General features: G+C 47.7%; 2 protein-coding genes, 1 non-coding gene and 1 pseudogene across 6 annotated transcripts; all 4 read left to right on the top strand.

Annotated features, from left to right (window-relative positions):
- Positions 1 to 2902: 2902 nt before the first annotated feature.
- Positions 2903 to 55261, top strand: UBA1 (ubiquitin like modifier activating enzyme 1). 3 transcript variants are annotated; one of them, XM_063936075.1, is made up of 26 exons: positions 2903 to 3010; positions 10632 to 10742; positions 10821 to 10879; positions 11121 to 11289; positions 11376 to 11510; positions 24647 to 24753; positions 24997 to 25087; positions 26614 to 26746; positions 26903 to 27000; positions 27108 to 27254; positions 27367 to 27543; positions 27621 to 27731; positions 27836 to 27916; positions 28020 to 28175; positions 28770 to 28935; positions 45668 to 45864; positions 46043 to 46107; positions 46261 to 46456; positions 46553 to 46627; positions 46722 to 46911; positions 47017 to 47105; positions 47181 to 47273; positions 48122 to 48313; positions 48401 to 48502; positions 48743 to 48843; positions 54394 to 55261. In XM_063936075.1, the coding sequence occupies exons 1-26, from the start codon at positions 2912 to 2914 to the stop codon at positions 54527 to 54529; spliced, it is 3276 nt and encodes a 1091-aa protein (XP_063792145.1). In that variant the 5' UTR covers positions 2903 to 2911; the 3' UTR covers positions 54530 to 55261. The 3 variants fall into 3 exon arrangements, with proteins under 3 accessions (XP_063792145.1, XP_063792146.1, XP_063792147.1); XM_063936076.1 differs by lacking the exon at positions 2903 to 3010 and adding an exon at positions 6631 to 6724; XM_063936077.1 differs by lacking the exon at positions 2903 to 3010 and adding an exon at positions 7788 to 7961.
- A 4604-nt stretch (positions 55262 to 59865) lies between these two features.
- On the top strand, positions 59866 to 59955 carry LOC134953808 (U5 spliceosomal RNA; annotated as a pseudogene).
- Positions 59956 to 61656: 1701 nt separating this feature from the next.
- Positions 61657 to 61770, top strand: LOC134953734 (U5 spliceosomal RNA). The gene has a single exon (XR_010185741.1). It is a non-coding gene; the product is annotated as a U5 spliceosomal RNA (small nuclear RNA).
- Positions 61771 to 107920: 46150 nt separating this feature from the next.
- On the top strand, positions 107921 to 113685 carry LOC134948222 (transforming protein RhoA-like). 2 transcript variants are annotated; one of them, XM_063936073.1, is made up of 5 exons: positions 107921 to 108038; positions 110029 to 110186; positions 110274 to 110394; positions 111458 to 111588; positions 112522 to 113685. In XM_063936073.1, the coding sequence occupies exons 2-5, from the start codon at positions 110031 to 110033 to the stop codon at positions 112693 to 112695; spliced, it is 582 nt and encodes a 193-aa protein (XP_063792143.1). In that variant the 5' UTR covers positions 107921 to 108038; positions 110029 to 110030; the 3' UTR covers positions 112696 to 113685. The 2 variants fall into 2 exon arrangements, with proteins under 2 accessions (XP_063792143.1, XP_063792144.1); XM_063936074.1 differs by lacking the exon at positions 107921 to 108038 and adding an exon at positions 108113 to 108190.
- Positions 113686 to 121896: the final 8211 nt, after the last annotated feature.

Below are 121896 nucleotides of genomic sequence, written 5' to 3'. Positions count from 1 at the left end.
GTGTATGTAGACCCCTGTGTAGAGTAGGTCAGGCTGGATGTCAGGGGGACATGCTGCCTGTATATGAGTGTCTGTAGACCCCTGTGTAGAGCAGGTCAGGCTGGAGAGAGGTCAGGGGGACATGCTGCCTGTATATGAGTGTAGACCCCTGTGTACAGTAGGTCAGGCTGGAGAGATGTCAGGGGGACATGCTGCCTGTATATGAGTGCATGTAGACCCCTGTGTACAGTAGGTCAGGCTGGAGAGATGTCAGGGGGACATGCTGCCTGTATATGAGTGTATGTAGACCCCTGTGTACAGTAGGTCAGGCTGGAGAGATGTCGGGGGGACATGATGCCTGTATATGAGTGGCTGTAGACCACTGTGTAGAGTAGGTCAGGGGGACATGCTGCCTGTATATGAGTGTATGTGGACCCCTGTGTACAGGTCAGGCTGGAGAGATGTCAGGGGGACATGCTGCCTGTATGTGAGTGTCTGTAGACCCCTGTGTACAGCAGGTCAGGGGGACATGCTGCCTGTATATGAGTGTATGTGGACCCCTGTGTACAGGTCAGGCTGGAGAGATGTCAGGGGGACATGCTGCCTGTATGTGAGTGTCTGTAGACCCCTGTGTACAGCAGGTCAGGCTGGAGATGTCAGGGGGACATGCTGCTTGTATATGAGTGTATGTAGACACCCTGTGTAGAGTAGGTCAGGCTTGATGTCAGGGGGACATGCCTGTATATGAGTATCTGTAGACCCCTGTGTAGAGCAGGTCAGGCTGGAGAGAGGTCAGGGGGACATGCTGCCTGTATATAAGTGCATGTAGACCCCTGTGTACAGTAGGTCAGGCTGGAGAGATGTCAGGGGGACATGCTGCCTATATATGAGTGCATGTAGACCCCTGTGTACAGTAGGTCAGGCTGGAAAGATGTCAGGGGGACAAGCTGCCTGTATATGAGTGTCTGTAGACCCCTGTGTACAGTAGGTCAGGCTGGAGAGATGTCAGGGGGACATGCTGCCTGTATATGAGTGTCTGTAGACCACTGTGTACAGTAGGTCAGGCTGGAGAGATGTCAGTGGGACATGCTGCCTGTATATGAGTGCATGTAGACCCGTGTACAGTAGGTCAAGCTGGAAAGATGTCAGGGGGACATGCTGCCTGTATATGAGTGTCTGTAGACCACTGTGTACAGTAGGTCAGGCTGGAGAGATGTCAGTGGGACATGCTGCCTGTATATGAGTGCATGTAGACCCCTGTGTACAGTAGGTCAGGCTGGAAAGATGTCAGGGGGACATGCTGCCTGTATATGAGTGTCTGTAGACCCCTGTGTACAGTAGGTCAGGCTGGAGAGAGGTCAGGGGGACATGCTGCCTGTATATGAGTGCATGTAGACCTCTGTGTACAGTAGGTCAGGCTGGGAAGATGTCAGGGGGACATGCTGCCTGTATATGAGTGCATGTAGACCCCTGTGTACAGTAGGTCAGGCTGGAAAGATGTCAGGGGGACATGCATTGTACCACAAAGAATTCCTAGTGTACGTGAGTACACCTGGCCAATAAAGCTGATTCTGATGCTGCCTGTATATGAGTGTCTGCAGACCTCAGTGTACAGTAGGTTAGGCTGGAGAGATGTCAGGGGGACATGCTGCCTGTAAATGAGTGTCTGCAGACCCCTGTGTACAGTAGGTCAGGCTGGAGAGAGGTCATGAAGACATGCTGCCTGTATATGAGTGCATGTAGACCCCTGTGTACAGTAGGTCAGGCTGGAGAGAGGTCAGGGGGGACATGCTGCCTGTATATGAGTGCATGTAGACCCCTGTGTACAGTAGGTCAGGCTGGAAAGATGTCAGGTGGACATGCTGACTGTACATGAGTGTGTGCAGACCCCTGTGTACAGTAGGTCAGGCTGGAGAGAGGTCAGGGGGACATGCTGCCTGTATATGAGTGCATGTAGACCCCTGTGTACAGTAGGTCAGGCTGGAAAGATGTCAGGTGGACATGCTGCCTGTATATGAGTGCATATAGACCCCTGTGTACAGTAGGTCAGGCTGGAAAGATGTCAGGAGGACATGCTGCCTGTATATGAGTGTCTGCAGACCCCTGTGTACAGTAGGTCAGGCTGGAGAGAGGTCAGGGGGACATGCTGTCTGTATACGAGTGTCTGCAGACCCCTGTGTACAGTAGGTCAGGCTGGAGAGAGGTCAGGGGGACATGCTGCCTGTATACGAGTGTCTGCAGACCCCAGTGAACAGTAGGTCAGGCTGGAGAGAGGTCAGGGGGACATGCTGCCTGTATATGAGTGCATGTAGACACCTGTGTAGAGTAGGTCAGGCTGGAGAGAGGTCAGGGGGACATGCTGCCTGTATATGAGTGTCTGCAGACCCCTGTGCACAGTAGGTCAGGCTGGAGAGAGGTCAGGGGGATATGCTGCCTGTATATGAGTGCATGTAGACCCCTGTGTACAGTAGGTCAGGCTGGAGAGAGGTGAGGGGGATATGCTGCCTGTATATGAGTGCATGTAGACACCTGTGTACAGTAGGTCAGGCTGGAAAGATGTCAGGGGGACATGCTGCCTGTATATGAGTGTCAGTGCAGACCCCTGTGAACAGTAGGTTGGGCTGGAGAGAGGTCAGGGGGACATGCTGCCTGTATATGAGTGCATGTAGACACCTGTGTAGAGTAGGTCAGGCTGGAGAGGTCAGGGGGACATGCTGCCTGTATATGAGTGTTGAGTCTCCCCCTCATTATGTTACCCTGACCCCTAGTCCTCACTCTGGCTGTGGTGGATATCGGGCCCCTCAGTTATACCCCATCCCAGCCTTCTCCTCCTGTCCCCTTCCCCCGGATTCTGGCGCTGCTGAGCACAGCGGGGGAGGGGGCGGTCGCGCCGCAGTGACGTGTGGCTCCACACCTTCCTGACGTCACAGGGATGAGCCGGCGGTCTGACGTCAAATTGCGCGACGCGGGAGACATGGAGGACCGGCCGGCGAGGGACAGTGACATCCCATTGTGTGACACCCGCTCGCAGGTACAGGCGGCGGCTGCAGGGCGGCCCGGGCTCAGGGGGCTGTGTGGGGTGCAGCGGTCTGGGGGCGCGTTGAGAGCGGTATATGCCTGCACAATAGGCTGGGGGGGGGGGCGTTATCCTGTACATGGGGTGTAGTGCTGGCTGGGGGGGACGTGTGGGCCCTGTACCAGCTACACTGGGCGGAGGGAGAGACGTGTGGGCGCTGTACCAGCTACACTGGGGGGAGGGAGAGACGTGTGGGCGCTGTACCAGCTACACTGGGGGGAGGGAGAGACTTGTGGGTGCTGTACCAGCTACACTGGGGGGGACGTGTGGGTGCTGTACCAGCTACACTGGGGGGGACGTGTGGGTGCTGTACCAGCTACACTGGGGGGGACGTGTGGGTGCTGTACCAGCTACACTGGGGGGGACGTGTGGGTCCTGTACCAGCTACACTTGGGGGGGCGTGTGGGTCCTTTACCTTCTGCACTGGGGGAGGACGTGCGGGCCCTGTACCGTCTGCGCTGGGGGTGACGTGCGGGCCCCGTTCCCTCTGCGCTGGGGGCGATAAACATCACATGTCCTATGCCACTCAACAGTGAATGTAATAAGACTGCTGGGTAGGTTTATATGCAGCGCAATAGCGGAGAGATGGTATATAGCTATTGGGGATTGAAACCCCGCCGATTCCATGACTACAGAACCGGCGGGGTTTCACTGAGTTTGTCGCTAAACTTAAAGCACCAATCGGTTATAAGGCAAAATCCAGCCATATCGTCTATTACCCACTGGTCACGTAATCTCTGATCCCACTGCATAACCCACATTGGCTCTACTATACATAAAATATAAAAAATGCTCTGTGAAAAACATAAAACTCAGTACAGGGGGTCGATTCTATTCGGCAACTTAAGAATAGCGCCGGGAATTAGCTCCCGACGCTATTCAATTCAGCTCCAGTTAAGTCGGCGATGTCCCGTTCTCGCCGACTTAACAGGTAGTTTTGTCGGGAGAACGGGCATTCTCCGACTTAACTACCCGCGGCGATGCTGATTCCCGACAGAATCAGCCTCACACCGGCCGCGAGGCAGCACTTTTGTCGGGTTTCTTCTCTCATCCCCCGGGGATGAGAGAAGAATTCCCGACAATTGCGGGTCACTAGCAGCTGAATTGAATAGCGTCGGGAGCTAATTCCCGGCGCTATTCTTAAGTTGCCGAATAGAATCGACCCCCATGACTGTAGAGTATGTAAAGCACTGGAGAATGTATGCTGTATTACTGGTGTGAGATTGGAGGAGGCACATTATACTGTATCTATAATATACCTGGTATGTAATGACCTATATATGCTGTTCAGAATACATCACTGGCTGGGTATGTGATATAGGCATCGGCTGGGCTATAAGTACTATATTCACAATAGCAGTCTGGAGACAGGTGATATGATGGGTAGTTCTTATATGGCTGAATATTTATATTTTTATGGCTGAGCTTTTATAGCAGATCATCTGGGACCTCATCCGTCTGGCTCTGTATACCCATCTCTTTCAGCACCCGATGCTCTTATCCGGCATACAGTATGGGTTTATGTTTCGATATGATGTATATGTATAATACGCACTTTGGTGCTCCCTGTTTATACCGCAGCCCAGCACCTCTCTGCACCATCCCATATGACTACTGCTATATTTTTTTAAAATTAAAACATTACATGAAATATTGCCCTGAAAATATTAATAGAAGGTAGTTTGAGTCGCTGAACGTTATTGTTACTGATACTGAACCAGACTGGGCTGACTGGTAAGCAGTGGTGCTGGTGGGAGATAATGTAGGGGAAAAAGACATTTGGATAGATCGGTGTCTTCCAGCTTCAGTCCTCCGGGACCCCTTACAGCGCATGTTTTCCATGCGATTTGATGGCAGTCGAGATGCCAGCGGTCACATGACCAACCGCAGCATCCCGACACTGAAAATGCTGACTTCGGAAGGGGTTAAGTGTTTATACCCCCTCATCCCCCGTCCTCTAAACTAACCGTCAAGAGGTGGTGTCTAAGGCTAACCCTTGGGGGACCCCCCCAGTCCCTTAATTATTACCTCAGTCCAATCCAGTGTGGATATCCTTTAATCCTGGACTGCAATGGTGGAGTTGGGGAGACAATGATTTACAATCTAAAATCCTCCTGACGACCGTTACAAGTAGCGTGGGGGGGGAATCTTTGTGCCAGAATATTTTACGTATAAGGTTAGCACATCAGTCCGACATACTGCAAGCTCCGTTCAGGTGCAGCTAAAGCTGGGTACACACTGGACGACTTTTTGAACAATATGGCCGATTCCGACATTTCTGAACGACATGTTGTTCAAATCGTCCACTGTGTACGCACTGTGTCGTCAACGATGCGCCCTCCCATGGATCGTTAGCAAGGTCGCCTGTACATGCAGGTCAGTTTCGCCAATGTTGCTGACGACTAGGTGCATATTGTCCAGTGTGCATGCTACGACCGATCGGTTAACTTAGGTTGGATACTTAATTTGGTAGTGGCTGACGACTCCTGTATACTGTTTTGTGAAGTCGCTCAGTGTGTACGCACTATGGGCCTAATTCAGACCTGATCGCAGCAGCAAATTTGATAGCAAATGGGCAAAACCGTGTGCACTGCAGGTGGGGCAGATGTAACGTGTAGAGAGAGTTAGATTTTGGTGGGGTGTGTTCTAACTGAAATCTAAATTGCAGTGTAAAAATAAAGCAGCCAGTATTTACCCTGCACAAACAAAATAACCCACCCAAATCTAACTCTCTGCAAATGTTACATCTGCCCCACTTGATTGCACGCTAGGTTTTTTCGCTGCGGTGCGATCAGGTCAAAACTGCTGTGCACCGCAATGTGCAGGTGCGTCTTACGGGTACAAAGTGGATCATTGCTGAGCGATGGATGTAACGAAGAATCCATTTGCACTCCCGATCGCAAGGAGATTGACAGGAAGAAGGTGTTTGTGGGTGGCAACTGACCGTTTTCTGGGAGTGTTTAGAAAAACGCAGGCGTGTCCAGGCGTTTGCAGGGGGGGTGTCTGACGTCAATTCCGGGCTGAAGTGATCGCAGCGGCTGAGTAAGTTCAGACCTACTCAGAAACTGCACAAAACTTATTTTGTACTGTTCGACTGCACAGGCGATCGCACACTTGCACAGCTAAAATACACTCCCCTGTGGGTGCCGACTATCTGATCGCAGCGCTGCAAAAAGTAGCTAGCGAGCGATCAACTCGGAATGGCCCCCATGCTTTTGCTCATTTGCTAACAAATTTGCTGCTGCGATCAGATCTGAATTAGGCCCGATATAATTTGTCAGGGACTCTGGGAAGTTCAAAGGAAATTGTCTGCCGGTATCGTTCATGTTGTCCAGTGTGTACCCAGCTTCAAAATAGGGATTAATGATCCCTATATAGAGCAATACCAAACCATTTGTGTATCTGTGCCTATGTGTGTGATAGATATATAGTTATAAAGGGAGAGACACTCTAACCCCAGCAGGTAAGGCAGGACCAGCGATCGCTTGAAGCACGCGAGGAAGCTTTATTGCCGTAGGTACAGCATGTCTGTGTGGTATACAGCGGGTGCCCAACGGGCCGTTTCAGCCGTTGCCAGTTTCCCTCAGCTGTTGGGCAGCCGATGTACGCCACCTCTGTATGCAGATACATGCTGTAGCTATGGGAACAAGGCGTCCTCGCGTGTTTCAAGTGAGTGCTGGGCCTATTGTTGTTATTTGGGTGTTTCTATTAGTGTTCCCTCTAGAAAATGTAGAGGGCAGGGCGCCGGACAGCGGGGGCACATGTGTGCGAACACAGCGTAGCAGAAAAACGGGGCATGGCCATGAAACGTTATTTAAGTGGGCGGTGCGGCCCAGAGATGGTATTACAGGGGGCGTGGGCGGCCAGCGGCGTCACTGTTGGGGGGGCTTGCGGTGCTGGGCTTCCCCCAAGGTCTCTCCCACAGCGTGATGCGCACGGCATCTTTACATGATGGGAGGGCAAGAAGTGGGCGGCTGTTTTAGCAGGGCGCCCCAGAAAGGGCAGGACAGATTTTGCCCTTAAAAAATCGGCGCCGTGTTAAAACAGACTAGCGTGAACACTATGATTCTCTCTGAATCTTATAATGAGCTGTTATCCCCGGTATTGAGCGCTGCCTCATAACCCGTTGATATATAGATGCATAGGAGAGACATAGCGGTCAATTTAATTAAATGATAATTTTCCCGGCCAAATCAGCGCTCGGCTTTTTACAGCAGTGGACATCCAGGGTGAAGGCTGCGATATGGTCTGCCGTCAACGACCTTAAAATGTTGCGGCGACGGCAATTCGGATCCTTCACCAGCAACTGAACCCCAACCTAACCCCCCCACCCCCCAATCCATAAAGGGATAGATATAGATACAGAGAGAGAGAGATCTATCTATATGAGAAAGAGATATAGATGGGTATTTATATAGTTATGTATGAGTAGTTATGCATGCAAGTGTGCTTACATCTATATACATTTAAAAAAAAAAAAAAAAAAGACTAGGGTTTGTATATGGCACGTGGCGGGAGGAGGCCCGTGCGTTCCAGCCTGGAGCGCGGCGCCATTTTGAGCTGCGGCTCGCGCTGCCCGGCGTCCCACGTCACGGAGGAGGAGGTGGTGGTGGGAGGGGTTAAAAGCTGCAGCCGCGCCCCACCGGCCTCTGACGAGCGAGGCACGTGGTGTGTCGGCGCTGACGCAGGAGACGGCGGCCAAAGTGGGCGCGTCCTGCTGGCACCCTCACCGTCCCCTCATTGGACGCGGCCGGGCTCCGCCTCCGGCGTATATTAATGAGGCCGGGCGCGCTGCGCTCTTTTCTGCCGTGTTCCGGGCGGCCGCCATCTTGTTTTTGTGTTAGGCCGGAGCCGGTGTGTGTGCGGAGTCAGTGAGCAGAGAGCGGGGCGCGCCCCGGGGGGATTGGTGAGTGTTGAGGGTCGCGGGCTGGGGGGAGGGTCTGTGGTTGCCCGGCCGGGTCACTGACAGTGATTCATCCAGACCGGCTGACAGGGTGTAGTAATATGTATATAGATGTAGATGAGTGTGTCATGTACAGCCTGTGTGGGGCTCAGTGTCAACGGCGCTGTGTATCGCCTGCTGGAGTAATGTGTGATATATGTGTATGTATGTGTGTGTGTATATATATCTATCTATATCTATCTATATATCTATCTATATATATATATATATATATATATCTATATATCTATATATCTATATATCTATATATCTATCTATCTATATATATATATATATATATATATATATATATATATATATATCTCTTCTCCATACAATTAGTACCGTGAAGTGTTATATATATATATATATATATATATATATATATATATATATATATATAATATTTTCACACTGCAGTTTATACGCAACTTCAATGATGTACACTTTAACGTTATGTATAGGCTTTAATGCATAGTGTTCATGTACTATAAATGATGTGTATGTATATGTGTGTATGTATGTATGTATGTATATATATATATATATATATATATATATATATATATAATTAGAGGTGACACTGATTATGGGCGACATCATGACTTAGATATAAAATCACATACAGATTCCTGCCCTGGGCGTGTGTTGTGAGAACCTGACGCCGGTCGCCGCCCTGAGCTCCGTTCTCTCTTCCTGGCACTGGTTAACCCCTTCCTGCCAGTGCCACTGCTCTGATGCAGTGAGGGGAGGCTTATCCCTGCCGGTACATGTGGTCTGGCTGCGCAGTGGATTCTATTACAGAGCTCTGGCCCTCCCTCCTCCTCCGGCCTGATGTAGGATAGAATTCCATAGTTCTGTTTTAGAGCAGGTTAGTGAGTTGCAGCATCCGGCGTTCCCGGCTCTCTCCATCCTTCCTGGTCCCCTCGCCTGCTCTCGGTTTCCCAGTAGGTGGCCATATGTCGGCTGTCACTCCTCCTGCTGGCAGTAGCCTGAGGTTCTCTGTTCTCGTGTCGTTGACAGTGCTGAGTAATGCTTGTGAAGCAAAAGGAAAGCCATGTATTATTAATGTTCGCATGAAGTGAAAGCGGCAGTGTTCACACGGCAACACCTTAATGGGCTGCAGCCGTATGCATTGCAGATGGACGTGTTCTCGGATATGAAACCTTTATATTGGTACACCTGTTACTCTTGTCTTTACAGAGAATATTTGGCCTCTCCCTTCTCCAGCGGAGCTTACACTTTATAGGGGGAATTCATTTCTCCGTATCGATGCCGTGTCCAGTATGGAACAGCGTATTGCGTCCTGCCAGCATCGCAAGTTTTCCCTTGCACTCTAGGGGCTACATAAAGCTTCTAAAACGGAGAATTGGTGCTGTTACCCACAGCAACCAATCCAATGCTGTCTATCATTTCTCTATTGCCTTTTAGAAAATGATAGCATCGGATTGGTTGCTTTGGCCCACATCAGATTCTGTTTTAGAAGCTTTAGTAAATGTACCCCTAGTCGTATGATGTGGGCACAGTGCCTGATTTGTCCGCAGCTGCGGCACATTGTATGGACTTGGATTCTACCCTGTTTTCCATACCACTTGTACACCCATGCAAATACTAAGGTAGCGTAACTTAGGTTAGTATTATTGTCACCATAAAATTACCAGTATGCTTCTGGCTCATGGGATGAAACGGACGCACCCAAAGGAAGCTCTTGCAAACACAGGGAGAACACACAAACTCCCCGCAGATAGTGGACGAAATGGATGTCAGGACCTCATGGCTGTGATGTTGTAATGCTAGCCATTGTGGGGTGTAGTATGGTATGCCAGCGGCCGGGCTCCCGGCGACCAGCATACCGGCGCCGGGAGCCCGACCGCTGGCATACCGACAGCGTGGCGAGTACAAATGAGCCGCTTGCGGGCACGGTGGTGTGCTGCGCGCGCCACGCTATTTTATTCTCTCTCCAGGGGGGTCGTGGACCCCCACGAGGGAGAGAAAGTGTCGGTATGCCGGCTGTCGGGATTCCGGCGCCGGTATACTGTGCGCCGGGATCCCGACAGTCGGCATACTGAACTTCACCCCCATTGTGCCACCCACATTGTGTGCATGTGTGGGGTAGGTGTTTGGAACATTTTGGGGCCATCGATTTGTGGTGCTGCTTGAGTCACTTTAAATATTATTATTTATTTTTTCTGCTTGTGTTTTTTTTCCACTGGGTTGGGCAGTTGGATGATAAATGGTAGCAAGTAACACACGTGGATTTGGGGTATGATAGCTGTATAAGGCTTCCTATACACTGGTGGATTTTTTTTAAAGGTATTTTTAGACACTAATACCACCTACACCCCAGCGTAGTCCCTGTGGACCCTGAAGAAGAAATATTTAATAAACGCTTTTAGAACTATTCTAGTAATGTGGAGTAAAGGTACTAATCCCCATGGCAGATCTGTTTGTAGGGGGCACATTTGTTTATTTTGGTAAGTCTTTAATAGTGCTATGTTATCTCGTTTAGTGTTTTATGGTGTCTTTACCTGCTGTAAAGCACTTTCCAGCTGAGCACAGATCTTTATAGCTGACTGTTGCTTCTGTACCTTTAGAAGGGTCTTTAACTCATTTTATTCCTTTCCTCATGGCCAGATGTCCAGCTCGCCGCTGTCCAAGAAGCGTCGCGTGGCCGTATCTGATACAAAGACGGGTTCAAACTGCTCATCCTCCAATTCTGTGAGCACAGGACAGACGCCAGCCAACGTAAGTGTCTGCCCCCCCATTCTTGTCCTCTAACCAGCCCGTCTCTCCGCAGCCATTAATGATACCGGTATGTTGCAGGGCATGGCTCGAAACGGGAATGAAGCCGAGATCGATGAGGGTCTTTACTCGCGTCAGCTGTAAGTATGAGCTCTGCTGCGAGGTGTGAGGAAGCTTAAGATGAAACGCGTGTCTGGGCTAAGAATGGTCCTTTGTGTAATACCGATGTTGTAGTTTGGTACAGAGCTGCCGCGATTGCTGTGTACATTGTATGAGTCCTGACTGCAACTGTCAGGCTAGCAACTTTTAAAACTTCCGTCATGTGTACGACGCGGTGTTGGCTTCCTGGTGCCATTCATTGTGGTTGGTTGCTTCTTCCAGCTACGTGTTGGGTCATGAGGCAATGAAGCGGATGCAGAACTCCAACGTCCTCGTCTCTGGGATGGGCGGCCTCGGCGTGGAGATTGCCAAGAACATTATCCTGGGGGGAGTAAAGTCGGTCACCATCCATGACCAGGCCAACACGGAGTGGGGAGACTTATCCTCTCAGGTAAGCAGATCGCTAGACCACGCTGATGGCAGCCCGGATCACCACTTGTCTGGGACTGATCCGTAATTATGTCTCCCCTCCGACAGTTTTACCTCCGTGAAGGAGACATTGGCAAAAATCGAGCTGAGGTTTCTCACCCGAGACTGGCTGAGCTGAACACCTATGTACCCGTGTCTGCCTCCAGCGGCTCCCTGACCGACGACTTCCTCTCCAACTTTCAGGTGCGTCACCAGAAGTCTGCATGTGGCCCGGTCCTGCTCTGTGGCTTCCGTCTCTATCCCCATATGATATGTCAATGTCACATTTTATTCTGTGTTCTGGTGCACTGACTCTACCCACTCCACTACAAAGAGGGGGGGATTCAGTTAGCCGCCAAACTGACAGCGGCATTTTAGCTCCCGGTTTAAGAGCCCAGAACTGTTCAGTTATTGCCTGCGGTAATCCCAGAGGGTGCCCCTGACGCAGATTATTGCTCCCACCTCAGGAAGGGTGGAAACAGAAATCCACATTAGGTGTATTCTAGGGGCTTACTGTGTAGTCATTGCAGATGTTTAACCTGGAACCTGTGCCTTGCTGTGGGAATTGCATAGCTCCAGGGATATAATTGAATAGAACAACAGAAGACAGGGAAAGATTGTCTCTTTGTTGGCGCACTCAAGGGAAGAAGAATAAATTTATTTGTATTTATGACATTGTTAAAAAATAACTTTTATTAATATCATTTTAAAATAATGCAATTGAGAAAAATAAATGTGGACAAATATGTGCAAGATTCTGTGACTTCCGTGAGACAATTCACAAGTGTAAAGAAAATAAAAAAGAGAAGAAGAAATTAATATATTAACTGTAATAACTATACACAATACTTGATTTTTGTTTTTATAATAAAAAACTGTTACACAATGCTTAATTTTTGTTTAATTGGTTGAATATACGTTACTGGATCGTGAGTGAGTAGGTGGTAACTATATGTGGGTTGAGGTTATTTATATCGTTCTCACAAATTGATTATGGATACAAATAATTAATTATGCGTAATTCTTTATATTGTATAATTCCGTAACATCTGGGTTCCCCACTGATTTCATATAATTGATAATAACCACTTTGTAATCCCCTTTATCATATAAATGAGGTATTCACATTCACTCACGTGTGGATGAAGGAGAGTTGGAGTTATAGGTAGTAAACCTATCTGATCAAATATTGATTGCACGTAAGGTTTATTGGAGAGTATGCATATCTCTATCCATAATTTAGTGCAATCGATAAGCAGTAGTCTGTAATACAGACTCTATATTTGGCAATGTACACCATCTGGGTCTTGACATGTATTCATCAAACTCAGGGTGTGTATTCTAACAGTGAGCTCTGTGGTTGATAATATTCAACAAATCTGAAAATTAGTATCAGGGCTGCAGTAAATATAGAGCTTTCACAAGGGTCCCATCAGGATTATATCTAGGGAACGTTCCAACCCATGCCATATATCTATTGATGAAAGGTCCCTGTGCATATATAACTGTGAGTCATATCCCACTGTTGTTAATGGGAGTGCATTCTAGATTTATTAGGAGTCATTTATGTCTCTATCTGTGGTTTGATACAATCACAGATAGTAGTCTGTGATGCAGACTTAATGTTTGACAATGTGTACCCTCTGTGTCTGAATTATATTCATTAAACACGGCGTGTGTATTCAGGCTGCAAGTTCCGTGATTGGCAGTATCAATACAGTCATAGACAGCAGTCTGTAATGCAAAATTTTATGTTTAGCAATGTGCACCCTCTGTGTCTGAATTATATTCATTAGACATGGCGTATATATTCAGGCTACAAGCTCCGTGATTCACAGTGTTGGTCCTATCGGAGCTACGATGGATATAAAGCTTACACAGGAATCCCATTTAGATTGTATCGAGGAAACATACCATATAATTATTGTTTCCTATAGTAAGCATATGCTTTGTCAGGATACTATTTATCGGCCAATTTATATAGTATTACTGCCGGTCAACGTGTTCCTGATTGTGCGGGAATCACTATGTCCCGTGTTATGTATCAATTAATGAGTGGTTCCTATGTTTAATTCACTGTGGGCCGTACCCCGTTGTAATCAGTAAGTGAAAAATTCTGAAAAGGGGCTTGATGTCTGATATGAGGATCATAAATTGTGGTAAAATGATCAGATAAGCATAAAGTTTTAACCCACGCCGGTAAAGGTAGATGGCATAAACCCTGTGATATATTCAGATAGGGTTAATTCATGCCTAGCATATGTATTCAGATAGAGACATCTTTAGTATCAGTTAATGTTTCATCCAAGTAAATTTGGATCGGCTGGTCACCGTGTCAGGCACTTATTGCTCCCAAATTACTCCCTGAATTCTGTGGCTCTAACTGCACTGTTCTATTAGTGGCATGATTCCTACTTAACATTGCCCTATATTCTCTGACTTGGACTGCACTGATAGGTATATTACATTATATCATCCCTACTTAACAATGCTTATCTAGTATTCCTGTCTCCATCACTCGCCTATCTCCACTATCCTATATTGAGATTAAACCATTGTCATTGTGTGAACAGTATAGATGAGCTTATTAGCAAAGCTCAGAAACGCTTTTTTTATAATTGAATAGCTCTAGGCACTGGGAAGCTTAAAGCTGAGGCAAATTGAATACCCTCCCCACAGAGCTGAAGTTGTATCTTTTAGCACAAAAGGCTGAGATTCCCGCTAGCCATGGATGTGACGTACACCGTATGCTCAGGCTATAAAATGGCAGTTTGTACGGGCACATTGAATGATGCAGTTTTGCACAGGGTCTAGTGATGCATTTCAGTCGCACTGGTTGCCGCAGAGTGATTGACACCCACCGTTTCTGGGTGGCAACTGACCGTTTTCAGGGAGTGTTCGTAAAAACACAGGCGTGCCAGGAAAAAATGCAGGCGTGGCTGGGCGAACGCTGGGTGAGTGTGTGACGTCAAATCCGGAATGGAATAGTCTGAAGTGATCACAAGCACTGAGTAGCTTATGAGCTACACTGAAACTGCACAAAATGTTTTTGTAGCCGCTCTGCGATCCTTTCGTACGCACTTCTGCGAAGCTAAAATACACTCCCAGTGGGCAGCGGCATAGCGTTTGCACGGCTGCTAAAAACTGCTAGCGAGCGATCCACTCGGAATGACCCCCCCATTGTCACACACATTGTGCTGGCTGGGTCACTAAGTTAAGCATCTTCCACCTAACATGGCCACAAGGGCTGACTATAGGATGCTAGATATTTGTTGGTGGCTTTTTGAGGACCCATCTAGAGCTGCTGTCTTGTGATTGGTTCTCCTGCTCAATCTTCCCCCAGCCCACGAGGTCTTCAAATGAGTGGTCATGTATGTTTGAAGAGGTTTCCGATCTTTAGGTTGACCCTGTCTAGGTCGACGGTGACTGAAGGTCGACACATGACTAGGTTGACAAGTATGGAAGGTGGTCATGGGCAAGGCCGACACACAAAAGGTCAACACACAAACTGTCGACCTAATGACCATGTCGACCTTCCGTACCGGTCGACCCAATGATCCCACAGCCTGGAATTCATTACATTGTTCAATTTACCATGTGTTTAGATAGCGCCAGCAGTTCTGAAGCGCCGTACAGAAAATATTTGACATTCATGTCCGTCCCTGCCCTATTGTAGCTTAGTCCCAAACTTGCAGTATATTTCATATAGGAGCCTATTTTCCTTGTTATGTCGGAGGAAACACCCAGTCATATTTGTCAATGTATTTTCTCTGACGTCCTAGTGGATGCTGGGAACTCCGTAAGGACCATGGGGAATAGCGGGCTCCGAAGGAGGCTGGGCACTCTAGAAAGATTTATGACTACCTGGTGTGCACTGGCTCCTCCCACTATGACCCTCCTCCAAGCCCCAGTTAGATCTTGTGCCCGGCCGAGGTTGGATGCACACTAGGGGCTCTCCTGAGCCCTTAGAAAGAAAGTATAGATTTAGGTTTTTTATTTTCAGTGAGACCTGCTGGCAACAGGCTCACTGCAGCGAGGGACTAAGGGGAGAAGAAGCGAACTCGCCTGCTTGCAGCCGGATTGGGCTTCTTAGGCTACTGGACACCATTAGCTCCAGAGGGATCGACCGCAGGCCCAGTCCTTGGTGTTCGGTCCCGGAGCCGCGCCGCCGTCCCCCTTACAGAGCCAGAAGCAAGAAGATGTCCGGAAAAACGGCGGCAGAAGACATCAGTCTTCACCAAGGTAGCGCACAGCACTGCAGCTGTGCGCCATTGCTCCTCATACACACTTCACACTCCGGTCACTGAGGGTGCAGGGCGCTTGTGGGGGGGGGGGGGGGGGGGGGGCGGGCGCCCTGAGCAGCAATAAAAACACCTTGGCTGGCAAAAATACCACAATATATAGCCCCAGAGGCTATATATGTGGTAAATACCCCTGCCAGAATCCAGAAAAAAGCGGGAGAATAGGCCGCTGAAAAGGGGCGGAGCTATCTCCCTCAGACACACTGGCGCCATTTTCTCTTCACAGTGCAACTGGAAGAAAGCTCCCCAGGCTCTCCCCTGTAGTTTTCAGGCTCAAAGGGTAAAAAAGAGAGGGGGGGCACTAAATTTAGGCGCAATATTGTATATACAAGCAGCTATGGGGGAAAATTCACTCAGTTATAGTGTTAATCCCCTCATTATATAGCGCTCTGGTGTGTGCTGGCATACTCTCTCTCTGTCTCCCCAAAGGGCTTTGTGGGTCCTGTCCTCAGTCAGAGCATTCCCTGTGTGTGTGCGGTGTGTCGGTACAGCTGTGTCGACATGTTTGAGGAGGAGGCTTATATAGTGACGGAGCAGATGCCGATAAATGTGATGTCGCCCCCTGTGGGGCCGACACCAGAGTGGATGGTTAGGTAAAAGGTATTAACCGACAGTGTCAACTCCTTACATAAAAGGGTGGATGACGTAACAGCTGTGGGACAGCCGGCTTCTCAGCCCGTGGCCTGCCCAGGCGTCTCAAAGGCCATCAGGGGCTCAAAAACGCCCGCTCATTCAGATGGCAGACACAGATGTCGACACGGAGTCTGACTCCAGTGTCGACAAGGTTAAGACATATACACAATCCACTAGGAACATCCGTGACTTGATCCCGGCAATAATAAAAAAAATAAAAAAATAAAAAATGTTACACATTTCTGACATTAACCTCTAAAAATTGGGTTTTTATGTTTGGGGAGAAAAAGCAGGCAGTGTTTTGTTCCCCCATCAGATGAATGAATGAAGTGTGTGAAAAGCGTGGGTTCCCCCTGATAAGAAACTGGTAATTTCTAAAAAGTTACTGATGGCGTACCTTTTCCCGCCAGAGGATAAGTTACGCTGGGAGATATCCCCTAGGGTGGATAAGGCGCTCACACGGTTGTCAAAATAGGTGGCACTGCCGTTTTAGGAACGGCCACTTTGAAGGTACCTGTTGATAAAAAGCAGGAGGCTATCCTGAAGTCTGTATTTACACACTCAGGTACTAGACTGAAACCTGCAGAGCGTGCTGCTGCAGCGTGGTCGGTGACCCTGTCAAACATACTAGTTTGCTAACATGAGAACATATTAAAGACGTCGTCTTATATATGAGGGATGCACAGAGGGATATTTTGCCGGCTGGCATCCAAAATGAATGTAATGTCCATTCTGTCAGGAGGGTATTAGAGACCTGTCACTGGACAGGTGATGCTGACCTTAAAAGGCGCATAGAGATTCTGCCTTATAAGGGTGAGGAATTATTTGGGGATGGTCTCTGGGACCTCGTATCCGCAGCTGGGAAGAAATATTTTTACCTCAGGTTTCCTCACAGACTAAGAAAGCACTGTATTATCAGGTACAGTCCTTTCGGCTTCAGAAAAGCAAGCGGGTCAAAGGCGCTTCCTTTCTGTACAAAGACAAGGGAAGAGGGAAAAAGCTGCACCAGTCAGCCTGTTCCCAGAATCATAATTCTTCTCTCGCTTCCTCTGAGTCCACAGCATGACGCTGGGGCTCCACAGGTGTAGCCAGGTACGGTGGGGGGCCGTCTCAAAAATTTCAGCGATCAGTGGGCTCGCTCACAGGTGGATCCCTGTTTCATTCAAGTAGTATTTCAGGGGTACAAGCTGGAATTCGAGATGTCTTCCCCCCGCCGTTTCCTCAAATATGCCTTGCCGACAACTCCCTCAGGCAGGGAGGCTGTGCTAGAGGCAATTAATAAGCTGTATTCCCAGCAGGTAATACTTAAGGTGCCCCTACTTCAACAAGGACGGGGTTACTATTCCACACGGTTTGGGGTACCGAAACCGCATGGTTCGGTGTGACCCTTCTTTATATTTAAAATCCTTGAACACATGCAATTCAAGTTCAAGATGGAATCGCTCAGGGCGGTTATTGCAAGCCTGGACGAGGGGGATTACATGGTATCCCGGGACATCAAGGATGCTTACCTGCATGTCCCTATTTACTATCCTCGTCAGGAGTACCTCAGATTTGTGGTACAGGATTACCATTACCAAGTCCAGACTCTGCAGTTTGGACTGTACATGGCACCGAGGGTGTTACCAAGGTAATGGCCGGAATGATGATACTCCTTCGAAAAAGGGGAGTTTTAATTATCCCATACTTGGACAATCTCCTTATAAGGGCGAGGTCCAAGGAGCAGTTGCTAGTCGGGGTAGCACTATTTTGGAAAGTGCTACAACAGCACGGTTGGATTCTAAACAGTCCAGAGTCACAGCTGGTTCCTACGACACGTCTACTGTTCCTGGGGATGGTTCTGGACACAGACCAGAAATAAGTGTTTCTCCCGGAGGAGAAAGCCAAGGAGCTGTCATCTCTAGTCAGAGACCTCCTGAAGCCAAAACAGTTATCGGTGCATCATTGCACGCGAGTCCTGGGAAAAATGTTAGCTTCCTACGAAGCAATCCCATTCGGCAGGTTCCATGCAAGAACTTTTCAGGGGGACCTGTTAGACAAGTGGTCCGGGTCGCATCTTCAGATGCATTAGGCTGATAACCCTGTCTCCAAGGACCAGGGTATCTCTACTGTAGTGGCTGCAGAGTGCCCATCTTCAAGAGGGCCGCAGGTTCGACATACAGGACTAGGTCCTAGTGACCATGGATGCCAGCCTTTGAGGCTGGGGGGCAGTCACACAGGGAAGAAACTTCCAGGGACTTTGGTCAAGTCAGGTGACTTCCCTACATAAATATTCTGGAACAGAGGGCCATTTACAATGCCCTGAGTCAGGCAAGGCCTCTGCTTCAAAACCAGCCGGTCCTGATCCAATCAGGCAACATCACGGCAGTCGCCCATGTAAACCAACAGGGCGGCACAAGAAGCAGGATGGCGATGGCAGAAGCCACAAGGATTCTCCGATGGGCGGAAAATCATGTGTTAGCACTGTCAGCAGTGTTCATTCCCGGAGTGGACAACTGGGAAGCAGACCTTCTCAGCAGACACGACTTCCACCCGAGAGTGTGGGGACTTCATCCAGAAGTCTTCCAAAGGATTGTACACCATTGGGAAAGGCCACAGGTGGACATGAAGGCGTCCCGCCTCAACAAAAAGCTATAAAAGATATTGCGCCAGGTCAAGGGACCTTCAGGCGATAGCTGTGGACGCTCTGGTAACACCGTGGGTGTACCAGTCGTTTTATGTGTTCCCCCCCCTCTGCCTCATACCAAAGGTACTGAGAATAATAAGAAGGCGAGGAGTAAGAACGATACTTGTGGTTCCGGATTGGCCAAGAAGAGCCTGGTACCCAGAACTTCAAGAAAATATATCAGAGGACCCATGGCCTCTGCCGCTCAGACAGGACCTGCTGCAGCAGGGGCCCTGTCTGTTCCAAGACTTACCGCGGCTACGTTTTGATGGCATGGCGGTTGAACGCCGGATCCTAAAGGAAAAGGGCATTCCGGAGGAAGTCATTCCTACGCTGATTCAAGCCAGGAAAGATGTAACTGCAAAACATTATCACCGCATATGGCGGAAATATGTTGCTTGGTGTGAGGCCAAAAAAGGCCCCAACAGAGGAATTTCAACTAGGTCGATTTCTGCATTTCCTACAAGCAGGAGTGTCTATGGGCCTAAAATTAGGCTCCATTAAGATACAGATCTCGGCTCTGTCGATTTTCTTCCAGAAAGCATTAGCTTCAGTACCTGAAGTTCAGACATTGTAAAAGGAGTGCTGCATATTCAGCCCCCGGTTGTGCCTCCAGTGGCACCTTGGGATCTCAACGTGGTGTTGAGTTTCTTAAAATCACATTGGTTTGAACCACTAAACACCGTGGATCTAAAATATCTCACGTTGCAAGTGGTCATGTTATTGGCCTTGGTTTCGGCCAGGCGTGTATCAGAATTGGCGGCTTTGTCATATAAAAGTCCTTATCTGATTTTCCATATGGATAGGGCAGAATTGAGGACTCGTCCCCAGTTTCTCCCTAAGGTGGTATCAGCTTTTCACTTGAACCAACCTATTGTGGTGCCTGCGGCTACTAGGGACTTGGAGGATTCCAAGTTACTGGACGTAGTCAGGGCCTTGAAAAATTATGTTTCCAGGACTGCTAGAGTCAGGAAAATTGACTCGCTATTTATCCTGTATGCACCCAACAGGCTGGGTGCTCCTGCTTCTAAGCAGACTATCGCTCGCTGGATCTGTGACACGATTCAGCAGGCGCATTCTGCGGCTGGACTGCCGCATCTTAAATCAGTGAAAGCCCATTCCACAGGGAAGGTGGGCTCATCTTGGGCGGCTGCCCGAGGGGTCTCGGCTTTACAACTTTGCCGAGCTGCTACTTGGTCAGGGGCAAACACGTTTGCAAAATTCTACAAAATTGATACCCTGGCTGAGGAGGACCTTGAGTTCTCTCATTCGGTGCTGCAGAGTCATCCGCACTCTCCCGCCCGTTTGGGAGCTTTGGTATAATCCCCATGGTCCTTACGGAGTTCCCAGCATCCACTAGGACGTCAGAGAAAATAAGATTTTACTCACCGGTAAATCTATTTCTCGTAGTCCGTAGTGGATGCTGGGCGCCCATCCCAAGTGCGGATTGTCTGCAATACTTGTATATAGTTATTGCCTAACTAAAGGGTTATTGTTGAGCCATCTGTTGAGAGGCTCAGTTATATTCATACTGTTAACTGGGTATAGTATCACGAGTTATACGGTGTGATTGGTGTGGCTGGTATGAGTCTTACCCGGGATTCAAAATCCTTCCTTATTATGTCAGCTCGTCCGGGCACAGTGTCCTAACTGAGGCTTGGAGGAGGGTCATAGTGGGAGGAGCCAGTGCACACCAGGTAGTCATAAATCTTTCTAGAGTGCCCAGCCTCCTTCGGAGCCCGCTATTCCCCATGGTCCTTACGGAGTTCCCAGCATTCACTACGGACTACGAGAAATAGATTTACCGGTGAGTAAAATCTTATTTTTATTGCTCTAGAGCAGGGGTGTCAAAGACAAGGCCCGCGGGCCAAATCCGGCCCGCCAGACCTCGTCTGATGGCCCGCGGTGCCGCCGCCATGAAACCCCCTTCTCCCGAGTGCCCAGCTCGGGGGGGGCGGGGTTTCGCGGAATGACGCGATTGCGTCGTGACGTCACGGCGCAAACGCGTCATTCAACGAAACCCCGTCGGAGGAGGGAGAAGGGAGCCGCGCAGACGAGGAGGGAGAGGCGGCTGAAGAGCGGCGAGAACCGCTTCAAATGTAAGTCAGCCCCTCTCCCTTCCTCTCTTTCTCTCTCTCTCCCTCCTTCCACCACCTGCCACAATGTGTAAAATGGGGACCTGTACCTGCCGCTATGTGTAAAATGGGGACCTGTACCTGCCGCTATGTGTAAAATGGGGACCTGTGCCTGCCACAATGTGTAAAATGGGGACCTGTGCCTGCCACAATGTGTAAAATGGGGACCTGTACCTGCCGCTATGTGTAAAATGGGGACCTGTGCCTGCCACAATGTGTAAAATGGGGACCTGTGCCTGCCGCAATGTGTAAAATGGGGACCTGTGCCTGCCACAATGTGTAAAATGGGGACCTGTGCCTGCCACAATGTGTAAAATGGGGACCTGTACCTGCCGCTATGTGTAAAATGGGGACCTGTGCCTGCCACAATGTGTAAAATGGGGACCTGTGCCTGCCACAATGTGTAAAATGGGGACCTGTACCTGCCGCTATGTGTAAAATGGGGACCTGTGCCTGCCACAATGTGTAAAATGGGGACCTGTGCCTGCCACAATGTGTAAAATGGGGACCTGTACCTGCCGCTATGTGTAAAATGGGGACCTGTGCCTGCCGCAATGTGTAAAATGGGGACCTGTGCCTGCCGCAATGTGTAAAATGGGGACCTGTGCACTATAAAAGGGGGCACATGGCTGGGCACTATAAAAGGGGGCACATGGCTGGGCACTTTAAAAGGGGGCAGATGGCTGGGCACATATAAGGCAGGTGGAGCGGTAAATTTTGGATAGACCTACAGATACAACCGGCCCTTTGATGGGGACCAAACTGCTGATGCGGCCCCCGATGAATTTGAGTTTGACACCCCTGCTCTAGAGCATCTTAAATCCAGTCTTTAGGACTTGCAGACACATTCTAGAAGATTCACAAGTGGTTCTAATCATTTCACTTGTGATCGTCAGGAGACCTGGAAAACATGTACTGTTACTGGTCAAGTCCTACCCTGTTCCGGGGAAAGGGGGGGGGGTCTGTGGAGCTGTTGCTGGAATGGGGTAGAAATGCTGACAGCGGTTCGGCACCCTCCCATCCCTCTGCCCGATTTTTGCCTTGGATTTACATATTTTAGTACCCAGCACCATAGGTACAAAGATCAGCGAGTCCGGAGACGCTGTAAGTGCAGCGTATTACTGCACTTACTGACGCTGCAAGGGGACTTGCGGCTAATAGGAATGACCCACTAGTGTGTTCTGAGGGCTGGATTTGAGAAGCGGTGCTCTAGGGCTAGGGATGATGTCACCAGTGATTTCATGTAAGTAGTGTCCAGATATTGATCTGGTTCTGTTTATATTATGGCTTATATATGTGGTGGAACAATGCCGACTGGACGCCCAGTGCTACCAATTCATAATAAGCGACCTTTCCCGCTATGCTTGCCCCATTGCGGAGTCGCATCAGGTAATTTCTCTGCTTTTCTAATTGCATTTTAACTTTTTTTTTTTTTCAATTTGTGGGACAAACTTATAGGCGCACCAACCGCAACTAGGTGACCTCATGTAAGCTGAGGTTGCGGTTGGTGGGCCCGTAGTTTTGAATAAAACAATGCTAAGCACCTCAAGTTTTCTGTTTTATCCTGCAGAGTTTATTATTATTCTGATTAGCAGTTGTGTAGTATTTAGAGTGCGCACCTGTCTTCCCAGAGTAATAAACTCAATCTGGAGTTCCCCTGTTATAAAAAAAAAAAAAAAAAACCCTCTCCATGCCTGCCTTTGTGAACCACATCCTGAAGCTGCTGCCTCAAGAGCAGACATATTAACCTGGAGAAGGCATAAGGAAGTGATAAACCAGCGATAAGTGCAAGGTGATAAACGCACCAGCCAATTAGCTCCAATATGTAAATTAACAGGAGCTAATTGGCTGGTGCTTTATCACCTTGCACTTATCGCTGGTTAATCACTTCCTTATGCTTTCTCTAGGTTAATACATCTGCCCCTATATTCCTGCACTATTAGGAGGAAATGTGAGCATTTTAATATCCAGACTGGGTGACCCTGCTACCTGTTTGAAGGTTGTTTAGAATTTAGCGGAATTAATGCTGTTTGATAGACCCGGTGCACGCAGACAGATGAGCTCAGGGTACACACTGCAGGGTCTGTTACAAACGCTGCTTTAAATATGTAAATTTGCAGTAAAACCCGTGTGAGTCATGTGCCGCCAGTTCTAGATCAGACTGAATTATTGGTGATGAGGGTGACTGCCCTGCAAGAAGGGACAGAGTATGGTTCGGTCCATGTCTGTTGTGTGTGTGCTCATATGTTCTGTCTGCGTACCCAAGGCAGCGTTCCAGCACGCTACGGTCTTAAATTTGCATTCCTCTTTTTATTTCTTTTTTTTTGCAGCTTGTATATACTCTAGGAAGAGTTTTTTGTGAGTTAATTTCCGGTCTTTCAAGTTAGCTAAAGGAATATTTGTGGACACTGTATTATGGTATACGTTTAGTTTTCTTTATGTTGATGCCTACAAATAAAATTGCCCCAAAGAAAAGCCCTCTGATCCCGGAACTCGTGTACGAGTCGTAGTTATTCCTGGTAAAGCCAAGGCAGTGCTAAGTGGAGGATATAGTCTTGGGTTCCTGCTAGAATTAAGGGTCACCGCAGTGCTGAGTGAAGACTGTGTAATGATTGGTGCACTTGGACCTTGTATGTCTCCAAGACTAAAGTCACCAGTTGCTTCAGGTCTTTTTAAATGCTTTCCTAGTTAAATGAATTGTTCTTGCCTAGAAGGTGTCGCACAAGCAGATTTTACAGCTGCTGTATTGAGCTCCCTGAAGCCCAGTTTGTTCTGTCTGCCTTCCAGGTTTTTAATATGGGTGAGCGCGGAGGTTCTGAAAATGCCGGATACTGCAATCTGTGCCTGATACATGCAGATCCACAGTTTAGGGCCAGCTGGGAAGCTGCTCGAGCAAAACAGGCCTTTTTAATAGAAGTCTATGAACTGTGCTTCACCTGACCCCATAGCCTTTAATCAGCTGTTTAATTACCGTTCACATATTACATGCAGCTTGAGAAACGCTGACATTTTGAAGCGCTGCTTGAAAAATGATTGGCGTGCGTTGAGATGACACAGCTAGGGGTTCTCGCAACATGCCCAATGCTTATAAGCTGTGTTATGATCTAGGGAATCACTATCTTTATCACATCACCTTTAACCCTGTCCGCTCCCTGCGAGAGACTAATATACCTGTACAAGGATTACTCGCCGGTTTATGCTATAGCCACTTTGAATGTTGCACAAGTTCCTCGCGGGCTCTATCCTACAGAGGAGCATCTGTGGATGGGGCTTGGGCGGGAATAAGTATTCCTTATACCAGAGGTTCCTAAACGCGGTCCTCAAGGCACCCCAACAGTCCAGGATTTAGGTATATCCGTGGCTCAGCACAGATGGTTAAATCAAATTGACTAAGGTGCTAATTAAGTCACCTGTGACCAAGCATGGATACAGTCAAAACCTGGACCGTTGGGGCGCCTTGAGGACCGCGTTTGGGAACCTCTGCCTTACACAGGTCTGTAAGGACGAGTGACACTAATGCAGGTGAAGTCCCCCTTAGTTTATCCTTGTCTTTGCCTGTCAGCCCTTCAGCCAAGGTCACCGCCTCAATCTCTCATCTCTCCTCAGCTGGTGATCCTCTCAAGCTCGACCACAGAGGAGCAGCTGCGCGTCGGAGACTTTTGCCACCGTCACAACATCAAGTTCATTGTGGCAGACACCCGGGGCCTGTTTGGGTGAGTGTGGTTTAGATTCTAGTCGATGAATGGGACGTGTGCTGCAAGGGTTAATTGTCGTCGTTTGCTCTGTGTGTTCCTCTCATTATCTTTTCTGTCCGTATTGTGAATGGAATGTACGGTTTCACCCACAAACGCGGTATTGGGGTCAGACAACAGGTGGCGTCGCCCGGGGACGGTAGTCTGATGCGTCAGTTGTTTGTGGCGACGGTCTGTTTGCATTGACTGTCTCTTGTGTTACAGGCAGCTGTTTTGTGACTTCGGTGATGAAATGGTCGTGTTGGATCCCAATGGAGAGCAGCCTCTGAGTGCGATGATTTCAATGATTACAAAGGTATCCAAGATACGTACACAGCTGTGCCTTTTAAGCGCTTGGCAACCGATGGCAGTAGATTGCTGCATACCATTAGATTCTGCAACCTTGCTCCTGTGCACGCCACAATCGTTCAGCTTTAACGTGCAGCATCTGAGCAATGCAGGTCAGGGTGAAGTGGTGTAGTGGAAACCTAGTTGATAATCCATGATGTCAGGAATCCATGCCTGATTGCAGTATGGGATTGGTCCAGTGTGGAAGTATTGGGTGCTAGACCTCCTAGCACAGCAATGGGGAACCTTCGGCACTCCAGCTGTTGTTGATTACACATCCCAGCATGCCCTGCTACAGTTTTTGCTATTTGGCTATGCTAAAACTGTAGCAGGGCTTGCTGAGATGTGTAGTTCAACAGCTGGTAGGACACCTTCGGGCACATCAGCTCGCGTGCTTTACTAGGTCTAGACATGAAGCCTGTCAGACAACGTGGGGCTGGAAAATTGTAGAGGAATTTTTGTTTTCCAAGCTTAGAAATGATACACATGTATTAGTGTTCATTCTAGCACCCTGCACCTTTCAAAATCCGTGCAGTTCCTCTTTCCTGCCTGGGGTGTCGCTCTCTGCTGTGGTGCTTCTCAGCACACTCTGATCTGTTACTCAGTGCTGTGATACAGACCCGTGTGTGCTGAGAAGCACCAGAGCAGAGAGCGACACCCCAGGCAGGAAAGAGTAACTGCACAGGTTTTGAAAGGTGCAGGGTGCTAGAATGAACACTATGTATACAGATATGTCCTCGTACACTCTGGCTCAAATCACGCCAAATAGCCCCCTCTTGGCGCATCAAAGTCCATGCAGCTGAGTGTTTCATTCACTTTAAATTTGCATCTTAGCCGCACTTCTAAAACTGCCAGGAGCGACAAAACGACATTGCTTGCGCACACCAATCACTGGGGATTGCGGTACTTGTACATCTGTGTGCGACGGAGTCTCAAATCTCTGTTTAAAATTGTTCCGACGTGAGCGGCTGCACCTATTCCTCCTGCCACGTTCCGTTGTGTTTAATCTGTGACTTAGTACACAGTTGAAGAGTACACTCCTGTGCGACAGAAGTTGCAACATGGCGTCTGATTCGCCGTGTGCAGCTTTATCTGCGGCTGTGTTACAACTGGTAGGCAAAGTCTGAAAAATGTTTTGCTACTCTACCCGTATTGAAGCTTCTTAATATGTCTGTTGCCTTATGGCGCAAGGTATTCGGGGACAAATCTGTGCAATTAGTGAAAATCATCAGGAAAAATAGCTGAGCCAGTATTTTTGGTGAGATTTAATTGTGCACATTGCGGGTAATTACAGGAAGGAAGATCCTGCGGAATTAGTTACAATTTGTATCTGCCCTTTAGCGTGTGGCACAGTGTTGTCACATGCATCTGGCAATTTGCTTATTAGCGTTCTAAAGATTCGGCCTGTGAAAGGGCTGACTGGGTCTTGTATTGGTTTGTTGGTAACTGTGGAAATGTTTTCCCGTCATATGTGACAGATTGTTGTTGTTCTAGGATAACACAGGAGTGGTCACCTGCCTGGATGAGGCTCGTCACGGCTTTGAAAGTGGCGACTTTGTAACTTTTACTGAAATCCAGGGCATGACCGAGCTGAACAACTATGATCCAGTGGAGATCAAAGTCCTAGGTAAGCGCTAGGTCCATAGACCCCATAAAAAGATGCTGTACTCCACCCATTCCCCTGAGGAGGGTGTTTCCCATTCATTCAGTCATCAGAGTAAAATGTGTCCCCACTGGATGTTTTCTGCGGTTACGGAGATACAACTTGTTCTTTCCATCCCAGGACCATACACATTCAGCATCTGCGACACAACCAAATTCTCAGACTACGTCCGTGGGGGAATCGTCAGCCAAGTCAAAATGCCGAAAAAGATCAGCTTTGTAAGTGACCTCAAACTGGCTGTAGAGCTTTCTCTTCTATGTAAAATGTGTTTAGGTTTTTGTGGGCGGTCCTGGCTTAAAAAAAAAAAATAATTTTGATGTTCTAGAAACCCCTAAGAAAATCTATCCAAGAACCAGAGTTCATTATAACAGACTTTGCTAAGTTCGACCACCCGTCCCAATTGCACCTGGGATTCCAGGGTCTTCATGCCTTCCAGAAGAAAAACGGCAGACTTCCAAAACCTCGCAACGAGGTGAGTACCGAAGCACGTGTCCCATTGTCCGGCCCACGGGGCGGTGAGGCTTGGTGTATAGATGGCTTACTTTTTTTTTTTTTTTTTTTTTTCTCTCTGTGATCCCTACTAGGCGGATGCAAGTGAGGTGCTGGCTCTTACCAAAGAGATCAATGAGACTTTATCCGGATCTTCAAAGGTGGAGGAGCTGAAAGAATGTCTCCTGAAGAAGCTTTCCTTCCAGGCCACCGGAAATATTGCCCCCGTTAATGCTTTCATCGGGGGGCTGGCAGCACAGGAGGCCATGAAGGTACTGAGCACTCCCAGCCATACGTCTTCCATCTTTAATCTATTAAAAGCTCCTCTGATTGTCCTTCTTGCCTACAGGCCTTATCCGGGAAGTTCACACCGGTCATGCAGTGGTTATACTTCGATGCCTTAGAATGTTTGCCTGAAGAAAACGAGGAGACGTTACTAACAGAGGAGAACTGCAGTCCTGTAAGTCGGCTTCCGTTAGGTTTGTATTAAAGCGATTGTAGGTGTTTCTGTAGTCTCCACCTGGAGCCCTTACATCAATCTCTTTCTACTTTGGCGCGTTACAGAAACAATCTCGCTACGATGGGCAAATAGCTGTTTTTGGATCGAATCTGCAGGAAAAACTAGGCAAACGGAAGTATTTTCTGGTGAGTGTCGATGTCTGTCTGTCTTATCCGACTGTAGTGCAAGATGGTGATGCATGCAAGTGTGCTGTACCTTGTATGTGCATATATAATAATCACTTTGCAGGTTGGTGCCGGTGCCATTGGATGTGAGCTGCTGAAAAACTTTGCCATGATTGGTCTGGGCACAGGGGACGGAGGAGAAATCACTGTGACAGACATGGACACCATAGAGAAGTCCAACTTGAACAGACAGTTCCTCTTCAGACCCTGGGACGTCACGGTGAGTGCAAGACAAAGGCCATTTAACCTGTGCAGCTGCTGGTCCACGTGGAGGTTTCCTGCATGTTGTGTCTTCAGCTAACGTGTAGTGCAAAATAGCCTCTATCATAATTATTCTGACCAACATATAGGGGTGTATTCAATACCTGTTGGAAACTGCCGTCTTGTCGAAAAGGCGGCAGTTTCCGACAGGTTTAAGTCGGAAAGGGGTTCCAACCTATTCAAAGCCGGGCCATTTTTTTCCTGCAAGTCGGGAATTCCCGACTTGTCGGAGACCATGTGGATTGTCAGATTAGTTGCGGATCCACATGTTCCGTGGCAAAATCCGGCAGGTTTTGACCCTGGTTCCGACAAGGTCAATCCCACTTTTTTTAAAGTGGGATTGACCTTGTCGGAACCGGGGAACATGGACGGATGCCGGGGACCGGGTGAGTAGTGGAGCGGGGACCGGCCGAATCCGACAGTCTGATTTGGCCAGCTCATTGAATACTGACCTGTCGGAAGGGATCCGTCAGGTATTGAATACACCCCATAGAAGGCAGCATGTCTGCACTTGTGGATTTAAATCTTAAGTAATTTCCTATCTAACCATCAGAAAATGAAATCCGAAACCGCGGCAGCAGCAGTGAAACAGATGAACCCTCACTTGAACGTCATCGGGCACCAGAATCGCGTGGGCACAGATACAGAGAAGGTCTACGATGATGACTTCTTTGAAGCTCTGGACGGTGTCGCCAACGCACTTGATAATGTGGATGCCAGTGAGTAGCCCTAGCAAGAACCATTTGTTTTCCTTAAAAAAATTACTGTAGGTGGGTAGAAGAGCGCACGGTTGAGATGTTTGCCTTGGGGAATGGGAGTACAACAGTAATGCAGGATTTCTCTGATTGAGGGTTGCCATGTGTAATGTACGAAGGTATCCGGATGATATGTCGACAAGCAATAGATCGAAACCAATTTGCCCGAAGGATGGCGAGCGAAGCTGTGCACTAATTGGAGGTCCACGTAATAGAAGGGAAATTTTGACACAAAAAACATCAAAAACTCATGTCGACCATTTCCGCTTCGTCATTTTGACCTTGTGCATGTCGACCGTTTGGTGTTGACAGTCTGACTGTCGATCCTTTGATCCATATCCATGTACGGAGACGGCTGAGCATGTGGAAGGCCTTAATTCCTGCAACACTATCAGAGGAGACCTGCGATGTAGCAGTAAGGATTCATGCTACACACTTGTGTTCTAAAGGGGCTTAGCATTCAAATAGAAGTACCTTCTTCCTGAATTGCTGAGGCATGAGGCACCAAAGGAGGGTTTTTATATTTTACATTATTTGAGCCCACTGGGGGACACTGGAGACGTTGGGGGTTCCGGAGAAAGGGCATTTTTGTATCCTACCTCTCTGTAGGAACCTCCGTTATGGTTTGCCAAGCCCCAGAGAACATGATAGAGAGGGAAGGACAAGGAGGAACAAAACGTTAAGAAGAACAGTAGCGTAATGGGGTTTGGCGCCTATTTGACATCCCAGATTACCTCTGCGGTTGGGTACAACGCTCAGTGGATACTCTCCTTCCAAAGCTGGCTTCCCTGAAAGCAAATACATGGAACCTGTAGAATCTGGTGACTACCTGCAGATGGGCCTACACAGCTGCTCATCTGAAACCCTATGCTACACCACCCAGGTCACCCTCATCGATTTGGTAAAATGTGTGTTTGAAGTTTTCAGATCCAAAAAATTCTCACTGGAATGACATCTAGTGCCGCATCATCCAGGTACTCTGAGGTGTCCTGAGAATGTTCCACCACGGTAAGTAATTCTGTTTATAGTCTATTGGGACTGAGATGCCTGAAAACTCAACCAGCTATTTGTCCATTTGCTTAATCGCCCACATGAAGGCCATCATCGGCCTAAGTAAGAACCCAGCCGCTACAAACATGGACTTAAGCTGTCTAACCTCCAATCCTCCTCTTTGGGAGTGCCATACTGGGAATGGGAATGTTTGAGGGCTTTGACATCTTCATGATGGAGGTGAAAGGGAAAGAAACCAGACTCTTACCTTGCGCTGAATCATAGAAACGTCAGGAAATTCTATTTCTGAGATGTCAAATGTTTAGTATACCGCCCAAACTAATACACTGCTTCCCGGCTGACCCGAGGTCTCTACCCTAATTGCGAGTAAACTTCCATGTCCGAGTTGTCGCCGCCTTGTTTTTTTTTCATGGGATGATGAAAGGTCAGATTATGGAACATCCCAAGTCTTGGAGTATTGGCGGAGACCTTGCGCTTGTGCACGATGTAGCTGGACTTTCATAGATTTATGGAAGGAGAAATTTAACCTATTTCTGAACTGGTGAGGCAAGTCTCCTGTCCATTGCGACAGAACATAGAAACAGCTGCAGGACACCATCTAAAAAAAAAAAAAACAATTGAATCTGCTTTAGAAAGACATCCTGCAGAGCATAGCAAATCTGAGGGAGGGAACAATCGCCTTTAACCTAATGCAGACTTGGTGCAGAATGGTAGTGCTTGAGCGGAAATGGCTGCCACCTCTGGCGTGCTTCAGAGTTTATCGCCCATCAAGAACTCCAACATCAAGTTCTTAGATGACATGGTCAGCCACTCTGCCGTCTTAGGACCTAATTCAGACCCGATTGCTGGTACAACAGCGATCGCAGCCTGATGCCCTTTCTGGAGTGGGTACACGCAGGGGACGCAATGCGCGTGCGCCACCCAGTGAGATGCGAAATGCCTCTGCCTGATGGACGGGAGGGGGCGTGCCAATGGCGTTAGAACGCCGTTGGTGGGGCGCGGTCTGGACAACACGGGCGTGTCCGGGCCGCTGCTGCGTGACGGCACACGCAGCCGCTGTGACCCAGAACGCGCTGGGTAGCTGCTTGCCTGCGCAGGTAGGGAGCTACTTGGGTGCGAAAGCATCACCGCCGTGCGATGCTTTCGCACCTGTGCGGGGTGGGGAGGGTTACGGCCTGACATGTGAGGTGGACTAGCCCTGTGCTGGACGCACCCCCCCTGCATGTTGGAGAAACTGATCGTAGATGTGATAAATTTAGGTCTGAATTACCCCCTTAGTCCCTAGTGGGCCCTTACTGTCTACATTGAGACTAGCTTAGCCTACGTCCACTGTGTAGCCCAACTACTCCAGGGCTCCTCAGTAAGGCGAGGTAGAAATTCTTAGTGAAAAGCTGCAATTTTTTTATGAAGTGGTTTGGCAAAAAAAAAAAGTTTCCCCAAGAGTAGGGGAAGTGTACACGTAGAGGCCTATTCAAATTAGCTGGCACAGGGATTTAGCTCCAGGTTAAGTCCCTGGAGCAATTCTATTACTTCCCACTACTAACACCGAGGGTGCACTTAATGTGGATTTCTCTGACGTCCTAGTGGATGCTGGGACTCCGTCAGGACCATGGGGAATAGCGGCTCCGCAGGAGACAGGGCACAAAAGTAAAAGCTTTAGGATCAGGTGGTGTGCACTGGCTCCTCCCCCTATGACCCTCCTCCAAGCCTCAGTTAGGTTTTTGTGCCCGTCCGAGCAGGGTGCAATCTAGGTGGCTCTCCTAAAGAGCTGCTTAGAGTAAAAGTTTTGATAGGTTTTTTATTTTCAGTGAGTCCTGCTGGCAACAGGCTCACTGCAACGAGGGACTTAGGGGAGAAGAAGTGAACTCACCTGCGTGCAGGATGGATTTGCTTCTTAGGCTACTGGACACTAGCTCCAGAGGGACGATCACAGGTACAGCCTGGATGGGTCACCGGAGCCGCGCCGCCGACCCGCTTGCAGATGCCGAAGTAAGAAGAGGTCCAGAAACCGGCGGCTGAAGGCTTTTCAGTCTTCATGAGGTAGCGCACAGCACTGCAGCTGTGCGCCATTGCTCTCAGCACACTTCACACCAACGGTCACTGAGGGTGCAGGGCGCTGGGGGGGGCGCCCTGGGCAGCAATGAGATTACCTTTCTGGCTAAAAAGAATACATCACATATAGTCCCTGAGGCTATATGGATGTATTTCACCCCTGCCAGGTCTCAGAAAAACCGGGAGAAGAGCCCGCCGGAATAGGGGGCGGGGCCTATCTCCTCAGCACACAGCGCCATTTTCCCTCACAGAACTGCTGGTGGGAAGGCTCCCAGGCTCTCCCCTGCACTGCACTACAGAAACAGGGTTAAAACAGAGAGGGGGGGCACTTATTTGGCGATATGATTATATATTAAGATGCTATAAGGGAAAACACTTATTTCTCTGACGTCCTAGTGGATGCTGGGAACTCCGTAAGGACCATGGGGAATAGCGGCTCCGCAGGAGACAGGGCACATCTAAAGAAAGCTTTAGGATCACCTGGTGTGCACTGGCTCCTCCCCCTATGACCCTCCTCCAAGCCTCAGTTAGATTTTCTGTGCCCGACGAGAAGGGTGCACACTAGGGGCTCTCCTGAGCTCTTTGTGAAAGTTTTTTAGTTTAGGTTTATTATTTTCAGTGAGACCTGCTGGCAACAGGCTCACTGCATCGAGGGACTAAGGGGAGAAGAAGCGAACTCACCTGCGTGCAGAGTGGATTGGGCTTCTTAGGCTACTGGACATTAGCTCCAGAGGGACGATCACAGGTTCAGCCTGGATGGGTCACCGGAGCCGCGCCGCCGGCCCCCTTACAGAGCCAGAAGAACGAAGAGGTCCGGTGAAATCGGCGGCAGAAGACGTCCTGTCTTCAGATAAAGGTAGGCGCACAGCACCGCAGCTGTGCGCCATTGCTCTCTGCACACTTCACACTCCGGTCACTGAGGGTGCAGGGCGCTGGGGGGGCAGCGCCCTGAGACGCAATAAATCGATAGAAAACCTTTTATGGCTAAAATAAATGCATCACATATAACTCCTGGGCTATATGGATGCATTTAACCCCTGCCAAAACATACAAGAAAACGGATGATAGGCTCCACCCCTTTCTCGGCGTCCTTATCTCCTCAGCACACTGGCGCCATTTTCCCTCACAGCTCAGTTGGAGGGAAGCTCCCTGGCTCTCCCCTGCAGTCACTACACTACAGAAAGGGGTTAAAAAAGAGAGGGGGGCACAAATTAGGCGCAGTATAAACAATACAGCAGCTATAAAGGGAAAAACACTTTATATAAGGTTATCCCTGTGTATATGTATATGTGTATATATATATATATATATATATATATATATATATATATATATATATATATATATATATATATATATATATATAGCGCTCTGGTGTGTGCTGGCAAACTCTCCCTCTGTCTCCCCAAAGGGCTAGTGGGGTCCTGTCCTCTATCAGAGCATTCCCTGTGTGTGTGCTGTGTGTCGGTACGTTTGTGTCGACATACAGAGTGTCTGTAATAGTGTTGTCACCCCCTGGGGGGTCGACACCTGAGTGGATGTACTGTTGAAATTGCGTGACAGTGTCAGCTTTGTATAAAAGACAGTGGTTGACATGAGACAGCCGGCTACTCAGCTTGTGCATGTCCAGACGTCTCATACAGGGGCTCTAAAGCGCCCGTTACCTCAGATACAGACGCCGACACGGATACTGACTCCTGTGTCGACGGTGAAGAGACAACCGTGATTTCCAATAGGGCCACACATTGCATGATTGAGGCAATGGAAAAAGTTTACACTCTTCTGATAATATAAATACCACCAAAAAAAAGGGGTATTATGTTTGGTGAGGAAAAACTTCCTGTAGTTTTCCTGAATCTGAGAAATAAAATGAGGTGTGTGATGATGCGTGGGTTTCCCCCCGATAACAATTGATAATTTCTAAAAAGTTATTGGCAGTATACCTTTTCCCGCCAGAGGTTAGGGTGCGTTGGGACACACCCCCTAGGAGGGATAAGGCGCTCACACGCTTGTAAGAACAAGGGCTCTACCCTCTCTTGAGATGGCCGCCCTTAGGGATCCTGCTGATAGAAAGCAGGAGGGTATCCTAAAATGTATTTACACACATACTGGTGTTATACTGCGACCAGCAATCGCCTCAGCCTGGAGGTGCAGTGCTGGGTTGGCGTGGTCGGATTCCCTGACTGGAAATTTGATATCCTAGATAAGGACAGTATATTATTGCCTATAGAGCAATTAAAAGATGCATTTCTATATATGCATGATGCACAGCGGAATATTTGCCGACTGGCATCAAGTATAAGTGCGTTGTCCAATTATACCAGTAAAGTGGTCAGGTGATGCGGATTCCAAACGGCATTTGGAAGTATTGCCTTAAAAAAGGGGATGTACCCCAGGTCGCCTCTCAAAATAAGACGCCGTATTATCAGGCGCAGTCCTGGTTGGCAAGCGGACAAAAGGGTTCCTCTTTTCTGCTCGTGACAGAGGGAGAGGAAAATGGCTGCAGAGATCAGCCAGTTCCCAGGAACAGAAACCCTTTTCCGCCTCTGCCAAGCTCTCAGTATGACGCTAGGGCTTTACAAGTTCAGGCACGGTGGGGGCCCGTTCTCAATGAATTTCAGTGCGCAGTGGGCTCACTCGCAAGTAGACCCCTGGATCCTTCAGGTAATATTTCAGGGGTACAAATTGGAATTCGAGACTTATTCCCCTCGCCGTTTCCAAAAGTCTGTTTTACCGACGTCTCCCGCTGACAGGGAGGCAGTTTTGGAAGTCATTCACAAGCTGTGTTCCCAGCAGGTGATAATTAAGGTACCCCTCCTGCAACAGGGAACGGGGTATTATTCCACACTATTGTGGTACCGAAGCCAGACGGCTCGGTGAGACCGATTTTAAAATCTAAAATCTGAAATCTTTGAACACTTACATACAGAGGTTCAAATTCAAAATTGAGTCACTCAGAGCAGTGATTGCAAACCTGGAAGAAGGGGACTACATGATGTCTCGGGACATCAAGAATGCTTACCTTCATGTCAAAATTTACCCTTCTCACCAAGGGTATCTCAGGTTATGGTACAGAACTGTCACTATCAGTTCAGACGCTGCCGTAGGGATGGTCCACGGCACCCCGGGTCTTTACTGAAGTAATGACCGTAATGATGATATTCCTTCGAAGGAAGGGAATTTTAGTTATCCCTTACTTGGACGATTCCCTGATAAGGGTGAGATCCAGGGAACAGTTGGAGATCGGTGTAGCACTATCTCAGGTAGTGTTGCGGCAGCACGATTGGATTCTCAATATTCCAAAATCGCAGCTGGTTCCGACGACTTGTCTTCAGTTCCTAGGGATGATCCTGGACACAGTCCAGAAAGAAGGTGTTTCTCCCGGAGGAGAAAGCCAGGGAGTTATCCGAGCTAGTCAGGAACCTCCTAAAACCGAACCAAGTCTCAGTGCATCAATGCACAAGGGTTCTGGGTAAAAATGGTGGCTTCCTACGAAGCAATCCCATTCGGCAGATTCCACGCAAGACTTTCCAGTGGAACCTACTGGACAAATGGTCCGGGTCGCATCTTCAGATGCTTCAGCGGATAACCCTGTCACCAGGGACAAGGGTATCCCTCCTGTGGTGGTTGCAGAGTGCTCATCTTCTAGAGGGCCGCAGATTCGGCATTCGGGACTGGGTCCTGGTGGCCACGGATGCCAGCCTGCGAGGCTGGGGAGCAGTCACACAGGGAAGGAATATCCAGGGCTTATGGTCAAGCCTGGAGACATCACTTCACATAAATGTCCTGAAGCTAAGGGCCATTTACAATGCTCTAAGCTTAGCAAGACCTCTGCTTCAAGGTCAGCCGGTGTTGATCCAGTCAGACAACATTACGGCAGTCACCCACGTAAACAGACAGGGTGCCACAAGAAGCAGGAGGGCAATGGCAGAAGCTGCAAGGATTCTTCGCGGGGCGAAAAACCATGTGATAGTACTGTCAGCAGTTTTCATTCCGGGAGTGGACAACTGGGAAGCAGTTTTCCTCAGCACGACCTCCACCCGGGAGAGTAAGGACTTCACCCAGAAGTCTTCCACATGATTATAAACCGTTGGGAAAAACTCGACAGGTATTGCGCCACGTCAAGGGACCCTCAGGCAATAGCTGTAGATGCTCTGGTAACACCGTGGGTGTACCAATCAGTGTATGGGTTCCCTCCTCTGCCTCTCATACCCAAGGTACTGAGATTGATAAGATGGAGAGGAGTAAGCACTATATTAGTGGCTCCGGATTGGCCAAAAAGGAATTGGTAACCGGAACTTCAAGATATGCTCACGGAGGATCCGTAGCCTCTACCTCTAAGAAGGGACCTGCTCCAGCAAGGACCTTATCTGTTCCAAGACTTACCGCGGCTGCGTTGACGGCATGGCGGTTGAACGCCGGATCCTGAAGGAAAAAGGCATTCCGGATGAAGTCATCCCTATCCTGATCAAAGCCAGGAAGGATGTAACCGCAAAACATTATCACCGCATTTGGCGAAAATATGTTGCGTGGTGCGAGGCCAGTAAGGCTCGACGGAGGAAATTCAACTGGGTCGATTCCTACATTTCCTGCAAACAGGAGTATCTATGGGCCTGAAATTGGGGTCCATTAAGGTTCAAATTTCGGCTCTGTCAATTTTCTTCCAAAAAAGAACTAGCTTCAGTCCCTGAAGTTCAGACATTTGTTAAAGGGGTACTGCATATACAGCCTCCTTTTGTGCCTTCAGTGGCACTTTTGGGATCTCCAGGTGGTTTTTGGGTTCCAAAAGTCACATTGGTTTGACCCACTTAAATCTGTGGAGTTAAAATATCTCACAGAAAAAGTGGTCATGCTGTTGGCTCTGGCCTGGGCCAGGCGCGTGTCAGAATTGGTGGCTTTATCCTGTAAAAGCCCTTATCTGATTTTCCATTCGGACAGGGCGGAATTGATGACTCGTCCTTAGTTTCTCCCTAAGGTGGTTTCAGCGTTCACCTGAACCAAACCTATTGTGGTGCCTGCGGCTACTAGGGACTTGGAGGACTCCAAGTTGCTAGACGTTGTCAGGACCCAAAAAATATGTTTCCAGGACGACTGGAGTCAGGAAATCTGACTCGCTGTTTATCCTCTATGCACCCACTAGCTGGGTGCTCCTGCTTCTAAGCAGACTATTGCTCGTTGGATTTGTAGTACAATTCAGCTTGCACATTCTGTGGCAGGCCTGCCACAGCCAAAAATCTGTAAATGCCCACTCCACAAGGAAGGTGGGCTCATCTTGGGCAGCTGCCCGAGGGGGCTCGGCTTTGCAACTTTGCCGAGCAGTTACTTGGTCAGGAGCAAATACGTTTGTAAAATTCTACAAATTTGATACCCTGGCTGAGGAGGACCTGGAGTTCTCTCATTGGGTGCTGCAGAGTCATCCGCACTCTCCCGCCCGTTTGGGAGCTTTGGTATAATCCCCATGGTCCTTACGGAGTTCCCAGCATCCACTAGGACGTCAGAGAAAATAAGAATTTACTTACCGATAATTCTATTTCTCGTAGTCCGTAGTGGATGCTGGGCGCCCATCCCAAGTGCGGATTGTCTGCAATACTGGTACATAATTATTGTTACCAAAAAAAAATTCGGGTTATTGTTGTATTGAGCCATCTTTTCTAGAGGCTTCTCTATTATCATGCTGTTAACTGGGTTCAGATCACAAGTTGTACAGTGTGATTGGTGTGGCTGGTATGAGTCTTACCCGGGATTCAAAATCCTTCCTTATTGTGTACGCTCGTCCGGGCACAGTATCCTAACTGAGGCTTGGAGGAGGGTCATAGGGGGAGGAGCCAGTGCACACCAGGTGATCCTAAAGCTTTCTTTAGATGTGCCCTGTCTCCTGCGGAGCCGCTATTCCCCATGGTCCTTACGGAGTTCCCAGCATCCACTGCGGACTACGAGAAATAGAATTATCGGTAAGTAAATTCTTATTATAAAGGTTGTCCCTGTATAATTATAGCGTTTTGGTGTGTGCTGGCAAACTCTCCCTCTGTCTCCCCAAAGGGCTAGTGGGGTCCTGTCTTCTATCAGAGCATTCCCTGTGTGTGTGCTGTGTGTCGGTACGTGTGTGTCGACATGTATGAGGACGATGTTGGTGAGGAGGCGGAGCAATTGCCTGTAATGGTGATGTCACTCTCTAGGGAGTCGACACCGGAATGGATGGCTTATTTAAGGAATTACGGGATAATGTCAACACGCTTCAAGGTCGGTTGACGACATGAGACGGCCGGCAAACAAATTAGTACCTGTCCAGGCGTCTCAAACACCGTCAGGGGCTTTAAAACGCCCATTTACCTCAGTCGGTCGACATAGACACAGACACGGACACTGACTCCAGTGTTGACGGTGAAGAAACAAACGTATTTTCCTTTAGGGCCACACGTTACATGTTAAGGGCAATGAAGGAGGTGTTACATATTTCTGATACTACAAGTACCACAAAAAAGGGTATTATGTGGGTGTGAAAAAACTACATGTAGTTTTTTCTGAATCAGATAAATTAAATGAAGTGTGTGATGATGCGTGGGTTTCCCCCGATAGAAAATTATTGGCGGTATACCCTTTCCCGCCAGAAGTTAGGGCGCGTTGGGAAACACCCCTTAGGGTGGATAAGGCGCTCACACGCTTATCAAAACAAGTGGCGTTACCGTCTCCAGATACGGCCGCCCTCAAGGAACCAGCTGATAGGAGGCTGGAAAATATCCTAAAAAGTATATACACACATACTGGTGTTATACTGCGACCAGCTATCGCCTCAGCCTGGATGTGCAGCGCTGGGGTGGCTTGGTCGGATTCCCTGACTGAAAATATTGATACCCTTGACAGGGACAGTATTTTATTGACTATAGAGCACAGAGAGATATTTGCACTCTGGCATCAAGAGTAAGTGCGATGTCCATATCTGCCAGAAGATGTTTATGGACACGACAGTGGTCAGGTGATGCAGATTCCAAACGGCAATTGCCGTATAAAGGGGAGGAGTTATTTGGGGTCGGTCCATCGGACCTGGTGGCCACGGCAACAGCTGGAAAATCCACCTTTTTTACCCTAAGTCACATCTAAGCAGAAAAAGACACCGTCTTTTCAGCCTCAGTCCTTTCGTCCCCATAACGAGACGTCTCCCCCTCGCAGCTTCCTGAAGTCTGCTTTACCAACGTCTCCCTCCGACAGGGAGGCAGTATTGGAAACAATTCACAAGCTGTATTCCCAGCAGGTGATAATCAAAGTACTCCTCCTACAACAAGGAAAGGGGTATTATTCCACACTATATTGTGGTACTGAAGCCAGACGGCTCGGTGAGACCTATTCTAAATCTGAAATATTTGAACACTTACATACAAAGGTTCAAATCAAGATGGAGTCACTCAGAGCAGTGATAGCGAACCAGGAAGAAGGGGACTATATAGTGTCCCGGGACATCAGGGATGCTTCCTCCATGTCCCAATTTGCCCTTCTCACCAAGGGTACCTCAGGTTCGTGGTACAGAACTGTCACTATCCGTTTCAGACGATGCCGGTTGGATTGTCCACGGCACCCCGGGTCTTTACCAAGGTAATGGCCGAAATGATGATTCTTCTTCAAAGAAAATGGACGATATCCTGATAAGGGCAAGGTCCAGAGAACAGTTGGAGGTCGGAGTAGCACTATCTCAAGTAGTTCTACGACAGCATGGGTGGATTCTAAATATTCCAAAACCGCAGCTGTTTCCGACGACAATTTGCTGTTCCTAGGGATGATTCTGGACACAGTCCAGAAAAGGGTGTTTCTCCCGGAGAAGAAAGCAAGGGAGTTATCCGAGCTAGTCAGGAACCTCCTAAAACCAGGAAAAGTGTCAGTGCATCATTGCACAAGGGTCCTGGGAAAAATGGTGGCTTCTTACGAAGCGATTCCATTTGGCAGATTTCACGCAAGAACTTTTCAGTGGGATCTGCTGGAAAAATGGTCCGGATCGCATCTTCAGATGCATCAGCGGATAACCCTGTCTCCAAGGACAAGGGTGTTTCTTCTGCGGTGGCTGCAGAGTGCTCATCTACTAAAGGGCCGCAGATTCGGCATTCAGGACTGGGTCCTGGTGACCACGGATGCCAGCCGGAGAGGCTGGGGAGCAGCCACACAGGGAAAAAATTTCCAGGGAGTGTGATCAAGTCTGGAGACTTCTCTCCACATAAAACAATGCTCTAAGCTTAGCAAGACCTCTGCTTCAAGGTCAGCCGGTATTGATCCAGTGGGACAACATCACGGCAGTCGCCCACGTAAACAGACAGGGCGGCACAAGAAGCAGGAGGGAAATGGCAGAAACTGCAAAGATTCTTCGCTGGGCGGAAAATCATGGGATAGCACTGTCAGCAGTGTTCATTCCGGTAGTGGACAACTGGGAAGCAGACTTCCTCAGCAGGCACGACCTCCACCCGGGAGAGTGGGGACTTCATCGGGAAGTCTTCCACATGATTGTGAACCATTGGGAAAGACCAAAGGTGGACATGATGGCGTCCCGCCTGAACAAAAAACTGGACAGGTATTGCGCCAGGTCAAGAGACCCTCAGGCAATAGCTGTGGACGTTCTGGTAACACAGTGGGTGTACCAGTCGGTGTATGTGTTCCCTCCTCTGCTTCTCATACCCAAGGTACTGAGAATTATAAGACGTAGAGGAGTAAGAACTATACTCGTGGCTCCGGATTGCCCAAGAAGGACTTGGTACCCGGAACTTCAAGAAATGCTCACAGAGGACTCATGGCCTCTGCCGCTAAGAAGGGACTTGCTTCAGCAAGTACCATGTCTGTTCCAAGACTTACCGCGGCTGCGTTTGACGGCATGGCGGTGGAACGCCGAATCCTAAGGGAAAAAGGCATTCCGGAAGAGGTCATTCCTACCCTAGTCAAAGCCAGGAAGGAGGTGACCGCACAACATTATCACCACATGTGGCGAAAATATGTTGCGTGGTGTGAGGCCAGGAAGGCCCCACGAAGAAATTTCAACTCGGTCGATTCCTGCATTTCCTGCAAACAGGAGTGTCTATGGGCCTCAAATTGGGGTCCATTAAGGTTCAAATTTCGGCCCTGTCAATTTTCTTCCAGAAAGAATTGGCTTCACTTCCTGAAGTCCAGAAGTTTGTCAAGGGAGTACTGCATATACAACCCCCTTTTGTGCCTCCAGTGGCACTGTGGGATCTCAACGTAATCTGGGATTCCTCAAATCACATTTTAAACCGCTCAAATCTGTGGATTTGAAATATCTCACATGAAAAGTGACCATGCGGTTGGCCCTGGCCTCGGCCAGGCGAGTGTCAGAATTGGTGGCTTTGTCTCACAAAAGCCCATATCGGATTGTCCATTCGGACAGGGCAGAGCTGCGGACTCGTCCCCAGTTTTTCCCTAAGATGGTGTCAGCGTTTCACCTGAACCAGTTTATTGTGGTACCTGCGGCTATTAGGGACTTGGAGGACTCCAAGTTGCTAGATGTTGTCAGGGCCCTGAAAATATAGGTTTCCAGGACGGCTGGAGTCAGAAAAACTGACTTGCTGTTATCCTGTATGCACCCAACAAACTGGGTGCTCTTCTAAGCAGACGATTGCTAGTTGGATGTGTAGTACAATTCAGCTTGCACATTCTGTGGCAGGCCTGCCACAGCCAAAATATGTAAATGCCCATTTCACAAGGAAGGTGGGCTCATCTTGGGCGGCTGCCCGAGGGGTCTCGGCTTTACAACTTTGCCGAGCTGCTACTTGGTCAGGAGCAAACACGTTTGCAAAATTCTACAAATTTGATACCCTGGCTGAGGAGGACCTGGAGTTCTCTCATTCGGTGCTGCAGAGTCATCCGCACTCTCCCGCCCGTTTGGGAGCTTTGGTATAATCCCCATGGTCCTGACGGAGTCCCAGCATCCACTAGGACGTCAGAGAAAATAAGAATTTACTTACCGATAATTCTACTTCTCGTAGTCCGTAGTGGATGCTGGGCGCCCATCCCAAGTGCGGATTGTCTGCAATACTTGTACATAGTTATTGTTACAAAAATCGGGTTATTATTGTTGTGAGCCATCTTTTCAGAGGCTCCGCTGTTATCATGCTGTTAACGGGGTTCAGATCACAGGTTGTACAGTGTGATTGGTGTGGCTGGTATGAGTCTTACCCGGGATTCAAAATCCTTCCTTATTGTGTACGCTCGTCCGGGCACAGTATCCTAACTGAAGCTTGGAGGAGGGTCATAGGGGGAGGAGCCAGTGCACACCACCTGATCATAAAGCTTTTACTTTTGTGCCCTGTCTCCTGCGGAGCCGCTATTCCCCATGGTCCTGACGGAGTCCCAGCATCCACTACGGACTACGAGAAATAGAATTATCGGTAAGTAAATTCTTATTTTCTGCTTGCATCCTCCTGAGGTGTGAACTGTAATCTGTTCAGTGCTTCAAAGGGGGGGCTAACTGTGGGTGGTAATTGTACTTAGCCTAGTAGCTATGGCTTACTGAGGGTGGTAATTGCACTTAGCCTAGTAGCTATGGCTTACTGAGGGTGGTAATTGCACTTAGCCTAGTAGCTATGGCTTACTGTGGGTGGTAATTGTACTTAGCCTAGTAGCCTTACTGAGGTTTGTAATTGTACTTAGCCTAGTAGCTATGGCTTACTGTGGGTGGTAATTGTACTTGGCCTAGTAGCTATGGCTTACTGTGTGGGTGGTAATTGTACTTGGCCTAGTAGCTATTGCTTACTGTGGGTGGTAATTGTACTTGGCCTAGTAGCCTTACTGAGGTTGGTAATTGTACTTAGCCTAGTAGCTATGGCTTACTGTGGGTGGTAATTGTACTTACCCTAGTAGCTATGGCTGACTGTGGGTGGTAATTGTACTTAGCCTAGTAGCCTTACTGAGGTTGGTAATTGTACTTAGCCTAGTAGCTATAGCTTACTGTGGGTGGTAATTGTACTTGGCCTAGTAGCTATGGCTTACTGTGGGTGGTAATTGTACTTGGCCTAGTAGCCTTACTGAGGTTGGTAATTGTACTTGGCCTAGTAGCTATGGCTTACTGTGGGTGGTAATTGTACTTGGCCTAGTAGCCTTACTGAGGTTGGTAATTGTACTTGGCCTAGTAGCTATGGCTTACTGTGGGTGGTAATTGTACTTAGCCTAGTAGCTATGGCTGACTGTGTGGGTGGTAATTGTACTTAGCCTAGTAGCCTTACTGAGGTTTGTAATTGTACTTAGCCTAGTAGCTATGGCTTACTGTGGGTGGTAATTGTACTTGGCCTAGTAGCTATGGCTTACTGTGGGTGGTAATTGTACTTGGCCTAGTAGCCTTACTGAGGTTGGTAATTGTACTTAGCCTAGTAGCTATGGCTTACTGTGGGTGGTAATTGTACTTAGCCTAGTAGCCTTACTGAGGTTTGTAATTGTACTTAGCCTAGTAGCTGTGGCTTACTGTGGGTGGTAATTGTACTTGGCCTAGTAGCCTTACTGAGGTTGGTAATTGTACTTGGCCTAGTAGCTATGGCTTACTGTGGGTGGTAATTGTACTTAGCCTAGTAGCTATGGCTGACTGTGTGGGTGGTAATTGTACTTAGCCTAGTAGCCTTACTGAGGTTTGTAATTGTACTTAGCCTAGTAGCTATGGCTTACTGTGGGTGGTAATTGTACTTGGCCTAGTAGCTATGGCTTACTGTGGGTGGTAATTGTACTTGGCCTAGTAGCCTTACTGAGGTTGGTAATTGTACTTAGCCTAGTAGCTATGGCTTACTGTGAGTGGTAATTGTACTTGGCCTAGTAGCTATGGCTTACTGTGGGTGGTAATTGTACTTGGCCTAGTAGCCTTACTGTGGTTGGTAATTGTACTTGGCCTAGTAGCTATGGCTTACTGTGGGTGGTAATTGTACTTGGCCTAGTAGCCTTACTGAGGTTGGTAATTGTACTTGGCCTAGTAGCTATGGCTTACTGTGGGTGGTAATTGTACTTAGCCTAGTAGCCTTACTGAGGTTGGTAATTGTACTTAGCCTAGTAGCTATGGCTTACTGTGGGTGGTAATTGTACTTAGCCTAGTAGCTATGGCTTACTGTGGGTGGTAATTGTACTTGGCCTAGTAGCTATGGCTTACTGAGGGTGCTAATTGTACTTAGCCTAGTAGCTATGGCTGACTGTGGGTGGTAATTGTACTTAGCCTAGTAGCCTTACTGAGGTTGGTAATTGTACTTAGCCTAGTAGCTATGGCTTACTGTGGGTGGTAATTGTACTTGGCCTAGTAGCTATGGCTTACTGTGGGTGGTAATTGTACTTGGCCTAGTAGCCTTACTGAGGTTGGTAATTGTACTTGGCCTAGTAGCTATGGCTTACTGTGGGTGGTAATTGTACTTGGCCTAGTAGCCTTACTGAGGTTGGTAATTGTACTTAGCCTAGTAGCTATGGCTTACTGAGGGTGGTAATTGTACTTAGCCTAGTAGCCTTACTGAGGTTGGTAATTGTACTTAGCCTAGTAGCTATGGCTTACTGTGGGTGGTAATTGTACTTAGCCTAGTAGCTATGGCTGACTGTGTGGGTGGTAATTGTACTTAGCCTAGTAGCTATGGCTTACTGTTGGTGGTAATTGTACTTGGCCTAGTAGCTATGGCTTACTGTGGGTGGTAATTGTACTTAGCCTAGTAGCTATGGCTTACTGTTGGTGGTAATTGTACTTGGCCTAGTAGCTATGGCTTACTGTGGGTGATAATTGTACTTAGCCTAGTAGCTATGGCTGACTGTGGGTGGTAATTGTACTTACCCTAGAAGCTATGGCTTACTGTGGGTGGTAATTGTACTTAGCCTAGTAGCTATGGCTTACTGTGGCTGGTAATTGTACTTAGCCTAGTAGCTATGGCTTACTGTTGGTGGTAATTGTACTTAGCCTAGTAGCTATGGCTTACTGTGGCTGGTAATTGTACTTAGCCTAGTAGCTATGGCTTACTGTTGGTGGTAATTGTACTTAGCCTAGTAGCTATGGCTTATTGTGGCTGGTAATTGTACTTAGCCTAGTAGCCTTACTGAGGTTTGTAATTGTACTTAGCCTAGTAGCTATGGCTTACTGTGGGTGGTAATTGTACTTAGCCTAGTAGCTATGGCTTATTGTGGCTGGTAATTGTACTTAGCCTAGTAGCCTTACTGAGGTTTGTAATTGTACTTAGCCTAGTAGCTATGGCTGACTGTAGGTGGGAATTGTACTTGGCCTAGTAGCTATGGCTTACTGTGGGTGGTTATTGACCTGGGAGCTAAAACCAGCTAATTGAATTGGATGCGGTTAATTTACCAGCCGTCGTGATTCCAGTGCTCTGTATGCCAACGCTGACAGACGGGGAAATGGCGGTTGAAATCCAGACCTAACACAGGTATTCCCACTCAGGTGGTGGGACCACACCACCACCTGAGGGGTAATATAGTGTTGCGAGCAAAGTTGAGCACTGGGCCCAATGCGTGGCGGCTGGCGGGATTCTGGCATCTGTCTCCCGACCACCGGTAAATCATACCGAACCCAATTGAATCTACTCCTAAACTGGGAATAGAAAATGCTATGATTCTTTGTTATTCCCACCTTTGTTAATATAAAAAAAAAATATATATATTTTTCTTTTCTTCCAATCCTCAGGGATGTATATGGACCGGCGCTGTGTGTATTACCGTAAGCCCCTTCTGGAGTCTGGAACATTGGGAACTAAAGGGAATGTACAAGTCGTTATACCTTTCCTCACAGAGTCCTACAGCTCCAGCCAGGACCCTCCAGAGAAGTCTATACCCATCTGTACCCTGAAAAACTTCCCCAACGCCATTGAGCACACATTACAGGTGGGGATATACTTATTGAGGGGGGGATTATGTATGAACTTGGTGTGTGAAGTTGACACTTTTAGCAGATTCCCGAGTCATTAGTTTACGATTCACCTGCTTCAGATAAATATGTTTGATATTAATTTGGGACATAGAAGAGGTTTGACATTAACCAAACTTCTGTGTCTGTCTGCAGTGGGCTCGGGATGAATTTGAAGGCCTCTTTAAGCAACCAGCAGAGAACGTCAATCAGTATTTAACGTGAGTTACCAAAGGGAACTTTATCCTTTTTCCCAAGTTCTCGGGTATTACCCTAATAGAGCAATAGGAGTTCATTAACTACTAACAAAATACTGTAAAGAGGGTCTCTAAATACGTGTACTTGTACATCATTAGTTCACCTTGTTTCCTCAGAGACCCTAAATTCATGGAGAGGACATTAAAGTTGCCTGGATCTCAGCCTCTGGAGGTCATCGAAGCCGTGTACAAAAGTCTAATTACTGACCGGCCCAAGTCCTGGAAAGAATGTGTAGCTTGGGCCTGCAATCACTGGCACACCCAGTACTCCAACAATATCCGTCAGCTGCTGCACAACTTCCCCCCGGAGCAGGTCAGTGGCCCTAAAATGGGACAGATGAGGCTTTCTGTCATCGTCATCCTTGGATGTCCTCTGTAGATTGATAAAGTTGTTTTCTTCACCTTCTAGCTGACCTCTTCTGGTGCTCCTTTCTGGTCAGGCCCTAAAAGATGTCCTCACCCGTTGAATTTTAGTGGAAACGTTGTAAGTGTTGCGAAGTGTTGTGGTTTGGTTGTGTCTGGCGGTTAGAGCCGGGCTACCGGAAAGGGAATTCATTGGATACTGTTCTCCTCCACAGCCCTTGCACTTGGATTACATCCTGGCAGCTGCTAACCTCTTTGCACAATCCTACGGTATTGCTGTAACCACCGACAGGGCGGTTCTATTAGAAATTCTCAAAAGTATCAGAGTGGCAGAATTCACCCCCAAATCCGGAGTGAAAATCCACGTGTCTGACCAAGAGATGCAGAATGCGCACGCTTCCCTTGGTAAGTATATTACCGGTGTTCTTTGTAGGGCTGGGCGGGTTCTAGCAGTTAACAATGGAAGCTGGTAGTCATTTAAAAAAAAAAAAAAAATTGCAAATATTCTAGATGACAGTCGTCTGGAAGAACTGAAGCAGGGTCTCCCCACAGTAGACAGTCTGGGCGGTTTCAAAATGTTTCCTATAGACTTTGAAAAGGTGAGGAATCTTATTTGGATTTTTATTATTTTATTTTAAACGTTTCCATCCTATAATTAATGTCGTCTGTCATAGGACGATGACTCAAATTTTCATATGGACTTCATTGTGGCTGCTTCCAACCTGCGAGCCGAGAACTACGACATCCCACCAGCAGACCGCCACAAGGTAAGTCGCCTCTGTAGATATGGTAAAAGAATTGGACGTGGTCTGGAAGTTGGGGTCATAATGTTTTTGGTGGCAGAGTAACAAAACAGCTCGTGGCAGGGGGACTGTTTCATTTCATGGCTTAGGAGGCTGCTGGAAAGCGTCATCTGATGGGTGAGAATTTCTTAGATGACCAGACGGCATGGTAGTTGGTTAGGCAAGAGATATACAATAGTCTGGTGTGGAGTAGGAATCTGTGGGGCCGATTCGGACCTGATTGCTACTGTGCGTATGCACCACAATGCGCAGGCGTGACAGTCCGCAGCGACGGAATGGTGCGAAAAAATCCCATCGCACCGGCGAACGTAAGGAGATTGACAGGAAGTGGCCGTTTGTGGGTGGCAACTGACCGTTTCTGAGGAGTGCCTGGAAAACCGCAGGAGGGGGACCAGGCGTTTGGAGGGGAGGATTCCTGACGTCTGTTCCGTCCCCGATCATCGCAGCGGCTAGGTCCTGGGCTGTGCAGAGACTGCACAAACGTTTGTTTGTGCAGCTCTCCTGCACATGCGATCGCACCCGTGCACAGCGATTTCCACCTCCCCCTGTAGGCGGCGACTACCTGATCGCAGGGATGCAAAAAACGCACCCTAGCAATTAGATCTGAATTAGCCCATTTGTTTGGTGATGAGAGGAAACGATTAATGAAGGGCTTGGTGTCGAGGGCGTTGTGGATTAACAGATGGCCAGTGATGCTAGGGCTCCGTGGTTTATTATCTAGCCTGTTGGCCAGAGCGTTGTCATGCTCTGCTTTTGAAATGATTTGGTGGACGTTCTTCCATTCTGACCTCTCCTCCTCTTCTGATTTGCAGAGTAAGTTGATAGCTGGAAAGATCATCCCGGCCATAGCAACCACCACAGCTGCTGTGGTGGGACTGGTGTGCCTGGAGCTTTATAAGATCGTCCAGGGACACAAGAAGCTTGAATCCTACAAGAATGGTTTCATGAACCTGGCCCTCCCGTTCTTTGGCTTCTCCGAGCCCATTGCAGCCCCGAAGCACAAGGTGAGTGGTCCGGCTACATGACTGCCTCCGCCCCATTTCCCCCTCCTGCGTACTTCAGCACGACCGTTCTCATCTTCCTTTTTATAGTACTATGAAAATGAATGGACGCTTTGGGACCGGTTTGAGGTGAAAGGAGTTCAAGATAATGGAAACGAGATGACGCTAAAGCGGTTCCTGGATTATTTCAAGGTGGGTGATCAAGCGATCTTGGGTTTTCCTGAGCGGTTGAGGCAAAGAGCCGGTTTGTTTTTCCGTAGCAGTAGAGCTTGGATAAGACTAGATCTCTGCAGACTTTAAGGAGTGTCTATGCTGGAATCTTGCTTCTGTTTTTCTTATGGGTTTCTCTTCTGTTCAGCCACATATTGATGTGTTGTGAGCAGTAATTCATTGGTTAAATGTTGAAACCCTTTGTGTCCGTTCCGCCCGCAGAATGAACATAAGCTGGAGATCACCATGTTATCTCAAGGAGTTTCCATGCTGTACTCTTTCTTCATGCAAGCTGCCAAGCTGAAGGAACGCCTTGAGCTGCCGTACGTATCTTTCCTCCCTCTTCCGTAGTGTATCTCATGTTCTGTCTTCAGTGTGCATCTTCTGTGTTCCATACCTACAAAAAGGATAATGCACAAGGAACCATTTGCCAAAGCAATCCAGTCAGCTGCAACACCCAGGCTCTAGCATCTCCACCCCTGCTGCCAATGTGATTGGTTAGCCATGGAAGCCGTCACGATGACCAGTTGGCAATAAATGCATGCAGGCATAATGGGGGGGGGGGGGGGGACAGAACCGGATTGGATGCTTTTGGGTTACAGGACACTTGTCTCTGCTCCACTTTTTATAAAATTTGGTTGGCGCTAACCTTGTTGCATTTGTTTTTTGCCTCTTGTCCTTTAGCCACCTGTATTTGTGTAAACCAGTGGTTCAGAATCTCGATCTTTAAGGACCCCCAACAGTTCACGTTTCCCGAGTCTCCTCACGAGTCATAAGTGCAATAATTAGCTCCACCTGCGGATCTTTTAAAATGTGTCGGTAATGAATACGCCTGCGCACCTGGAAAACATGAACTGTTGGGGGGTCCCTGGGGACTGAGGTTGGGCACCACTGGTGTAAACAGTCCAGGTATAAAGTTTGGTTGCTAGTCTCATCTCTAACACTGTATTTATACCAGCATTCATTACCACTGATCATATCTGTGTGTTGTATAATCCCTTTCAAAAACTGATCTGTTCTAAGTCTTAAAGGATTGGAGGTTGATATTTTTACACTTCATTGTGATTTGTTGACACTCTGTCGACGATGTAATGGCGACTAGAATGCCAACGTTGTAGTAATATTTCTCTGACGTCCTAGTGGATGCTGGGAACTCCGTAAGGACCATGGGGAATAGCGGGCTCCGAAGGAGGCTGGGCACTCTAGAAAGATTTCAGACTACCTGGTGTGCACTGGCTCCTCCCACTATGACCCTCCTCCAAGCCTCAGTTAGAATTCGTGCCCGGCCGAGGTTGGATGCACACTAGGGGCTCTCCTGAGCTCTTAGAAAGAATAGACTTAGGTTTTTTATTTTCAGTGAGACCTGCTGGCAACAGGCTCACTGCAGCGAGGGACTAAGGGGAGAAGATGCGAACTCGCCTGCTTGCAGCCGGATTGGGCTTCATAGGCTACTGGACACCATTAGCTCCAGAGGGATCGACCGCATGCCTAGTCCTTGGTGTTCGGTCCCGGAGCCGCGTCGCCGTCCCCCTTACAGAGCCAGAAGCAAGAAGATGGTCCGGAAAATCGGCGGCATGAAGACTCTGTCTTCACCAAGGTAGCGCACAGCACTGCAGCTGTGCGCCATTGCTCCTCTCACACTTCACACTCCGGTCACTGAGGGTGCAGGGCGCTGGGGGGGGGGTGCCCTGAGGCAGCAATAATAACACCTTGGCTGGCTAAAATACCTCAATATATAACCCCAGAGGCTATATATGAGGTAAATACCCCTGCCAGAATTCCATAAAAAGCGGGAGAATAGGCCGCGAAAAAGGGGCGGAGCCTATCTCAGCACACTGGCGCCATTTTTCCCTCACAGCTCGGCTGGAAGGAAGCTCCCTGGCTCTTCCCTGCAATATACAGTAAGAGGGAAAAGAGAGGGGGGGGCATTAAATTTGTCAGTATATATACATATATTATATGAAAAGCAGCTATTAGGGACATAACTCAGTTAGTCCCTGTGTGTGTGTGTGTGTGTGTATATGTATGTGTATATATATATATATATATATATATATATATATATATATATATATATATATATATATATATATATATATATATATATATATATATATAGCGCTCTGGTGTGTGCTGGCATACTCTCACTCTGTCCCCCCAAAGGGCTTTTTGTGGGTACTGTCCTCTGTTGAGCATTCCCTGTGTGTGTGGGGTGTGTCGGTACGGCTGTGTCGACATGTTTGATGAGGATAATGAGGTGGAGGCGGAGCAGATGCATTTTGAAGGGACGTCACCCCCTGCGGGGCAGACACCCGAGTGGATGAACTTATGGAAAGAAATGAGTGCACGTATAGATTCTTTACATAAGAAATTTGACGACATGCCAAATGTGGGACAGCCGGGATCTCAGCTCGTGCCTGTCCAGGTGCCTCAGGGGCCGTCAGGGCGGTTATTGCAAGCCTGGACGAGGGGGATTACATGGTTTCCCTGGACATCAAGGATGCTTACCTGCATGTCCCCATTTATCATCCTCACCAGGAGTACCTCAGATTTGTGGTACAGGATTGCCATTACCAATTCCAGACGCTGCCGTTTGGACTCTCCACGGCACCAAGGGTATTTACCAAGGTTATGGCGGAAATGATGATACTCCTTCGAAGAAAGGGAGTTTTAATTATCCCGTACTTGGACGATCTCCTAATAAAGGCACGGTCCAAAGAACAGTTGTTGGTGGGAGTAGCACTATCTCAGGAAGTGCTGAACCAGCACGGCTGGATTCTGAATATCCCAAAGTCACAGCTGGTCCCGACGACACGTCTACTGTTCCTGGGGATGATTCTGGACACAGTCCAGAAAAAAGTGTTTCTCCCGGAGGAGAAAGCCAGGGAGTTGTCATCTCTAGTCAGAGACCTCCTGAAACCAAAACAGGTATCGGTGCATCACTGCACGCGGGTCTTGGGAAAGATGGTAGCTTCTTACGAAGCAATTCCATTCGGCAGGTTCCATGCCAGAATCTTTCAGTGGGACCTGTTGGACAAGTGGTCCGGATCGCATCTTCAGATGCATCGTTTAATAACCCTGTCTCCACGAACCAGGGTGTCTCTACTGTGGTGGCTGCAGAGTGCTCATCTTCTGGAGGGTCGCAGATTCGGCATTCAGGACTGGGTCCTGGTGACCACGGATGCCAGCCTGCGAGGCTGGGGGGCAGTCACAAAGGGAAGAAACTTCCAAGGACTATGGACAAGTCAGGAGACTTCCCTTCACATAAATATTCTGGAACTAAGGGCCATCTACAATGCCCTAAGTCAAGCAAAATCCCTGCTCCTACACCAGCCGGTGCTGATCCAGTCAGACAACATCACGGCAGTCGCCCATGTGAATCGACAGGGCGGCACAAGAAGCAGGATGGCAATGACAGAAGCCACAAGAATTCTCTGATGGGCGGAAAATCATGTACTAGCACTGTCAGCAGTGTTCATTCCGGGAGTGGACAACTGGGAAGCAGACTTCCTCAGCAGACACGACCTCCACCCGGGAGAGTGGGGACTTCATCCAGAAGTCTTCCAAATGATTGTACATCAGTGGGGTCGTCCACAGGTGGACATGATGGCGTCCCGCCTAAACAAAAAACTAGAGAGGTATTGCGCCAGGTCAAGAGACCCTCAAGCGATAGCTGTGGACGCTCTGGTGACACCGTGGGTGTACCAGTCAGTTTGTGTTCCCTCCGCTGCCTCTCATACCAAAGGTATTGAGAATAATAAGAAAGCGAGGAGTAAGCACAATTCTCGTGGTTCCGGATTGGCCAAGAAGAACATGGTACCCGGAACTTCAAGAGATGATCTCAGAGGACCTGTGGCCTCTGCCGCTAAGACAAGACCTGCTACAGCAGGGGCCCTGTCTGTTCCAAGACCTTACCGCGGCTGCGTTTGACGGCATGGCGGTTGAACGCCGGATCCTGAAAGAAAAGGGCATTCCGGAGGAAGTCATTCCTACGCTTATTAAAGCCAGGAAAGAGGTTACAGCAAATCATTATCACCGCATATGGCGGAAATATGTTGCATGGTGTGAGGCCGAAAAGGCCCCAACTGAGGAATTTCAACTAGGTCGATTTCTGCATTTCTGCAAGCAGGAGTGAATATGGGCCTAAAACTGGGTTCCATTAAGGTACAGATCTCGGCTCTATCGATTTTCTTTCAGAAAGAACTAGCTTCAGTACCTGAAGTTCAGACATTTGTAAAGGGAGTGCTGCATATTCAGCCCCCATATGTGCCTCCTGTGGCACCTTGGGATCTCAACGTGGTGTTGAGTTTCTTAAAATCACATTGGTTTGAACCACTAAAAACCGTGGATCTGAAATATCTCACGTGGAAGGTTGTCATGTTATTGGCCTTGGCTTCTGTCAGGCGAGTATCAGAATTGGCGGCTGTCTTATAAAAGCCCTTATCTGATTTTCCATATGGATAGGGCAGAATTGAGGACTCGTCCCCAGTTTCTCCCTAAGGTGGTGTCAGCGTTTCATTTGAACCAGCCTATTGTGGTGCCTGCGGCCACTAGGGACTTGGAGGACTCCAAGTTGTTAAACGTGGTCAGGGCCCTGAAAATGTTTTTCCAGGACGGCTGGAGTCAGAAAATCTGACTCGCTGTTTATCCTATATGCACCCAACAAGCTGGGTGCTCCTGCTTCTAAGCAGACTATTGCTCGTTGGATTTGTAGTACAATTCAACTTGCACATTCTGTGGCAGGCCTGCCACAGCCAAAATCTGTCAATGCCCATTCCACAAGGAAGGTGGGCTCATCTTGGGCGGCTGCCCGAGGGGGTCTCGGCTTTACAACTTTGCCGAGCTGCTACTTGGTCAGGGGCAAACACGTTTGCAAAATTCTATAAATTTGATACCCTGGCTGAGGAGGTCCTGGAGTTCTCTCATTCGGTGTTGCAGAGTCATCCGCACTCTCCCGCCCGTTTGGGAGCTTTGGTATAATCCCCATGGTCCTTACGGAGTTCCCAGCATCCACTAGGACGTCAGAGAAAATAAGAATTTACTCACCGGTAATTCTATTTCTCGTAGTCCGTAGTGGATGCTGGACGCCCATCCCAAGTGCGGTTTATCTGCAATACTTGTACATAGTTATTGTTAACTAAATCGGGTTATTGTTGAGCCATCTGTTGAGAGGCTCAGTTGTTTCATACTGTTAACTGGGTTTCATATCACGAGTTGTACGGTGTGATTGGTGTGGCTGGTATGAGTCTTACCCGGGATTCAAAATCCTTCCTTATTGTGTACGCTCGTCCGGGCACAGTGTCCTAACTGAGGCTTGGAGGAGGGTCATGGTGGGAGGAGCCAGTGCACACCAGGTAGTCTAAGATCTTTCTAGAGTGCCCAGCCTCCTTCGGAGCCCGCTATTCCCCATGGTCCTTACGGAGTTCCCAGCATCCACTACGGACTACGAGAAATAGAATTACCGGTGAGTAAATTCTTATTTTAATGCATTTTAATCAGCATGGTAACTTTACCCATGATATTTAAAGTTATGTCGACGCTTAAAATGCTTTAAATAACTACTAATGCATCAACATTAATCCATCGTCGGCAAAGGGGTCAACTATTTAACTGGTGATTTAATAGCTGGTCACACGCACAACATTCGTACAGTTGGAGAGCTGCCAGTTCTGTCTGATCCATTTTCTCTCTCTCTCTCTCTCTCTCTCTCTCTCTCTCTCTCTCTCTCTCTCTCTCTCTCTCTCTCTCTCTCTCTCTCTCTCTCTCTCTCTCTCTCTCTCTCTCTCTCTCTCTCTCTCTCTCTCTCTCTCTCTCTCTCTCATGTTCTGTAAACGCTGATAATCTTGTAAATCCCCCTACCTCTTGTCTTGCAGAATGACCGAAATTGTGACTAAAGTGTCCAAGAAGAAGATCGGGAAACACGTGAAAGCTCTGGTGTTCGAGCTGTGCTGCAATGACGACCTCGGAGAAGACGTAGAGGTCCCATACGTGCGTTACACCATGCGTTGAGCATCACGGCATCTTCACCAGCGATGCGTATGGGGGGGGGTTGGGGGATCCTGGAGCAGATTGGAATGGGGGGGCATGTGATTTAGGGGGAGGAGTTAAAAGATATGGGATGACTGTTCTACTGCTAGATATTAACCCCTTCGATCCAGCAAAGGGGCCATGACAAAGGGGGTGCACGAACCTCATTGTAACTTATCCTATCACCTGTCTGGTATTGTGTGGGTTTAGTGAGCATTTTCTCTGATAATTACTATTTTTAACACCTAGATCACCGCACCTGCCCTTCTCCCCACACTCCAACACCTGTAAAGGTTATCACCCGCAAGCCTGGTCCTCTTCCCCCTAAATTTGTCCGGTCTCATCAGCGCTTCTGTTCTAGGAGCTCCGACTACCGCTACATCTTCTGCTCCATGTACTCATATTGTTAGTTGTTGTAGTGCACACGTTTGCTTTAACCCTTCCACCGCACCAGAAACTTCTGCCGGGGGAAGGGTTATTGGTCGTTGAGAGTTGATCTGGAGAGTACAGCGCTCTTAACTTTTAATGCCAGCTGCATGGAGAGCGCATTCTTGCCTTGCCCCACGCCAACACCCAGACCGTGCCAGTTACCCGAGGGCTATAAGACCAGTAAGAGACAGCTTTAGTGTAATGAGAAATACAGTACTGCTGATCTTGTAGAAACGTTTCTTTATACTGTGTTTGAAATCTGAAAATAATAAAAATGAAACCATAGATTTTTTTATTCGCTGATTTTATAAAATTCTGGTATTACTCTTATCCAACGTATATTGCTTAGAGTTCATAAGTGAGTTTTCAGCACCGAAAAACTATTGTGCGTTCTCTAAATGTTGTTGGATTATACACCAATCTTTTCTCTTTCATCCACTGGGGGTCACTGGAGTACTCTTGGGACATGGACTGGGCGTTAGCAGGGATAGGCACATTTTAATATTTAAATTAGAAACACTCCACCCCCTCCATACTCCCAAGGTACCTCAGTGTTTTATGTGCCTTTGCTGGGGGAAGGTTCATTCTAGAAGTTTGTGGACTTTATTTTTCTGAAGATTTTAACTTTTTTATTCTTATTTCCACAGTCCCTTCCCAGCTTATTAAGAAGCTTGGGTCCGGGTCTGTGTGTGCTGCTGATAGTAGCATAGGCTTGTCTGTGCTCAGGTGAGGAGCCCCGCCATAGACCTAAATCAGCGTTTGTTGATTTCAGCCTAAGGCTGCATGGACAGAGCTTAATCTGAGAAACCCCGTCAGAGCCTCCACTTCCCAGAGGTAACGAGCAGCAGGCAGCTCCCTTGTACAGTGTGAAACGTGTGTTGTTTATTGATATTCATGTTATTGTGTGCATGGAGGGAAGAGTTTAACTTGGCGTGTATGTGTACGTCTCCCTGCCCAGCCGCGGTCATCCACGCTACCGCCGCTGGGCGCTTGCCGCACCCCGGAGCAGCGATCAGGCTCTCAGCACTGCCGCAAAGACGCCCGCTGCTCCCCGGCTCTCAGCGCATCACCAATCACCTACTCCGGCCGCGGACGGCTCTCACTGCTGCCGCGGCCCGCACACTCTGATTTTGCCGTGCACAGTTCCAGCTGCTGCTGCCGGCTGCTTTCACTGCTCCCTTCCTCCTCATAGCGCATTGGGGGAGATAGCTGCCGCCGCTGGTCGCCCGCTCCGCTCACAGCGCAGGGACAGTATTTAGCACGATACCGGCTCTGCAATAACGGGAGGGGACCATAAAGGGTATACAGGCTGTTAAGCCTAGCTAGGGGCATTATGTCTCTAATAAGAGAAGGTGACCATGTGACCTCAGTGCAGCATTTTTCTGCAATAAGGGAAATAGGTCCAAATGGAGGTGACCATTAGGGTAATACAGGCTATTAAGCCTAGATACAAGGCTCCTGTGTTACATATATAGCTCTAATGTGTATAAGTTTTAAAAAACCACACAAAAAAACCAGCGCATGGTGTGGCTGCCATTTTCTAATGACTTCCTGCTTCTTGTTGCAGGAATTTCATGTCGATCCTACAACACACAGCCACTGGAGGAGGCAGGGGTGTTAGTAGGACATTTGGTACAGCACAGGTTTTAAAACAGAAAACTTAGTGTGTGGTGCATATTGGTTTTATTCACACTTCTTTACAAATTGTACTACTGCCTGTGTGCGTGACAATAAGCTACTGCAAGATCAAACAAGCAGCTTGTCTGCGATTCTTAGAGAGTGTGTTACGTGATGGAATACAGAGTGTGTCTTGCAAATTCGAGTCCAGTACGGACCGCTGTACTGATCCTCCTTGGGCGATCATGGCAGGTGTGATGGTTTATTTGGGGTCAGAGTTGCTGCTGCACGAAAAGACTAAGGCTGCTAATGCCGTCTGAACTGCCAGAGTGAGCTCAGAATATGTCTGGACTTTTGCAGAGTGTACGATGTCCACAATTCCTAAAAGTAGTTATTTCTGTCGTGCTTTACCGGTTTCATCAGTGTTATAATTCAATGCCAGACCTGATATCTCAGGAGGGAATTAGGCAGATAGTAAGATTACTAATATCCCAGGCATTGATAATCTCATCAGGGCAGTAGGCCAGGTACTACATTTCACTGAGCCTCTGTCGAATGATGACGTGTTCTTTACTACGGGCGACTGTGTGTTTTCCTTATTCAGAGTCCCTTAATAAGCAGTTAACGGAAGCATGGAAGAATCCAGATAAAGGATTTTCTATGCATAGGCGGTTTTCTGGTTAACCGTTCCCAGTGTCCAGGACTACTAAATTGGAAAATTCTGTGGATTCCCCGGTTTCAAAACTTTCAGACCAGTCCCAGCTGCAACTATGTTTAAACACCTGTCAGAACGTAAGCTAGAAGCTATGCGAAAGTGCATGTATACAGCAGTTAGGCGTGTTACGTACATCTGCTTCAGTTGGAGTTTGGGTTTACGATTCTGTAGTTGCATGGGCAAAACAGCTCAAGTTAGGCCTACAGCTGGATCTTGCCAAAGACCGGCTCATATTTCTTGCTGATCACATTGTGAATCGGCTGAGTTTTTGGGTTCGGCTTCTATGGACGTGGGCCAGGTCCTTGGTTTTTAGCTTAACTAATTGCGGCCCGACGGGCACTGTGGTTACGCTCTTGGCAGGCCGAGGGTGAGTCAAAACGAGGAATAGAAGCGTTGCTTTATACTGGCGATAGGATTTTGTCCTGAACTGGACAAGTTGATGGCTCGGGTTACTAGAGGACAGTCTGGTTTCTACCATTGCCTGCACCAGTTCCTTAAAGGTAATACGTTGGATCAGTGTTCAAATTTTTTTTTTTTTAATTTAGATCACAGTCCTTTTGAGGCTGTGCTTGAGGAACAACCGTACAAAGTAGACGTGGTACAGGACGTGGTTTTTAGACCGCTAACCGTCAAGACACAAAGTCAGCTGACAAACCAGTGGCATGACGGGCTTCCAGCCCATCTCGGATCTGCAGTCGTGGGAGCATTCAAACATTTCACTTGGCGTGGCTTCAGGTGTCCACATATGGGTGGATCCGCAGTTTAGTTTAAGGTTACAAAATACAGTTTGATTGTCTACCACAATGCGGTTTTTCAAGACAGGCCTACCTATGTCAGTAGACAGAACAGCGTTTCTTTATCATCCACTAGGGGTCACTGGAGTACTCTTGGGATATGGACGGGCGTAGCCGAACAAAGGCACTGAATATTTAAATTTAGGACTCTCCCCCCCCTCCATATCCCCGAGTACCTCAGTGTACTCTCCCAGTGTTTTTTCGGTGCTCACAGCACGAACATTGGCTTGTGGTATAACCACACTTGGATTTTTATTTTTAATTTTTATTTTTACACTTAGCACATCCCTTCCCAGTTTCTGGAAAAACATGGGTCCGGGATAGTGCCGCTGCACGGGCAGCGAATGGCGTGTCGGTCCTCACAAAGAGCACCCTCACAGCCACAGGCGCTAAGCGCATGGCGTGTCGGTCCTCACAAAGAGCACCCTCACAGCCACAGGCAGACACTGTATCCTACTGCAACTGGACGGAGCTTACAGAAAGAAGCCCCGTCACAGCCAGGATGAAAGCCCCGTCACAATCTGGACGGAGCTTACAGAGTGCGGCACTACAAGGTATGGTGCGGGGTCAGGGCGGTCAGCTCACGCTGCCGCCCTGCTGTGTGGGGAAAGCCTTTATTGTTACCACCGCTTTGCCCGCCGCTTACAGCGCGCTCATTAGCAGGATACCCCGCTGAACGAAGAGAGCGGCCGCACGTCACTCAGACGCCGGCCGCTCTCCCAGCCACTGTACCAGAACTCTGCCACTGTAGAAACGTATCCGAGCGGCCGCACGTCATTCAAAGACGCCGGCCGCTCTCCCAGCCACTGTACGCGAGCGCCGCCCAAGCAGCCACTCTGCGTACCCGTGTCTAAAGCTCCGAGCGGCCGTACGTCACTAAAGACGCCGGCCGCTCTTCCAGCGCTGCACCCGGCCACTGCTGTATGAGGCGCCGCCCGTTCTTCCGGAGGGTTCCCCGGCGCAATATAGCAGCGCTCCCCGGGTTTCCCTAGGCTCCCTGCACTCGCTTCCGGCCGCTGCACAGGGAGAAGCTAAAAGCTACATCACAAGCAGCGCGGCTGCAGGGGGGTGACGGTGAGTAAAGCCCATAGCAGCAGCAAAGGCTGCATGGGTTAAGAGACTGCTCAGTTTTAAATAAGAGACTGCTCAGTTTTAAACAAGTTATTGACCCATAGCAGCAGCAAAGGCTGCTTGGGAATAAGATATATTGGAAATAATACATCACTGCAGGCAGTGTTGAGTAAAGCCCATAGCAGCAGAAGGCTGCATGGGTTAAGAGACTGCTTAGTGTTTAAACAGTTAATGGAAATAACTGGAAGGCTAGCTAAAGCATAAGGCTGCAAGATAATGTATTGTAAACTGCACGGATTTTACTGTATAATAGACCTGTAACTGTAGAATAGGCTATTAAGCCTATATTTAATGTATAATAGGCTATTAAGCCTATATTAACACTGCAGCAGGTAACCTGTCCTGTGATTTTCAGTGGAAGCATGGCATGACGGTCATTTTAATCATTGCTGTTCTTACAGGTTATAATTCCAGAACATTCCGCCCATACACCTATACTCCACAAGGAGGCGCAGGGGTGTTAGTGGGAAGTTTTTGGTTCAGTTTCACATAAGTTAGCCATGTAATCTGTATTTCTACTTAATTCTAGAACATTCCTGCCCTACATCTCTAAGCCACCAGAGGCGCAGGGAAGTTAGTAGGAATTTGGTTCGGGTTTCATATGCCCATGTGAACTGCTTTTCACATAAAGAATACTTTGATTTCTCTTCATATCGAATAAATCTTTCGGTTTTTGCTAAAGATTTCCGAAGAGAGAAACAAGCTTGAGTTTCATATGAATAGGCTGTTCAGCAATAAAATATATATATATGACACATAATAACTTCATTAAGCCGTGCAAGTGTCTGTCTGTTGCCTATTGTGGTGTCTGTCTACATAGCGAGTAGGGCTATAGTGCAGACTAAAAATAATTTTAAAAATCCTATGTTAACATTGGCAATTCAAATTAAAAGAGCGGTAACATCGGAGTCTCGGAATGTCTCCGCCAGCTCTAACAAAAGACAGTCTTTCCAAAGGGCCAATTTCCCTTTGGGTACCAGAGTGTTTATTTCACTGGTCTTATAATTTAATGCACGATTCTATGTCAAATTTCACACCGATAACTACGAGTGAGAAGGGTACATTAGTCCAGCACTCAGATAGTGCGGGGGCTTTTTAACAACCATACATAATCGTTTCCAAAAGGACGCGATCCGCCATTGGTAGATGATTTTCTGTCAAACATTATAAAAACCCAGGATACATTTGGGTCACTAGAATCTATGTATGAAACAATGACGATCACTGGTAAAAGAAGCTGCAGAGTATATCTGTAAAGCTTCTGCTAACGCCGGTTATTTTCATTGTCGCTAGTTAAGCGCGACAAGGCCAGAGCTTGTTTGCTCATAAATTTGATATACTTGTAACGGTATTTTATCCCTTTATGATATTCAGCCATTACCGCATACAGTATACTTGTAACGGCGTTTTATCCCTTTATAAGAAACAGTCACGCCTTGTAACGACAGGACGTTACAGTCAGCAAGCCAGTGGTTTGATGACCTCTTTTACAATTGTGGAAGCGCGTCTTTACATGTTACATTTGCGAGGTTTCAGGACTTCAACTCATACATGTCTCAGCTATTTACAGCTTAAAGTACAAAACTGCCTCTGTCGAACGGTTTGGCAGGTTGTCATTTAGTCTTTGCTGGTTTATAAACCAGGCAGTAGTACGCCAACAGAGTCAGAGTTACTTATTCCCTTCTGTTTGAGCAAAACCAAACAGCTCCGTCGCAATATCAATCAGCAAGTCATTTACTACAGTTAGAAAATGGATTTTCTGCGGTTAGTATTTGCTTATTGGAGCCACAAAATTTGCATAATTGCATTTGATCTTCACAATGCGTATTTACCCAGTCCGGTTTGTTCATCACAGGTTCTAGCGTTTGCAAATCGCCACAACCATTAACCATTTCATGTCTACCGTTGCTTATCGCTTTGGGTATTGACCAAAGTGATGTTGGGATGATAGCTCATCTCACATAAGAACTCTGTCTCAACAAAGTTCCTCTAACTTGCGCTACTAAGGTATACTGCGGTAGCAGATAAAGTTCGAAAACAATCGCATCTAATTCCGTCTAAACGATGTCAATTCCTAGGTAAGATTATAAATACGGTAAATCAAAGACTTTTACCTACTACACCAGCAAGAACAAATGTACATCTAGTAATTAGCACAAAACACGCACACTAGCGGTACATTGGTGTATTCACCTATTAAGAATAAAGATGTGTTTTCAATTTAGTTCGCCACCCTTCACTCGCGTTTCCCACAGAGGGACAAGGGTGCATATACTCTGGACGACAGTCGCAGAGGGTCAGGATTTGTAGTTAAAATCAGCGACAAAGGTTCTAAAACACGACAGATTGCGGTCGATAAATGTCCTAGAACTCTGTGCATTTTACAAGGCAATACATGATTCGCTTTCAGTCTGACCAGAGATATACTCTGGTTTCTCTTCAGAACGAATAAATCTTTCGCCTTTTACTAAAGATTTCCGTGGAGAGGAACAACCGTGAGTTTCATGTAAATTTTTGATGCCTGCCTCACGCTGGCCTTAAGCAGTCAAACAAGGCAACGGCAGTTGCATACACAACAACCAGTGAGAACCAAGAAGCCGCATGGCAATGCGGCATGAGAACCAAGAAGCCGCATGGCAATGCGGCATGTGACTCAAATCCTCAATGGCTCAGAACACCATTATGTGAAAATGTCAAGAGATCATTCCGTGAGTGGACATCTGTTAGACAGAGGATCTCACCCGTCAGGATTTGGATCCTGAAAACTGGACATTAAATCCAGAGGTGTGTCATATGTGAGTCCACAGAAGGGGGTTACCCTCAAGTATACATGATGGCATCTCGCCACAATTAGAAAAGCTCAGTATGTGTACAAAACAGATCACAAGGGCAGTGGCGGTGGAGTCTCTCACATTCATGTGGTCATTCAGCATCGTGTATCTGGCTCCACCATTTTCCGCTGCTCTCTCCGTTGCCAAAACGGATCATAAGACAGTTTGTCACAGTCATACTGGTGGTATCTCATGGGTTTCGGAGAAGTTTGCTTCTCGAATTTTCAAGGAATACTTGCACACGATCTTGGCCCGCTCATAATACGTCCAACCTGTTACATCAGGGAACGTTAGTTTACCCATAGTTACCTATGTACCTATTATCTATGTACCGCAGCTGCGGTTGACGGGGTGAGGGTTCAGACCGCCCTCTTAAGAAATAGAGCATTACAGTATCGGTTATACCAACCATGTTACGAAATAGTAAGCCGCTTAAGGCAGCTCATTATTACAAAATTTCGTGTGCTTACATAGGTTGTAAACCTCGGAAGTTTCCAACATCATCCTTCAAGTTACCCGTATTCTGTTAAACGGGGTGGGATGGAAAACTGAGTTGATCTGCACTAAGAGTGCAGGTATCTGTGTGGTAAACTTATTTTCAAAGACGTTTGCCTCTATTTGCGTCTGTACACATCTTTCTACAAGGTGTCATCAAAGTTCAGACTCTCTTTATCCCACCTACAGCGCCAGGCGACTTGAAGTTGGGTTCAGATTTCTTACAGTTTTCATATTTTGAACCTTTTCAACAAATGGGAATTAAGTTTCTCACTTTGGAAAACATTTTTCTGCTAGCCTTGGCTTCGGCAAGGGTTTTGTTTTCATATTTGGGTGCCTTGTATTCCAAGCCACCGTATTTGAGTTTTCTCATGACAAAGCAGATCTTCGGACGAATCACGCTTTCGTATTCTTCACATCAATATACCAATAGGGGTTCCTGTGTGGACAGCACATTCTAGAATTCTGAATGTGGTACACGCATTACGCGTTTATATATGTCCCGAACGTCAACAGTACGTGATATGAATCCGTTGTTTGTTCTCTATGATACTGCCAACTGGGGTTAGCCAGTTTCTCAGCAGACATTATCCAGTTGGGTAATAATAATGACTACAAGTCAGGCTTACTTTAAGGCTAAGTTACAATCGCCTACGTCAGTAATAGCTCATCCCACAGGTTCTGTGGGAATGTCAGACCCAGTGGGTCGTGGAGCGTCTAAAACGCGGCTATATAGCCTTCATGTGCACCACGTTTGTGCACGTTTACACGTTATAAATGGTGGCGCCATCAGCATCTAGCTTTGGGCTGCCTACTGTTACAAGTATCAAACAGCTCTCCCGCCCACGAGGGAAGCTTTGGTACGTCCCAAGAGTACTCCAGTGACCCCTAGTGGATGATAAAGAAAATAGGATTTTGGTACTTACCAGGTAAATCCTTTTCTTTGAATCCATAGGGGGCACTGGACGCCCACCCAGAGCAGTTTTACCTGGGTTGTTTTAAGCTCAAGGGAGCTTAGGGTAACAAGTTTTACTTGATTGATATTAAGCTCAGAGGAGCTTATGGTAACACATTTTCACCGATTGGTTCAAATTATAAAGTTCTATCGGTTATGGTGTCAACTGTTTAGTTGACAGTAAGGTTATGGGTCAACATTGTTGTTGTCCGTTATGTTATAGGTATTCTCCATTGTCAACCTCTCTATATCGTTCCTGTTCGCTCAGTAAAAAACACTGAGAGAGTACACTGAGGTACTCGGGGATATGGAGGGGGGGGAGAGTCCTAAATTTAAATATTCAGTGCCTTTGTTCGGCTACGCCCGTCCATATCCCAAGAGTACTCCAGTGCCCCCTATGGATTCAAAGAAAAGGATTTACCTGGTAAGTACCAAAATCCTATTTTCTGCGAACCGCGATTCAGCCTCTCGTAGATTCAGCTGTTTTGTTTCAGGTTCCAGTTCACTAACATCAAGGTTGTTCCAATATTTTTGTAGTACCAAAGCCGGACAGCTCGGTCACACTGATATTGAACCTAAAGGGGCTCAATCAGTACATCACTTTCTACAGATTAAGGGTGGAATCCCTACGGTCAGTGATTGCAGGTTTAGAACTACTGGAATTCATGATTTGGCTGGATCTCAAGGATGCGTATTTACACATTCAAATCTGACACCGCATCAGGCGTACTTAAGGTTGTACAACGTTGCTTCCTCGGTTGTTAAAGCTGATCAAACGATAGTCCATGACCGTCATACTAGTGGCGCCTCATTTGCCTCAGAGCTTGGTTCTCGGATCTCCGTGGTCTACTCGCAGGCAATCCGTGTCCTCTTCCATTTACGTCCAGATCTTCTGCAGCAGGGTCTGTTTCTTTACCCCGATATACTGCTGTTGCGTTTTACGGGTGGCTGTTGAAACCGCTCTCAAGACGAGAGGGCATTCCAAAGTCTGTTATACCAACCATGTTACTGGCTAGAAAGCCGGTTACAGCAGCTCATTATCACAAGGTTTGGCGAGCTTATATGGGTTTGTGTGAAGCTCGGAAGTTTCCGACATCTTTCAAAATCGCGTTTTCTGCTATGTTTACAGACTGGGTTAGATGGAGGACTACGTATAGCGACACTAAATGACAGGTTTCGGCTTTGTCATTTTTCTTTCAGCACTGTTTGGCTCTTTTGCCAACAGTGCATACGTTCCTGCCAGGTGGTGTTGGAGTTCAACCTCCGTTTATACCACCTACAGCTCCATGGGACTTGAATTTAGTTTTAGGTTTTTTGGCAGTCCTCAAATTTTTAACCCTTACAACAAGGGAATGTTAAGTTTCTAACTTGGGAAACCGTTTCTATTAGCCGCAGCTGCGACAAGGCGCCTTTCAGAATTGGGTGCGTTATCATGCATACACCGTATCTGCTGTTTCATGATAACAGAGCGGAACTTCGGACTAATCCCGCTTTTCTATCCCCTTTTTCATATAAATCACCTAATCGTAGTTCCTGTTTCTCAGAAGTTTCAGGAACTCCAGTTTCTTTGGATGTAGTTCGTATACTTCAAGTATGTAGCCTAAATAGTTACAGTACGTAAAACAAATACATTGTTTGTTCTCTGTGATGCAGTCAAGGTAGGTTGGCCAGCTTCCAAACAGACCTTGGCTAGATGGATTTATCTGACCTTTCGTAAAGCTTATTTTCTTGCTAATCTACAACCGCTTGCATACAGTTTAGCCCTTTCCACGCGTTTTGTGGAAACGTCATGGGCAGCAGGTCGTGGAGTCTCCACGACACAATTCAGCAGTGCACACATTTGTGCTTTTACAAATTTGATAATTCTACGGCATCAGTGTCTAGCTTTGGACGTCTAATATTACAGGTGCCAACCAGCTCTCCCGCGCAAGGGGGAAACTTTGGTACGTCCCTAGAGTACTCCAGTGACCCCTAGTGGATGAAAAAGAAAATAGGATTTTGGTACTTGCCGGGTAAATTCTTTTCTTTGAATCCATAGAGGTCACTGGATGCCCGCCCAGAGCATTTTCACTTGTCTTGTGGTTGGTTCAGTATATATTATGGTAATACATTATCACCGGCTTGTTGGAAGTTTACGGTGATTGTTATCGGTTGTCGTGTCAACTTTCCAGTTGTCAGTTGTATGTAATTCTCCATTGTTCATTCTCTCTTTCGCTCCCGTTCGGCTCAGTACAAAAACACTAAGGTGTCTTGGGCGTATGGAGGGGGTGGAGGGTTACCAATTTAAATATTTAAATGTGCCTGTCCCTGCGAATGCCCCGTCCATGTCCCAAGAGTACTCCAGTGCCTCCTATGGATTCAAAGAAAAGGATTTACTTGGTAAGAACCAAAATCCTCTCTTATCTAACCACCAGCCTCTGCTATTGGCATGGATTGGTGGTAGGACGTTCACAAAATGGCGAGGGACCATGTTTTTGCTACTGAGCTGCTTTCAGAGATTCCTATTTATGGTATAGAATTTCCCTCTGACAGTTATTATTTTTTTTTAATGCAGTTTATGCTGAAGAACTTTCAATTCATTAGGTGTATTTGGAATTGCAGAAGGGGAAAAAGGAACAACAGATTTAACGGGCAAATGAGGCTATACTAGAGGATCTCAAAACGTGGTTGTCTAGGCACCCCAATGGTCCGGGTTATAAGGTTATCCATGCTTGACCACAGGTGACTTAATTAGCACCTCAGTTATTTTGATTTAACCATCTGTGATCAACTATGGATATACCTAATACCTGGACCGTTGGGGTGCCTTGAGGAAACCTCTGGGCTATACCCGCAGTTTGGCTGCCAGTGCTGAGCAGGCACTGTCCTGAATTATATATACACACAGTACACCAAAAACCCAGGTTCGACCCAGGTTGAGGTGGCCTATTGCATACACAGCCAATCGGCAGCTTTTAATTATAACCTGGGTTGAGCACTGCACCTGTTTCCTGGGACCAACCTTGGTAGCTACCACGATCGGATTTCCTGGTCAGTCGACCTGGGGTAATTTTCAAGGACCCTTTTACGCCAAGCTGTGACCTGGGTAGGCCCAGCAATAACCCGTGTCATAAAACTCCTTTTCTTTTTCATCCACTAGGGGGCACTGGAGTACTCTTGGGATATGGACGGCTTCCGCAGGAACAGGGCACTGAATATTTAAATTTAGAACACTCCACCCCTCCATATCCCAGAGTACATCAGTGTTTTTCTGTGCTCATCGTAGCAACAGGCTTGTGCGGCTCAGTCCACACTTATTTTGAATATATTTTTATTTTTATTATTTCTGATTTTTTTTTTTTTTTTTTTTTTCACATTACCACATCCCACTCCTTATACAGATTTGATGAAGTGGCTAAACCTATCTGAGCTTGGAAATGTGGTGGTTCAGTTTTTAGTTCCTTTTAAACTTAACCAGTTATGGATGAGCCCCGTTGCCTTAAATTATTTAGTTTATCAGACATTTTGTTCTCGATTGTGGCTTGAAGACTTCAGGGTTGCTGCTGAAATCACTTACTATAGCTAAGATAAAATATGAAAACAAAAAAATTGGAAATGATTATAAAATATATCCAGCGTATAATACAACAAATAACGCCTGCTCTATCGACATACTCTGAGTGGAGAGGACAGTGATTTTGGAGCAGTGACCCTAATCCTAGCAGTAGGTATAAAGGGCTGTATAAAATTGTACATCCACAAATCTATATACACCTGTAGATCATCATTAATACAATATCTTTAAAAAGAATCTGGTGTTGTTAGGCTTTTAAATAGGGATCTAGCATTTGCTGACTGCACAATCTGTATAGTAAAGCCACAGGTAATTTATATAGCAAGTCGGTTGTGGGGTGAACTTTTGGGGCATGGGGCTCCTTGGATTACTCCAGCTGGGCCACTTTGGGGTATGAGCTGCATAATATCTTTGAAAAGAATCTGGTGTTTGTATATAGAATTTAAGGGAGAAAACTATATAGTTGTGACAGAAAATACAGAAAGCATGTAATGAAAACAAAGGAAGATCTAAATGCAGAAAACCAGAGTTTTGGACTTTAAATCCGGTTCATGGGAATCGGGGAGGAAGGTGGTTCATTTGGAGGTAGAAATGCCACACCAGGAATATGCAAACATTTTAAAAGGTCCTTCCCCTTTTAGATCTCCCATTAGAGAAAAGGAAATTTTTGTTCTTACCTTTTGTTAAATCTCTTTGAGATCCATAGAGGACACAGGGAATACGCTGGGTATAGGCTGGACAGTAGGACCGGGCCCAAAATGGTTACGTTTTCTTGACACTGCGCAGCCCAGGCTCCTCCTCCCCTAAACCCCACCCCCAGACAGGCCAGTTAAGTTAGCAATCCCAAGGCAGGAGTGAGAAGGAAGGCCGTGCACACAGTATCCGGCCTCTAGATGGACAGTAACTAGGTCGACCACTATTGCTCGACAGCAACTAGGTCAACCGGGTCAAAAGGTCGACATGAGTTTTTCAAATCCCCCCCCCTCCCTTTTCATACTGATTGGGAATAGTAACCTGCGGTAGCAGGGCGAGGCACCTTGCCCGAAGCATGGTGAGCCACGCGAGGGGACACGACCAATAGTAGTCGACCTAGTTACGGTCCTCCCTCCATACCACACCCATGCACACACAGAACCAGAGACAGCAGATGCAATATCAAGGCAAATACCTGCAAGCCAGGAGCATCAGGGTGGGCGCCCTGTGTCCCCTATGGCTCTTGAAGAAAGATTTACTAAGGTAAGAACATAAATCTCCTTTCTCATACGTCCTAGAGGATGCTGGGGTCACTTCAAGAACCATGGGGTATAGATGGGATCTGCAGGAGACATGGGCACTTTAAGACTTTCAAAGGGGTGTGAACTGGCTCCTCCCTCTATGCCCCTCCTCCAGACTCCAGTTTAGAATCTGTACCCAGTGAGACTGGATGCACTCTGAGTTTCTCTGAAAAGACTTTGTTAGGTTTTTTATTTTCAGGGAGAACTGCTGGCTACAGGCTCCCTGCATCGTGGGAGTGTGGGGAGAGAACCAGACCTACTTCTTCTGAGTTCAAGGGCTCTGCTTCTTGGCTACAGGACACCATTACCTCCTGAGGGTCTGTTCGCTAGGTACGCCTAGATGCTCGTTCCCAGAGCCCGCCGTCACCCCCCTTGCAGAGCCAGAAGTCAGGTGAGTAGAAGAAGACCGATGACTTCAGTGATGGCTTCAGAGGTGCCGCGCTGTGCGCCATGCTCCCTTACTCAACGGCATTACAGGGTGCAGGGGGGGGGGGGGGAGAGGCGCCCTGGGCAGCATATTAACCTCTAAAAAAGTGACTGGCAAGAGGGGACAAGGTGCCAAACCTCTGTCCAAACCCCCGCCAGTATAAAGATTTTGGAAAAATAGCGGGCTAAGCGCGCCATTCTGGGGGCGGGGTTTGTCCTCACAGCTCACATCAGTGCCATTTTCTCTTCAAAGAAGCTGCAGAGACGCTGGTCCTTTCCTCACACTGCTGTACAAGTAACGGTGCAAAATGGGGTGGGTGGGGTGGCACAGTGAATTTTGGTGCAATATAAGTTATTATAAAGCGCTGCGTTACATTCTGTAACTGTCAGAACCGGGTTTAAGCGCTGGGTTGTGAGCTGGCAAACTTCCTCTGTGTCTCTGACTGGACGTATAGGGGACAGACCAACAATAAAGCCTGTGTGTGCTGCGTGCACGTGTGTCGGCATGTCTGAGGCTGAAGGCTCTTCCCAGGAGGAGACTATGTTAGGGACACAAACTGCTGTGGGAGTGACCCTGTCTGCACCGCCAACACCTGATTGGGCCTCTGATAAATAAGAGATTGGATAAATCTGAGTCTCAGAACCAGGCTTGGAAGAAGTCCGTAGAGGATGTGTTGTTACAAGTCCAGACCCCTTCGGGGTCACAAACGTTCATTTACCCAGCTGGCAGACACGGATACCGACACAGACACTGACTCAAGTGTCGACTATAGTGATGCCAGATTAGATCCAAAATTGGCATAGAGCATTTAGTACATGATTGTGGCTATAAAAGACGTGTTACATATCACTGAGGACCCTGCTGCTCCCGCTACTAGGGTCTGTATGTATAAAGGAAAGAAACCTGAGGTAACGTTTCCTCCCCCTCATGAACTGAACACGCTTTGTGAAAAGGTTTGGGAAAATCCTGACAAAGTTTCAAATTCCCAAAAGGATTCCAGTGGCGTATCCGTTTCCCTCTGGGGATAGGGAAAAATGGGAGTCACCCCCCCATTGTGGACAAAGCTCTATCATGGCTGTCCAAAAATGTGGCTCTTCCGTCCCCTGACACGGCAGCCCTAAAGGATCCTGCGGCTCGTAGGCAGGAAAATACATTGAAATCCATTTATATCACCACGGGTACGCTACTCAGACCAGCCATTGCATCTGCATGGGTGAGTAGTGCTATCGAAAGATGGGCAGATAACTTGTCATCTGAAATAGATACCCTGGATAGGGATAGCATTCTTTTGACACTAGGTTATATAAGGGACGATGCAGTCTACCTAAAGGAAGCTCCGAGGGATAGTGGACTTGTGGGATCAAGGGCCAATGCCATGGCAGTCTCAGCTAGGAGAGCATTGTGGATTCATCAATGGAATGCTGACTCTAAGAAAGCTATGGAGTCTCTACCGTATAAAGGTGGTGTATTGTTTGGTGACGGCCTCGCTGAGTTGGTATCTACGGCTACCGCGGGTAAGTCATCATTTTTACCTTATGTGCCTGCACCACAAAAGAAAGCACACCACTATAAGATGCAGTCCTTTCGGCCCAATAAATACAGAAAAGGCCGAGGGTCTTCCTTCCTTGCTACTAGAGGGAAGGGAAAAGGTAAACGATCACCGCCCGTGGCCGGTTCCCAGGAGCAGAAGTCCTCCCCGGCTTCTGCCAAATCCACCGCATGACGCTGGAGCTCCTCTGCGGGAGTCCGCACCGGTGGGGGCATGTCTCAGGTTCTTCAGTCAGTTCTGGGCTTGTTCGGCCCTGGACCCATGGGTTTTAGAAATAGTGTCCTAGGGGTACAAACTGGAGTTTCAAGACGTTCCCCCTCGCTGATTTTTCAAATCGGCCTTACCAGCTCCTCTTCCGGACAGGGAGGTGGTATGCGCCGCAATACAAAACTTGGGTCTCAATCAAGTTATTGTCGGGGTTCCCCCGTCGAAACAGGGAGAAGGCTTTTATTCGAGCCTGTTCGTGGTCCCGAAGCCAGACAGCTCAGTCGGACCACTCCTGAACCTCAAATCCCTCAATTTCTACCTAAAATTTTTTTTTTCAAATTCAAGTTGGAGTCTCTCCGGGCAGTGATCTCCAGTCTGGAGGAGGGGGATTTTATGGTGTCTGTAGACATAAAGGATGCCTACTTACATGTTCCCATTTATCCTCCACATCAGGCTTACCTGAGGTTTGCAGTTCAGGATTGTTATTACCAATTTCAGACGTTGCCGTTTGGTCTGTCCACGGCTCTGAGGGTTTTCACCAAGGGAAGATGGTCAAGCCAGGAAATGTCTACACATAAACGTTCTGGAGTTAAGGGCCATTCACAACAGCCTTCTGCAAGCGGAACATCTTCTTCGAAATCAGTCCGTCTTGATTCAGTCGGACAACATAACAGCAGTAACGTACATAAACCGCCAGGGCGGAACAGAGCAGAGTGGCTATGGCAGAGGCCACAAAGGTTCTCCGTTGGGCGGAAAGGCATACAAGCTCTCTGTCAGCGATCTTCATTCCAGGAGTGGACAACTGGGAAGCAGACTTGCTCAGCAGACACGATCTCCATCCAGGAGAGTGGGGTCTTCATCAAGAGGTCTTTGCAGAAGTGACAAGTCTTTGGGGAATTCCTCAAATAGACATGATGGCGTCTCGCCTCAACAAGAAACTTCAGAGATATTGTTCCAGGTCGAGAGACCCTCAAGCAATAGCAGTGGATGCCCTAGCGACACTGTGGGTGTTTCAGTCGGTGTACGTGTTTCCTCCGCTTCCACTCATTCCAAAAGTGATAAAGATCATAAGAAGAACAAAGGTTCAAGCGATCCTCATTGTTTCAGATTGGCCAAGGAGGGCTTGGTATCCGGATCTTCAGGAATTACTCATAAGAGATCCCTGGCCTCTTCCTCTGAGGGAGGATGTTACAGCAGGGGCCGTGCGTGTTCCAAGACTTACAGTGACTTTGTTTGACGGCTTGGAGGTTGAACGCCGGATCCTAGCCCGAAAGGGTATTCCCAAGGAAGTCATCCCCACTCTTATTCAGGCCAAGAAAGGAGTAACGTCTAAACATTACCACCGTATTTGGAGAAAATACGTGTCTTGGTGTGAATCCAAGAAGGCTCCTACTGAAGAATTTCAGTTAGGACGTTTTCTCCATTTTCTACAAGCCGGTGTGGATGCGGGCCTAAAGTTGGTCTCCATTAAAGTACACATTTCAGCCTGATCGGTTTTCTTCCAAAAACAAATGGCCTCCCTTTTAGAAGTTCAGACTTTTGTGAAAGGCGTGTTGCACATCCAACCTCCCTTTGTGCCCCCCGTGGCACCGTGGGATCTTAACGTGGTGTTGCAATTCCTTCAATCTCATTGGTTTGAACCTTTACAAAAGGTGGAGTTGAAATTCCTCACTTGGAAAGTGGTCATGTTGTTGGTCTTGGCATCCGCCAGACGGGTGTCTGAATTGGCGGCCTTGTCTCACAATAGCCCTTATTTGATCTTTCATGAAGATAGAGCAGCGTTGAGGACTCGTCAGCAGTTTCTGCCGAAAGTGGTTTCGTCGTTCCACTTGAACCAACCTATTGTGGTGCCAGTGGCTACTGACGCCTTGCTGGAATCGAAGTTTCTCGACGTAGTCAGAGCTTTGAAAATGTATGTGGCCAGAACGGCTCAGTTTAGGAAAACGGAGGATCTGTTTGTCCTGTATGCTCTCAACAAAATTGGGGCTCCTGCTTCCAAGCAGACTATTGCGCGCTGGATCTGTCATATGATTCAGCAGGCTCATTCTACGGCTGGATTGCTGTTACCGAAATCGGTGAAGGCCCATTCTACCAGAAAGGTTGGCTCGTCCTGGGCAGCTGCCCGGGGGGTCTCGGCATTACAACTTTGCCGAGCGGCTACTTGGTCGGGTTCAAACACCTTTGCGAAGTTCTACAAGTTTGATACCCTGGCTGATGAGGACCTCGTTTGGTCAATCGGTGCTGCAGAGTCATCCGCACTCTCAAGCCCGTTCTAGAGCTTTGATATAAACCCCATGGTTCTTGAAGTGACCCCAGCATCCTCTAGGACGTATGAGAAAATAGGATTTTAATACCTACCAGTAAATCCTTTTCTCTTAGTCCGTAGAGGATGCTCGGCGCCCGTCCCAGTGCGTACTGTATCTGCAGTTTTTAGTTATGGTTACACACATGTTGTGTTACATTTATAGTCAGCCTGTTGCTGATGTTGTTCATGCCGTTGACTTGATTTGTGTTGAATGCCATGTTGTACGGCGTGCTTGAGGTGTGAGCTGGTATGTATCTCACCTTAGTTTAACAATAAATCCTTTACCTCGAAATGTCCGTCTCCCTGGGCACAGTTCCTATAACTGGAGTCTGGAGGAGGGGCACGGAGGGAGGAGCCAGTTCACACCCCTTTGAAAGTCTTAAAGTGCCCATGTCTCCTGCGGATCCCGTCTATACCCCATGGTTCTTGAAGTGACCCCAGCATCCTCTACGGACTAAGAGAAAAGGATTTACCGGCAGGTATTAAAATCCTATTTTTTCTTCAGTGCTCCGTAGAGGACACAGGGATTATGCTGGGACGTTCCAAAACAATTTCCCTAAGGGAGGGGACGCTACTGGTGAGCCGAAGCACTAGCCAGCAGGAAGACAGTCTTCCATGTGAGCCACAGAGTCCAAAGGTTCAAAACAGTGGAGATTGAAGAGCCTTAAGAACCAAGGAGAAATCCCATGCAGCCACCGGGGGAACAGGTGACGGACGCCCTGAAGAAAAATGCGAACGTCTGACATCAATGCTGTCCTCCGTTGAAAGCTGACACCTGGAGGAAAGGTATAGGCTTGTGTCCAGACGTGCCTGCAGAAAGGAAGAGAGTCAAAACACTCTGGGATTATGGCCCCTAGCTGAATACCAAGTAAAATACGTGAACCAGACCAGGTGATAAATACGTTTATGGGCGTTCAACATAGTGTGAATAACTGCTCTGGATAAACCCTTAGATCTTAACACTGATGTCTCGAGCCATGCCATCAAAGGGAGCAGAGACAGGTGCCCTGTGATAGAAGATATTGTCGCAGAGGAAGACTCAGGAGATCGTCTATGGAAAGGCCTAGAAGATCTAGCTATGCAATGATCCCGGAACACCGCTCTGTGTTCCAGAACGTTGAACGGAAGGAGACTCTCCTGAGCCATCCACGACCCTGGAAAAGGCCGTTGGCAGGTCATTGCCCCCCATCCGCGCAAATTGGCATTGGTGGGTAGAAGAACCCACTCCTCTATCCAAAAGGGACGGCATCTGTTCAAGGCTGATGTCTAAAGCCACCATAACAGGGAGAGGGGAATGTAGAAGATGATTGTTGCAAGAAGATGATTATTTGAGACCGGATATGAAGATGTGATTTGTTTCCTCGGGACAGAAACTTTGACTGAAGTGGACGAGAATGCAACAGGGCATATTCCCCAGGATCCGAATGCAGCAGTGTATGGACTGTGATGTAAGAATTTGCATATCTTGTCCTGCAGGTCCCAAAGCTTATCTATCAGAATGAAGACCTGCTGAACTCTCAGTAGGGCTCCCAAGTGGATCATCTCCTGAGACTGAGTCACCAAAGACAATGACCAATTGATGATCTATCCATGAGATTAGAGAAGATCTATCACAAGACGGAGATGGTTGATGAGAACAGCCAAGGACTGGGCTAGGCGGAGCAGATCGTCCAGCTGAGGTAGAATTCTGACCCCTCTGCTTCAGCTGAGCTGCCATGGCCGTGGAACGACCAAATGATAACTCCTGAAACTGGTAATGCTCCTCACGGAGCGTAAAGCATAGGAATTGCTGGTGATAGAGTCAAATGGGAACATGTATATAGACATCTTGGATGCCCAGGGAGGCTATGAAACCCCTGGTTCTGGTGTCAAAATGATGGAACTCAGAGATTCCATGCAGAATTTCGGGATCTGCAAGTACCTGTTTAGGAACTTGAGGTTGAGGATTGGACGAAAGGAACCGTTGGGTTTCATAGAGCATGTAGCTTTCCCATAATAATGTCATATTTTTTGTGAGGAAGTGTAGCCATGCCTCTTTACATTAGGCCATGCCCCTCATTACCTGGGCCTGGCCCCACTCTTTACAGGCATGCAAGTTGGTATAGAAACCCTTGCCCTTCTGAGCCAGGGGGACTGGTACAATTACCCAGGAGGCTAGGAGGGAGCGGATGGACTCCAGCAGAGGTTATGCTTTTCCTGAAGCTAGTTCCAAGCCTGTGGGGAAAAAAAGTGGCCTGGAGGATGTTGCTGGAAGATGAGGGCATAGCCCTTGGAAACCACATTGCGTACCCAGGCATCAGTCGTGGTTTTTAAACATGTCTTGGAGAAAAGCAAATGTCAGTCTTCCACACTGGGGTACCCCAGGTGGCGGCTAATCCCATCCAGCAGCGGGTTTGTCAGTTGGTTTAGGATCCGGGCATCCTGTAGACCGGGACTGTTAAATATAAATTAGCTTTTGCCCTAATTATTAAGATGTCTGGCATGTGAATTAAATACTTAAATCCTCTATTTATAGTCCTGGGACTTTTAGATTGGTCCCCTTTACTGGCTCATTAGTGTAAAAGCTCACCACAGCAGTTTTTCTTTTGGGTGTAATCAATATTGTGGCCAAATAGATCTATGAACAACAAGTAGGAGCAAATTTCCAAGGTCCTGTTATTGCTGGCCAGGTTAGCGGGATCTCCTGGGCTGAAACCACCTTAGTGCCTTGGGCCTGTGTAAGATCATTGGCACAGATGCATGAATGCCAGGACTCTTGGTTATATACTCAGTTTGTTACGCTGCATCCCCATAGAGTAGGCGGCTTGCATGTAGGACAGCATTCATTTGTCACCAGGCAGGTGGTTGAAATCTGCCCCTTTACACAGAGCCGCTATTTCCGGAGTCACCATGCATTAGGGGTTCAGTATGGTATGCCGGCGGTTGGGCTCCCGGCGACCACCATACCGGCGCCGGGAGCCCGACCGCCGGCTTACCGACAGTGTGACAAGCGCAGATGAGCCCCTTGCGGGCTCGCTGCGCTCGCCACGCTATTTTATTCTCCCTCCAGGGGGGTCATGGACCCCCACGAGGGAGAATAAGTGTTGGTATGCCGGCTGTCGGGATTCCGACACCGGTACACTGTGCGCCGGGATCCCGTCAGTCGGCATACTGAAGACCACCCATGCATTAGTATAGGGGCACACCGCTGTGGCTAGCGGTCAGCAAGAGTGGTGTCTCCAAGCAAGTTGTCATCCCCTGTGGGCATCAAACAATAGATCCACAATTGTAAAAGAACAAGCAGGGTATCCTGCAAGAAAGGTACCTTTGCGCCTGCTGCACCAAACGAAACTGGCCTGCTGGGGGTGGGGTATAGGAGAGAAGGGGCCTGGGTTGCCTGGGAAGAATTCTTAACTGTTTGGTGCCCAGTTCTACCGTCAGGCTTATACCCAGGATAATCCCTGTGTCTTCTATGGAGCGCAGAAGAAACTCTAACGAGTAATCCCTCTTATGACAGATCCCCCCTTCTAAAGTGGGAATTACAATTTCTTGATTAAGGTGGACTCTAGATACCACGTTCAGCTGAAAAGAAGGCTGTACTGTATACTAATCTAGCAAGGCAGATATGAAAACACTCCCAGTTCTCCAGCAGAGAAGATGGTTTTCTTTTCTTGCAGACCGATTTTAGCCCTGGCCATTTCTTTTCAAAGACAAGTCTCAAACCACCATGTAGTCCATCCAGCAAAGAGGAGAATTGTGGGACTAACCTAACGGTTACAATCATTCTGTCCCAGGTTATGAAGGGGACAGCCTTTGTTGAGTTTTTTGACAAATTTTCTCCGAGATCTTCATGAATATCAGAAGTAATGTCCTCTTTAGAACAAGGAAAGACCTTATTTGTCTCTAGATAAAGGATCCTGCCCATTGTTAATACTCTCAGAACAAAGGTAGAGCATAGCAGTCCTAGAATTATCATTCATTGGAACACCGCAAGATAATAGCCATCAATGTGGTGTCAGAGTTTATGGTCACCTGTAATTGGTGCTGGAAAAGGGATTAGGATCCTGCCATGATTAACAGGTTGTCTAAAGAGGGAACCACCATTACTCCCTTGGCTCTCAGGAGCGTAACCATAGTGGCCGTAAGTTTTGTGAATACTCTCGGCTTAGCAGACAGGCCGGAAGGAAGGACACGCTATTGGAGACTGTGGGAATTGATGACTGATTTCTCCTCCAGAGGCTTTCACAATGGGATTGGCATAGGGCACACCTCTGAAATATGTCTTGAATTAAAAGATGCGTAGCTGCGTTCAAGGACCCAGCACTGGAGCCATTTGCATGACCATCGTACATTTGAGTAACCTTCGGGATGTTCAGTGAAATCACGCTGCTGAACCCAGTGAAGCTGTGTCAGAGAACGCAGCCACGGGCTTCAGCACGTACAGAAAGGAGGGTCGACATGCCCCATTTTCTGTAAGGCTACCCGTCGCCGGCCCCTGAATGCCTCATGCTGCAGCGTTTGGGGCACTGCAATCGACATCACGGCTCTGGATCTACATATGCATAGTGCGGCTTCTGAGCATGCACAGATCTAAATGTGACGGGCTTGCGTACATCTCTGAATTAGATTCCTAGATGCAAACATTTCGTTTTACCACAGCAGTAGAGATTGACACCCTATGCTTTGCGATATTAGCCGACATAGAATGGTGTGGAATATATATATATGAACAGCCAGCCAAGATGGCTGCCTCACCTTTTGCATACTCCTGATCATCTCCATAAAACAGCTTGAATTCACCACAACTGACCTATGAATCATCATAAATATCCAAGGACTTACCTTTAACTTGTACTACTCTGCGCAGACATCTCATCAAAACCAATGGATTGCATTCCTGCGCTGAGATACACACTGGATTGAAATCTCTGCATCTCTCCACTGAGAAGTCCTTCAGTTCGGAATCTACTGTACTCTGCATTGGACATCCAAGACAAGGGCCCTCATTCCGAGTTGATCGCTAGCTGCTTTCGGTCGCAGCGATTAGTTGAAAAAGCGGCATTTCTGAGCATGCGAACGTGCCGTAGTACGCACGCGCAAAGTACTTTCACACAAAACTATGCAGTTTTACACAAGGGCGAGCGACTCTTTTCTGTCGCTCTGTTGATCGTAGTGTGATTCACAGGAAGTGGGTGTTTCTGGGTGGTAACTGGCCGTTTTCAGGGAGTGTGCTAAAAAACGCAGGCGTGACAGGCAAAAACGCAGGCGTGTCTGGGGAAACGGGGGAGTGGCTGTCCGAACGCAGGGCGTGTTTGCGATGTCAAAGCAGGAACTAAACTGACTGAAGTGATCGCAAGGTAGGAGTAGGTTTGGAACTGCTCAGAAACTGCTTGAAAATTTTTACGAGCAGTTCTGCTAACCTTTCGTTCGAACTTCTGCTAATCTAAGATACACTCCCAGAGGGCGGCGGCCTAGCATTTGCACTGCTGCTAAAAGCAGCTAGCAAGCGATCAACTCGGAATGAGGGCCAAGGTACTGTGGACTACAACCTATCTTTGGCTCCATCCAGCCCCTCACTTAGACATCATTCACCTCTGTTCTCTGAGCAACAAATAACTGTGACTTCTTGCATTAATCAACTAATATACAGTATATTCAGGCTCTGAATTGCTGAAAAGTCACTGTACATTTCAAATTGCAGGATCCCAGCCATTCCCCAGGACACGTTATCACTACCCGCAAGAAATCTACTTCAAAGGCCTATCACACTTAGATTTTTCACACCTACACAATAGGAATTGGATTCTAACACCTTTCCACAAGCCTGCTTTGTCCTGGAATAATTGACTAAGGGGGTCATTCCGACCCGATCGTTCGCTGCAGTTTATCGCAGCGATCGGGTCGGAACTGCGCATGCGCCAGCCCGATGGCCGTCGTTCCCTAACTATCGCTTCTGCCTGACTGTGCGGGAGGTGGGCTGCAGCGGTGCGCCCAGGGGCAGCAACGATCAACTCCCGACTAGCTGCAGGAGCTGCGCTGGCCGGGAATTACTCCACAAGTGAAAAAGCATTGCCGCTGTGCGATGATTTTATACTTGTGTGTGTGGGGGGGGGGGGACTGATATGCGGGGCGGACAAGCCCTGTGCTGGGCGTCCCCCTGCATGTCTGGGAAGATGATCGTAGCTGTGCTAAATTTAGCACAGCTACGATCAACTCGGAATGACCCCCTAAATCAGCAACAGAAAAAGCAGTTATTTTATTTATCACTTGTTTCAAATATACTCATTGCATTAAAGAGCAGCAATAGGTTATAGCAACAACGATTATAGCGATTACAATCCAAGATGGTGCCGCAGATGGCTGCCTCAGAGCTATGCAGCTCAGCCAAAATACCTGTTTCCCCTGCCCTTGTCTACCCCACCAGTGACCAAATACAGCAGGGAAGCCCTCCTAAGTTGGAGCGCTCCCGCGGTGCTTACCCCACGTTCAGGCCGGTCGGCGGGTGGATCAGCGGCCCTTGCTGCCCTGTGTGGCAGGGATGCAGATGTGGACGCTGAAGTGGATGACCAAGAGGCCGCGGCCCCCTGCATCCCGGGCGGTGACTGACGAGCAGATCGGTGGCCCTGGAAAGAGAATGACCGAGGCCCTCATGTCAGCCCTAGCCTCAGAGGAGAGGCTGTCGCGCAGGCGCCCTAGTGAGGTCTGTACTACCAGTGATCCTGCTCTCGAACGTGCGCTCACTGGCAACAAGGTTGACAAACTGTCCCTCCTTCTGGGCAGCGCAGGGTCAGGCATTACAGGGTCGTCCGTACTCCGCTTTACGGAAACGTGGCTGGACGACCATATTGCAGACGACCCGATGTCTATGCCGGGTTTCGGTCTCTTCAGGGCTGATCGCTCCAAGATTCTCTCAGGAAGAACGAAGGGTGGTGGCATCTGCTTCTACATCAACGACAGATGGTGCCCCAATGTCAATCCTAGGCAAATCATTTAGCACTCACCTGGAGAAGCTAAGTATCAACTGTAACCCCTTTCTTTACCCCGGGAATTTTCCTCAATTGTCCTTGTGGGAGTGTACATCATCCCCCTTGCTTGCGCGAACGAAGCCCTGCACCACCTGGCCGTATGCATATTCGACATAGAACAAAAACACCCAGACTCTCTGCTTATAGTGCTGGGCGACTTCAACAGAACTAACCTGAGCAAGGAGCTACCTAAGTACAAAATACAAGTCACGTGTCCTACTAGGGAAGGGCGCACCCTTGATCACTGCTACACTACCCTCAAGTCTGCCTTCCGGTCTATCCCGCGTGCTGAACTCTGCTTATCTGACCACTGCCTCATCCACCTACTCCCTACTTATACACAGAAGCTGAGAGCGGTTAAGCCTGTCGTCAAGACTGTTAAGAAATGGACCAACGAGCCTAAAATGAAGCTCCAGGCCTGCTTCGACTGCACGGAATGGGCGGGCTTCAAAGCCTCGGCAACCGACCTGAACGACCTGTCAGACACTGTCACATTCTACATCAGCTACTGTGAGGACATGAGTGTACCTACCAAGACTTACCACATTTACAGCAACAAGCCCTGGTTCAACGCCCAGCTCAGACAACTTTGTCGGGCCAAAGAGGAGACCTATAGCAGCAATGACAGAGCACTATACAACCGTACTAGGAACTCTCTGACTAAAGAAATCAGGCTAGCAAAAATAGGATTTTAATACCTACTGGTAAATCCTTTTCTCCTAGTCCGTAGAGAATGCTGGGGACTCCAAAAGGACCATGGGGTATAGACAGTATCCGCAGGAGAAATGTGCACACTAAAAGACTGACTGGGTGTGAACTTGCTCCTCCCTCTATGCCCCTCCTCCAGACCTCGGTTATAGGAACTGTGCCCAGGGAGACGGACATTTCGAGGAAAAATAAGATTTTACTTACCGGTAAATCTATTTCTCGTAGTCCGTAGAAGATGCTGGGACTCCTTAAGGACCATGGGGAATAGACGGGCTCCGCAGGAGATGAGGCACTTTAAGAAAGCTTTGGACTCTGGGTGTGCACTGGCTCCTCCCTCTATGCCCCTCCTCCAGACCTCAGTTAGGGAAACTGTGCCCAGAGGAGATGGACAGTACGAGGAAGGATTTTTGTAAATCTAAGGGCGAGATCTATACCAGCCACACCAATCACACCGTATAACTTGTGATACACTACCCAGTCAACAGTATGAACAACAACATAGCCTCGGTTAAACCGATAAACTATAACATAACCCTTATGTAAGCAACAACTATATACAAGTCTTGCAGAAGAAGTCCGCACTTGGGACGGGCGCCCAGCATCCTCTACGGACTACGAGAAATAGATTTACCGGTAAGTAAAATCTTATTTTCTCTAACGTCCTTGAGGATGCTGGGACTCCGTAAGGACCATGGGGATTATACCAAAGCTCCCAAACGGGCGGGAGAGTGCGGATGACTCTGCAGCACCGACTGAGCAAACGAGGTCCTCCTCAGCCAGGGTATCAAACTTGTAGAACTTTGCAAAGGTGTTTGAACCCGACCAAGTAGCAGCTCGGCACAATTGCAATGCCGAGACCCCTCGGGCAGCCGCCCAAGAAGAGCCCACTTTCCTAGTGGAATGGGCCTTAACCGATTTAGGCAATGGCAAACCTGCCGTAGAATGCGCCTGCTGAATCGTTTTACAGATCCAGCGAGCAATAGTCTGCTTTGAAGCAGGAGCGCCGACCTTGTTGGCCGCATACAGAACAAACAGAGCTTCAGTCTTCCTGATACTAGCCGTTCTGGTCACATAAATCTTCAAAGCCCTGACCACATCCAGGGACTCGGAATCCTCCAAGTCCTGTGTAGCCACAGGCACGACAATAGGTTGGTTCACATGAAAAGATGAGACCACTTTTGGCAGAAAGTGAGGACGAGTCCTCAACTCTGCCCTATCCACGTGAAAAACCAAGTATGGGCTTTTATGTGATAAAGCCGCCAATTCTGAAACACGTCTTGCCGAAGCCAATGCCAACAACATGACCACTTTCCACGTGAGGTATTTCAACTCCACAGTTTTGAGTGGTTCAAACCAAGGTGACTTGAGGAAACGTAACACCACGTTAAGATCCCAAGGCGCCACCGGAGGCACAAAGGGAGGCTGAATATGCAGCACACCCTTCACAAAAGTCTGTACTTCAGGAAGAGAGGCTAATTCTCTTTGAAAGAAAGTGGATAAGGCCGAAATTTGGACCTTTTATGGACCCTAATTTTAGGCCCAAAGTCACTCCTGTTTGAAGGAAGTGAAGTAGACGGCCCAAATGGAACTCCTCCGTAGGAGCAGCTCTGGCCTCACACCAAGAAACATATTTTCGCCATATACGGTGATAATGTTTTAACGTCACGTCTTTTCTAGCCTTGATCAGGGTAGGAATGACCTCCTCCGGAATCCCTTTTTCCGCTAGGATCCGGCGTTCAACCGCCATGCCGTCAAACGCAGCCGCAGTAAGTCTTGGAACAGAGAGGGCCCCTGCCGCAGCAGGTCCTGCCTTAGAGGAAGAGGCCACGGATCTTCTGTGAGCAACTCTTGCAGCTCCGGATACCAAGTCCTCCGTGGCCAATCTGGTACAATGAGGATTGTTCTGAACCTGCTTATTCTTATTATTCTCAACACTTTGGGTATGAGAGGAAGAGGAGGAAACACATAGACCGATCTGAACACCCAAGGTGTCACCAGAGCGTCTACCGCTACCGCCTGAGGGTCCCTTGACCTGGCGCAATACCGCTTTAGCTTTTTGTTGAGACGGGATGCCATCATGTCTATTTGAGGCAGTCCCCACCGACCCGTGATCTGTGCGAAGACTTCTTGATGAAGTCCCCACTCTCCCGGATGCAGGTCGTGCCTGCTGAGGAAGTCCGCCTCCCAGTTGTCCACCCCCGGGATGAACACTGCTGATAGCGCGCTTACATGGCCTTCCGCCCAGCGTAGAATCCTGGTCGCTTCTGTCATGGCCACTCTGCTCCTCGTTCCGCCTTGGCGGTTTATATGAGCCACTGCCGTGACATTGTCTGACTGAATCAGAACCGGTTTTTCCCGAAGCAATTCCTCCGCTTGACGCAGGGCATTGTATATGGCCCTCAACTCCAGGACGTTGATGTGGAGACAAGTCTCTAGATTTGACCAGAGACCTTGGAAATTTCTTCCCAGTGTGACTGCTCCCCAGCCTCGGAGGCTTGCGTCCGTGGTCACCAGGACCCAGTCCTGAATGCCGAACCTGCGACCCTCTAGTAGGTGAGCACTGTGCAGCCACCACAGGAGAGATACCCTGGTCCTGGGAGACAGGGTGATCCTTCGATGCATTTGTACATGGGACCCGGACCACTTGTTCAAGAGGTCCCATTGAAAAGTCCTCGCATGGAACCTGCCGAAAGGGATGGCCTTGTATGAAGCCACCATCTTCCCCAGGACCCACGTGCAATGATGCACTGAAACCTGTTTTGGTTTTAATAGGTTCCTGACCATGGCTATGAGCTCCTGAACCTTTTCGACCGGAAGAAAAACCTTTTTCTGGTCTGTGTCTAGAATCAGGCCCAAAAAAGTTAGACGCGTTGTAGGGACTAGCTGGGACTTCGGTATATTGAGAATCCAGCCGTGTAACTGCAATGTCTTCATGGACCGAGACACGCTGTCCAGCAACTTCTCCCGAGATCTCGCCTTTATGAGGAGATCGTCCAAGTATGGGATAATTGTGACCCCCTGCCTGCGCAGGAGCACCATCATTTCCGCCATTACCTTGGTGAAAATTCTCGGGGCCGTGGACAGCCCAAACGGCAACGTCTGAAATTGGTAGTGACAGTCCTGCACAGCAAATCTCAGGAATGCCTGATGAGGGGGGGATACCGGAACATGAAGGTACGCATCCTTTATGTCCAGAGACACCATCCAATCCCCCCCCCTCCAGGCTGGCGATGACCGCCCTGAGTGATTCCATTTTGAACTTGAACCTCTTCAAGTACAGGTTCAGGGATTTTAGGTTTAAAATGGGTCTGACCGAACTGTCCGGTTTCGGGACCACAAACAGGGTTGAGTAATATTCCTCTCCTTGCTGGAGATGAGGAACTGTGACAATCACCTGTTGAATATACAATTTTTGGATTGCTGCCAACACTAGCTCCCTCTCTGACGGGGAAGCCGGCAAAGCCGATTTGAAAAACCGGCGAGGAGGCAAGTCTTCGAATTCCAGCCTATATCCTTGAGAAACAATCTCTAATGCCCAGGGATCCACCTGCGAGTGATCCCAGACGTGGCTGAAAAACCGAAGACGAGCACCCACTAGATCTGCCTCCCCCCGGGAAGCCCCAGCGTCATGCGATGGACTTTGCAGACGCAGGGGAGGACTTCTGCTCTTGGGAACTAGCTGTGTGCAGCTTCTTTCCACCGCCTTTCCCTCTGGCAACAAAGGACGATCCTCGTACCTTTTTGTTTTTATTGGAACGAAAGGACTGCAATTGATAATGAGGTGCCTTTTTTGTATGCTGCGGGGGGGGGGGGGGGACATAAGGTAAGAAATTCGACTTACCAGCCGTAGCAGTAGAGACAAGGTCCGAGAGGCCGTCTCCAAACTACTCCTCCCCTTTGTAAGGCAAGGACTCCATATGCCGCTTTGAATCGGCATCTCCCGTCCACTGTCGGGTCCACAAGAGCTGCCTAGCAGAAATAGACATAGCATTTATTCTGGAGCTTAATAAACAAATGTCTCTCTGAGCATCTCTCATATACAAGGCAGCATCTCTGATATGCTCTATGGTCATTTGAATGGCATCCCTATTTAAGGTGTCAATCTCCGTAGATAAGGAATCTGCCCATGCCACAACCGCACTACAAACCCAGGCCGACGCCATAGCCGGTCTAACAATAGTACCTGAATGAGTGTAAATGTGCTTCATGGTAATTTCCTGCCTGCGATCAGCAGGACCCTTGAGGGAAGCCGTATCCTGAGAAGGCAATGCCACCTTTTTGGACAAGCGTGTCAGCGCCTTGTCTACTTTAGGCGAAGATTCCCATCGTATCCTATCCGTTTGTGGAAAAGGATACGCCATAAGAATTCTTTTGGGAACTTGTAGTCTCCTATCTGGAGATTCCCAAGTCTTCTCGCACAATTCACTCAGTTCAAATGAGGACGGAAAGGTGACTTCAGGCTTTTTCCCTTCATACATGTGTACCCTCGTGTCAGGGACAGGGGGTTCCTCAGTAATATGCAAAACCTCTTTAATGGCAATAATCATGTACCGAATACCTTTTGCCACTCTCTGCTGTAATTTTGCATCTTCATAGTCGACACTAGAGTCAGTATCCGTGTCGGTATCTGTGTCATCGATCTGGGATATGGTGCGCTTCTGAGACCCCGAAGGACCTGGCGCCCCAGGGACAGGCATGGACTGGCTACCTGACTGATCCCTAGCTTCTGCCTTGTCTAACCTTTTATGCAATAGATTGACATTTGCATTCAAGACATTCAGCATATCCACCCATTCCGATGTCGGTGTTGCCGACGGCGACATGACATTCAAGCACTCCCCCCTCCATATAAAGCGAGCCTTCCTCGTCAAACATGTCGACACACGCGTACCGACACTTCACACACACACAGGGAACCTCTTTTCTGAAGACAGTATCCCCTTCAAGGCCCTTTGGAGAGACAGAGAGAGAGTATGCCAGCACACACCCCGGCGCAATGACCCTGGAGACCAACACAAAATGTTTTTCCCCCAGCCGCGCTGTATAATATGTTATCCGCCAATTATGTGCCCCCCCTCTTCTCTTTTAAACACCCCTTCACCGTGTGTAAGCAGGGGAGAGTCTGGGGAGCTTCCTCTCAGCAGTGCTGTGGAGAGAAAATGGCGCTGGTGAGTGCTGAGGGAGAAGCCCCGCCCCCTCGGCGGCGGGCTTCTGTCCCGCTTAAACTTACTAAAATATGGCGGGGGCTCTTTTATATACATGTACAGTGCCCACCTGTACATGTATATTGTCTTTTGCCATAATAGAGGTGTTATATTGCTGCCCAGGGGGCGCCCCCCCCCCCCTGCGCCCTTACAGTGACCGGAGTATGGGAGCAATGACGCACAGCTGCAGCTCACACCCCAGCGCCCATATACTACAGAAAAATAATATATGATCACTGCGCTGTTTGATAGCACCAAATAACTGTGCCCGCCCCCCCCCCGTTTTGCTCCCTTTACTTGTCAAGGAGAGTGGAGGTCCGGGCCAGCGTCTCTGCAATGTCTGTGAAGAGAGAAAAATGGCGCTGGTAAGCTGTGAGGGCTAAGCCACACCCCCTCCCGGCGCTCTGTAGTCCCACTCAATTTTGAATATTTAGACTGGCGGGGGTCTTATATTTAGTGCCTAGACACTTATATATGGGTTTTTGCCAGTGTTATCAGCTCCAGTAACTTGCTGCCCAGGGCGCCCCCCCTGCGCCCTGCACCCTGTGAGTGCCGTTGGGGTATGTGTGGGAGCATGGCGCGCAGCGCAACCGCTGCACTGTACCTCCATTACTGAAGTCTTCTTGCTTCTTTATACTCACCCGGCTTCTTTCTTCTGGCTTCTGTGAGGGGGTTGACGGCGTGGCTCCGGGAACAAGCAGCTAGGCGCACCAAGTGATCGAACCCTCTGGAGCTAATGGTGTCCAGTAGCCTAAGAAGCAGAGCCTTTAACTCAGAAGAAGTAGGTCTGACTTTTCTCCCCTCACTCCCACGAAGCAGGGAGCCTGTAGCCAGCAGGTCTCCCTGAAAATAAAAAACCTAACATAAAGTCTTTTCAGAGAAACTCTGTATAGCTCCCCTAGTGTGTGTCCAGTCTCTCTGGGCACAGAATCTAACTGAGGTCTGGAGGAGGGGCATAGAGGGAGGAGCCAGTTCACACCCAGTCAGTCTTTTAGTGTGCCCATGTCTCCTGCGGATCCCGTCTATACCCCATGGTCCTTTTGGAGTCCCCAGCATCCTCTAGGACGTAAGCGAAAATAATTTACTTACCGATAATTCTATTTCTCATAGTCCGTAGTGGATGCTGGGGACTCCGTAAGGACCATGGGGAATAGCGGCTCCGCAGGAGACTGGGCACATCTAAAGAAAGCTTTAGGACTATCTGGTGTGCACTGGCTCCTCCCCCTATGACCCTCCTCCAAGCCTCAGTTAGGATACTGTGCCCGGACGAGCGTACACAATAAGGAAGGATTTTGAATCCCGGGTAAGACTCATACCAGCCACACCAATCACACCGTATAACCTGTGATCTGAACCCAGTTAACAGCATGATAACAGAGGAGCCTCTGAAAGATGGCTCACAACAATAATAACCCGATTTTTGTAACAATAACTATGTACAAGTATTGCAGACAATCCGCACTTGGGATGGGCGCCCAGCATCCACTACGGACTATGAGAAATAGAATTATCGGTAAGTAAATTCTTATTTTCTCTAACGTCCTAAGTGGATGCTGGGGACTCCGTAAGGACCATGGGGATTATACCAAAGCTCCCAAACGGGCGGGAGAGTGCGGATGACTCTGCAGCACCGAATGAGAGAACTCCAGGTCCTCCTCAGCCAGGATATCAATTTTGTACAATTTTACAAACGTATTTGCTCCTGACCAAGTAGCTGCTCGGCAAAGTTGTAAAGCCGAGACCCCTCGGGCAGCCGCCCAAGATGAGCCCACCCTCCTTGTGGAGTGGGCATTTACAGATTTTTGGCTGTGGCAGGCCTGCCACAGAATGTGCAAGCTGAATTGTACTACAAATCCAACGAGCAATAGTCTGCTTAGAAGCAGGAGCACCCAGCTTGTTGGGTGCATACAGGATAAACAGCGAGTCAGATTTCCTGACTCCAGCCGTCCTGGAAACATATATTTTCAGGGCACTGACAACGTCTAGCAACTTGGAGGCCTCCAAGTCCCTAGTAGCCGCAGGCACCACCAATAGGTTGGTTCAGGTGAAACGCTGAAACCACCTTGGGGAGAAACTGAGGACGAGTCCTCAATTCCGCCCTGTCCGAATGGAAAATCAGATAAGGGCTTTTTCAGGATAAAGCCGCCAATTCTGACACGCGCCTGGCCCAGGCCAGGGCCAACAGCATGACCACTTTTCATGTGAGATATTTTAACTCCACAGATTTAAGTGGTTCAAACCAATGTGATTTTTGGAACCCAAAACTACATTGAGAACCCAAAGTGCCACTGGAGGCACAAAAGGAGGCTGTATATGCAGTACCCCTTTTACAAACGTCTGAACTTCAGGGACTGAAGCTAGTTCTTTTTTGGAAGAAAATTGACAGGTATTGATTTATGGAATCATATTTATGAATATTAATATTTAATATATCATATATGGTATTTAATATATGGATATATTTCAATTAATATGCATTTATCATATATATCTGCAAATATATTATGTCAGGCTTACAAACTAATTGGCTGATACATATATGCAGTCCTTATACATATGACTTATGAAGTTATTAAGTTAAGATTCCTTAAAGAGAGTTCAAGCTTGAATATTACCGCTCTTTTTATATGATTCTTTATTTACAGGCAGATCAAATCGTACAGAATAAGATATACACAGTAGTGATATATATACTAATTATAATTATATATGCTTCCTTCGTTACATAACATAAAACAACATGACATAAGTTTCACAAACAGTTTCAATTGCTAACATAAAATGTATACTTGCAAGTTAAAGATTGCCATCCCAAGAATCATTCCTTCTGCATGTTCTCCATGACTTCTCCTCCTGACTGACTTCCTTCCTTCTCCTTCTTCTTCTCCCTCTCCCTCTTCCTTCTAACTCCTAACTACAAGTCTGGTCCTTTTATCTCATATTTTACCAATTCAAACTATCATATTCTCATAGTTTCCAATGGAATAGGTAATTATAGGTTTGTCAGATTCCAAGGTGTAATAAAACAAACATTGAACTGGGCTGTCGTGTCCTGTTCACGGAGGCATGGTGTCATAAAAGTGTGGTGTCCACACTGCCTTAAGCAAGTATAGTATTGTAAAATCTGGAATGTCTTTTCATCCAAAGTTCTGTTGTATTGACAAGTTTTCCTGGGGTCGGTTACACAATGTTTTATCAATGGATGTGATCTCTTTTCATAGTAGTTAATTTATACTCCCTAGCTTTTAACCTTCACTGGACAATAGACAAACCAGTAGATTCTGATCTACTGTAAGCACACCTGTGAATTCCAATGACCAACAGAGCTCTGTCACATACCTATTATCATTTATGGCCTAATACCTTTTCTCTACAATGACTCTTGATCTTACTGTAACCTCTCTGGCCTTATTTATGACTAGAGCAGAATAAACCTGTTCCCTACACTATTTTTTACCATCTTGCTGTAAAACACAAATATACAGTATATCTATATAAACACATACACAAACCTAATCTCTTAAATCAGCTAAACATTACCTCATACATTCAAACTTATTTCATATCTATTCCTTACTATATATATCCAGTATACTGTCCACTATGGTAACATCGCCTATTTATAATGAATTATATTTTGATTCAGACAATATCCATTGCCCTAATATTATACTAAGTGCAGACAATTACCTATAAGGCAACAGTCGCCCCCTTGTGGCCATGAGAAATTCTTTTGATTGGCCACACATTAAACTAGCGTAATTGCTTCCAAATACATTTCAAAATATTCCTTCAAACATAACTTTCGTTGTAACCATAATATATACCATAAGTGTAATAATAATAACCATTATGATTTTAAAAATCTCTAAAAATTCTTAGCTTACCTAACCTTATTCTACTTTTTAACTAAAGCAGACAAAACTGAGGTTTTTATTCAGTATTCATGAGGAAAACTAATTTCTACAGACATTTGGAATACCATAGCCCAATTGTAGACCTTTTTTCTGTATCTGGATCAGTACGTTTGGACATTTTTGCTGTTCTTGTATGTAGCAATTTACTGGGATAAGACTGTCATCTGCGTGGTTTGCTTGCAATTGGAGATGCCTTGCGTTTGCATTATGGCCTTGCGTTTGCAACATTTGCACCATTACTAGAAGTAGAATTCTTCGTAGCAGCTGCTCCTTTGCTTGCCATTTCGCTGTTTGAGGCAGAGGGCTGTGTACGTCGAGTGCTGTGTCTTGAACATTCAGTACTTGTGACGACCCTCAGTAATAGTAATAGTCTTTATACAGTCTTTAGCAGTTCTGTTTCCTTTGCGTTTATCCAATGCCGCAGTTGTGACCAGTGTCCATATTGCTTTTGCACAAACAGGTTGTGATTTTGAATAGAACAGGCATATATGAAACAGTCTTTTTTTTTTTCTTTCTTTCTTTCTTTCCTTGCTTGTTAATAGTAGGTCTTAATTGTCTTCGGGCAATAGTACCACAAATGGCTGTGAGTAGTACACCTACTCTGTTCTGTATTTCCTCACTGAATAAATTACCATGCAGTCTTAAATCTCCTTATTCTACCTTGTACCTATTTATACATCTCAATCTTACATAAACTTATACCAGTTTAACCCATATAAAGGCGTTTTCTATCCTACCTATATTTTGACTAATAATTATTTAAAATGCTTTTGATGTGTATATAGTAACATCCTATCAATACAATAAATGAATATAATTTTGCTTCAAACATATTAAATATCATTTAGGAATGGCTTTAAATATATCTAATTCCATCCAATATTATTTTATATGCAGCCATGTGCATATACAGTGACCCTGTTATGCTACAAATAATTATCTTAGACTTGTGACAGTCTTTATTAAGAGAATTATTCATCCCACTTAATAATCTCGGCCCAATTTGTTATAACGTGGTATACCATCCTGTATTAGATATTTAATTACTTTTGAAGCTTTTACGAAGGAAGCATAGGTAGTATCTATTGTGTAATATATAAAAAAAACATAAAATATTTACAAGGTATATATGCAATGATATAAAATATATCTCAGACAAATGTTTACATATATGTGATTAAGGTATATGAAGGGATGAGACAGTTCTGTATAATCACAGTGATGAGATGTGCTGTACACTGTTGTGGGAGTGTACATGTAGTTTGAAAGACAAGTAATGATTACTTGTGATGAAAGGGTTAATGAAAACCTTCCCCTTTCTTGTGAAACTGGAAAACTCCTTGAGGATTTGTCCATATATCAGTCTTTAGGGATGCTATGTAGATTTTGCTGGATAGCAGCGATGAAAGGGTTAATGAAGACCTTTTCCCTTGTAAATTGGAGTCTTTTTGGAGTCTTGCACCATTCTGTATACAGGTTGCCAGGATTACTATGAATCAAACAAAAATACATACAATGACTATCACAGATATTTATACAGTGATTTAACATAGCTTGCTATGCATTCTGTCCTATCTGCTGCATGTTATCAGGTACAGAATTTACAAATGTGTCTTTTAACGATTGAATAACAAACAAACAATTGTTTCTGGCCTGTGCCAATCTTTCCTGTCACATTGTGTGTCAATGACAGCACAATTGTCGCTGCAGATATGATGCAGGTTTAATTTGGAAACTGTGGCTGTTTGAACATCAAAGCAAACAATGGCTTCATTGGATCTAACAAGTAAAGGAATGATACTACCGTATTCACTTGTGACCATACTCCCTTGTGATGCAGCCTGGTCCCAGACTGTCTTTAACCATAGCGTTTGCTGCTTGGTGTGGCTCCTTAGTTTGGAAGAATCTTGGAGCTTCTGAAAAAACCTACTTTTGTGGGGAGAGAAACTTGTTAAACTTTGCCAAATATGTATTGCAGGTCCCAGGGCTTTCTGTCTTTCCACACCTGTAATAAAATGGTTATGGCACCAGGGCATAAAAACATTTTCATCCTGGTGATCCTTTTTGTCATTGTTAATTGGTGTGTGGTTTGCAGAATGACACTCTGCATGTGGTCTCTCTGAGAGCATGCAAACATTTGCACCATCACTAGAAGTCTCTGAGTGCTCTGTGGGGGTTACATAAGTTTGGGAACTTTGTTTGTAAACATGCATTCCTGAATTAATTTCATGGATTTTCCCTTTAAACATGTTTCCAGGTGAATACATTTCAAGGTTTGCAACTCTGGTTGCCATGGGAGTTTTCACCATGGGGAACTTCCCCACCCCTGTGTGCACTGTACTGCTGCTATCAGTGTTTAAATCTGCTGACAATTCACCTTTGCCTAAGGGCATAACAAATTCTTCATTTACATTGGGAACTCTGAGAGTGTATTCAGCAGAATACTCATAATCTGAGTTACAATGATCTTCCCCCTTACTAGACACAGTATAGGGGACATCTCCTATTGCTGCTACCTCCTTTACATTAATGTGCTGTCTGATGATAGACACATCCGGCACATTGCTACTTTCTTCCTTTACCACAGAGGCTGTTCTGCTGGTGGTCTGTGTGACCATAGCAGACTCCATGCGCTGCACATTGATGCAGTCCTGCAACATGTAACTTTCCTTAATTTTAGGATCTTGACTGATTAAGTCATTTCTGACTCCTGTAGACTCTGTGTACAGAGTTTCACATACCTCAACACTATTCCTGTTTGGTGTTTCTATCTCAGCTTGCTTGCTGGATGTTATCTCTTCATCAGAGATCTTGACAATTTGATTACAAACTGTCAGGCTTTTCGCTTCTGCCCCAAACTTTTTCTGTTTATTTTTCTGTTTAAGGGACTTAAATAACGAATGCATTTTTGCATTAATGGTCAGGCACGCCTTACGAAGACGTGAACCTGATTCTTCTTTACATTTCTGTTTGGCTTCTAGAGCCGCAGTTCTGCGCATTTTTCTAAATGCTACAGAAAACTTTTGCATTTTTAACATTTCAATGCTAAATTTATATATTCTTTGTTTTTAGTACTGAAGGTATCCTCTCCTTAAGATTGACCGGTGTCTTAAGGTTAAACTCTAATACCTGGTACATTTATACATTTATTTGGAAATACTCTTTTCCACTGTGCACATTTTCTATTCTAGGCCTTTAAATTCTTTATTCTCATTTGTAACCTATTCCACTGTGATCTTGTATTTTGCCAGCAGGCTTATAGCCTTTGGTGCTGCTTCCTAATAGATATTATGTTAGTTAAAATAACGTATATTGCACTAACACATTTATCCTAGGTTATACAGAATACAAAATTGACATTACACAATGGTAATAAATTTTCATAGATACATCCCCACCGTGATTCTGCAGATTTGGTAGCCAGCTTATAGCATCTGCTACTCCTCATAAATATTATAGATCAGATAATCAGATTCAGTAATAACAAGTCCAATTCGTGGTCGCCAATATTGATTTATGGAATCATATTTATGAATATTAATATTTAATATATCATATATGGTATTTAATATATGGATATATTTCAATTAATATGCATTTATCATATATATCTGCAAATATATTATGTCAGGCTTACAAACTAATTGGCTGATACATATATGCAGTCCTTATACATATGACTTATGAAGTTATTAAGTTAAGATTCCTTAAAGAGAGTTCAAGCTTGAATATTACCGCTCTTTTTATATGATTCTTTATTTACAGGCAGATCAAATCGTACAGAATAAGATATACACAGTAGTGATATATATACTAATTATAATTATATATGCTTCCTTCGTTACATAACATAAAACAACATGACATAAGTTTCACAAACAGTTTCAATTGCTAACATAAAATGTATACTTGCAAGTTAAAGATTGCCATCCCAAGAATCATTCCTTCTGCATGTTCTCCATGACTTCTCCTCCTGACTGACTTCCTTCCTTCTCCTTCTTCTTCTCCCTCTCCCTCTTCCTTCTAACTCCTAACTACAAGTCTGGTCCTTTTATCTCATATTTTACCAATTCAAACTATCATATTCTCATAGTTTCCAATGGAATAGGTAATTATAGGTTTGTCAGATTCCAAGGTGTAATAAAACAAACATTGAACTGGGCTGTCGTGTCCTGTTCACGGAGGCATGGTGTCATAAAAGTGTGGTGTCCACACTGCCTTAAGCAAGTATAGTATTGTAAAATCTGGAATGTCTTTTCATCCAAAGTTCTGTTGTATTGACAAGTTTTCCTGGGGTCGGTTACACAATGTTTTATCAATGGATGTGATCTCTTTTCATAGTAGTTAATTTATACTCCCTAGCTTTTAACCTTCACTGGACAATAGACAAACCAGTAGATTCTGATCTACTGTAAGCACACCTGTGAATTCCAATGACCAACAGAGCTCTGTCACATACCTATTATCATTTATGGCCTAATACCTTTTCTCTACAATGACTCTTGATCTTACTGTAACCTCTCTGGCCTTATTTATGACTAGAGCAGAATAAACCTGTTCCCTACACTATTTTTTACCATCTTGCTGTAAAACACAAATATACAGTATATCTATATAAACACATACACAAACCTAATCTCTTAAATCAGCTAAACATTACCTCATACATTCAAACTTATTTCATATCTATTCCTTACTATATATATCCAGTATACTGTCCACTATGGTAACATCGCCTATTTATAATGAATTATATTTTGATTCAGACAATATCCATTGCCCTAATATTATACTAAGTGCAGACAATTACCTATAAGGCAACACAGGGCCGAAATTTGAACCTTAATGGACCCCAATTTCAGGCCCATAGACACTCCTGTTTGCAGGAAATGTAGGAATCGACCCAGTTGAATTTCCTCCGTCGGGCCTTACTGGCCTCGCACCATGCAACATATTTTCGCCAATTTGCGGTGATAATGTTTTTGCGGTTACATCCTTCCTGGCTTTGATCAGGATAGGGATGACTTCATCCGGAATGCCTTTTTTCCTTCAGGATCCGGCGTTCAACCGCCATGCCGTCAAACGCAGCCGCGGTAAGTCTTGGAACAGACAGGGTCCTTGCTGGAGCAGGTCCCTTCTTAGAGGTAGAGGCCACGGATCTTCCGTGAGCATCTCTTGAAGTTCCGGTTACCAAGTTCTTCTCAGCCAATCCGGAACCACGAATATAGTGCTTACTCCTCTCCATCTTATCAATCTCAGTACCTTGGGTATGAGAGGCAGAGGAGGGAACACATACCCTGACTGGTACACCCACGGTGTTACCAGAGCGTCTACAGCTTATTGCCTGAGGGTCCCTGGACCTGGCGCAATACCCGTCGAGTTTTTAATCATGTGGAAGACTTCTGGGTGAAGTCCCCACTCTCCCGGGTGGAGGTCGTGCTGAGGAAGTCTGCTTCCCAGTTGTCCACTCCCGGAATGAATACTGCTGACAGTGCTATCACATGATTTTCCGCCCAGCGAAGAATCCTTGCAGCTTCTGCCATTGTCTAAAGCTAAGGTGATTCCTGCACCAGACTATAAGTATTGAGAATATCAAGTTATAACCAGCTAGAAAAAAGGGTTCTACAGGAAGATCCTGTATATAATTTATTTAGGCTGGAGGTGCTCCTGGAATTATGAAAAAACTTCACATGAATATACTTTTTTGGGGACTAGCCCCATAGAGAGTTCCTTTTTGGAGCACTCTTTTAAATAAATTTAAGAAAATATAATGTAAAGAAATGATGTATATGATTAAAACGTAACCTTTATTTCTTGTTAGTATAAAATATATAAGGAGGAAAAAAATTTTTTTGTACACTACAGAAATATATTTTTTTCTCTTTCTCTCCTTACTGGGGTCAAATGCTTTCAAAGATTCTAGACCCTAACAACACATACATAAAACCATATATATCCTCCTAAGAAGGGGGGGCAAAAAAAGAAGGCTAACGGCTTGATGTTTAATGAGGTTCACAAAAACATAGATATTAATGGTCGCTGTTTATAATAATTATAATAGATGTTATCACATTTTCTCTATCGTCCTAAGTGGATGCTGGGGTTCCTGAAAGGACCATGGGGAATAGCGGCTCCGCAGGAGACAGGGCACAAAAGTAAAGCTTTTACAGGTCAGGTGGTGTGTACTGGCTCCTCCCCCTATGACCCTCCTCCAGACTCCAGTTAGATTTTTGTGCCCGGCCGAGAAGGGTGCAATTCTAGGTGGCTCTCATAAAGAGCTGCTTAGAGAGTTTAGCTTAGGTTTTTTATTTTACAGTGATTCCTGCTGGCAACAAGATCACTGCAACGAGGGACAGAGGGGAGAAGAAGTGAACTCACCTGCGTGCAGGATGGATTGGCTTCTTGGCTACTGGACATGAAGCTCCAGAGGGACGATCACAGGTACAGCCTGGATGGTCACCGGAGCCACGCCGCCGGCCCCCTCACAGATGCTGAAGCAAGAAGAGGTCCAGAATCGGCGGCTGAAGACTCCTGCAGTCTTCTTAAGGTAGCGCACAGCACTGCAGCTGTGCGCCATTTTCCTCTCAGCACACTTCACACGGCAGTCACTGAGGGTGCAGGGCGCTGGGGGGGGGGCGCCCTGGGAGGCAAATGAAAACCTTTAAAAAGGCTAAAAATACCTCACATATAGCCCCAGAGGCTATATGGAGATATTTACCCCTGCCTAAATGTACTAAATAGCGGGAGACGAGCCCGCCGGAAAAGGGGCGGGGCCTATCTCCTCAGCACACGGCGCCATTTTCTGTCACAGCTCCGCTGGTCAGGAAGGCTCCCAAGTCTCTCCCCTGCACTGCACTACAGAAACAGGGTATAACAGAGAGGGGGGGCAAAATAAATGGCAATATATTAATATAAAAGCAGCTATAAGGGAGCACTTAATCATAAGGCTATCCCTGTCATATATAGCGCTTTTTGGTGTGTGCTGGCAGACTCTCCCTCTGTCTCCCCAAAGGGCTAGTGGGTCCTGTCTTCGTATAGAGCATTCCCTGTGTGTCTGCTGTGTGTCGGTACGTGTGTGTCGACATGTATGAGGACGTTATTGGTGTGGAGGCGGAGCAATTGCCAAATATGAGGATGTCACCTTCTAGGGGGTCGACACCAGAATGGATGCCTTTATTTGTGGAATTACGGGATAGCGTCAACTCGCTTAAGCAGTCGTTTGCCGACATGAGGCGGCCGGACACTCACTTAGTGCCTGTCCAGGCGCCTCAAACACCGTCAGGGGCTGTAAAACGCCCCTTGCCTCAGTCGGTCGACACAGACCCAGACACAGGCACTGATTCCGGTAGTGAAGGTGACAAATCAACCGTATTTTCCAGTAGGGCCACACGTTATATGATTTTGGCAATAAAGGAGATGTTACATTTAGCTGATACTACAGGTACCACTAAACAGGGTATTATGTGGGGTGTGAAAAAACTACCAGTAGTTTTTACCGAATCAGAAAAATTAAATGACGTGTGTGATGAAGCGTGGGGTGCCCCGATAAAAAACTGCTAATTTCAAAGAAGTTATTGGCTTTATACCCTTTCCCGCCAGAGGTTAGGGAGCGCTGGGAAACACCTCCTAGGGTGGACAAAGCGCTAACACGCTTATCAAAACAAGTGGCGTTACCCTCTCCTGAGACGGCCGCACTTAAAGATCCATCAGATAGGAGGATGGAAAATATCCAAAAAGGTATATACACACATGCAGGTGTTATACTACGACCAGCTATTGCGACTGCCTGGATGTGCAGTGCTGGGGTAGTTTGGTCAGAGTCCCTGATCGAAAATATTGATACCCTGGACAGGGACAATATTTTACTGTCGTTAGAACAAATAAAGGATGCATTTCTTTATATGCGTGATGCACAGAGAGATATCTGCACACTGGCATCACGGGTAAGTGCTATGTCCATTTCGGCCAGAAGAGCTTTATGGACACGACAGTGGACAGGCGATGCGTAGAGGAGTTATTTGGGGTCGGTCTATCGGATTTGGTGGCCACGGCTACGGCCGGGAAATCCACCTTTCTACCTCAAGTCACTCCCCAACAGAAAAAGGCACCGACCTTTCAACCGCAGCCTTTTCGTTCCTTTAAAAATAAGAGAGCAAAGGGCTATTCATATCTGCCACGAGGCAGAGGACGAGGGAAGAGACAGCAACAGGCAGCTCCTTCCCAGGAACAGAAGCCCTCCCCGGCTTCTACAAAAGCCTCAGCATGACGCTGGGGCTTCGCAAGCGGACTCGGGGGCGGTAGGCGGTCGTCTCAAGAATTACAGCGCGCAGTGGGCTCACTCGCAGGTAAATCCCTGGATCCTGCAGATAATATCTCAGGGGTACAGGTTGAAATTAGAGACCGAGCCACCTCGCCGTTTCCTGAAGTCTGCTTTACCAACGTCCCCCTCAGAAAGGGAGACGGTTTTGGAAGCCATTCACAAGCTGTATTCTCAGCAGGTGATAGTCAAGGTACCTCTTCTACAACAAGGGAAGGGGTATTATTCCACTCTTTTTGTGGTACCGAAGCCGGATGGCTCGGTAAGGCCTATTCTAAATCTGAAGTCCTTGAACCTGTACATAAAGAAGTTCAAGTTCAAGATGGAGTCACTCAGAGCAGTGATAGCGAACCTGGAAGAAGGGGACTTTATGGTATCCTTGGACATCAAGGATGCGTATCTCCACGTTCCAATTACCCCTCACACCAGGGGTACCTCAGGTTCGTTGTACAAAACTGTCACTATCAGTTTCAGACGCTGCCGTTTGGTTTGTCCACGGCACCTCGGGTCTTTACAAAGGTAATGGCCGAGATAATATTTCTTCTTCGAAGAAAAGGCGTATTAATTATCCCATACTTGGACGATCTCCTAATAAGGGCAAGGTCCAGAGAACAGCTAGAGATGGGTTTAGCACTATCTCAAGAGGTGTTAAAGCAGCACGGATGGATTCTGAATATTCCAAAATCCCAATTAATGCCGACAACTCGTCTGCTGTTCCTGGGGATGATTCTGGACACAGTTCAGAAAAAGGTTTTTCTTCCCGAAGAAAAAGCCAAGGAGTTATCTGACCTGGTCAGGAACCTCCTAAAACCAGGAAAGGTGTCTGTACATCAATGCACAAGAGTCCTGGGAAAAAATGGTAGCTTCTTACGAAGCAATCCCTTTCGGCAGATTCCATGCAAAGGGATCTGTTGGACAAATGGTCAGGGTCGCATCTTCAGATGCACCTGCGGATAACCCTGTCGCCGAGGACAAGGGTATCCCTTCTGTGGTGGTTGCAGGAGGCTCATCTATTGGAGGGCCGCAGATTCGGCATGCAGGATTGGATCCTGGTGACCACGGATGCCAGCCTGAGAGGCTGGGGAGCAGTCACACAGGGAAGAAATTTCCAGGGAGTGTGGTCGAGCCTGAAAAAGTCTATTCATAAGCATTCTGGAACTAAGAGCAATCTACAATGCTCTAAGCCAGGCGGAACCTCTGCTTCAAGGAAGACCGGTGTTGATCCAGTCGGACAACATCACGGCAGTCGCCCATGTAAACAGACAGGGCGGCACAAGAAGCAGGAGGGCAATGGCAGAAGCTGCCAGGATCCTTCGCTGGGCGGAGAATCACGTGATAGCACTGTCAGCAGTATTCATCCCGGGCGTGGACAACTGGGAAGCAGACTTCCTCAGCAGACACGACCTTCACCCGGGAGAGTGGAGACTTCATCCAGAAGTTTTCCACATGCTATTAAACCGTTGGGTAAAACCAATGGTGGACATGATGGCGTCTCGCCTCAACAAAACACTGGACAGGTATTGCGCCAGGTCAAGAGATCCGCAGGCAATAGCTGTGGACGCGCTGGTAACACCTTGGGTGTACCAGTCGGTATATGTGTTTCCTCCTCTGCCTCTCATACCAAAGGTATTGAGGATTATACGGCAAAGAGGAGTAAGACTAGTCGCTCCCGATTGGCCAAGAAGGACTTGGTACCCGGAACTTCAAGAGATGGTCACGGACGATCCGTGGCCTCTACTTCTGAGAAAGGACCTGCTTCAGCAGGGTACTTGTCTTTTTCAAGACTTACCGCGGCTGCGTTTGACGGCATGGCGTTTGAATGCCAGATCCTAAAAGGAAAAGGCATTCCAGAAGAAGTCATTCCTACCTTGATAAAGGCAAGGAAGGAAGTCACCGCGAAGCATTATCGCCGTATTTGGCGAAAATATGTTGCGTGGTGCGAGCAGCGGAGTGCTCCGATGGAGGAATTTCAACTGGGTCGTTTTCCTACATTTCCTGCAATCAGGATTGTCTATGGGTCTCAAATTGGGATCTATTAAGGTTCAAATTTCGGCCCTATCAATATTCTTCCAAAATAGAATTGGCCTCAGTCCCTGAGGTCCAGATTTTTATCAAAAGAGTACTGCATATACAGCCTCCTGTGGTGCCTAAGGTGGCACCGTGGGATCTAAATGTTGTTTTAGATTTCCTCAAATCCAATTGGTTTGAACCACTAAAGAAGGTGGATTTGAAATATCTCACATGGAAAGTGACTATGTTACTGGCCCTGGCTTCGGCCGGGAGAGTATCTGAACTGGCGGCTTTGTTTTATAAAAGCCCTTATTTAATTTTCCATTCGACATAGGGCAGAGCTGCGGACGCGTCCGCATTTTCTCCCTAAGGTGGTATCAGCGTTTCACCTGAACCAGCCTATTGTAGTGCCTGCGGCTACAGACGACTTGAAGGACTCCAAGTTGTTGGACGTTGTCAGAGCCTTAAAAATATACATTTAAAGGACGGCTGGAGTCAGAAAATCTGACTCGCTGTTTATACTGTATGCACCCAACAAGTTGGATGCACCTGCTTCTAAGCAGTCGATTGCTCGTTGGATTTGTAACAAAATTCAACTTGTACATTCTGTGGCAGGCCTGCCACAGCCTAAATCTGTTAAGGCCCATTCCGCAAGGAAGGTGGGCTCATCTTGGGCGGCTGCCCGAGGGGTCTCGGCATTACAACTCTGCCGAGCAGCTACGTGGTCAGGGGAGAACACGTTTGTAAATTTTTACAAATTTGATACCCTGGCAAAGGAGGACCTGGAGTTCTCTCATTCGGTGCTGCAGAGTCATCCGCACTCTCCCGCCCGTTTGGGAGCTTTGGTATAATCCCCATGGTCCTTTCAGGAACCCCAGCATCCACTTAGGACGATAGAGAAAATAAGAATTTACTTACCGATAATTCTATTTCTCGGAGTCCGTAGTGGATGCTGGGCGCCCATCCCAAGTGCGGATTATCTGCAATACTTGTACATAGTTATTGTTAACTAATTCGGGTTATTGTTTAGGAAGCCATCTTTCAGAGGCTCCTCTGTTATCATACTGTTAACTGGGTTTAGATCACAAGTTGTACGGTGTGATTGGTGTGGCTGGTATGAGTCTTACCCGGGATTCAAAATCCTCCCTTATTGTGTACGCTCGTCCGGGCACAGTACCTAACTGGAGTCTGGAGGAGGGTTATAGGGGGAGGAGCCAGTACACACCACCTGACCTGTAAAAGCTTTACTTTTGTGCCCTGTCTCCTGCGGAGCCGCTATTCCCCATGGTCCTTTCAGGAACCCCAGCATCCACTACGGACTCCGAGAAATAGAATTATCGGTAAGTAAATTCTTATTTTTCCTTATTGTATAGGAAAATGAATCCTACAGCTAGAGCAAAAGCAGTAGGAAATATCAAGCAATCACTTTTCTTATGCATGTAGTGCTCCTTCAAAGTTGCTACATTGAACACAATTGTACATTTGCAGCAGTATGTAATGACATTTTTCAAAATTGTGTCTCTATAAAGTAGTAGTATTGTTAAGCATCCGACCATAACCCATGAATTCAATTACCACTTGATTGTTAATTAATAACTTAAACCTCTCATTAGGTATAAATTCAACTTATAAGAGAGATAATCTTTTTATAGCCCTCAGGACAATTCTAAACAATTATAAAAATATGCAGGTGTTTTTTATGCTGCAATACAATGTATCTGCATAAACAGTTATAAAAATATGCAGGTGTTTTTTATGCTGCAATACAATGTATCCGCATCCTCTTAAAAGAGCATCAAATATTTTTCTTGCAGAAGTATACAAAGTATCAATTCCATATCCACAGTTAAACACATCTTATTTATAAAGTCTGTGCATAAGCATTGGCAGCATCAATGTTTCCATTATTAAAAAAGGCATATAATTAGATATCAATATTAGTGCATACAGGAATTAATCTCAATTCAAAGTGAACCTTTACACTCTCACTCTTCCTCCGCTCATATGACGAGGGAGGGCAGCAGATGGGAAGATCTGCCATATATGCTGTACTAATTCTATGATTTTCTTTTTTTCTTCTATACACTCCTTTGATTAATAGGCTTTATTAGCTGTAAAGGTTCACTTTTGCGGCCCTCTAGAAGATGAGCACTCTGCAACCACCACAGGAGGGACACCCTTGTCCTTGGTGACAGGGTTATCCGCTGATGCATCTGAAGATGCGACCCGGACCATTTGTCCAGCAGGTCCCACTGGTGCGTGGAATCTGTCGAATGGGATTGCTTCGTAGGAAACCACCATTTTACCCAGAACCCTTGTGCATTGATGCACTGAGACTTGGCTCGGTTTTAGGAGGTTCCTGACTAGCTCGGATAACTCCCTGGCTTTCTCCTCCGGGAGAAACACCTTTTTCTGGACTGTGTCCAGGATCATCCCTAGGAACAGAAGACACGTCGTCGGAACCAGGTGCGATTTTGGAATATTGAGAATCCAATCGTGCTGCCGCAACACTACCCGAGATAGTGCTATACCGACCTCCAACTGTTCCCTGGATCTTACCCTTATCAGGGAATTGTCCAAGTAAGGGATAACTAAAATTCACTTCCTTCGAAGGAATATCATCATTTCGGCCATTACCTTGGTAAAGACCCGGGGTGCCGTGGACCATCCATACGGCAGCGTCTGAACTGATAGTGACAGTTCTGTACCATAAACCTGAGGTACCCTTGGTGAGAAGGGTAAATTTTGACATGAAGGTAAGCATCCTTGATGTCCCAAGACATCATGTAGTCCCCTTCTTCCAGGTTCGCAATCACTGCTCTGAGTGACTCAATCTTGAATTTGAACCTGTGTATGTAAGTGTTCAAAGATTTTAGATTTAGAATCGGTTTCACCGAGCCGTCCGGCTTCGGTACCACAACAGTGTGGAATAATACCCCGTTCCCTGTTGCAGGAGGGGTATCTTGATTATCACCTGCTGGGAATACAGCTTGTGAATGGCTTCCAAAACTGTCTCCCTGTCAGAAGGAGACATCGGTAAAGCCGACTTTAGGAAACGGCGAGGGGGAGACGTCTCGAATTCTAATTTGTACCCCTGAGATATCACCTGAAGGATCCAGGGGTCTACTTGCGAGTGAGCCCACTGCGCGCTGAAATTCATTGAGACGGGCCCCCCACCGTGCCTGATTCTGCTTGTAAAGCCCCAGCGTATACTGAGGGCTTGGCAGAGGCGGGAGAGGGTTTCTGTTCCTGGGAACTGGCTGATTTCTGCAGCCTTTTTCCTCTCCCTCTGTCACGGGGCAGAAATGAGGAACCTTTTGCCCACTTGTCCACGAAAAGACTGCGCCTGATAATACGGCGTCTTCTCATGTTGAGAGGCGACCTGGGGTACAAACGTGGAATTCCCAGCTGTTGCCGTGGCCACCAGGTCTGAAAGACCGACCCCAAATAACTCCTCCCTTAATAAAGCAATACTTCCAAATGCCGTTTGGAATACGCATCACCTGACCACTGACGTGTCCATAACCCTCTAGTGGTAGAAATGGACAACGCGCTTAGACTTGATGCCAGTCGGCAAGTATTCCGCTGTGCATCACGCATATATAGAAATGCATCTTTTAAATGCTCTATAGGCAAAAATATACTGTCCCTATCTAGGGTATCAATATTTTCAGTCAGGGAATCCGACCACGCCAACCCAGCACTGCACATCCAGGCTGAGGCGATTGCTGGTCGCAGTATAACACCAGTATGTGTGTAAATACCTTTTAGGATACCCTCCTGCTTTCTATCAGCAGGATCCTTAAGGGCGGCCATCTCAGGCGAAGGTAGAGCCCTTACAAGCGTGTGAGCGCTTTATCCACCCTAGGGGGTGTTTCCTAACGCACCCTAACCTCTGGCGGGAAAGGATATAATGCCAATAACATTTTAGAAATTATCAGTTGTTATCGGGGGAAACCCACGCATCATCACACACCTCATTTAATTTCTCAGATTCAGGAAAACTACAGGTAGTTTTTCCTCACCGAACATAATACCCCTTTTTTGGTGGTACTCGTATTATCAGAAATGTGTAAAACATTTTTCATTGCCTCAATCATGTAACGTGTGGCCCTACTGGAAGTCACATTCGTCTCTTCACCGTCGACACTGGAGTCAGTATCCGTGTCGGCGTCTATATCTGCCATCTGAGGTAACGGGCGCTTTAGAGCCCCTGACGGCCTATGAGACGTCTGGACAGGCACAAGCTGAGTAGCCGGCTGTCTCATGTCAACCACTGTCTTTTATACAGAGCTGACACTGTCACGTAATTCCTTCCAACAGTTCATCCACTCAGGTGTCGACCCCCTAGGGGGTGACATCACTATTACAGGCAATCTGCTCCGTCTCCACATCATTTTTCTCCTCATACATGTCGACACAAAAGTACCGACATACAGCACACACACAGGGAATGCTCTGATAGAGGACAGGACCCCACTAGCCCTTTGGGGAGACAGAGGGACAGTTTGCCAGCACACACCAGAGCGCTATATATATATATATATATATATATATATACAGGGATAACCTTATATAAGTGTTTTTCCCCTTATAGCTGCTGTATAGTTAATACTGCGCCTAATTAGTGCCCCCCTCTCTTTTTTAACCCTTTCTGTAGTGTAGTGACTGCAGGGGAGAGCCAGGGAGCTTCCCTCCAACGGAGCTGTGAGGGAAAATGGCGCCAGTGTGCTGAGGAGATAGGCTCCGCCCCTTTTTCGCGGACTTTTCTCCTGCTTTTTTATGGATTCTGGCAGGGGTTAAATGCATCCATATAGCCCAGGAGCTATATGTGATGCATTTTTTGCCATCCAAGGTGTTTTTATTGCGTCTCAGGGCGCCCCCCCCCAGCGCCCTGCACCCTCAGTGACCGGAGTGTGAAGTGTGCTGAGAGCAATGGTGCACAGCTGCAGTGCTGTGTGCTACCTTGTTGAAGACAGGACGTCTTCTGCCGCCGATTTTCCGGACCTCTTCTGCCTTCTGGCTCTGTAAGGGGGCCGGCGGCGCGGCTCTGGGACCCATCCAAGCTGGGCCTGTGATCGTCCCTCTGGAGCTAATGTCCAGTAGCCTAAGAAGCCCAATCCACTCTGCACGCAGGTGAGTTCGCTTCTTCTCCCCTTAGTCCCTCGATGCAGTGAGCCTGTTGCCAGCAGGTCTCACTGAAAATAAAAAACCTAATCTAAAACTTTCACTAAGAAGCTCAGGAGAGCCCCTAGTGTGCACCCTTCTCGTTCGGGCACAGAGATCTAACTGAGGCTTGGAGGAGGGTCATAGGGGGAGGAGCCAGTGCACACCAGATAGTCCTAAAGCTTTCTTTAGATGTGCCCAGTCTCCTGCGGAGCCGCTATTCCCCATGGTCCTTACGGAGTCCCCAGCATCCACTTAGGACGTTAGAGAAAAAGCGGTTATCGGACAAGCTGACAATCTCTCCACCAATGACCCCGTATCTGTATGGAAAGCAATGCAATCCATAACCAACTACAAGAAAACATCAAAGTCCACCACCATGCACCAAGACATAGCAGACGAGCTGAACCACTTTTATTGCGGGTTCGCAAAAGAAGTCCTCTGCGACCCAATCACCTCTATGATGCCACGAGCACCGACGGCCAACTCCAGGCACTGCAAGTCGCCTAAGAGGTGGAGGCAGTTCAAAAGAGTCAAACCCAGGAAAGCTCCCGGTCCTGACCGAGTGTCACCATCTGCCCTGAGAGCATGTGCGGGTCAGCTCGCCCCCATATTCACCAAGATCTTCAACAAAGCGCTGGAGCTACAGAAAGTACCTTTCTGCCTCATAAGGTCCACTATTGTCCCGGTCCCCAAGAAACCCTCTATCACGGACCTGAACACTACGGGCCAATAGCACTGACGTCTGTGGTCATGAAAACTTTTGAGCGTCTGGTTTTGAATCCCCTGAACTGTGACTTGACCCCCTACAGTTCGCCTATCGATGATCGAATCGGTGTGTCGAGGATGCAGTCAACCTGCGCCTGCACTACATTCTACAGCACCTACCTATTCCTGGTACCTGTTTGTCGATTTCAGCTCACCCTTCAATACAATCGTCCCCAGCATCCTCCAACCCAAATTACTTCGGCTAGGGGTCCCTGAATCTAGCTGTTCCTGGATAGTAGACTTCCTGACAGATAGGACACAGGTGGTAAAAGTAGGGGAATTCACCTCTCAAGCGCGGTTCATTAGTACAGGGGCCCCTCAGGGCTGTGTCCTCTCACCCCTGCTCTTCTCAATATACACAAATGACTGCATCTCAGAAGCGCAATAAGTAAAGAGCAAATTTGCTGACGACACCACCGTCATTGGCCTCATCAAGGACGGGGACGAGTCAGCCTATAGACGGGAAGTAGACCGGTTGGCCCAGTGGTGTAGCCACAACCTTGAGCTCGACCCCCTCAAAACTGTCGAGATGATAGTGGACTTCAGGAAGAAGTCAGCTAGTGCTCCTCCGCTAACGATTGCGGACAGTGTGGTATTGCTAGTGGATTCCTTCAAGTTACTGGGGACCACAATCTCCCAGGACCTTAACTGGGGGTCCAATGCTGACGCCACTGTCTGGAAAGCGCAGCAGAGGTTGTTCTTCCTCAGGCAACTAAAGGTGCATACACACTGGGTTCTTTTCCCCCCTGCCCAGCGATGTCAGCGGGGGTGAACGGCTTTCCATAACAGGACGTTATGGAAAGTTGTTCATCTACTGGTAATACCAGATGAACGCCGGCCGCCGGCAATGAAGCGGGAGTGCGCATCAGCGCTCATCACTGGGGCATACACACTGGGAGGTTTTGAGCTGAAAGCAGCTCAAAACACCAAAACGGAGCTATTTTCAGCTCAAAATCGCCCAGTGTGTATGGACCTTAAGGAAGTTCAACATCCCACAGAAGCTTCTGCTCCTCTTCTACTCTGCGATTGTGGAGTCGGTATTGTGCTCCTCGATACAGGTATGGTATGGCTCCGCCAGCACGAGGGACAGATGCAGGCTCCAAAAGGTGGTAAGAACCGCAGAGAAGATCATCGGGCCGACCTTCCCTCAGTCCAGGACCTGTACCTGTCCAGAGCTAAAAAGTGTGCAACGCAGATAGTAAAGGACCAGCTACACCCCGGCCACAGCATGCTTAACTTGCTTCCTTCAGGTAACGTTACAGGGCCGTCCCCGCCGGGTCCACCAGAAGCCTCAAAAGTTTCTTCCCCAAGCGGTCCGCCTGCTGAACTCATGAACATTGACTAGACGTACATGTAACTCACTTGTGTCCTTACGGTATACCTATCTGTATGACTTCACTTGCCCCACCCCCACCCGCTCTGATACTGGAAGCGATGATCTGCATGGCAGCTAGACTATATTACATACGCGCAAACTCTTGTGATGGTTATTCCATAGAATGGTTTTGATGCGATGGTTCGTTACCACTGTAAGAGTAGATGGTGGGAGCCCGTCCACTATTCCATGACAGCTTTCTATGTCCATACTTACAGTGCAACCAATCAGCGGCAAGCTTTTATCAGCTGTTCACAGGTTACACAATGTAAGCCGGTGTCTGATTGGTTGCTGCAGTTCAGTGTTAGTAAATAAGTCCCCAACATCTAGCAGGACCCAATTCAGTGAGTGGAACCACAACTGTCTCCACTCTCCACCCTGCGTAAGCTCCCAGCCCAGGTTAGGGTTGCCCGCGTTGCTCCACCTAGCACTGATCACATAGACGGGTTTCATATTCCCCATATGGTCACGTTTCCGGAGTATCATGTGACCGGCGCGGCCACTGAGCGTCACCAACGAGCTGCTGCGGTGATTGGCTGGGCTCTCAGGACTGTGATTGGATCTTTTGAAACGTCAATCATATCTTTTTCCTGACGGTTATAAACTCCCCGGGTCCTGTCCGCTATTGGCTGTCCGGGCTGTCAGTTATGGGCGGCGTTCGCTGCCATTGGCGGAGAAGGCGGGGTGGTTGACAAGTCACAGCTGGTCGGACGGGTGGAAGCAGCGGGACAGGGCGGACGGTAGGTGCCCTCTCCTCGGACATATAGCCTGGGCGCCGTCTCAGTCCCCTCAGGGGGGTGTAGTCACTGCTGTGCGTACCCGTCAGACGGATTCCTCAGTGAGGAGGCGGGAGCGCGCGTTTAGGGTGTTTCCCGCCCATGGGTCGTATGACGTAAGACCGGGATGCGTGACGTCATGGAAGCACGGTGCATGGCTACCTCTGGGTGTGAGAGGACCCGCATAGGGAAGCGTGTTGTGTCTGGGGGGGTTACACTGTGAAGGTGACGTCACGGGTAGGCCTGACGTCATGGTCTGTGTGGGTGGGGCTATAAAGCCGGTGTCGTATTGGGACAAATAAAGAGGAGATAGGGGTGGAGTGCTTTCCAGGTCCTGATCAGAGCGTGTATACTTGTGGTAGTGATGTCACTGATTCACTGATCTCATCACTGTGATGTCATTAGTGGGTTACAGGAGACACTATGAGGAGATGTGACCTCATCACTGTGATGTCATTAGTGGGTTACTGGAGACACTGACACTGGGGAGATGTGTCCTCATCACTGTGATGTCATTAGTGGGTTACAGGAGACACTATGAGGAGATGTGACCTCATCACTGTGATGTCATTAGTGGGTTACTGGAGACACTAAGGGGAGGTGTGACCTCATCACTGTGATGTCATTAGTGGGTTACTGGAGACAGTGACACAGGGGAGGTGTGACCTCATCACTGTGATGGCATTAGCGGGTTACCGGAGACACGAATGGATGTGTGACCTCATCACTGTGATGTCATTAGTGGGTTACAGGAGACACTGACACAGGGGAGGTGTGACCTCATCACTGTGATGGCATTAGTGGGTTCCCGGAGACACTATGGGGCATATTTATAACAGCCCGCTTCTCGGGTGCAGATGGCTCGTGATGAATTTGCCTCAGTCTGCACTGCAATAATTGAATACGTCAGGGATGTATCAATCATTGCATGCAAGGACAGAGCTTGTGAGAAGGCTCTGTCCCTGCGATGCCTCTCTGCACACTTTTCACTGTATTTTTCAGGAAAATTACAGTGAGTGTCTCCCAATTTCCCTTTAGTACATTTAGGTGATAGTAAAATAATGTGAAACGGGTGTGAAAACGGAAAACTCCCTTTATCACATTAAGGGAGGCCGATCCCGGGATTTAGGCCCAAAATCTGGCCTGATTGAGGGATCAGCGTTGAGCGTCCTCAGGACGCTCAGGCACTGCCCGGCTCCCCCGCGCAGCGTGACGTTCGGTCACAGGTCACGCTGCCGAGTGAGATACTGATGTTTCCCACCCTCCTGCCCCCGTTATATGGTGAGTTATGTGAGGGGGGCAGACACGTAGGGAAAAGCCTCCCTACTTACATTATTTTAGTAAAATTAATGTTGCTAAATATACCCATAAGAGAGGTATAGCATCATCACTGTGATGTCATTAGTGGGTTACAGGAGACACACTGGGGAGGTGTGACCTCATCACTGTGATGTCATTAGTGGGTTACAGGAGACCCTAAGGGAGGTATACTATTACCCGCGTTGAAGCATCGGGAGGGGAAAAAAAAGGAGTTTTTCCCGATATTTCACGGATATTTTTTTATGGGGATCCAATAAGATATCCTGTAAAAAAATAAAAAATACATTTTTGTTTAAAAACACAAAGGTTCAGTGAAACTTATGCGTTTTCACTGCCGAGGACCTGAAAAACCTTAACGGGGATTTTGTTTCGCCTGCCTGAGTAATCAGAATAAAGCTAAACAAAGGATATTCACAACTTCCTGTAGCCTCGTCCTCCGTGTGTGGCAGGCACTCTGTGTCATTATGGCAGGCACGGACTGTTGCACTGCACACACATTTTGCATGTTGATTACAAGTGACATCACAGGTTTTGGTGGGGATCTGGTCATACACGGAGTTGTTGCGTCACTCCCTCACATGTCTACCAGCTGCCACCTGCCGCGTGTGACCGCTTCTGTCGCTCCTCTTCCCAGGAATGGCTGCCATACGTAAGAAGCTTGTGATCGTTGGGGACGGGGCCTGCGGGAAGACCTGCCTGCTCATCGTATTCAGCAAAGATCAGTTCCCTGAGGTCTACGTGCCCACCGTGTTTGAGAATTATGTGGCTGATATAGAGGTTGACACAAAGCAGGTAAGATGCGAGGTCGGCGTCTCCGCGGACTGAGCGCAGCACAAGGTCTGATAAAGCTCATCTTAACAAACTCCGGCTTTTCTGCAGGTTGAGCTGGCTCTGTGGGATACAGCTGGCCAGGAGGACTACGATCGTCTCCGACCACTGTCCTATCCCGATACTGATGTCATCCTCATGTGTTTCTCCATCGACAGCCCTGACAGTCTGGGTGAGTCCGTGAGTCTATGGGAAACGTTTCAGGCCTGCTGTTCTTGTCTACGTGTATTGTCTTCCCTGATGTTTTGCCCTTTAAAGCTAGTTTGTTTGCCCCAGTTTAGGGCATGTTCTCTAAGGCTAGGGCCACACATAGTGGCCAAGCAGGTCCCGCTGAACGGGACCCACTTGGCCGCTATGGGGTATATTCAATAAGAGTCGGGTCCATTCCGACATGCAGTTGTCGGAATGGACCCGACAACCCCTATACAAAAGAGCGGCCAAATCCGACTGTCGTATTTGGGCGCTCCCGGTGTCTTGTCCTGCCGCTGCTGACAGCAGCGGCGGGGGAAGCTGACAGCGGCTGCCGTGGGAGGGATGTCGGCGGCGGTGGGGGCAGCAGTGGGAGAGCAGCGGAGGAGGATGAGACGGAGAGGAGTTGGGGGGAGCAGTGGCTGCATCAGCGGAAGCTCACGGCTGCGTCCACCCGGCTCGAGCAAGCAGGACCTCGCTTGCTGGAGCCGGGTGGACGCTGCCGCTAGGTTCCTGCTCTACCCACTGCCCCCCCCCCCCCACACACACACACAAATCCGTCTCCTGCTCTCAGTTTACCTCATCTCAACCCGACTTGACAGCTTTGGCCCCGCTTCCGACAATGCACGCTGATCGGCGGCTGAATGAATAGGTCGGAAACCCCTTCCGAACGAAAACTGTCTGAATCTGCCGTCTTTCAGACAAGACGGCAGCTTCTGAGAGTTATTGAATATACCCCTATGTGTGGCTCCAGCCTTAATTGCCATGTTGTAATGGAGAGTTCCACATTTTGTTCAACTTTAAGTGGCCACAAGATAAAGATAATGAAAAACGCAGGAAGGAGGCAAAAAAAACTGGATTCAAGTAGCTGCGAGTTCTCTGCCCTAGTAAAAGGTGTTGGATGACCGTTTTAGTCCGACACAGTAAAGTTACACAAAGGTGGAGGCCCATTGTGTAATTGGCAGTGCCCTTTCTTTTCCCCCACTTACTTGTGTGCAACTCCTGATGTGACGTCTCATCTTGTCGTCTTTTCTCACCTCTTCCAGAAAACATCCCTGAGAAGTGGACTCCGGAGGTGAAACATTTCTGTCCCAATGTACCTATAATACTGGTGGGAAACAAGAAGGATCTGAGGAATGACGAGCACACCCGCCGGGAGTTGGCCAAAATGAAGCAGGTGCGTAACACAGAATATCTGTATGTGTGGAGTGATGTTGGGAGGGTGGCGGAGGTGCTTCTCTATTAGAAAGAAGGGAGTGATCAGGGCCTGGCCATTAGGAAGGCTGAGGTCGCAGAACTGGGCATAGGAAGGGGAAGAGAACTGCCTGGGCATCTGGAAAGTGAAGAGGATGGGCAGGGCTTGATCATGGGGACAGGAGCAGTTGAGGACAGGGTTTAAAAAAAAAAAAAAAAGGGTAGTGGTCCGGGACCTGGAAATTAGTGTGGAAGGGCCTTGGAGTTAGGAAGGAGTGGTTGAGGCCTGGACATCAGGAGGGAGAAATTAGCAGGTAGGCTCTTGGCATTAGGAAGGGAAAGGGAGCGGTGGGGACTTGGCATTGTGAGTGGGAAGGCCTGGACATTAGGGGGGAAGGTGCCTGGTCATTAGCAGATATGAAGGTAGTGGCCAGAGACTTGGGTATTTGGATGGAAATGGGGCAGTTGGGCCTGGGCATTAATAGGGGTGAATGGATTGATCGAGGCTTGAACATTAAGAGGAACTCAAGGCCTGGACAGTAGAAGGCATGAGTGAGAAGGGAAGAACATGAGAATTAGGAGGGATGTGGAGGGGCCTGTTGGAGAGGGAACATTTGCGAGCTGGACATTAGGAAGGGGAAGGTAGCGGTAAGGATATAGACATTAGGGTAGGCAGGATGAGCTTGACCGTTAGCAGATGTGAATGGAATAGAAAGGGAGTGATCAGGCCTTAGGAGGCGGACGGCTCGGGGCCTGGACACATTAGTAAGGGAAAGGGGGTAGTCGGTCGGCCTTTTCCATAGGTGGGAGAAAGGGAGTGGTCAGGGCAGTAGGTAGGGTGAAAGGCGCATTTAATGTTGTAACATAAGGAAAGGAGTTTGGAGTTTTTTGTGCCTGATGTTGCTTTTCCGCACAGGAGCCAGTGAAGCCAGAAGAAGGGCGAGATATGGCTAATAGGATCAGTGCTTTTGGTTACCTGGAGTGTTCTGCTAAAACAAAGGACGGTGTGCGGGAAGTGTTCGAGATGGCGACAAGAGCTGCTCTGCAGGCCAAGCGGGGTCGCAAGAAGAACACGTGTGATTTGCTCTAAGGCTCATCCGAATTGCAAATGGAAACAGCCTCCCCCCCTTCCCCCCCACCGCCCCCTTTCCTCACGCACTCCGCCTGCTCCCCTCTCTGCCCATGCGGCTCCAACTCTGTTCTACACCTCAGGCTGAGGAGGGGGTCCTGTGATGAAGCCGCACACCACTCCTTCTATGTCAGCCACACTGCCTTACTGGGAGGGAGACGGGGGGGAGGCAATCCCACCCTCTGCAGGTCCCCTCCACCTGGGATATGGTCCTCGCCGTGTCCTGCGGGTCCTATTGATGGGGACTTGCGCAGTGCCATGTTTGTCGGGACATTTTCAAGAAAGGGTTGGGCTCCAGTGCCATGTTTTCTAGGACTTTTGAAGGAGTTGGGCAGGCGGTGCCATGTTCTGTTCGACCTCTCCAGGAATCCGTGCTGGTTCTGCGTTGCAGAGCGGCAGAATTTGTTTTTTTTTGTATTCTGCTTCACAAAAACTGATCTTCCCTTTCTATACATATATATGTGTCTCAGATGTTTTGTACATGAGCAAGCTGGGCTAAATCCACAGCGCAGAGATGGGCGGCCTACAGCTCTCCAGCATACCGTTGCTGGGACTTCTAGTTCCTCCGTATCTGGTGTGCAGCAGGCATACCCCTTTCTGTCCTAGAGAGGAACGCTGGCTTGACTAGCTCCTCGGTGCGGGCCTCGAGCTTCTGATGTCAGGGTGGGATTTAGCCCCAGGAAAAGGAAGCCGATTGCAGAAGAGGCAAAGGTGACGACATCCTTCTCTCTGTCTCTGTGCCATATCATATCGCCCCCCCCCCCCCCCCCCCATCCTCTGTGTCTGCGAGGTTTGGGCCCAGAAGTCGCTTTTTCTGTGTGTTTTTAAAGCTGTCTAATTTTATTCCTCTTTTCATGTTGATAACGTCTTTTTTTCCAAAAAGATTTACTGAATATACACTGTTCTCAGCAAGCAGAATTTCACAATAAAACTGTAGTCATGTTTTAGAAACCTGCCTCCTGCTTTCATAGTCATGGGGTTTATATAGCAAAAATGGACCCTGTACTGAGAAGTATAAGGATATCCAATGTCTGCGATGGGTTCTATGGTCATACAAAGATATGTGACCCCCTGGCTTCTTTCTGTTATACTTTTTAAATGCATTTCTCTAACGTCCTAGTGGATGCTGGGGACTCCGTCAGGACCATGGGGATTAGCGGCTCCGCAGGAGACAGGGCACAAAAATAAAGCTTTAGGATCAGGTGGTGTGCACTGGCTCCTCCCCCTATGACCCTCCTCCAAGCCTCAGTTAGGTTTTTGTGCCCGTCCGAGCAGGGTGCAATCTAGGTGGCTCTCCTAAAGAGCTGCTTAGAAAAAGTTTTTAGGTTTTTTATTTTCAGTGAGTCCTGCTGGCAACAGGCTCACTGCATCGAGGGACTTAGGGGAGAGAAGTGAACTCACCTGCGTGCAGGATGGATTGGCTTCTTAGGCTACTGGACACCATTAGCTCCAGAGGGAGTCGGAACACAGGTCTCACCCTGGGGTTCGTCCCGGAGCCGCGCCGCCGACCCCCCTTGCAGATGCCGAAGATGGAAGAGGTCCAGAAGCAGGCGGCAGAAGACTTTTCAGTCTTCCTAAGGTAGCGCACAGCACTGCAGCTGTGCGCCATTGTTGTCAGCACACTTCACACAGCGGTCACGGAGGGTGCAGGGCGCTGGGGGGGCGCCCTGGGCAGCAATGTATAATACCTTTTTATGGCTAAAAATACATCACATATAGCCCTTGAGGCTATATGGATGTATTTAACCCCTGCCAGATCTCACAAACTCCGGAGAAGAGCCCGCCGAAATAGGGGGCGGGGCTTATTCTCCTCAGCACACAGCGCCATTTTCCTGCTCAGCTCCGCTGTGAGGAAGGCTCCCAGGACTCTCCCCTGCACTGCACTACAGAAACAGGGTAAAACAGAGAGGGGGGGCACTTTTTTTGGCGATATTACTATATTTAAGCTGCTATAAGGATACAACACTTATATAGGGTTGTTCCCATATATATTATAGCGCTTGGGTGTGTGCTGGCAAACTCTCCCTCTGTCTCCCCAAAGGGCTAGTGGGGTCCTGTCTTCAATAGAGCATTCCCTGTGTGTCGGTACGTGTGTGTCGACATGTATGAGGACGATGTTGGTGTGGAGGCAGAGCATTTGCCGGTAATGGTGATGTCACCCCCTAGGGAGTCGACACCGGAATGGATGGCTTTGTTTATGGAATTACGTGATAATGTCAGCACATTACAAAAATCAGTTGACGACATGAGACGGCCGTCAAACCAGTTAGTACCTGCCCAGGCGTCTCAGACACCGTCAGGGGCTATAAAACGCCCTTTACCTCAGTCGGTCGATACAGACCCAGACACGGACACTGAATCTAGTGTCGACGGTGAAGAAACAAACGTATTTTCCAGTAGGGCCACACGTTATATGATCACGGCAATGAAGGAGGCTTTGCATATCTCTGATACTACAAGTACCACAAAAAAGGGTATTATGTGGGGGGTGAAAAAACTACCTGTAGTTTTTCCTGAATCAGAGGAATTGAATGATGTATGTGATGAAGCGTGGGTTAACCCAGATAGAAAAGGGCTAATTTCAAAAAAGTTATTGGCTTTATACCCTTTCCCGCCAGAGGTTAGGGCGCGCTGGGAAACACCCCCTAAGGTGGATAAGGCGCTCACACGCTTATCAAAACAAGTGGCGTTACCGTCTCCTGATACGGCCGCCCTCAAGGATCCAGCTGATAGGAGGCTGGAAACTACCCTAAAAAGTATATACACACATACTGGTGTTATATTGCGACCAGCCATTGCCTCAGCCTGGATGTGCAGTGCTGGGGTGGTCTGGTCGGATTCCCTGACTGAAAATATTGATACCCTGGATAGGGACAGTATTTTACAGACCTTAGAGCAATTAAAGGATGCTTTTCTTTATATGCGAGATGCTCGGAGGGATATTTGCACTCTGGCATCGAGAGTAAGTGCGATGTCCATATCTGCCAGAAGAAGTTTATGGACACGGATTCCAAACGGCATATGGAAGTATTGCCGTATAAAGGGGAGGAATTATTTGGCGTCGGTCTATCGGATCTGGTGGCCACGGCAACGGCCGGGAAATCCACCTTTTTACCTCAGACCCCCTCCCAACAGAAAAAGACACCGTCTTTTCAGCCGCAGTCCTTTCGGTCCTATAAGAACAAGCGGGCAAAAGGACAGTCATATCTGCCCCGAGGCAGAGGAAAGGGTAAGAGAGGGCAGCAAGTAGCTCCTTCCCAGGAACAGAAGCCCTCCGCGGGTTCTGCAAAGCCCTCAGCATGACGCTGGGGCTTTACAAGCGGACTCGGGAACGGTGGGGGGTCGACTCAAGAATTTCAGCGCGCAGTGGGCTTGCTCACAGGTGGACCCCTGGATCCTGCAGGTAGTATCTCAGGGTTACAGGTTGGAATTCGAGAAGTCTCCCCCTCGCCGGTTCCTAAAGTCTGCTTTGCCAACGTCTCCCTCAGACAGGGCGACGGTATTGGAAGCCATTCACAAGCTGTTTTCTCAGCAGGTGATAGTCAAGGTACCCCTCCTACAACAGGGAAAGGGGTATTACTCCACGCTATTTGTGGTACCGAAGCCGGACGGCTCGGTAAGACCTATTCTAAATCTGAAATCTTTGAACCTGTACATACAAAAATTCAGTTTCAAGATGGAATCACTCAGAGCAGTGATAGCGAATCTGGAAGAAGGGGACTTTATGGTGTCCCTGGACATAAAAGATGCTTACCTGCATGTCCCAATTTGCCCTTCACATCAAGGGTACCTCAGGTTCGTGGTGCAAAACTGTCATTATCAGTTTCAGACGCTGCCGTTTGGATTGTCCACGGCACCTCGGGTCTTTACCAAGGTAATGGCCGAAATGATGATTCTTCTGCGAAGAAGAGGCGTATTAATTATCCCTTACTTGGACGATCTCCTGATAAGGGCAAGGTCTAGAGAACAGCTGGAGGACGGAGTAGCACTAACCCAAGTAGTGCTGCAACAACACGGGTGGATTCTGAATTTTCCAAAATCTCAGTTGACCCCGACAACACGTCTGCTGTTCCTGGGAATGATTCTGGACACGGTTCAGAAAAAGGTGTTTCTTCCGGAGGAGAAAGCCAAGGAGTTATCCGAACTTGTCAGGAACCTCCTAAAACCAGGAAAAGTGTCTGTGCATCAATGCACAAGAGTCCTGGGAAAGATGGTGGCTTCTTACGAAGCAATCCCATTCGGCAGATTCCACGCACGAACTTTTCAGTGGGATCTGCTGGACAAATGGTCCGGATCACATCTGCAGATGCATCAGCGGATAACCTTATCGCCACGGACAAGGGTGTCTCTTCTGTGGTGGTTGCAGAGTGCTCATCTGTTAGAAGGCCGCAGATTCGGCATACAGGACTGGGTCCTGGTGACCACGGATGCCAGTCTGAGAGGCTGGGGAGCGGTCACACAGGGAAGAAACTTCCAGGGAGTATGGTCAAGCCTGGAGATGTCTCTTCACATAAATATACTGGAGCTAAGAGCGATTTACAATGCTCTAAGCCTGGCAAAACCCCTGCTTCAGGGTCAGCCGGTGTTGATCCAGTCGGACAACATCACGGCAGTCGCCCACGTAAACAGACAGGGCGGCACAAGAAGCAGGAGAGCAATGGCAGAAGCTGCAAGGATTCTTCGCTGGGCAGAAGATCATGTGATAGCACTGCCAGCAGTGTTCATTCCGGGAGTGGACAACTGGGAAGCAGACTTCCTCAGCAGACACGATCTACACCCGGGAGAGTGGGGACTTCATCCAGAAGTCTTCCACATGATTGTGAACCGTTGGGAAAAACCAAAGGTGGATATGATGGCGTCTCGCCTCAACAAAAAACTGGACAGGTATTGCGCCAGGTCAAGAGACCCTCAGGCAATAGCTGTGGACGCTCTGGTAACACCGTGGGTGTTCCAGTCAGTGTATGTGTTTCCTCCTCTGCCTCTCATACCCAAAGTACTGAGAATTATACGGCAAAGGGGAGTAAGAACGATACTCGTGGCTCCGGATTGGCCAAGAAGAACTTGGTACCCGGAACTTCAGGAGATGCTCACGGAAAATCCGTGGCCTCTACCTCTAAGACGGGACCTGATTCAGCAGGGACCGTGTCTATTCCAAGACTTACCGCGGTTGCGTTTGACGGCGTGGCGGTTGAACGCCGAATTCTAAGGGAAAAAGGCATTCCGGAAGAGGTCATTCCTACACTGGTTAAAGCCAGGAAGGAGGTGACTGCACAACATTATCACCGCATTTGGAGAAAATATGTTGCGTGGTGTGAGGCCAGGAAGGCCCCCACGGAGGAATTTCAATTGGGTCGATTCCTACATTTCCTGCAAACAGGATTGTCTATGGGCCTCAAGTTGGGGTCCATTAAGGTTCAAATTTCGGCCCTGTCGATTTTCTTCCAGAAAGAATTGGCTTCAGTTCCTGAAGTCCAGACTTTTGTAAAAGGAGTACTACATATACAGCCCCCGGTTGTGCCCCCAGTGGCTCCGTGGGACCTTAATGTAGTTTTGGATTTTCTCAAATCCCATTGGTTTGAGCCACTCAAATCGGCGGATTTGAAATATCTTACATGGAAAGTAACCATGCTACTGGCCCTGGCTTCAGCCAGGAGAGTGTCAGAATTGGCGGCTTTATCGTATAAAAGCCCATATCTGATTTTCCATTCGGACAGGGCAGAACTACCGACGCGTCCTCATTTTCTGCCTAAGGTGGTGTCAGCGTTTCACCTGAACCAGCCTATTGTGGTGCCTGCGGCTACTAGCGATTTGGAGGATTCCAAGTTGCTGGACGTTGTCAGGGCATTGAAAATATATATTTCAAGGACGGCTGGAGTCAGAAAATCTGACTCGCTGTTTATACTGTATGCACCCAACAAGCTGGGTGCTCCTGCTTCTAAGCAGACGATTGCTCGTTGGATTTGTAGCACAATTCAACTTGCACATTCTGTGGCAGGCCTGCCACAGCCTAAATCTATCAAGGCCCATTCCACAAGGAAGGTGGGCTCATCCTGGGCGGCTGCCCGAGGGGTCTCGGCATTACAACTCTGCCGAGCAGCTACGTGGTCGGGGGAGAACACGTTTGTAAAATTCTACCAATTTGATACCCTGGCTAAAGAGGACCTGGAGTTCTCTCATTCGGTGCTGCAGAGTCATCCGCACTCTCCCGCCCGTTTGGGAGCTTTGGTATAATCCCCATGGTCCTGACGGAGTCCCCAGCATCCACTAGGACGTCAGAGAAAATAAGATTTTACTTACCGATAAATCTATTTCTCGTAGTCCGTAGTGGATGCTGGGCGCCCATCCCAAGTGCGGATTGTCTGCAATACTTGTACATAGTTATTGTTACAAAAAAATCGGGTTGTTATTGTTGTGAGCCGTCTGTTCAGAGGCTCCTACGTTTGTCATACTGTTAACTGGGTTCAGATCACAAGTTGTACGGTGTGATTGGTGTGGCTGGTATGAGTCTTACCCGGGATTCAAAATCCTTCCTTATTGTGTACGCTCGTCCGGGCACAGTATCCTAACTGAGGCTTGGAGGAGGGTCATAGGGGGAGGAGCCAGTGCACACCACCTGATCCTAAAGCTTTATTTTTGTGCCCTGTCTCCTGCGGAGCCGCTAATCCCCATGGTCCTGACGGAGTCCCCAGCATCCACTACGGACTACGAGAAATAGATTTATCGGTAAGTAAAATCTTATTTGCAGTAGGATCAGAAATCTATGGCATCTCGCAACATAGCTGGGTGGTTATGATAGTGCTTGTACTGCTCTGGATGCAGGGTAGATGGAGGGGTATTATAGTGCTCTGGATGCAGGGTAGATGGGGGGTATTATAGCGCTCTGGATGCAGTGTAGATGGAGGGTATTATAGTGCTCTGGATGCAGGGTAGATGGGGGGTATTATAGTGCTCTGGATGCAGGGTAGATGGGGGGTATTATAGTGCTCTGGATGCAGGGTAGATGGAGGGTATTATAGCGGTCTGGATGCAGGGTAGATGGAGGGTATTATAGTGCTCTGGATGCAGGGTAGGTGGAGGGGTATTATAGTGGTCTGGATGCAGGGTAGGTGGAGGGGTATTATAGTGGTCTGGATGCAGGGTAGATGGAGGGGTATTATAGTGGTCTGGATGCAGGGTGATGGCGGGTATTATAGCGCTCTGGATGCAGGTTAGATGGTGGGGGGTATTCTAGTGCTCTGGATGCAGTGTAGATGGAGGGTATTATAGTGCTCTGGATCCAGGGTAGATGGGGTATTATAGCGCTCTGGATGCTGGGTAGATGGCGGGTATTATAGCGCTCTGGATGCTGGGTAGATGGCGGGTATTATAGCGCTCTTGATGCAGGGTAGATGGAGGGTATTCTAGCGCTCTGGATGCAGGGTAGATGGGCAGGCATTATAGCGCTCTGGATGCAGGGTGGATGGGGGGGGGGTATTATAGCGCTCTGGATGCAGGGTAGATGGAGGGTATTATAGCGCTCTTGATGCAGGGTAGATGGAGGGGTATTATAGCACTCTTGATGCAGGGTAGATGGAGGGGTATTATAGCGCTCTGGATGCAGGGAAGATGGGGTATTCTAACGCTTTGGATGCAGGGTAGATGGGGGGATATTATAGCGCTCTGGATGCAGGGTAGATGGCGGGTATTCTAACGCTCTGGATGCAGGGTAGATGGTGGGGGGGTATTATAGCGCTATGGATGCAGGGTAGATGGGGTATTATAACGCTCTGGATGCAGGGTAGATGTGGGGCTATTAAAGCACTCTGGATGCTGGGTAGATATGGGGGTATTAATGCGCTTTGGATGCTGGGTAGATGGAGGGTATTATAGTGCTCTGGATGCAGGGTAGGTGGAGGGGTATTATAGTGCTCTGGATGCAGGGTAGGTGGAGGGGTATTATAGTGGTCTGGATGCAGGGTAGGTGGAGGGGTATTATAGTGGTCTGGATGCAGGGTAGGTGGAGGGGTATTATAGTGGTCTGGATGCAGTGTAGATGGAGAGTATTATAGCGGTCTGGATGCAGGGTAGGTGGAGGGGTATTATAGTGGTCTGGATGCAGTGTAGGTGGAGGGGTATTATAGTGGTCTGGATGCAGTGTAGGTGGAGGGGTATTATAGTGGTCTGGATGCAGGGTAGATGGAGGGGTATTATAGTGATCTGGATGCAGGGTGGATGGCGGGTATTATAGCGCTCTGGATGCAGGGTAGATGGTGGGGGGTATTACAGGTTGAGTATCCCTTATCCAAAATTCCACATTTTTGGGTTCCCTACTGAGATAGTGACTTTATATATTATATATTATCTGTACATATAGATATATAATATAAGATACACCTATATGTGTCATTATCTCAGCAGGGGAACAAAAAATGTGTAATTTTGGATAAAGGATACTCAACCTGTATAGCGCTCTTGATGCAGGGTAGATGGAGGGTATTATAGCGCTCTGGATGCAGGGTAGATGGCGGGTATTATAGCGCTCTGGATGCAGGGTAGATGGGGTATTATAACGCTCTGGATGCAGGGTAGGTGGAGGGGTGTTATAGTGCTCTGGATGCAGTGTAGATGGAGGGTATTATAGTGCTCTGGATCCAGGGTAGATTGGGTATTATAGCGCTCTGGATGCTGGGTAGATGGCGGGTATTATAGCGCTCTGGATGCTGGGTAGATGGCGGGTATTATGGTGCTCTTGATGCAGGGTAGATGGAGGGGTATTATAGCGCTCTGGATGCAGGGTGGATGGGGGGGTATTATAGCGCTCTGGATGCAGTGTAGATGGAGGGTATTATAGCGCTCTTGATGCAGGGTAGATGGAGGGGTATTATAGCACTATTGATGCAGGGTAGATGGAGGGGTATTATAGCGCTCTGGATGCAGGGAAGATGGGGTATTCTAACGCTCTGGATGCAGGGTAGATGGGGGGATATTATAGCGCTCTGGATGCAGGGTAGATGGCGGGTATTCTAACGCTCTGGATGCAGGGTAGATGGTGGGGGGTATTATAGCGCTATGGATGCAGGGTAGATGGAGTATTATAACGCTCTGGATGCAGGGTAGATGTGGGGCTATTAAAGCACTCTGGATGCTGGGTAGATGTGGGGGTATTATAGCGCTCCAGATGCT

The sequence above is a fragment of the Pseudophryne corroboree genome, chromosome 8 (assembly GCF_028390025.1).
Source record: "Pseudophryne corroboree isolate aPseCor3 chromosome 8, aPseCor3.hap2, whole genome shotgun sequence".
Lineage (NCBI taxonomy): Eukaryota > Metazoa > Chordata > Amphibia > Anura > Myobatrachidae > Pseudophryne > Pseudophryne corroboree.
The sequence above is the reverse complement of the archived record's forward strand: the minus strand, read 5'-3'. Positions and strand labels throughout refer to the sequence as shown.

Coding starts and splice junctions, on each gene's coding strand:
- UBA1 (XM_063936075.1), top strand. CDS start 2,912: ATGAGCCGGCGGTCTGACGTCAAATTGCGCGACGCGGGAGACATGGAG. Junction 3,011..10,631: donor TGTGTGACACCCGCTCGCAG/GTACAGGCGGCG, acceptor CCTCATGGCCAG/ATGTCCAGCTCGCCGCTGTC. Junction 27,917..28,019: donor GCAAACGGAAGTATTTTCTG/GTGAGTGTCGAT, acceptor ATCACTTTGCAG/GTTGGTGCCGGTGCCATTGG.
- LOC134948222 (XM_063936073.1), top strand. CDS start 110,031: ATGGCTGCCATACGTAAGAAGCTTGTGATCGTTGGGGACGGGGCCTGC. Junction 110,187..110,273: donor TAGAGGTTGACACAAAGCAG/GTAAGATGCGAG, acceptor GCTTTTCTGCAG/GTTGAGCTGGCTCTGTGGGA. Junction 110,395..111,457: donor CGACAGCCCTGACAGTCTGG/GTGAGTCCGTGA, acceptor CACCTCTTCCAG/AAAACATCCCTGAGAAGTGG.